A 126,220-nucleotide genomic window follows, 5' to 3' on the forward strand; every position below is an offset into this window, starting at 1 on the left:
TAATTTTCCTGTGATATACATTCAAAACATGTATTTGTCATGTTCCTTCATGAAGGAGTTTTCAGTAAGAACTCTTGCTATCCTTAGCACTTCTTTTTTATTCTCATCTATCTACTAATTAGCTAAACTACAAACATTCACAGGTTTGGCCCAATGTCATTTCTCTCTATACGCCACTGACCCCACTTGAGCAGGAAAAAATCCTGCCTGTCTAGAGGCAGCACAAACTAATTACATTAGTTAGCTCCCATTACCTTATCAAACAACCAAAAAGGAAATGATACCATGCTAGAAACAGTACAAAAACACATCCTCAATTTTATTCACCAATAAGCAGGCCCATGCAGCACAGATGGACCAATTTCTGCCTCCATGAATTTTAAATTGCTTTTTACAACTTTTCTCTGGCTCTGATGAGCTAATGTTTCACAATATGCTGGCTCGTGAAATTCAAGCAACTGTGCCTTCCCTTAAGCTCCTTCATTCAGCCTCAGTCATAAACCACACATTGCCTACAAAAGTCTACTTAAAAGAAAAATGAAATTAAAAGAAAAATGAAATTATCCTAAAATGCCGCACAGTAGAAACTGCTTATAAACGTATCGGAGGCTGCCACAGTAAGGGACACCTGCCTGGGTGTTTGCTCGCACAGGACACCGGAGCCCATAGCTGCAGCGTCCTGCTGAAGGAAGCAGCACTAGAAGAGAGGCGTGAACGTGTTCCCTGACGTGACCTTAAGGAGTGATAAAGATGCACTCCCACTCTCACACGTGGTGGTGTCTTTGGGAAGTGAAGTGCATCCTCCTTTGTCCTCGCCAGTGGCCTAGATGCAGACGAGAAGGAAACCTGTGGTGCGGGGCCTCTGCACACACTAGTGTCCATCATTAAACTGCATGCATTCCAATCCAGGAGGCCCTTTCCATGGTATTTGTTATATGAAAAAGTGGACTTTATTCTGAGTTTATAAAGGACCCAGAACAATGTAAGGGGAGTTTTTCCTACCAACCATTGTCAGATACAGCTTCCCAGTTCAAGTTTATAATATTTCAGAAAACAATAGTTGGAGCACATCAATGACTCTTCTGACTTTCTTTATTCAAAAATAAAAGAGGCACAAAAATACAGAACTAAATGGCATTTGAACTAGTAAGTCACCAAAAGGTTTAAAGGTAAACTTGCATTTGGGGCATTAGTTATAATTACTAGAGAAAGAATGAATTGTTTTTCAAAGAAATGTATCTCAGGAAATGCTGACCGATGGGAAAGATGGTTACTTCATCTCCCATTTCTGGGGGGACCCAGAGGTCTCAGAAAGTCCCCTGAGCAGCAGGAGCCCTCTAAGAAGCCAGCACAGCTGACACGGCTGCTGCAACAGGATGGGTTCTTTCTCGGGCTCCCCTTGGCAAGATTAATCCACCACCCACAAGTACCTTCACTTCCAGGGGGGAGGTGTGTGGATACATATTCATTCATGTCCATCTCTAGTCAAGAACATCTGGCCATCTATAACACATGGCCCTCAGTGATGGTTTCAGAACACAAAGTGAGGAGCTGGGGAAGGAGGAGGGACATGCCTACGCATCACACTCCAGAGCTCGAAGGTCTTCCAGGAGCTCCTGGGCCACGGTCTGCAGGCGGGGGTTGCGGCTCTTGGACATGGCCAGGATGCGCTGCAGGGGCAGGGAGCTCCGGAGCTCGGAGGCCGACTTGGAGAAGACTTCTGGTTCCAGAACCACTGACTGGACTAGTCGCAAAACATGAAGACACACTTCTGCGTCTGGATCTGGGGGCAAGAGGTAACACTCTGGTTGAATAGAACTCCTAATCTTGAGGTAGAATCTAACCTTCAATGGTTCTTGAATTTTCTGAACGACAGATTTGACAGTTTTGAAAACTACGAGCTGAACTAGAAACTGCATCAATTCTTGATGTAAAAATTTAGCTCATAAGAGCAGCATGAAAAACCTCAATCGTCATCTATTTAGTAATATCCCGTCTTCAAATATTACAATCACATAACTTTAAAATGCTGAAAAATACAAGGGCTTTTCATGTTGTTGACGGTAATTCTGTCCACTTGCAAGACTGTTTTCAAAGGTATTACTACATTTTCACTCTGCAACAAATCCATCAGAAACCATATATGGATGTGGCGTCTGTACAGGACACTGAGTTCCAGAGTCACAGGCCACAGCATTCACACTGTATTCCACTTTTCCCACATGAAGTACAGAACCTAGTAGCCTTGCATATATTGTAGCAACCATTTAAAAAGCTAGACTGAAACAACAGTCCAACATAAAGCTCTACCCTTAACCAGGTGGACCCAGCTCTCCTTATAATTTCTTCCTACCTGGAGCCTTTACTTCTTGATTGGATACTGTAATTGGAACCGGGCTCAAAATCAGTACTTTCTTAGCACTGTACTTAAAAAGCCTTTTAAGTACGTGAATGGAAAGAGTGGACTGAACAAACCTTCATTGGGACCTGCCACAATACCAAGGTCCACCCAGAACTTTCCCTATTGAATCAGAGCCCCCGGGGCATCGTGAGGACTGTTGTGCTAGGGAAGGAGAAAGGGGAGCCCTACTGCACCCTGGGTAGGGGCAGGGATGTCCAGTTTCAACTCCAAAAGGTAAAGAACTTGGAAACTGTCACCCCCACCCATATAACAAGAAAAGAAGAACAAACTGAGAATCAAAGACTTTTCTTCAAATGAGGTTGCAGGGTAATGACAAGCAAACCTAGAGAGTGACAGCCAAAATCAGTATTCCTGAAACAGAGACCACTGGAGCCTAAATTGATAGGAACATGTAAATGATCACTTTGACAAATTGCTGGAAGCTGGGTGTGGAATACCATGATAGTAAGAAACTTCTGGGGGTGTGGCAATCTTAGGGGGGGGGGGGCCCACATTCTTGTGGGTTTGATCTCCAAGAACCCCAGAAGGTTCTCACATGGTCTGGCAGAGGGCAATGAAGAGTAACCATTCTGAAATACATCTAGGTTGCTTCCCATGACAAACTTTTTTTTTTCCAGAAGAGACTAAAGTCTCTTCACACAATAAGAACTATAGAAACTACAAAACAAAGGATCATAGCTGGGAGACTGAAAGGCACAGACTCTATCTAAGGAGGAGTTCTTAGGGAAACCCAAGGAAACAGGGGAAATGGTGAGAACAGGAATATGAAGCCCCTGGAGCCTCCATAGAACACAGCCCAACCCCTAGCCAGATTAACATAAAACCGCACACAGAAACCCTATTTACCCAATGTCTATCATAGCTGGGAGACTGAAAGGCACAGACTCTATCTAAGGAGGAGTTCTTAGGGAAACCCAAGGAAACAGGGGAAATGGTGAGAACAGGAATATGAAGCCCCTGGAGCCTCCATAGAACACAGCCCAACCCCTAGCCAGATTAACATAAAACCGCACACAGAAACCCTATTTACCCAATGTCTATCCTTCAACCAAAAATTAAAAGGAAAAAGCACAGTCTAAAGAGACAAACCAGGCAGCAGAACCACACTCAGATAAGACAGAGATTTTGAAATTATCAGACAGGGAATTTAAAATAACTACTAGAGGCCCTGTACATAAAATTTGTGCACTTGCAGGGGGCGGGGGATCCCTTAGCCCAGCCTGCACCCTCTCGCAGTCCAGGAGCCCTCAGGGGATGTCTGACTGCCAAGTAGGCTGGAGAGGCTCCTGCCACCACTGTTTGCGCCAGCTGTGAGCCTGGATCAGGGTTTCTGGCTGAGTAGCACTCTCCCTGTGGGAGCGCACTGACCACCAGGGGGTAGCTGCTGCGTTGAGCATCTTCCCCCAGGTGGTCAGTGCGCATCATAGGGACCAGTCGTTCCGCCGTTCAGTCGATTTACATATTAGCCTTTTATTATATAGGATGATTTGGCCTGGCCAGCGTGGCCCAGTAGTTGAGAGTCAACCTATGAACCAGAGGTCACAGTTCAATTCCTAGTCAGGGCATATGCCCAGGTTGTGGGCTTGATCCCCAGTGTGGGGTGTGCAGGAGGCAGCTGATCAATGATTTGCTCTCATCACTGATGTTTCTGTCTCCATCTTCCTCTCCCTTCCTCTCTGAAATCAATAAAAATACATTTAAAAATAAAATAACTATAATTAGGATGCTAAGAATTCTGTATTAATCAGCTGCCAAAACAAAATGCACAGATGAGGTGGCTTACACAATATAAATATTCCTCACAATTCTGAAGGCTGATAGTTCAAGATCAAGGTGTCAGTAGGGTGGGTTTCCCTAAGGCCTTGTCCTGCAGATGACCTTTTCTCTGTCCTCACACAGGCCTGGTGTCTCTCCAATGTCCTAATCTCTTCTTGTAAGAACACCTGTCAGATTGGATTAGGATGCACTGTAAAGGCATCATTTTAACTTAATTACTTCTTTAGAGGCCCTAGTTCCAAATACAATCAGAGATACTGTGTAGGTTAGGGCTTTAACATATGAATTTTCAACAATTCGGCCCATAACAGGCTCTAATGCAAGAACAGAAGAACAATGTAAACAGAGAGATGGAAACTACAAAAGAAGAATCAATTTCAGCAGAAACTGGTTTGGCTCAGTGGATAGAGCGTCGGTCTGCGGACTGCAAGGTCCCAGGTTCGATTCCGGTCAAGGGCATGTACATTGGTTATGGGCACATCCCCAGTAGGGGGTGTGCAGAAGGCAGCTGGTCAATGTTTCTCTCTCATCAGTAGGGGGTGTGCAGGAGGCAGCTGGTGGATGTTTCTCTCTCATCAATGTTTCTAGCTCTCTATCCCTCTCCCTTCCTCTCTGTAAAAAATCAATAAAAAAAAAAAAAGAATCAATTTCAGCTTAAATATTCTCTCTTCAGAGTCATTCCCTTACCTCCAATGAAATTACCCTGTCACCCATCACCCTGTCTTAATTCTCTGAATACCAATTATTCTAGGGAGTTATCTTCTCTCCTCCCGCACTGAAAAGCGTCAGGAAAGCAAAGACCTTGTCTGTCTTGCCCATTACTCTATCTCCAATACAATAAATATTTGCTGAATGAATAAGAATATTGTATTTTATGTGGTCAAGGCTGATGTAATATAAATGAGAAGGAAATTTCTGAACAAATAAAATAATTAGGCAAGCTGCAGAGACAGCAGTGCAGCCCTTTAAAAAGGGCCAAGTAAAACAAGCCATTGGACGTCATAAATGAGACACATGCAGTCAAGGGTGCAGCCCTACAGGAACAACTTCACGGTGACATCATCATAAGGAAACAGTTCAGTGACCACACTGGCAGGGAACACAGACTAAGGGAAAGGCAAATGGCTTGTAATATAAGCACCCAAACTGTACAGGGGGAGAATAACATGGAACTCAGGTTCATTTGGGCCACAGATTAGCAAATTCTGAGTTACAATGACACAATTTATCTTTTAAAACAACCATGGAAAACCTAATTACTTGAGACTGAAAATATCCCCATAGATGGCTCAATTTTGGGTTTAGAAATGGGTAAAGCAACTTAACTGAGAAAAGGCATTCACCAACACAGACATGACACAGATGTCAGGATTACGTGACAGGAGTTTTCAAGAGCCTCCACAAAAATTCTTCACATGCTGGAAACAGATGAAAAAATAGAAAGTCTCAGCAAAGAAATAAAAGACATAAAGAACAAAATGGAAACATTATAACTGAAAAATACAGTAACTGAAATTAAAAACTTGATGGAGACAGAATGGAGGAGCCGGAGAAAAGAATCAGTGAACTGGAAGATGGTACAACAGAAATTACCCAATCTGAATGACAGGGAAAAACAGAGCCTCTGGGACTATGACAAAGATTGAATACTCATGTCTTTGCAATTCTGGAAAGAGAGGGAAAGTCAGCAGGGCTGAAAAATACTCCAAGAAATAATGGCTGAGATTTTACTCTATTTGGCAACAGACACAAACCTACAGATCCAAGAAGCTGAGCAAATGCCAAACAGGATAGACCTTAAGAAATCTGTGCCAAGACACATCACAGCCAAACTTCTGAAAACTAAAGACAAATTCTTGAAAGCAGCAAGAGAGAAATGACACCTCATTTATGGGAGAAAAACAATTTAATTATACTGGATTTCTCATCAGAAACCATGGAGGTCAGAAGTAAGTGACTCAATATTTTCCAGGTGTTGAAGCAAAAAAATTGTCAAGTCAGAATCCTTTACCCAGGAAAAATGTCCTTCAGAAATTAAAGGGAATTCAAAACATTCTCTGTTGAAGAAAAATTAAGAGAAGCTGCTGTAGACCTACTCTAAAAGAATGGCTAGGTCATACAAAAACTCGTACAGGAATGTTCATAGACACATTCATCAGTAACAGCCTGTTGAGAGTTTAGCTCAGCTACTCGGTGGTAATACTGCCTCACCTTCCCTTTTGTTTGGCCCAGCGGGGCCCTAAACACTGGCCCTCTTGCAAGACATATCCTAGATAACAGCCCAGAAAGTCACAAGCAAACATATGTCCTGATACAATTACTCCAGTATCCTAAGACCAACAGTCTCTCCTGCTTCCCATCGGCTTCCCCTAAGTGCCCCTTAAGACCTTTGTGAGGCTTACCCAAACCCCAATCTTTTGGTTGGAATTGATGAATCCAGTCTTAGTCCAGGAACCTCAAAGCACTCCACCCACAGATCCTAATAAAGGCATGAGCCCCAGGTCCTGCTCCCTGTGTGCACTCTGCCCTGACCTCCCGGTGTGGCCCCTCCAGGCGTGTAGGGTACCTCCTCCAGGACCTGTGAGTAATAAACTCTATTTCAATTCCCCTTGTGGTCTATTGTTGAACCACAGCTCACCATCCAGCAACCTGCATTTACCAAGTTTTAACTTGACAATTTACCCAGTGTAAAAGTGGAAACAACACAAGTGTCTAAGTGATGAATGGATAAACAAAATGCAGTACATCTGTACAATGGAATACTATTTAGTAAAGAGAAGGATGAATAATCCTTGAATACATGCTAAATGAAAGCAGCCAAACATAAAAAGCTACATATTATAAAATTTCCATTTTATGAATTGCCCCAAGTAGGTAAATCCATAGAGACAAAAAGTAGATTAATGGTTTCGAAAGGCTGGGTGGAAAAAATAATGGGGAGTGACAGCTAATGGGTATGGGCATTTCCACGGTAGTGATGAAAATATTCTTAAATTAGATGGTGGTGATGGTGCACAACTCTGTGAATACCCTAAAAACTAATGAATCATGCACTGTAAGTGGTTGAATGTTATAGTATGTGCACAAATCTTTTTTTTAATATATTTTATTGATTTTTTACAGAGAGGAAGAGAGAGGGATAGAGAGTTAGAAACATTGATGAGAGAGAAACATCGATCAGCTGCCTCTTGCACACCCCCTACTGGGGATGTGCCCGCAACCAAGGTACATGCCCTTGACCGGAATCAAACCTGGGACCCTTGAGTTCGCAGGCCGACACTCTATCCACTGAGCCAAACCGGTTTCGGCCACAAATCTTATGTACAATTCAAGAAGATCTGACAGATGTACACATCCATGAAAAAACACAATCCCAACAAGACCGAGAACACTGTGGCACTGCAAAGCTCCCTCACGGCCTTCCCTTCCAGCCAGCCCTTACCTACCAGCAACTGAAGTCCTGATTTCTATCACCACAGCTTAGTTTTGCCTGTTCTTAAAAAACATACATAGAACCACATATTTTTCCAAAAAGCACTATTTCATTATTAAAGCTCAGGCAAATCAAACCAAATAAAATAATGTTCTACTTGTTTTTTTCCTATTTTTTCAAATAAATTTAGTCCCCTCTTGACATTTGGGGGTATTCTCAGAGTGTCCTACTAAAAGTTTGGATGGACGCAGAATCAGTGCATCATATACACTGAGTGGCCCGATTATTATGATCTCTGAATGCATAAGGTGCATGAATTCGTGTTTGGGTGGGGTCCGGCCAGCCTGGCCAGGGGGAGAGGACATGGGCGGTTGGCCGGCCTGCCTGCTGGTCGAACTCCTGGTAGACGGGTCAATTTGCATATTAGCCTTTTATTATATAGGATATACACTGAGTGACCAGATCATTATGAGTCAAAATGTATATCTCACTTATATTTCAGTGTATATCTCAGTGTATATCTCTCCCAAACAGTAAGTAGACAGATTTCTTTGTGAATGTCTTTATTAGATTTAGTCATTTGGGAGTGGGGAGAAGATGTGAGGGGAAGAGAAGCCATGCTAACAGGGCACCAACAATTTTAAACCAGTAATGCAATTTTAACAAGCTGATCAAAGAACTTCTCTGGGTGACATCCTCCTCAGCTCTGCACTCTCAGTGACTGGTGTCTGTCCCAGACCCCCTCGCCCACCGCCCCTCACGCCCCTTCCTATTCTCCAGACACACACTCATCACCATGGACTTAGCTCTATGGGTCCCAAACTGGGCTCTTAGACATGAGTTCCCTAGATGGTGACAGGTGCTTCCGTCTACCCCACACCACCCCCACTGGGGAGGGGAACACAGGACAGGAAAAAGGCACCCTGGGAATTAAGCTGTGGCTAACTAAAGACTAGAAGACAAGGAGATGGCACTGTGATAGCTCTTGTCACATTTCTCAAATAGGCACTCACACTGACACAAAGAAAACTTGACAAATCTCAGGATTTCCTGACAGCTGACCTGGCTCCCTAAGGCACAGTTCAGACACACTCTCACACATGCTCACAGGGCCTTTCTGTTCTCAGTCATACTTAAAATTAAAACAAAGGGTCTAACTTTACCTATCAAGGTAACTATTCTTGTTTTCTAAATTCCTGCATTAAATGCATAAACTGAAATATGAAGTGAGCTGGGAGTTCATCTGCATGACAGAGTCTTACAGGGGTGAAGTATGTAACCTGAAATCTCCCCACCGTCACTTGAGCAAAGCCAGCCTTTGTTTTCTCATGTGAGACTGAATGTTTAATCGTCTACATGGTTTCTGTAGAGACTGAATAAGGAGACAAATCAAAGTGTCTATCGAGACACTGTGCACATAGCTGCATTCCACAAATAGCATTTCCAAACTACACAGAACAAACCTTCACCCCCGCTCTCCACAGCAGCCCATTCTCACCACACAGGCTCTGCTGCTCTTCCAACAGAGCAGCGCCACCCCCACCTCGGAACTCTCGCACTGCCCATGCCCCTGGGGAACGTGCTTCCCCAGAAACCCTGGAGCCAATGTCCCACTGCCTTCTGGTCTTTGTGTGGAAGTCAGCTGCTCAGTAGCCTTCTGTGAACATCTTAAAATAAAAAACAAGAGCAAACACTGCCTCCTATTCCCCTTCCCTGCCTTTTCTTCTTAGTAGCATTAAAGATCATAAAACACTCTGTACGTTTTGCTTATTAGTTTTCTCTACTGTCTCTCTTCACTCACCAGTTCCATGAAGGCAAGGGCTTGAAACTGTTTGGCTCGCTGCTGTGTCCCCAGTGCCAGGAACTGTGCCTGCACATAGCAGGGGCAAATCATAAAGATCTTTTGAGTGAATTAATAGTGTCCAGTGACAGAGAACAAAGGAATTACAGAATTCAAAAGAAGAAAACACTGCTTCTAGGAGTAAATCTAATGAAAGATATTCAAGATCTCTATGCAGAAAACAATATACTATTGAGAGAAAGATCTAATCAGTGAGGAGATTATCATGTCATGTACTAAAGTCTCAACTCTGTAAAGATTTCAGTTTTTGAAACTAATCTACAGATGCAATTTCAATCAAAATCAAAACAGCTTCCTTTGTGGAGTTTTACATACAGATTCTAAAAATTACATGGAAAGGAGCCAACAATAGCAAAGGCACCCTTGAAGAAAATTAAGATAAGAGTGCCTGTACGTACAAGAGGCGATGTGGTAATGCAAAGTGATGGGGCTGGAATGGAGAGTCCAAGCACGTGAGGAATGCTATTAAAGGACAAAGGCCACTCTGAGGAGCTGTGGGGACAGGACAATCCTGCCAATAAATGTGCTGGCCTGCAGATATCCATATGGAAAGAAAATTAAACTTGATCCCTACCACACAGCATACCACATGTCAGGGAGATATGGCAACTAAATGCGAAAAGCAGAAAGAGAAGGCTCCCAGATGACAGAGGACTTCCTACTTACCAAAAGACACCACTAAGAGAAACAAAGCAAGACACTGAGTGATAAAATATATGTGCAACTTTTACAAAACCAACTGAGATTCTGTTCCAGAATGTAAAAATTAATAAGACAGACAACCTAACAGAAAAGTAGTAAGAGAGTAGAATAGGACTTGACAAAAGCGGGTTTCCAAAAGGTCAAGTATACACAGAACTAATCAGAAAAATAACGTTAAACCACAATGAGGTAACATCCACCCCAGCCAAACGGCTGAGGACAGAGGCCTACAATAGCAGGCATTCATGCTGCTGGTAAAACTGACACCTGGTACAACCACTTTGGAAACAGCCCAGCATAAGCTACTAGAGTTTGAGGACATGCACTTCCATTGATCCCAAACTTCCATTTCGAATTGGTTTCCCCAAACTGGAAAATATGCATGTTTACCACAGGCAGGTTCCAGAATTTAGGAGAAGCATTATTTGTAAAACAGAAGCAATCCAAATGTGCGATCAGAATGGCAAGTGGCCCAGCTGATGTAAAGGATTCCTGCACAGCAGTGAGTCTCAGCTGTGGGTGGGCACTGTACCCTCCAGGGGATATTCTGAATGTCAGTTTTGGTTGTCATACCTTGGGATTGCTACTGGCACTAGTGAGTAGAGGCCAGACTGCTGCTTACCATCCTGCAATGCACGTGACGGCCCCACCACAGAGAATGATGCTGCCTGAATGTGCACCGTGCTGAGACTGCCTGCAGTGCAGCAATGAATGTGTCTACAGGGACTGGCAGCCCGTGGAGAGCCTTGCAAACAAAATGTGAATGAAAAGCCAACACAAAAGCGTGATCCCACTTATATAACATTCAAAAAAGGGAAATAGGAAGAAGAAAGAGTGACTAGGAGGGTGCAAAGGGTTTTCAGGGTGCTAGCAACTCATCATTTCTGTCTGGGTGGTGTTAAAACATTTTCCTTTGTGACAATTCTCTCAGCTTCACTTTTATGTTCTATATATTTTTCTCTAAGTATGTGCACTTATTAATTTTGATAACAGAAGGAAAAAAGGAAGAAAGGGCAGAAGGCAGGGAGGGGACAGAAAGAAAAATAACAATTTGCCAAAGTCCTTCCAGAGAAGCCCTTCCCACCTCTCTGGGCCAACAGACCTCCTGCTGTCCCCCAAACCTGACAGGCATGGGGGTCAGCCCTCCCAGCCCACCCACTGGGGTCCACGCTGACATCTCTTCTCCTGGATCCCTCCCTCGCTCTATCGGGAGCCCCGTTGCTAGGTTCAGGGTCCAGCTCCGCCATTTGATCCCTGTTGGCAAGAGTAGTGGCCTCACAGGGCTGGTGAAGGGATTATGTGAGTTAAACGCATGTAACATGCTCAGGATATAAGGCCCAACACAGAGCAACACTGAGAGATGCTAGTTATCATCATCTCATCAAGTACTCTATACTGTCTCAAACTAGTTCATTTAAGTATTGCCTTCTGTGATGGTTGATTTCATGTGTCAACTGGACTGGGTTAAGTACAGAGCTGGAAAACATCATTTCTGGGTGTGTCTGTGAAGGTGAATCCACAGACTGAGTAACGATCACTCTCACCAGTATGGATGACATCATCCAATCCTTAGAGGCCTGAACAGAAGAAGAAGGCGGAGGAAGTGCAAATTCACTTTCTTTGCTTGAGTGTGATGTCAGCTCCTGCCTCCAGACATCAGATCTCCTGGTCCTGGGCATTAGACTGAATGACACCCCTGGCTTCCCTGCCCCTCCACCTTGCAGAAGGCAGACCTGGGGACTTCTTGGCCTTCATAATGACATGAGCCAATTCCTGTTATATCTCCTCTTATGGATGGATGGATGGATGGATGGATGGATGGATGGACAAACAAATAGACACACAGATCCTATTGGTCCTATTTCTCTGGAGAATCCTGATTAATATATCTTCACTGCAAATTTCAAGTTCTTTAACACAGACTACAAGGCAGTAACTCTCAGAGACCCAGATCCAGAGCCTGCACTCCTGATGCTCACGTCTTTGAAGACTGGCTGACACTGCACCTGCGTCACAGGGAGTCCCACTGTACACAATGTGCATCTGGTTTCCAGGCAGGCGGGAGGGCTGCTGTTCACATCCGGCAGCAGGAACCTCTGCTCCGGGGGTGGGGGGGCGGGGGAGGGAGGGATGTCGGCCTTGGCTGACTGTCTATTAGACTAAAGTCTGAGTCTGACCGTGGACAAATTCTGGAAATAAATAACACCCAACATGCTTTCAAAATAAGCTACACATTACTGCAGCAGCTCACCCAGCCATGAAATGCAATATTTACTTGGTTTTTCCTTTGTTGCCTGCAGGTCTTTTTCTTTAGTTAAAGAAACAGGTGCCTTACCCTAGCCAGTTTGGCTCAGTGGATAAAGCATCAGCCTGTGGATTAAAGGGTCCTGGGTTCGATTCCAGTCAAGGGTACATGCCCAGATTGTGGGCTCGATCCCCCAGTAGGGTGCATGCAGGAGGCAACTGATCAATGATTCTCTCTTATCCCTCTCCCTTCCTCTCTGAAATCAAAAAAATATATATTAAAAAAATAGGTGCCTTGAACATAAAACTATAATGTACAAATATCTTTAAGGCCACAGAGTGTCCTCAATTAAAATCTAAGTAATCCAACTCATGTCATGTACACTACTTGTTCCAAGTGACAATCAAGCATTTAGAAAATCTCTTACTTTGCCATGTTCTTTATGAATCTCTTTAGCTATCACTGCCTGTTTCCCAGGTAGCAACTGTTCTTGCCCCTACAATGACATCTGATTATTTCTCTCAGGTTATTACCATACCAACCAGCCCCTATGTATAAATGAAGATGCATGTTACTCCTGACAGAAACAACACAAAGGATTTCTCTGCAATTACTTCTCTATGATGGAAGAAAAATTAGTTAGTTTAAAAAAAATCCCATTAAAATAAGAACAAAATCCATTTTCACAAATCAACCAAAACTGTTGTTCTAAGTCTCTAACCAGAAGACAGTTACTGAGCCGTAAGCCTGAGGACAGATCAGATTCGTGATGTTCTATTGCCACAGGAGCCCCCTGTGAGAGCAGCAGTTTGAGTCCGTTCAGCATCTAATACGGGAACAGTGAGCAAATACTTCTGAGTGGCCCCTGCAGTGCTCTTGTCGTCACAGGGTGACACTAGCGGATGGGCTCTGTAGAGTCCAACACTGTGCCCTGTCCTCTCTCAGAGCGCATGTTCTCTATGCCTCCCTTTGAATGTGGAACAGGGGTCTCAAACTTTACATTCACCAAACCAAACTCCATCTCCCTACCGCTCCTCCCCAGTACTCCCAATAGAACCAACCGCTGACCCCAAAACCTAAGTGCCACCCTGGACTTCCCTCTTTCATATGCCTCGCCCTTCAAAGTGTACCTTAAATCTGGACACCTTGATCATCGTCGCTGCTACCATCCTGGTCACACTGCCACCATCTTCTCAGCTAACCTCTTACAACAGCCTTTGACTCCTTTTGGCCTCCCCAACAGCAGACTTAATGAGCTTAGTAAACAGTCCATCAGCCCAGGGCCTGCCCTGCTCTAAGTCTTCTCAGCTGTACACCGGCCCTAAGGGATCCAGGCCCAACTCTGACTCCTCTCCTGCCACTGCCAGCGTCCTCTACAGCCACACTGGCTTTTCCCACTCCCATACTCTCACTGCCCATGGCCGCTGCAGGGCCCTCAGCTGCCTGTCCTTGGCCCATGATGCTCTGCTTGCAGATCTCTGCATGCATGTCCTTCACTTCACTTAAGTCTCCACTCAAATACCTAAAGAGCAGACCCTAAAGTGTGGTCACTCTTGAGTTCTCATGCTACTTCACATATCAACCAAAACTGTTGTTCTAAGTCTCTAACCAGGAGACAGTTACGGAGCCATAAGCATGAAGATAGACCAGATCTCTATTTGTATTATGTGATACACACCATTCTACCAGTTCATTGTCAAGTCTCTCCACTTGAATATAAATTCCACAAGGGAAGGACTCTGTCTTGTTCACTTTCGAACCTCTAGTTCCTAGAGCAGGGCTTAGCGCTCAATGAATACTTGTGATAAATGAGCTGCCCAAGTGCACCTCAAGCCGCAGCATACCCTGCCCAATGCACCAGCCACCTGAGGGACAGGTAAAGCCTCCACAACTACAAAGTCAGGTAGAGTCTCCTACCACCAAGTGGGGGGCGGGGGGAAGAGAGGGGTCAGGTAGAACCCACCACTGCCATGAGGGCAGGGGTAGAGCCCTCAGCTCAACAACACAGTCTGTGCAGGGGATGTCGAGTTCCTGCAGTGTACTTTGTGGGTGTCAAAAGAAATATAACATCTAGCCTCTAGTTTCTTACCTAGTTAGAGATTAAAAAAAAAAAAAGTTCCAGGCCATTAACAAGCAACAGATCAGAAAGTGCAAATATGAGCCTGTTTGGAACATTCACCATGGGGCTCTGAAAAAGGAATGATCAGACTTGGGGACAGGATGTCTGGAAAGGCTCCTAGAGAGTGGTTTCAAGTTGGATTCTGAAGGTCTGGGAACAGAATGCATCTAACCTTAGATGTCTGGGAGATGGACTGGTAAAACTTTACAGAGTAGTCTATTTTATGTTTCCAATTTTTTCTTTCCAAAATCAAAAGAGAAGTTATTACTCCAACTATTACAAATTAAAACTCCCTCATCTTGGCTTCTTGCATTAGCTCATCTGTTTCTGAATTACACTCTAGCAACAGATTCCTCACTTGCCTCCTTCCAAAATCACTTCTCAACTTTTCAACACGATACTTTAGACAACAGATCACACACAGAGGGAAGTAGAAAAGGTGTTACTTAGCCCAATGAAGAATTTGCTCCTTTTCTAAAATACACTTGTATGGCAGATGGGTCAGCTCTGATGTATATGCAGAGCCTGAATCACAACCAAATTAGTCCCACTTCAACACATGTCAAAATACATTAAAATAAGCAGATGTCAGTAACCGTAACAGAAATACCACTGGCAAACACAGAATCCTCAGGAGGGTGTATCATGTATTAAATGGAAGCAACAAAGAACTTTTACATTTCAAATTAAATGTAGTTTAATTTATAAATTCAGCATGGCCTGGGAGAAAACACACAAGCTCAGGTGGAGGGCCAGGATACGAACACCAAATAGTGCTTCTAATGAACTGGCCTTAACAAGTATGCTGTCCTTCTTTGAGGCTTGGTTTCCTGATCATAAGAAGGAAGTACTCCCATCTCAGAGCCTCCCAGCACACTAGGTGACACATGTAAGCTTGTGTAGGTAGAGCTGACCCTCAATAAGTATAGCTATTAGGACTCTGGCTGTTGTGCCTCTTTCAGCCACAAGGATTATCACATATCTATAACCTGACAATTTAGGCATCTTATCTGAAAGATCTTTCTAAGAATTACCTTTTGGTTTGGGTTTCCAGAAAGTTTAGTCTATGGGTAATAAATCTTAAGTATGAGAGTTTGTGCCAGCAAACATGTTTTGATTTACTGTGATGGGACAATGTGGGGAGAGGCAGGGAAAGGTGTGAAGAGGGTGATGAGCACATACAGCCTGCTCCTAAATGCCTTCTGAGGAGGAGGATGGCCAGAACTCCAAGGAACACATGAAACTATCAGATTTACCCATTCCATAATTTTCTTCACTGGACTTTTGCCCTCACGTGAACAGGAAAAAAAGACTGAAAGAAAAGCAAAAAGCACCAGTAACCTGTAGGATAATATCAAACATGTCAATGGAGTCCTAGAAGGAGAGGGGAGAAAACATAAATAAATTTTGAAGAAGCAATGGGCATAAATGAGTGAATCCATTAGTGCGTGAACATAAGAGAAAACATGCCCACCAGAAGTCACCTGTCCCATCCTTGCATGGCTGAGCAAAGCAGGGTTTGATCCCAGCTCCCCCATTTTCTAGCACTATGACTCCAGAAAAACCATTTTCTGAGAGTCGCTGCCCAACATAACGAATGGAATGAATGCAGCAAACTTCAGCATGTGCTAGAAGGGTGAGCCCCACACACATGCAGTGGCCTAGGACAGTGTGCAGTCCAGGGGATGGGTTCCCCCAGGAACTTGTAAATAACACCCCTTCTCTGAGTGAGATGCGGAAAACCCCATACTTAGAATGATAAATTAGGAGCCTGACTGAAAATGTGAGTAGAGAGTTGTGGACCCTGTTGCAATCTCCAGAGATCAGATCAAAGTTCTTTTGTTCATCAAATGAATGCCGATGGAACAGATAAGCCTCAAGCTCCAGGTCTCAGCTGAGTATAACAGGACTCGGTGTCTGCCCTTACAGGGCACAGACAGTATAACTGTAATGGTGGGCACCCTGGTGGGCAGATCATGCAAAAATGGAGAAGCTGGTCAGGCTCAAGCATGGTGTAAGGTCGCACACAGAGAGGCAGTGCTGGGGAGGCTGCGGAGGCCTGTGCAGAACATGGCTTGTCACTGGAGCCAAGCTCCATGCTAAGAGACTGGGTGACTCCCAGGCTTCCGGGCTCATCTGCCTCCACGCTCTGCACATCCTTCCCATGCTTTGTGACAGGTAGTTCGGCTCACTAAGGAGTCAGAAACTAGGAAGAAGGTGCTCTGGACGGGGATGAGAGCAATCACCAGCAGTGACCTTCCCAGGGTCAAGTACTCCATTACCTCTTGCTCTATAAGCCTCAGTTTCTCTGAGTGAGTGTGACCTGAGGCAGCTTTTCATTATCCAGATCATTCCGGGGTCCTGAACGAGGAAAAAGGCCAGACCATGAGCCCCTCAGGTCTCTTGGCAGACTGCCACAATCAAGCCTTCCACTGGAAATCATCAGTCACTTTGCCATGCCCTTTCGAACTATTGATGATTCTATTTGGCACTTAAATTTGACAAAAAACAATCCACTGACCTCTTATCAGTCAGTTGCCACACACTGGCTGGCTCCTCTGAAGACATCCAGCAAATCTATGAGCTGGGTGTTTACCTTGGGAGCAATGGTTTGCCCACCTTTTTGGGCTAAAAAAACGTATATATTAACATTCTGATAAGAGCTACACCCAACCCCCTCAAAGATGCCAGAGTTACATTCTGGCTGGGAGGGTGATGCAGCCTCGAGGAGGAAGCCAGCAACCTGCTGGACTAATCTTGGCCTCCCCACTGGGAGATGCCTTCCTTGCCTCCCTCAGCCTCTAGGCACTGCTGGAACGTGGCTAAATGGAGCTTCTTTCCTACTGATGGTGGCTAAGGAGAGCCAGCAAGACAGCCAGCAGACTCTAGCCCAGACTGACAGAGCCCTGGGCAGGAGCAGCGGGAGGCCTTCCCTCCCCTTCTCACTGCTAATGGACTTCCCACTATGCTTTTAAAATACCCTGTTCATATTTTCTTTCTGATTTAAGAACTGGAACTAAAAATCTTTGGACCTCTAGGGTTTGGTATTTTTCAAAGATTACAATGTATTTATATCATAATCTTGGTAACAGGCGGTCAGTCAGCTACAGACAAAGGTCAGAACCTCATTCAGACTCATGAGCACCTAGTCGTTCTAGAACCTAGAATCTAGGTGCTGCAGTACCATCTCTTCAAGCTAAAAATAAAAGCAACTTATTTCAAAGACTTCACATTTCCACAGATAAGTAATAACCCTGCTTTGAGACTCAGACTGGTCCTCAGACTCCCCCCTTCACCTGGTCCTCAGACTCCCCCCTCCACCTGGTCCTCAGACTCCCCCCTCCACCTGGTCCTCAGACTCCCCCCTCCACCTGGTCCTCAAACTCCCCCCTCCACCTGGTCCTCAGACTCTCTTTTGGAACTCTAAGAAAATGTATCTTTCCTGCTGCAAGACAGGGGAGCTGATGTCCAACTACTGCAAGACAAACTGCAGTACTGGCTACTCTCTGACAGCCTGATTCTTTCCAGAAGGAAATGATAATAAAAATACCTTACATTTGACTAGCAAGTTGCCACTTATAAAGTACTTTCACACATATCACTGCGTTTCTACTTTGGAGGAAAATCTCTTCAGGCCAAAAGAAATGTAAGCACTCTGCTGTCAAGTGACCCTGTTCCCTCACTGACTCAGGAGGATGGAGCAGACTGTTAGGATCCTGCCATGGAATAAGAAAATCCCTAAAGATACCTCTCCTCCTATCCGTAAAGAGTAACCACGAGTAGGGCAAACTGGAGACAGTGCTAGGTCTTAAGGATATTTAAATCATAACTCAAAAGACATTTTCACATTCCCATGTCCAGTGATGTGTAATGATATCAACATCTGAAGTGGGACAATCCTCTTAGGCATGGACCTCAGTGGCCTCAATATCTAGGCAGAAAAGAAGTTGGGGTTGGCCATCTGTTCAACGCCTTCCTGACTGTTCACAGCATTAAATTAGCCTACAACCGCATATTTAAATCAGGCCTCTAAAGCGCCACACTGCCTAGTCCTGTGGCCTTGAGGAGCTCTAGTATCTTCATGTCTTTATATATACCAACTGTAAAGACAACACAATGCAGTAAGTAAAGGCTTTAGTCCAGTCATCACACCCTCAGCGCAGAGAACATGTGTTATATTCTCATTCGCTCCTGTGGTTCAGTACAGAAATGTGACATGTACACCAGGGGTTAAAAATAAGCCAGTCATGTCTATTCCACAAAATATTATGTTGAAGGCAACCCTCTACTATCACATCGCATGGATGAAAGCCTTGCCTTAGTGATACAAAACCTTTTAAAGAATAACACAAGTATTATCTGTATTCCTAAGAATTAAGCACTCTATACACACTTAAAAATTAAACGTGTACATTACGTTTAGCTGAGGTGTTAAATCATACAAAGTGAAAGATGTCTAATTCTGTTTAAAAAACAAGCTTTCACTGAACCTTATATGAAGCCAAAATAATGCTTTGAATTATCCTGATCACACCCCTAGTGCCCAATTTTCACTTATTAATATGAACAGCTACTATTATTAGAGAAATTACACAGCTAACCCATGTGAAACTGTCATTTTTATAGGTCTAAAATGGACAAGTAGTGGCAATTTCATGTGGCTCAACCTAGCCCTATGCCCAGGCACTGTGCTGGGGGCTCTGTGTTGATGGACTTCGATTCTGTACCCGCTCTGCAGCATATGTCACTGACTCCATTTACAGATGAAGAGTGGGAGCTGGTCAACAAACTTGCTCAAGACCAACAACTAACATGTAGGATTTGCAGTCCTATTGTGCCCCTCCACATCTCAACCACCTGCAAAGGGGTCTGTTAGCTTCTCTATTTGCATTTGTACCTTCCTATTTTGTCAAGAAGAGCAAATCAGGTAAGTTGATGGTGGCAGGATGTGTTTTCAGCAAATGCAGATGTTACCTCCAACTACTGTACCTTCTTCATAACCCTTCATTCTGCATATCAAGAAACTTGAAACTGACCCCAAGACCAGTCACTGGCAGAATGACAGGATTATCATGACTGCCTAGACCCTGTTTGACACGAGAGTCACCTGAAGAGGTGTGACAACCCTGATGCCTGGGCCCCACTCCCAATCAATTAGATTACAACCTCTGGAGATAGGGTCCCACACTGGACTATCAGGGCACGTGTGTGTGTTTCTCTCAATCAATTAGATTACAACCTCTAGAGATGGGGACCCACGCTGGACTATCAGGGCACGTGTATGTGTATGTTTTCTTTCTTTTTGCTTTTTTTTTCTTCACAAAAGTCCTCACTGGATTTTAGGATCTCTTTCCTGAAGGCATATAGACCATGAAAGGGAGAGTGAAGCCCGGAAGTTAAGATGCAAGGAAGAGATACGGGGGCCACCACAGAATCCAATATACACAGACACAACCAAGTAAGTCAAGGAAGAAAGGCAGTGCGGTTCCTAATTCAAGCTGCAACAGGCTTAGGAACTGTATTACCCTCAGCACTGTCTCTAGTGCACAATTTTGTGTCATGCAAAACAGAGATAGTAATCTTAGCGTGCTATGATCTGATACAACTGTAACATGACTTTGAAGAATCCTGTACACCGCACATAACTAAGCGAAACTCTAATGCGCACCTTCCCAGATTAAGAGGGCAGGAAGGAGGCACTCCCTGACCTTCTGCGCTGCTTCTGGATTGAAGTCATTGTGGCCGCCTGGTACTTTGGCAATGTCTCTGCTCTGTGTAAATCTCTGTGGCCTGGGGAAGGGGGGGGGGCATTCTGGCTGGGAGAGTGATGCATGCAGGATCAGAAGGGAACCTTCCAGTTCCAGCCAGGACCTCTTCTAGAAGCATATGACCTTGGAAAATGAAAGTTTTTCTTTACAATTTTAGCACTTAAAATATTATGTTTGTGTCCAAGAAATATAACAACAAATATTTAATAAATGCTAGCTTCCCAATTTTCACCTTCTAATGAGTTTCTTTTGACTTCTGAATAAGAATGGCTTCAGGAGAAACCAAGATGGCGGCATAGGTTAAACACCTAACCTGCAGCCGGGCACAATTTCAAAGGCACAACTAGAGGTCAGAACGGACATCGTCCAGAACCACAGGAGAGCTGGCGGACTGAAATGCCCACAGCTGGGGGGAAGGAGAAGGCCACTGGGACAATCGGGGGAGCCGTAAAAGCCTGAGGTATGGAGAAACGGGCGGAGACACGAGCATGCGCTACTGCGGGGAGGATGGAGCCGGAGAGGAAGGGGCGGCTGAAGGCCTGGCCGGCGTTCACTGGCAGGAAGGAGATAAAGGCTCCGGATTGCGCTAAGCGCCGGCTCCGACTGCACTGAGCGCCAGTTCCGGGCGAAACCCTGGGAAGCCAGGCGCAGGCTGGGGGAATGAATCTGGGCTGTGGGGCGCAGGCACAGAGGAGCGGCGGAAGGCAGAGTTCCAGAGGCGCGCACGGGAAGGGGCGCAAAGGACGGACTGTTGCCTGCGCCACTGAACTGCCCTAGCGGGAAGGAGACATAAGCACAGGACCGTGCTGAACCCCAGTTCCGACTGCACTGAACCCCAGTTCCGGGCGAAACCCTGGGAAGCCAGGCGCACCCCGGGTTGGAATGAATTTGGGCTGTGGTGGCGGAGGCACAGAGGAGCGGCGGCTCCAGACGCGCGCACTGGAAGGCGCGCAGAGGACGGACTTTTGCCTGCGCCACTGGGTGGCCCTGCTGGGAAGGAGACAGGGGCGCCAGACTGCGCTGAGACCCAGTTCCAACTACACTGAAACCCAGTTCCAGGCGAGAATCTGGGAGTCCAGATTCATTAGGGGAGGGACTGGACTGTTTGGCAGTGGGCGAAACTCCAGGGCGCATTTCTCTCAGAGGTGTTTGCAAGGAATACAGAGGGACACAGACGCAGGAGCCTCATAGGGTGGGGCTGACAGGAAGCCAAGGTTGTAGGCTCCACCCTGTAGCTCCGCCCCAGCCAAGCTGAGCAGAAGCTTTTTCCTGCTGAGTGCCTCAGGTAGTGGCTGACCCACACTACATTGGAGACCCAGAAACGAGGGCATCTAGTGGTTGGTGTGAGATGACACCAGATTTCAACCACTCGCATAAGGGAGGCATTCTAGAGGCAGACTCAGTGAGCGCCAAGGCATTGCTGCATCAAGACCCGGCCCACAAACATGTCTCCTGCACAGCAACTCTTCCTATATAGACAAAGAGGGTCCTCACGGCCAATTGGCCTGGAGGACAATTCCTCCCAGTGACACCAACAACAATCAAGACTTAACTGTACAAAGGAGGACCAAGATGGAGACAAAGGGAGGCAGCCTGATCGTTGCCTACCACAACAATATTGAGACTGTTGAGAGCAGAGCAGACACCAGCCAGAACCACCTGGCTGAGCAGATGCTCTACAACTAGAATAAAAGAGAGGGGTACGCGGGATGATGCTGATGCCGGTGACCCAAAGTCCACACTTTAAGAACTATGGCTCGGGCGACACAATGGCGGCCTGGAACGTGCTCGGCGCAGTTCCCCCGGCGGTCTCCGGCTGAGGGGACGGCTCCACTCGCTGCCGAGCACGGACAGACGAGCCCCTGGGAGACATGGGGTGGGAGACTCCGTGCTTGCTGACCTCCGAGTCCTTCAAGAATCTCAATGCCCCGAAGCGGCCAGGTGCGCACGCTCGGCGACCGGCCACCGTTGCAGACCCAAGGGCCGACGCAGCGACACCGGACCAGCCCACCGCCGTGCACCGGGCACACCGGAGCCTTGCCGAGCCCGCCGCCCAACGAGTTCTGCGGCAACCGCCCTGGAGCTCTGAGAAAATGACCGAAGGAATTGCTGAGAGGGAATTGACCAACAGGAATTGGGATCAAGAAGACGAAACCCCGCTGAGACCCGAGTCCAGGCGAGGCTGCGAGCCTCTGGGCTCAGATGTGGTCACACGCCTCTGGGTCTGGGTGAGGCCTCGCGCCCCTGGGTCTGGGTGAGGCCACGCGCCCCTGGGTCCAGGTGAAGCTGGATTCCGGGTTCGGGTGAGGCCATGTGCCCCTGGGTCCGGGTGAATCTGAACCCTGGGTCCGGGTGAGGCCGTGGGCCCCTGGATCCGGGTAAGGCTGGGTCCCGAGTCCGGGTGAGGCCGTGCGCCCCTGGATCCGGGTGAGACCACGCAACCAGGGGTCTGAGAGAGGTAACGTGCCCCTGGGTCCGGGTGAGGCCATGTGCCCCTGGGTCCAGGTGAAGCTGAACCCTGGGTCCGGGTGAGGCCGTGGGCCCCTGGATCCGGGTAAGGCTGGGTCCCGAGTCCGGGTGAGGCCGTGCGCCCCTGGATCCGGGTGAGACCACGCGACCAGGGGTCTGAGAGAGGTAACGCGCCCCTGGGTCCGGGTGGCTTCGTGCACCTAGGTCCAGGTGAGGCCACGTGCCCCTGGGTCTGGGAGAGGCCACGCACCCCTAGGTCCGGGCGAGACCATGTGTCCCTGGATCCGGGTGGGGCCTCGTGCACCTAGGCCCGGGTGGGGCCGCGTGCCCCTGGGTCTGGGGGAGGCCAGGCGTCCCTGGGTCCGGGTGAGACCGTGTGTCCCTGGATCCGGGTGAGGCCTCGTGCGCCTAGGCCCGGGTGCTGCCACGTGCCCCTGGGTCTGGGGGAGGCCAGGCGTCCCTGGGTCCGGGTGAGACCGTGTGTCCCTGGATCCGGGTGAGGCCTCGTGCGCCTAGGCCCGGGTGAAGCCACGTGCCCCTGGGTCTGGGAGAGGACAAGCGTCCCTGGGTCCGGGTGAGACCATGTGTCCCTGGATCCGGGTGAGGCCTCGTGAACCTAGGTCCAGGTGAGGCCACGTGCCCCTGGGTCTGAGAGAGGCCACGCACCCCTGGGTCCGGGCGAGACCATGTGTCCCTGGATCCGGGTGAGGCCTCGTGCACCTAGGCCCGGGTGAGGCCATGTGCCCCTGGGTCTGGGAGAGGCCAAGCGTCCCTGGGTCCGCGTGAGACCATGTGTCCCTAGATCCGGGTGAGGCCACGTGCCCCTTAGTCCGGGTGAAGCCGTGCCCCTGGGTCCGGCCGAGACCAAACCAGAGGGAGTCGGACCTCCGTTACCACCATTTGTCCACCATCCAGAGCTGAGTGGTCAGTGCTGACATGTACACATAAGGAACTGGTGGACATTGAAATTGGGTCTCAAAAGAACTGTTGGTCCAGAAAGAAACTCACTACAGACTGATTCATTTGCCTGTCAGCATAACCATTATTGCTTGTCTCACATTCAGTTCTCATAAGTATATATCTAGTGACATATGATCTCGCTCATCTAGGGGAAATGATGAACAACATAGACTGAGGAACAAGAACAGAACCAGAAGCAAGGAGGCATCGATCGGACTATCGGGCCTCAGAGGGAGGATAGGGGAGGGTGAGGGGAGGGGGAGAGTTCAACCAAAGGACTTGTATGCATGCATATGAGCCTATCCAACGGTTAAGTTCAACAGGGGGTTGGGGCATGCGTGGGGAGGGGGGGGATGGGAATGGGGGGATGAGGACAAATATGTGACACCTTAATCAATAAAGAAATTTAAAAAGAAAAAAAAAAGAATGGCTTCAAAGATATTGTATAACTATCATCAGTAGAATGTGTTCACAGCTGGAAGGCTTACAAATCACATGAGAAATTTCATTAGCTGAGGTTTAATAACTGTATAAAGAACAATAATCCTAAACCCTGGATCTTCCATCAGTGAGTTAATGAAAAATACTATCCTTTAAAAAAAAATAATGCAGAATTTGTAGAATTATTATAACAATTATTTTAATATTAGTGGCCTATATTTAAACAAACCACCAAAAATAAAGCAAATATCATTTTAGTAACTTACTTTTATGCCAGAAAAGAAGGCACCATTTAAAGATGAACTAGAGGAGAAAATAACTCCTAGTCCAAAAAAAATGTTAAAGTCCCAGTGTATTTTGAAGATATATTCTTATTTTTAGTTATCTCATTTTTATTTGAAATTGAAAACCTTAAAATTAGAATCTGATTAGTCTTAGATACACACAAAACTCTTTCACTAAAACCCCATCCAGGCAGCACTACCCTCACTACTACTTCTCTCCCGTTCCCTCCTGAAACCCCTCTTGTTAATTCTGTACTTCTTCCAAAGTCTTCTCAATGATCACTGATGATTCTGTTGTCAAAGCCTCTTCTCCATTCCTGTTTGCTGGATCATCAAGTTCTATCTGACGCTGTTAGACTCTCTTCTTCTCAAAGAACTACTTTCTCTCTCTCTCTCTTTTTAATTTATAAAGCACTTTCATTTACTGCTCTATTCAATTCTCACAGCATTCAAGGTATTTCTATTTCTATTGAGAAACAGTATTTGTATTTCTATTTTGTGGATGACAAGCCCACGTATCACAGAATTTAAGGGACTCAGACAGAGCCACAAACTAGGAAACTTCAGGAGAAGGACCTGCCTCTTGAACTCTGAGCTTCCAGAGACCCCTCCTCCTTGATTCAGGCCTCTGCCCCCAGGCAAGCTAGCCTCAGCTGAGCTGCCATTCTAGATGTTCCATATTCCGATGTTCCATCAGTCACTCAGCTTTCTCACTTCTTTAAGAATGAGTCCCAAACCCATGCCTCTGAGCTGTCATGTGAACTCCAAGTTTCCCATCTCCAATAGGCTTTTTGGATAGTTCCATATATGTGTGTGTGTGGTTTTTTTTTTGTTTTTTTTACACTCTTACCATACACTGACCATGTCCCACACCAAACTTGTGACTATGAGTTAATTATACCTGGATTATACCTGGATCAGACTACAGTAAATTTTAGATTGTTGGGTTTAACATACATAAACCAAATGTTTCCTGACATCTTTTAAGATATAATTGGTCATCTGACCACTTAATTCTATCAACAGCTTTAAGAACTTCCTTTCCTGTAAAGAAGGCCTGCTAGCAATAGCATCTCTAAGTCTTTGTTTATCCAGGAATATATTTTGCCTTCATTTTTGAAGAACAGTGTAGCTGGACATAGAATTCTTGGTAGGCAGCTTCTTCTTTCAGAACTTCGAAAACATCATCCCTCTGCTTTATGACCACTGTTTCTTTATTAGCAGTGAGCTATTAATCTTGTGGTTTCAGTACACACTTTTCTCTTGCTGATTTCAAGATATTCTCTTGTCTTCAGTTTTAACATTTTAACTATAATATGTCTAAATGTTGACCTCTTTGGGTTTATCTTACTAAGAGAACACTGTATTTTTTAAATGCACAGACTGTTTTCCCATCAAAGTTAGGAGTTTTACTAGTAAGACATTTTAATCAAATGTTTTTCTGCTCCTTTCTTGTATTTTCTTTATAGCCTCTTATTATGCATACTAGAGGCCTGGTGCATGAAATTTGTGCAAGGGGATGGTATCCCTCAGCACAGCCTGCACCCTTTCCAATCTGGGACCCCTCGAGGGATGTCCAACTGCCCTCTCACAATCCAGGACTGCTGGCTCCCAACCACTTGCCTGCCTGCCTGCCTGATTGCCCCTAACCGCTTCTGCCTGCCAGCCTGATCACCCCCTAACCACTCCCCTGCCAGCCTGATCAACACCTAACTGCTCCCTTGCCAGCCCAATTGCCCCTAACTGCCCTCCCCTGCTGGCCTGGTCACCCCTAACTGCCCTCCCCTGCTCACCTGGTCCCCCCCAACTGCCCTCCCCTGCAGGCCTGGTTCCCCCCACCCCCCCCCTGGTCACCCCCAACTGCCCTCCCCTGATGGCCCGGTCAACCCTAACTTCCCTCCCCTGCCGGCCATCTTGTGTCCACATGGGGGCAGTCATCTTTGACCACATGGGGGCAGCCACCTTGAGTGTTGGAGTGATGGTCAATTTGCATATTACTCTTTTATTAGATAGGATATTGGTATGCTTGATAATGTCCCACAGGTCTCTGAGCATTTATCATTTTTCTTTATTCTTTGTTTCTGTCCTTGAGACTGGGTAATCCCTATCTAGCTTTAAATTTGCTGAATCTCCCTACTGATAGCTCAAATCTGCTGCTAAACCTGTCTAGTAAAATCTATTTATTTATACTTTTTCTTTATTATTTTCTTCCTTATACTTATTTGGATTTTTTCACTTTTTTAAAAGTTCTTATAGTAAATCTTTGTTTTCCACTTTCTTCTTTTTTAATATACACATTCAAACTAATAAACTTTCCTCTAAATATTGACTTAGATGTATTTCACTATTTCATATGTAACACTTTTATTATTTTGTTCAAAATATCCGATTTTGTTAGGGGTAAAAATAGAATATTGGGGACTAGTTATGGTTATGGGAAATATTAATCATGCTCTGTTAATCATGATTGCCTTCTTCTGGTTAAAGAAAGGACATTCCAACCTGGCTGGGGGTTGTATGCCCTGAGGACCTGGCTGTCAACCTTGGACCTAGGAGTCAACCTTGGAATGTTGTCCATTCTCATTCAAGAACTGCCTATTGTCATGAAAAGATTAAGAACCATGTGGCCTAAACAATGGAGTCCTAACCCAGCCCCAATTGCCTACTTCTCCATTCCTGTAATCCCTACTTCCCCATGTAATCCTTGTCCTACCCTATATACCCAGGTGGCTATGGGGGCTGCAGAGCAGATTTTTGTGGATGACCAGCTGCTCTTCCATATTGCCGGCAGTATTGGAATAAACACTCATATATGCTTCAACCCTGTCTCTGCTTAATTGGCTCAAGTAGTGACAGGCAGCACACACCCATTGATTGTCTGGTTTTCTGTACGATTTTTTTTCTCACTCATGGGTTAATTTCTACATGTGGGACTTTACCAATTCTCTTCTTACTACTAATTTCCAGCTTCACTGTAGTGTGATTAAAGAAGATATTCCATATGATTCTGATCATCTGAAATTTGTTGAAAGTCTCTTTATAGCCCAGAAAAGAGTAAATGTTCCATGTGTGCTTGAAACAAATATAGAGGGTGTCCCCAAAACATGTTTCACACTTTAACAGCTGATAGCTCAATTGATGTTTCCTTCTTTCAGCCAGACTAAGCTCTGAACAAAGGAAATTCATCCTAATGCTACTGGAAATTTGAAAACGCAGTTGAAGTACGAACACTGCCTTTATAATTATTCGAAGTGTGTCCCCCCAAAATGTATATAAAACTTGAACAGCTGATAACTCACTTAATTTTCACTCCTTTCCAGGTTTAACTGATTTGAAATAATGACTAAGCTTTGAACAAAGAAAATTTATATCCTAGACTTTTAGGGGGATACATAAAAGATATAAAGTTTACAGTACAAAAACAGCAACAGTTGACAAATTGAGGGTGCACAAAAACTGACTGAAATAATTCTTGATGCTTTCTATTCTATTTCTTTGTGTTATCAGTAGTTTCTGGACCAGAACGGTCATCAGTTTGAAAATTGGCGTTGACAAAAAAATATTAATTTCTGTAGATTATTTTAAGTTTTGAAAATGAATTGTATGTTAATAAATACTGACTTTATAATCATTCAAAGTGTATATACATTTTGGGGGGACACCATATAGTTGGAGTGTTCTATGTATTCAGTAGTGCAAATTGGTTAACTGTGTTTTACAAATCATTCATATCCTTATTGAGACTTTCTCATCTTTTTCATATATCCCTTCTTTAATTTTTTAAAACACATTAAATATCCGAATTGTATTCGTTTGATGATTCTTCTAATGATGGAAAGCTGTTATTTCACTAATAATGCTTCCCATGCTTTTTGTGATTTTTAACATGTAAGCTCAAATTCTTGGAACCTTACCTGCAAGGATTCTTAAAGAACTTGGCTGAAGTCAAAGAATCTGCCAAAAAGAATATGCATTGTTCTCTAAGTGGGGACCACCCAGGTGGTTTAAATTAAGGCTTTAAAGCTACATGAAAACCAGCCTACCATGATTGGTTTTCAGAGATTTTTTCCTACACCCTGATCAGGTCAAAACAGGTGATTTTCCTGCAGTTGCCTAGGGGTGGTAAATACCTTTCAAAGTCCCCTACTAGGCTATTCAGCTGGGGTGGATCCTGGGTTTTGCTTCCTGTCCCCACCCCTGCGAGGTCTTGGAAACTGAAGGTCAAGTCCGACAAATGCCCTCAAAGCAGGGATTAGTTCAATCCTTTGTTGTCCTCTCTGGCATCCCATTTTCACTTTGCTTTTGTCCTTAGGCTACTTTTTTCCTGCTCAGAGGAACATTTCTTTAGAGCTCACCCAGCATGTGCAATGCAGTAGAAACTCCATTTCTTCAACAAGACCCTTTTTGTCCTTCCATTCCCTTCCTTAATCACTAAGCCCTAAGGATATCAGATTCTGGTCAGCATCAAACTGTCCAAGCCTCATGCCTATTGACCACAGAAACAAACTTTAGGTCAAACTGAAGATAACATCTTGACCTTAATTGTGTTTCAGCCCTAGGCCCATGAAAGCAGAATAACCCTACTGACCCCATTATCATGAAATTAGAATGATGCCATAATTGACATTAGGACCTGAAACACTGATCAACTACTCCCTACCCTGGCCTCAACCAATCAAGAGCCCACGACTCCATTTCCCTTAATCACCAAGATTAATAATTATTCCTGTATATAATCTGTCCCTGTTCAGGCCCTCAGGAAGCCAGGTTTTAAAATACTAGTTCACCTGTGCCTCCGGTTTAGTGCCATTTCCTTTGCTACAAACTCCTGTTCTGTGTTATTGGGCTTTGCTGTGTGCAGGGAAATGGACCCAGAGTCCAATAACACATGTTGGCTGTTTTCAGTAAGGAGAGCTGGTCTGGGATCTATCCCATCATACCCTTGACTCTCAATTCCTGGCCTGCAAGGGTGGACTGTGGCGAGAGTTGTGAGGCTCTGAAGTTCTCTGAAGAAAAGACAATGGATGGCCCAAAACCAGGCAGCAATGGTCGATGGTTGTCAGATTCTGGATATAACTTACAATAGAACTGTCAGGATTTCCCAACACATTGAATGTGAGTGTGAGAGAAAAAGGAGATAAAAATCACTCCAAGGTTTTTAAAGGCCTGAAAAATTAGAAAAAATAGTTACTGCTGGAGACCAAAGCATAAGCATTTGCATGAAAGTGCAAAAGAGACATTGGAAGGCCAATGGACCTTGATTCCAGCAGGGCTGAAATCAATACAAGATTGCTCCTGTTGTGCCCTAACCCGTTTGGCCAGTGGATAACTAAATTCCCAAAAGATGGAAATTACTAACCCATTGGTCTGTGGACTCAAGTGTCCCAGGTTTGATTCCGGTCAAGGGCATGTACCTTGGTTGTGGGTGCATCCCCAGTGGGGGGTGTGCAGGAGGCAGCTGATTGATGTTTCTCTCTCATTGATGTTTCTGGCTCTATCTCCCTCTCCCTTCCTTTCTGTAAAAAATCAATAAATAAAAAAATTATATATATTTTTTAAATTGCTCCTGCTGTGACTGCGATGGCTCGAGGCAATTTCCTGACCTGATATTCCTTACATTGTTTATCAAACTTTACCTTTGACCTGCCTGTATGCATTGCTAAAGGGAAAATTCGTATTCAAAGTGAATAAAAAGTGGGCAGGACCTGGACTTGAGGTTCCTCTTCATGCAAGAGGCTTCCACCTGGCCCCCCAATGCCTTCAAAATTCATATTTCTTGTATAGTGTACTCATTGTGTGTCTCGGCCCTCCTGCAAGTCATCCTGAACCCATTGTGCAGGTCACAGCAAGTGGTGCCCAAACAGGGGCTTGATGAGAAGGTTTGACTGAGTGAAAATGAAGTGGAAGTCAGCTGAACACACAAGCTGTGGAGTCGAGACCGTAAGTGGAAGGGGATTTTTCTGAAATCAGCCAGGTTATAATGAGGCAGAATTCGAGTAAAAGGCAAAAACATTATTGCAGATTTTTGGCTTGCATGTTCAAGGATAAAGGAATTAAAGTGTCAGAATGTTCTCTTAATAGTTTTTGCATATTATCATTGAATATAATCCTTGGTCCCCTGATGCTAGAACATTACTAGTAGACCTTGATCTCTGCGAACAAGTAGGTAGGAATTTAAGGAGAAATCAGGCTCAAGGAAAATGAGTGCCTTTGTCATCTTTAACTATGTGGGCTCTTGTTAGAGCAGCACTATGCCCACTTTATATTGAGGATCAAAAGCCTACAGAATGCCAGGAGCATTTGCCACCCCCCCTCCTCCTCCTGAGGTAGAGCCTGTAAAGCCTGTAATACCTAAGGCCCCCATCCTCCGCCTCCGGTGTGGGAAGGCTCATCGACTAGTGAAAATAGGGCTAACAGTCCATTTACAAAAGGACTCCTTAATGCTTTGTCCAAAAATTACCATATGATGCCTTGGGACTGGCAGTTTTTAGCTAAAACGACTTTAGACGCCAGTCAATGCTATGGGGAGCAGAATATGGTAAGACCTGTAAACAACAGGCTGTTTGTGGGTATTCACAGGGACCCCATCTGGGAGCCCTCTGGGCCGCATTCTGGTGGTAAGTCCCAGGCACTTTAAAACATCTGAAAGAGCCCTGGCCGGCGTGGCTCAGTGGATAGAGCGTCGGCCTGCGGACTGAAGGGTCCCAGGTTCGATTCCGGTCAAGGGCATGTACCTGGGTTGCGGGCACATCCCCAGTAGGCGGTGTGCAGGAGGCAGCTGATCGATGTTTCTCTCTCATCGGTGGTTCTGACTCTCTATCCCTCTCCCTTCCTCTCTCTGTAAAAAATCAATAAAATATATTTAAAAAAATAAAAAATAAAAAAAAAAATAAAACATCTGAAAGATCCATGAAAAGAACTCTAATTTATTAAGTCTTGTCTATGAGTTATGCGTGGTTATAAATATCGTATATGAGTGTCTGTTGGTTATTATTTTATCTTTGTTGTTTGATTTGTTTATTGTTAGTCTATTAAAATAAACATTCCCAAAAGATGGAAATTATTAAGAAATTTTAGAGACTCTCTCACAACTATTCTGAAGTTAATAAATGCCTACAACCCTTCCCACCCCCTGCCCATAGGAAGCATGCCTCTAATTTATCTTCATAGAAAAGAAACAGTAGGTGGCCAGGCCATTACTCAATTTCCCCAGAGCGAACAGGATGTGGGGGAGGGGAGAGAGAATATGAGTGGTACACGTGGCTGATAACACAGGTCCTAGGAAGATTCCCCTAGACAAAGGGAGGTAGAGGTAATTAAAAAAGGCCCCAGCCCACTAGTTACTAGGACTCTTGCCTATTGCCTTTATTGTAATACCATAAAATGGGCACCCACTCTCGGGAGTGTTATTAACCCTTTTCACTCGCTTGCTTTTTTCTCGATTCCTTTATTCTAATGCTAACCGTGTCGAGTCACACTCGACATCTGAGTGCAAAAATTTAAAAGTGTCATTTTCACGTTTTTGTTTCCTAGTCTATCATTTGAAATTTGTATAGGTGAGCTATTTCTCACAATTTTGAGATGCGTCCGGAACTTCTATGCCCATGAAGAAGGAAAGGTTAGTTTAAGGGGAGGCACGCCCCACCCAATTTTGGGTGGCCTCTTAGCCTAAGCCCCATCTCTTCACAGATGCTATAGAATAGGCCCGAGACTGTTTTTCTTTGGAAGATGGTGAAAATGACACAAGGAAAATATACAGGCTGGGTTTGGGCAACAAGATTAATAATTCCATGACAATGGGCAGTTCTTGAATAATAATGGACCACATTCCAGGTCCCAGGGACACTCCTGTTTTTTATAAAGAAAAATAAATTAAAATAGTACTTTAACATTAAAGCCACTGAAAGCCAGTGAGTTATCTCTGTTACAGAATTTGTCAAGGAAAATGCCTTGGGTAATAATAATTGGCTTTAAAATCTCAAAGTTGTTAAGGCAAAATATATATAACTAAAATGAAGGGTATATGGTAAATCTTTTTCAGTGGTAATTACATATACCTAAATATAGTTTTCCAAAGTCTTTGGTAACTTTAAACTTTGGAGTTTGCTGAATTAAATAGTAGAGATTATTAAACATCTAAATATTTTGAAAAAATAGGATACTGAAATATTAATCTGAGTTTGCCTCATATGAAGAATCTAGAGAACAAATTTAACTCTACTAATTGAATGTTTTGTATTTTATTTGAAATATATCCTTAAAAATGTGAATATATTACTAATCTGAAAAATGCTAAGTATTTAACTTGCCACCAAAAATTTGAGTGTCTGTTGATTGTTATTTTATCTCTCTTTGTTGTTTGGTTTGTTTATTATTAGTCTATTAAAAGTTCAAAGTTTATTGTTAGTCTATTAAAAGTTAAAAGTTCAAACTAAGTTGGGAGAAATTATATGGTAGTGATAACAGAATGCATAAAGTATGGAAATTCATTTTTGAGGAAAATAATTCTTGTGTTTTCTCTGGAAAAATTAGTAGTTCAAAATATGTTATAGTCTTTATGTGTATGTGTGTCCGTGTACTACGTGTGGTAAAATTTCAACCTAGGATATAATCTTTATTGGCCTGATTAAAAAAGAGGATTAATTCTATGGTCTGAATCAAAATTTTTTTAATATACATTTTATTGATTTTTTTTTACAGAGAGGAAGGGAGAGGGATAGAGAGTTAGAAACATCGATAACAGAAACATTGATCAGCTGCCTCCTGCACACCTCTCACTGAGGATATGCCCGTAACCAAGGTACATGCCCTTGACTGGAATCGAACCTGGGACCCTTCAGTCTGCAGGCTGACACTCTATCCACTGAGCCAAACCAGCCAGGGCTGAACCAAATTTTTAATATTAGAACAGTTAAATTTAATTGATATCTTTTAGAATAATTACAAAAAGTGTGTAACACAATCTTTGGGTTATATATATTTAATAGTCTTTCCAAGTTAAAATTCAAGACTTTAACCGAGAGATAGCTTTGGGACATTTCAAGGGCCCTGGAATGACTCAAGAATTTATTCTCTCTTCTTAAAAGAAATTAGTTCTAAGACTATTTACAAAAGTTGTAAAAGGGTCATAAAAGTCCCAGAGAAATTTAAACAAAGGCCCGACCACTAGCTAATTTATAGCCTACCTGTGTAACTAAAAAGCCCTTATCTTCTCCCCAACCCCCTTGCCCCACCAAGGACAGAGCAAATGGTTAATACAGAAAGGGAGGGGGAGAAGGGGAAAGAAAAGAGAGGGGAAAAAAAGGAGGGCCATTTTACTCTGAGCAAGAAGCCCGAGGTTTCAGCCTCTAAGCTTGGCAGGCATCAGCAGAATTTTAAGACAGGAGCATACATTATGCCTCAGACCCCCACCCAGCCTGCTCTTCAGATTGGCTGGGGGGTGGGGTAGCATCTGTACTTCATGGGTCAAATGTATAAATTTGCTTACTTTGCTTTTTCAATAAAGGTGCATACTTTAATTACTTAATAAGTTAGTTTTTCACAATATACTCAAGATCTCATTTATATGAGAAGCCAATATTTTCTGAGCAAGTAGTTCTAATAAAGTCCGAAGTCCAAATAAGCACTAGCCAAAAAGAATGCTGTTTAGAAGTAAACTTAAGCTTAAAAAGGAGAAATTTAAAAATCTCTTCCACTACTATTTACAAAGTAAACTAAAAGTTATTATTCAAGCATTAAATCTCACCATTAATGAGATACCATAAGTAAAAAGAAAGTTACTTTTACTTGAGATGTACTCATTGTAATATTGGCCAGCAGCAATGGTCAATGGTGGTCAGATTCTGGATATAGCTTACAATAGAACTGTCAAGATTTCGCAACAGATTAGATGTGAGTGTGAGAGAAAAAGGAGATAATCACTCCAAGGTTTTTAAACGCCTGAAAAATTAGAAAAAAAAAATAGTTACTATCAACTGAGGGTGGGAAAGCCATAGGTAGTTTAGTGTGGGTGAATATTAGGAATTTAGTTTAAACACATTGAGTTTGAAGGCCTATTAGACCCCCATGTGGAGTCAAGTAGATAGTTGAATATTAGTCTGGAGTTCAGGAGAGAAGTCTGGGCTGGAGACACAAATTTGGCAGAACTAATCAGCATTTCATATTACTTAGACAAGCCAAATAAATGTAAGATGGGATGCAAATACCTCTATGCCTAGTCAACACTGTAAATGTGGGTAGGAAATGCATCACTACTGTTACAAGAGTCATCGTAACACTGGTTTGCATTAGCAGTTACACAACATGTGGTCGTCATCCCAATACACTCTGTCTTCATCAGCTATTTGCTAGAGTTCTTTGCCAGACCTGCAGCTTAAAAGGAATGTGAAGAATTTGGAGAAAGCCTGGAAAAGAGCCAGGCACACAGTTGAATAAAGAGAAGGAAAATGATACCCAGTAAAGGTAAAAAGAAATGAGACTATTTAGTAAAAAATTAATAGCAAAGAAGTCCGGATGCTTGAAAGCAACTTGCCACCTTTAAATAAAATAAAAGGAAATGAACTTTTATTTTGGCATGAAAGACTCAGATTAGAAATAAAAAGGGAAACTAAAACCTATTTAACACCTACTATATGAGCTGTTGGCCCAGGCACTATTGCATTTTAATAAACATGAAGACCCTTGAGGTAAAAATCCCCACTTACATATAGATCAGAAAGAGGGACCCTAATTAGTTAAGTTCCAAGTAGAAGAGCTGCAGTTTCAGTCTGGGTCAAATAAACCCAAAGTCCAAGCTCTTTAAAATACATCAAATTTCCTAACAGGAAAATTGATAAAAGTAGAAGCTGATTACTGAGAGAAGTAATAGAGGTAGATCTTTTTAAATTAGAAGAGATTCTTATTTGTCTAGAATAAGCCAGTTTTCAAATTCTCTCCTACTCCTAAACAATTATTATAATCTAGAATCTGAAGAAATCACACCATCAGCATCAAGCAGCACATATTGTTTTTCAGGGAACTAGTCTTGTTCCTATTTTTCTCTTCTATAGTAAAATATATATTCACCTTCCTAAAACATACACCAAATTCTATAACAAATTTCAAATTTTAAATTAAGGTAATTCCATACACAATTCAGGGGTCAAACATCCTGGGCTTGATAGACCTAACTTTGTTTGACTGTGATAATAAATAACTCTAAAGATATCAAGTAAATACATTGAAAAAGATTTATGAGGGTTTGAGCTGTGCCCATTATGTAAAACACACACACACACACACACACACACACACACACACACACACACAGTAATTGTCTTCATGGACAAGAAAGCCTGATGCCCCAGTTGGCAATAGCAGTACCACCCCTACTGCACATGTCCAAGGTTTAAGCAGAAACAATCCAGCTGGTCAAAGAGCACCAGATTCAACAGACACTCTTGTGAGCTTGCTCCTTAAGAAGCTGCACATATTACACTGAAACGCATAACAATTTTCACTCGGCCCAGGAAAACTTCTACAGTGCAAAAACTAGAAGGAGCCCTGGAGAATATTTAGCCTAAAGCCTTTTGTTTTAACTTTATTTTTATTGTTGATACTATTACATATGTCGCTATTTTCCCCGGTTTGTGCACCTCCACCCAGCCCCAGCCCCAGTTCCAGCCCCCACTTCCCTCTGGCCATTACCGCACTGTTGCCTGTGTCTATGGGTTATAAATATATGTTTTTTGGCTAAGGCCCTCCTTTTATGAGAAAGTAAACAACGTGCAAAAGGTGCTGAGGATTACTGGCTGCAAGCTAGCTGAAACAGAGTGGAGTGTATATGTGTGTGTGTATATATATGTATATATACACTCACACACACACATACATATTTTTTAAAAAGACATTTTTATTGATTTCAGAGAGAAAGGGAGAGGAAGAGATATAGAAACATCAATGATGAGAGAGAATTATTGATCAGCTACCTCCTACACGCCCCACACTAGGGATCGAGCCCACAACCCAGACATATGCCCTGACTGGGAATCAAACCATTACCTGCTAGTTCATATGTCAATGCTCAACCACTGAACCACATTGGCCAAGCTAAAAACGTATTTTTTTAAAAAAGAGAGTAAATCTCATTTTAAAAAATTTTATCTAATTAGAAGAAAATGAGCCGATTAATTTGCACACTCGAGTGAAATATGTACCTACTAAATACATAGTGTTAAAAATTATGATGAACAGATTGGTACAAAAATTAGGTTAATTAGTGGTGAAGGAGTAGAGGAAGAGAGAGGCAGTAGGGACAGCTTTTATTTTAAAGAAAACGAAAAGAACACATATACATTATATATAATTATATATATTATAGTATGTGTATATATATGTATGTATTATATATGTGTATAAGACCTTCAGAGTTGTAGTATCTCTCAGATTTCCTCTTCCCCACATTCCTTTAACACTAGGACTTCTCCTTTACCTCATATTCAGAGCCACAGACACCTATAGTGCTGGATTGTTCTCAGAGGAAGGAACGGGTCAAAGACATCTACCAACTGCTTCATAATTTTTCTTTGTGTCACAGAATCATAACTAAATTGAAAGCAATACTTCCAGAAACAGAACCAAAAATAGCCTGGCACACCACTGAGTTTTCCATCATTTGAAATCTTCTTTTGAAGAAATGGTAACACCTTAGGACAGTCGATCCTAATTTCTAATATGTGACAACCTCCTCAGCCACAGAGGAAAAGTATGTAAGCTGTATGGGAAGAGATGCAGGGAACCCCCTCCTTACCACTCAGAAGCCACCACAGCAAAGGGATGAACCCTGGGCTCTCACTGATGTACTTCAAGCCTTTCAAATTGATGCTCACGTTGTACAGGGACATCAGCATTAGCCTGAAATGCAAACAGAAGGTGATGAAGTACTGGCCCCTCCACACAGCACTCGCCATAAATCCAGCTGCTGGTTAAGAGGACCTGAGCACACTTAAGGATTCCTTACACATCAGATGTCCAATTCTAAAGTCTGGATGATAGCAAGAGTAAGCAGAAGGTATGTGAAATAATATTTGTCTCTATGAGGCTACAGGAAAAGGCGAAACTTGAGCAAAGTGCCATTACATCAGCTCCTACATGCTCACAGAATCAAGAGACACAAATGCAGAGAGGATCTTGTTACCAATCCTGCATTTACATGCAGGTAACCTTCAGATTAACCAAATATCGTACCTATGGACACAGACAGTAGGGTGGCGAAGCCTGGGGAGGGGCGGGAACCAGGTGGAAGGAGGCAATGGGTGGGGGGGGGCGGGGGGATCATCTGTAATACTCTCAACAATAAAGATTTAAAATATATATATATATATTACATATATTACATATATGTATATATATGTGTATATATAACATATGTTATATATGTGTATATGTATATATGTATATGTACATATATATATATAATAAATACCCTTCAACTCATAAATACACTGTACTCTGAAAGTTCAATTTAGCTGTTTAAAATTTAGTCCTATCTTTTCATTCAGTGAACACTATCCATGATGTTTGGACAGCTAGTTCAGGCCATACAAGCCTGTTTAATCCACAGCCCGAGGAATGAAAAGCACCATAACCCCAACCATTCCTAACAACCAACCAAACAGTATGCGGAGTTAAATAGGATTTTATAAGTGGTCTTGGAAACTGACCTCAACTGGTAATATAGAGTCTAATGGAAACTGGAAAACTATAGGACTGGTTTCTGACACTATTGCAAAATACAAACATCCCCAAAACTTCACACTGCTAATCAATAAAAAAGGTTACACAAATGTTTCACAAACCCTTAAAAGAATGGATGAGATTTCAAGAAATGAAGGGGAAAAACCTTTCTGATTAGAAACTAAGTGAAAACACAAATTCAGGGAGGTAAGGGCTAAAGATGATAGATTTTAGAATCGCAGAGCTTAAGTATTAGTGGCTTCATGCAGACAGGCAGCCTCAGACCAACACAAGACAGGTTCAGATCACAGACCCCTACAGAAAGCCAGGAAAAAGTTAACTTTCGAGCTTGGCCTACATCCATACTTTTTGTATGGTCTGAAAATCTGCAAGCCAATAACTTTAACACAAAGAGACCAGGGACAGAAGCTCCTTCAACTGCCTGGCCAAAGTAAACAAATATTCTCTTAAAGGGCCCTCAACCTGTTCTTCAAATAATTCCCAAAAAAACAATACTAACAAATGTGAGTTCAAAATAAAAATAAAAACATCTTCTGGCCAGTTTGGCTCAGTTGGTTGAGCATTGTCCCATGCAACAACAAAAAAAGGTTGCTGGTTAGATTCTTGGTCAAGACACATGCCCGGTTTGAGGTCTCGATCCCCAGTAGGGAGGCATGCAGGAGGCAGCTGATGGATATTTCTCTCTCACATCAATGTTTCTCTCTCTCTCTCTCCTTTCTTCTTTCTCTAAAAATCAATAAAAATATTTTTGAAAAATAAAAAAATGAAAAACAAGATATTATAAGTAACAGCACAAAGAAGCAATGAGAGCCAGAATTTTTTTTAAAAGGTCTTATACTAGGAGTATCAATTGCAGTATAAAAAAAACATTATGTTTAATAGGTATAATTTTTTTTAAAAAAGTAAAAACATGATCAAAGATCTACTGAGTATTAGAAATGACCAGGTTGTGAATAAAGTCAGAATTGGGTGGAAAAAAAGAGAAATGACCAGGCACTTCAAAGAAGAACCTAGTAGAACTTACAAAAATGCAAACTATAATAATCAAACTGTAAAACTCAAGAGCAACTGACACATGGGAAAAGAGAAATACACAGAAAATAGAGCTAAAGAAATGGCAGCAAACAGCGAAGCTAGGAAGGAGGAAGCCCTGCAAGGCCAATCCCAGAACAAGGGAAGCACAAAACACAAAATCCGCCCAGGTCATGGCCAACTTCAAACTGCACCAGTAGGAGACTGACACCAGGAGCCCAGTGGAGAGGAGAGCTGGTACCCCCACCAATGAGGTGTGGGGTTTGGCTGCTGACCACCTCAGGAGAGCCAGAGTTGAGGAGTCAGGTAAAGCTAACTACCTGCAAGGACAAACATCAATTCTTTTCAGAAAAAGACACCAGAGTCCAGAGTCCACAATGTATCTTCTGCAATGTCCAACGTACAATCGAATATTTAACTAGCAAGGCCACATGAGGTGAGCAGAATAAGGCACTTGTTTGGGGCGCAAATTTAAGGGGTGCCAAAATGCTCAATAACCAAGATTGCAAATATATACTGCAATGCAAAAACAAATTTATTTTAACCCTCATTCAAGGATATTTTTCCACTGATATTTACAGAGAGGGAAAGGAGGGGGAGAGACACAGAGAGAGAGAACATTGATGTGAGAGAGACACATTGATTGGCTGCCTCCTGCAAGCATCCGACCAGGACTGGGGATCAAGCCTGCAACCGAGGTACATGCCCTTGATAGGAATCAAACCTGGGATCCTTCAGTCCATGGGCCAACACTCTATTCACTGAGCCAAACCAGCTAGGACTGCAATGCAAAATTTAAAAAAATCAAATCTACTGCAAGAAACTCCACAATTAGCAATATATCAACATCCTATATAATAAAAGGGTAATATGCAAATTGACCGAACAGTGGAATGACCAGTTGCGATGACTCGCATTGACCATCAGGGGGCAGATGCTCAACACAAGAGCTGCCCCTGGTGGTCAGTGCGCTCCCATAAGGCTGACGGCTGGTGAGCACAGCGACCTGCCTCCACAGCAGCACTAAGGATGCCCGACTTCGGCTTAGGCCCGCTCCCCGCCTAATCTGTCAGTTGAACATCCCCTGAAGGCTCCAGGACTGTGAAAGGGCTCAGGCCAGGCTGAGAGACACCCCTTCCTGCCTCCAGTGCACGAATGTCATGCACCGGTTCTCTAGTTTTAGATAAAGATGGGACAGTCATAGTGCCATGCCAAGACATAATGCTGCCTTCAGCAAAAGGAAAATCAGTAATTGTGATTGAATCCATTAAAATGGGACGGACAATAAATGACAAGGCATGCATATACACAGCCAGGAAACATGCTTTCCAGTTTTCTGTTAAAACAACTGTTTTCCCAATAACTTTGTTTATCAAAAGCCAACCCCATGGCTTGTTCATCTTTACAGCCACATGGGCTGGCACCAACTCGGGACACAGTGAGTACTCAGTGTAAACGTGGAAATGGAGTGATTCCCAAAGGCCTGGAGCTGCAGCAGGGCAAACACACAGCAATAGCTCCCCTTGTGCTCCCAGGGCATTTTCAAAGTACAGGCAGGGCTAGCATCGAGGCAGACACCACCACCAGCACCTCGAGGGAATAGCGTCCAGTTCTCATGATGATCCTCCGTCTCCTCATGGGCCACAACATGAGCCAAAATTGCAAGTTTTCCTGACAATTTTTACACATAAGCAAAATCTATTCACTACTAATCTATTTAATGAGTTATTAAGGGCTATTCAAATGTCTTATTCATGAGGAAAATTCAGCACCTCCACTAAAATTTTTTGAGGTCTCTAATCCAATATCCCAAGAGAAAAGTTCCTACTTTAGATCACCAACACATGGCTGGGATTCTTTAAAATTAAGCGTACTGTCTATGCTGCTTTCATACCACAAGAGCAGGAATGAGTCATCACAACAGAGATCCTTAGGCCCACAGAGCCTAAAATATTCTCTATCTGGCTCTCTACAGAATAAGTTTGCCAACCCCTGCTTTAGAACATGAAAATACCACAAGCCAGTTTTCTCTAGATCTTAAATGGCAAAGTTAACATCTGAGTGATAACTGTAATATGGAGCAAACTCCAGAAAATGTGTCCACTTGGAAGTCTCCAATGACTGCATTTAATTTTAAGATGTTAAAAATTACTCATGCCCTAGCCGGTTTGGCTCAGTGGATAGAGCATCGGCCTGCAGACCAATGGTTCTCAAGGTTCGATTCTGGTCAAGGGCACATACCTTGGTTGCAGTCTCCTCCCCAGCCCAGGCCCTGGTCCAGGCACATGCAGGAGGCAACCAATTGATGTGTTTCTCTCACATCAATGTTTCTCTCCGTCTTTCCCCCACTATCTCTAAAAATCAGTGGAAAAATACCCTCATGTGAGGATTTAAAATAATAATCCTATACAATAAAAGGCAAATATGCAAATAGACCGAATGGCAAAACAACCGAACAACTGGTCGCTATGACATGCGCTGACCACCAGGGGGGCACACATGGAACATGGCGGGCATTGGCCACGGTGGGATGGTGGAACAGATGATGAGGGGCACCAGACCAAGGCGGGGTGCCGGTCGCTGTCATAGGGGCAAGCCTCTGGTGGTTACTGAAAATTCCTTGCTCCCACACGCCACGGTCCTGCCCGCCTCTCGCACCCACTGCCAGCACCTGGCGCCACCCTGATTGCTCAGAACCGTCAGTGGGTGCGAGCAGCAGCTGCCAGCCCCAATCATCCCTGAGGGCTTCTCCACCTCCCCCTGCTCCTGAGGGGTGATTGGGGCAGCAGTCGCCACTCGCACCCGCTGAGGCACCGGCCCCACTTGCACCTGCTACTGGCACCGGCCCCAATCGCTCCACGCCATCAGCGGGTGCGAGTGGGGCCGGCACTGTCAGTGCATCAGAGTGGCAGTGGCGAGAGCGTGGCTGCTGGCAGACAGGGGACCAGGGGCTGCGGCAGGAGGGGCTGGGAAGGGTGCAGAGGATGGGTCAAGACTCGCCCCTGTGCCCACCACAGCCTCACAGCCCACAGTTCCTTTCAAGGTGCACGAATTTGTGCACTGGGCCTCTAGTAATAAAATAAAAATGACTCACAAATTGAATATCTTTAAAATTTCGTATTTGGTCAAAGTCAGCCCTCCTTAAGAAGTCAAGGTGGAGCAAATGTAATTGTGATGACCATGGTGCCATGTGAGACCCCATGTCATTGCTAGGCTATATCTCACAGAAGACCAGAGACTTCTCCAAGGTCATACAAGACTTAGTAAACAACAAATCCAGAATGGGTTTTCCTTGCATGTGTCTATTCCAACATTTTTATTCCAACCCAAAGTATTTTGTAAATATTATCAAGTGTCCAATTGTCAAGTCAAAAGAGACTGGCCATCCAATTCACTCTTCTAGTACTGAGATACTAAAGGCAAATGTCATTTCCAAAGTACTAGGAGTCAGACTTCCCCTTCCAATGACAGAAAAGGCAGGCAAACCCTGCTTCCTACCACAAGTCTATAAGCAGATCAATGGGTTCCAAATGAACAACTTCCCAGGCTCTGCAGTCTTGAGAATTTTAGAGACAACTGACATTGATTATAAAATAACTGAAAACAAGACTAAAATAAAGCCGGGAGCTACAGCAGGGCAAATACACGGAGACAGGCTCCCATCGTGTTCCCAAGGCATTTTCAAAGTGCAGGCAGGGCTAGAGCCCAAAATAAAGAAATTGGCAAACCTAAAATGCTACAGAAGCATCACAAGTAACTCTCCTTCAGTAAAAGGACACTCCCTTCCCCTGGATACACTAGGCCTGGGACACAACAGGTTCTCCCAGCGAGAAGCCAGAAAGTCCTGCCGACAGTGTGACTACAAGGCTGAGTCACTAAAAGTAAAAGTGACTCAACTGAACTACCTAATTCTTCTTAAAAGTAATTAAAACAAAGAATAAACACATCCAGTACTTCAAAACACATCAGCAATAAACAAAAGGGCACGATTGTGCTGCCCCCTCCACCAGAAACAAAAACCACACATCAGTAGCCAAATTAGCACCATCAAGTAATTCCAAGGAACAATAAGCAATAAAATCCTTACAGAAAACTGCAGATGTTATATGAGAGAGAAGCAACTGGCAGAGCAATCAGACACTTCAGACCACATGAAGCACAGAAATCTGCAGCTGGAGGCTTACTGATTTTGAAAGAGCAGCGCAGTTATTAACGATTTACCATGTTGTTTTAGATTCTGTGCCCCAGCCCCAATCAAATTAGAACCTAAAAATCTATGGTCAATGCCATATGTAATTCTAAACAAATATCCATAGATTTTTTTCTGCTATGTAACACTGAAGGCACACAGATATAAAGAACAATACATACTTACCTACCCGGTTAAGAAAAACATATCTTATCACCATAGTCAAATCCCCTTTGTGAACTCTGAACACCTACTTCAGGGATGTGGGAATCACTATCACCATTTGATATGGAAAACAGCCATGCATTTCCATAAACTTTTACAAAATATGTGCAGAACCTGACATGTATCAGCAGCAGCATACTGAATGTGATCTCCCATACCACAGTGAGATGTTTTCCACGTTGATTTGTTCATTTATAACATATTTTCACTGATGTGTCCTAACATATTAACTGTTCACAATCTATTCTCCAGCTGATAGAGGTACGTTCCCAGCGAGAACTAGCACCAACACGGCTGCTCCCACGGTCCTGCACAAGCATCCTGGTGTTTGTGGGTAAAACTTCCTCTAAAATGCATACACGGATGTGGATCACCTGTCCCAAACACGGGTGTGTTCAACTGCAACAGATGCTGCTCACCTGCCTCTATCTCCCTCCCACCAGCAAGTGGACAGGATAAGCTCTATCTAGCCTCACACCCTCTCCAAAGTTTGAAACTGTCATATCTGATTTTTTGTCAGTGAGATGGAATAAAAACGTATCTCATTATGGTTATAATCTGCATTACAACTGAGGTCGAGATTCTTTTCTGTATTTATGAAGCTTTCCAGTGTGTTTCTTTTTAACTCTTTTGCCCATGTGTATATTAGGTTATTTGCCATTTTCTTGTTTTAAAAGCTGAATATAGATTTTTTGTGGGCTTTTTAAAAATGTACATAGAATGATCAAACTAGTTAGGTTGAAACCCTAAAGATGCCTTTCAGAAGAATTGAGATTACATTCACAGCACCAATTACCAATTTATAACTCAGTACTAGACCAATTCAGTGGATGTTAAACATGTTGTGGCTAAAAGCTCTACTGCCTGGAAAATAATATGCATTAGTTCCCAGATGCCAAGTGTTACAAACATTTTAGAAGCTTCGTTGACCATTGTTAATATCTGGAAATGCTGACAACTCTAAATTAAGGAATTTCAACATTATCTAAGATTTGTCTTAAAAATGTACTTCCCTCACCTGGCTGGTGTAGCTCAGTGGTTGAGTATCAACCTACGAACCAGGAGGTCACGATTCGATTCCCAGTCAGGGCATGCACCGGGGTTGTGTGTTCAGTACCTGGTCAGTGTGCCTATGGGAGGCAAACAATTGATGTTTCTCTCTCTCTCTTTAAAAAAAAAATCAATGAAAACATATATATTTTAAAAACCATATCCTCTAGTGAGGATTTAAAAAAAAAAAAAAAGATACCACTACACACCTATTAGAATAGCCACAATCCAGAACACTGACACCACCAAATGCTGGTGGGGATGTGGAGCAACAGGAATTCCCATTCACTGCTGGTGGGAACACAAAATAATACAGCCATTTTGGAAGACAGTTTGACAGTTTCTTACAAAACCAAACATACTCTTGCCATACGATCAAGCAGTCATGGTCCTTGGTGTTTTCCCAAGGGAATTGAAATCTTACTTCCACATAAAAACCTATGTACAATGGTATAGCAGCTTTATTCATAATTGCCCAATCTTGGAAACAACCAAGATGTCCTTCAGTGGGTGAATGAATAACCTATGGTGCTTCCAGACAATGGAATGTTACTCAGTGCTTAAAAGAAATTATCTATGTCAAGCCATGAAAAAATATGGAGGAACCTTAAATGCATATTACTAAGTGAAAGAAGCCAATCTGAGAAGGCTACAGACTCTGTGATTCCAACTATATGATGTTCTGGAAAAGGCAAAATTATGGCATGTGTGGGGGTACGGGTATAGGGGAAATCTCTATCTTCCTCTCAATTTTGCTGTGAAACTAAAACTGCTCTGAAAAAATATATAAAACAACTAAGTCTTTTATTTTATTTCATTTTTTAATATATTTTTATTGATTTCAGAGAGGAAGGGAGAAGAGATAGAAACACCAATGATGAGAGAAAATCACTGATTGGCTGCCTCCTGCATGCCCCACACTGGGAATCAAACTCACAACCCAGGCATGTGCCCTGACCGGGAATTGAACCAAGACTTAAATGGTCGACTGACACTCAAGCACTGAGCCACACCAGCCAGGCTAAGTCTTTTTTTTTTTTTTTTAAGCCCATCTCTGGGTCTGAGGCACCCAAGCTGTTGAAATGAGTAGCCTTTGATCATAGAATTGGCAAAGAAAGCAAAATCCCCAGGAAAGAGGCAAGTTACAGTCAAGGAATAAAGAAGCCAAAAAAAAAAAAAAAGAACATTTTTACTTATAGTAAAAGAAAGTTCCTGGTTCCAGGGAATTCAAGGTTAGGAGTTAACAGTGAAGAAGAAAGCGAACAAATGGCATGACTATTAGAAGGCAGCCAAAGATTGTAAAGTGAGAAGACCCACTTCAGGCTGGTGCATACTGAGATTCCAAGTGGGTTTGAGGCTAACTTCTGTGCATGGGCTCTGCTCAGTGGTCAGGTGGAAGACTGCCAAAAAAGTAAGTAAATCTCTCTGAAGGCAATTCTCCTCATCTCCCAATGCAATGGACAAGGGCTCATTAGGACACAAAGACACAGAGCTCCATATAGTGGAACAGAGAGGCCAGAAGAAACCCAGCCTTCACACAAAGCTTTGCTTGGAAATTAGAGGAGGGGGTTAGCTGGACCCACAACACTAACCTTGTACAGACCACAGAAGCAAGAGAGACAATAGTTTAGTATCCAGAAGACATAAGGAACAACAGCATATCACAAAGAAAAATATAACCCATTAGCAAATGATCAACAGACATGAACAGATAAATCACAGGGAAAAAAACCTCAAATGTGAATATGAGAAAAGAGTCTCGACATCACTGGTAATCTAAAGACACATAGGAAGACAGATATTGATAGGAGGGTATAGGAAGTACAGAACACTGAACATATATGCTTCAGTGAGCAACTTGCCAATATCTCATAAAACTGAAAATGTACATGTCCCACTTCTCAAATATTCTTCTTCTGGGAAAACTCCTAGGGAAAATCTTACCCAGGTTAGCAGGAGATGTTTGTCAAAGATGTTTACTGCAGCCTTATTTTCGCAGAATCAAATCTGAAAATAACTTGAATGTCCACCAGTCAGGGATAAAAGATAACGCAGTGTCCCATCTTCTTTAACTTTAACCTAAGATACTTAAAAATAATTAACTACATCTAACTATATCCATAAATAACTTGTAAAGTCTATACAAAACTATATACTCAAGTTATAATGTGTTATATATATTGCTCATGGACACATGTTTGTTAGTACAAACTCCAAAATGGACTAGAAAGTCTGGTTCCAGATAAGATGTAGTACACACACCCACTCTCTAGCTTCCACTGAACATAGCTTGAAATGCTGAACAGAATACATGGAGTAGCCATGAGGCCCCAGAAAGTAAACAGAAGCAGGCAGATTGGGAAGAAGGCCAGAAGTGTAAGAACCACCAAACCAGCAGTGAGTCTGCAACTCAGCACCCCCAAACCCAGGAGTGGCACTGATCCACACAGAGAAGAGTACCCAGAGACTGTAGTTCAGGCTCACGGAGTAGAAAAGGCGTCTCCTTTCAATGATCATGCTGGCAGTGGGGGCCCTCAGGCAACTCAAACTCCCTGGGAAGGAAATCATCCTCACCACTGGGAGGACTGTGATCCTCTGAACTCCTGCTGCTTGGCCCTGGACGTGACACATCAAGACATACAAAACCCCAGCATTCCAGATGTATGAAAAGGGGAGTCCTGGGGAACCAACAAGTACCAGGGATACGTGAAGAGTTAAAGCTCAGGAAAGTGACCCCACAAGGTTGTTATTAATTCCTGGCCTCACCCTAAGCTATGCATGCATTGATCTGATCATAAACAGCATATCCAACATTCTGAGAAGTAAACAGCATAAAGTAAACAACATTCTGAGAAGTAAAATATCAACTATTATCCAGGTATCACACTGGCCACAGGTGGTACATAAGAGGGTCAAACCCAATAGCATTGTAAAGGCTTTTTGAAAATGGAACTGACATTGAAACACAAAACAGAGAAGGCTAGTCAGAACTTACAACCTGAACCCAACCAGGTTGACTACCTGATAAAACAAAACATCAACATTTTCCATATGATTTATTTATTTATTTTTTTAATATATTTTTATTGATTTCAGAGAAGAAGAGGGAGAGAGAGACGGAAACATCAATGATGAGAGAGAGTCACTGATTGGCTGCCTTCTGCACACCTGATACTGGGGATCGAGCCCACAACCCAGGCATATGCCCTGACCGGGAATCAAACCATGACCTCCTGGTTCATAGGTCGATGCTCAACCACTGAGCCACGCGGCTGGGCAACATTTTTCCATAGGATTTAAATAAAACCCCAGTTCTTAAAACATAATATTCAAATGTCCAGGAGGCAACCCAAAATTACTCAGCATATGAAGAAACAGGAAAAATACCAACTCATGCTGCAAAAAACAACCAAGAGACATCAAGGCCAAAGAAATGGAAGAATATATCATGCTCATGGATTGGTAGAATCATCATCATTAAAATGTCCATACAACCCAAAGCAATCTATAGATTCAATGCAATCCCCATTAAAATACCAACGGCATATTTCACAGACCTAGAACAAACTCTCCAAAATTTCATATGGAATAAAAAAAGACCCCAAACAGCCGCAGCAATCCTGAGAAAGACGAACAAAGTTGGAGAGATCACAATACCAGATATCAAGCTATATTACAAAGCCACTGTTCTCAAAACTGCCTAGTACTGGCCCAAGAACAGACATATAGACCAATGGAACATAACAGAGAACCCAGAAATTGACCCAAGCTATTATGCTCAAAGAAGGCAAGAGCATACAATAGAGTCAAGACAGTCTCCTCAGTAAATAGTGTTGGGAAAATTGGACAGATACATGCAAAAAAAATGAAACTAGACCACCACTTACACCATACACAAAAATAAACTCAAAATGGATAAAGGACTTAAACATAAGACGTCAACCATAAAAGTCTTAGAAGAATCTATAGGCAGCAAAATACCAGATATATGTCATAGCAATATCTTTACCGATACAGCTCCCAGGACAATGGAAACTAAGGAGAAAATAAACAAATGGCACTACATCAAAATAAAAAGCTTCTGCACAGCAAAAGAAACCATCAACAAAACAACAAGAAAGCCCACTGCATGTGAGAACATATTTGCCCATGTTATCTCCAATAAGGGTTTAATCTCTAAAATTTATAGGGGACTCATACGACTTAACAAAAGGAAGATAATCCAATCAAAAAAGGACCTACGTAGAGACTTTTCAAAAGAGGACATACAGAAGGCCAAGAGTCATATAAAAACATGCTCAGTCACTAATCATCTGAGAGATGCAAATCAAAACGACAATGCGGTACCATCTCACACCTGTCAGAATGGCTATCATCAACAAATCAACCAACGACAAGTGCTGGCAAGGATGTGGAGAAAAAAGAACCCTCGTGAACTGCTGGTGGAAATGCAGACTGGTGCAGCCACTGTGGAAAACAATATGGAGTTTCCTCAAAAAATTAAAAATGGAACTCCCATTTGACCCAGTGATCCCACTTCTAGGAATATATCTCAAGAAAACAGAAATACCAATCAGAAAGTATATATGCACCCCTATGTTCATAGCAGCACAATTTACAATAGCTAAGATCTGGAAACAGCCTAAGTGCCCATCAGCAGATGAGTGATTAAAAAACAGTGGTACATCTACACAATGGAATACTATGCTGCTATAAAAAAGAAGGAACTCTTACCATTTGCGACAGCATGGATGGACCTGGAGAGCATTATGCTAAGCGAAATAAGCCAGTTGGAGAAAGATAAATATCATATGATCTCACTCATTTGTGTAATATAATGAACAACATAAACTGATAAACAAAAATAGATCCAGAAGCATCAAACAGACCGTCCAACCTCAGAGGGAAGGCAGGGGAGGGAAGGGGGGTGAGAGATTAACCAAAGAACTTATATGCATGCATATAAGCATAAACCATGGACACAGACAGTAGGGGGGTGAGGGCATGTGCTGGGGGGTAGGAATGGCTGGGAAGAGGTCAATGGGGGAAAAAGGAGACATATGTAATACTTTAAACAATAAATAATTTAAATTAAAAAAATAGAGAGACATCAAGGCCAAGATGACAGAGATGTTGGAAATACTAGTAACTGACAAAGACTTTAAAGAAGCTATTATAAAAAAATGCTCCAAGAAGAAAAGCAACACTAGAAATGAATGGTGTGACAGACAGAATCTTACAGCAGTCCACAATTTCCTGCCCTAATTGCAGAGACTGTGCACAGAATATCACACCCTGGTAAGTTACATGGCAGAGAGACTCTGCAGATATAATTAAGTTACTAACCAGCAGACTCTAAATTAATCAAAGGGAGTCAGTCTATCCAGTTATGCCTAATCTAAACCCGTCAAAATCTAAGAGGGATTCAGTGAGCTATTGCGACTTGAAGGTAAGGTGGGGTCATGTGATAAGGAATTTAGTCAGCCCTGGAAGCTGAAAGTGACCCCCAAGGACCTCAGTTCTACAAAGGCAAGGAACTGGATTCTGCCAGCAATCTGAATGCACCTGGAAGCATCTTGCCCTGAGCCTCTAGAAAAAAGCCCGGCCCTGGACAATGCCTTCCTTTTGGCCCTGTGAGGCCCTAGCTGAAGAACCAGTCAAGCCCACTCAGACTTCTGACTTACAGAACTGTGAAGGAGATACTGTTTGAGCCACTAAGTTGGTAGAATTTTGTTACACAACAGTAGTAAATAAAGACTGATTTTGGTAGTTGGAAGTGAGATGCTGCCATAACAAACACTTATTTAGGTAAGTTCATTTTCAGATCATTAATATAACCCTCAAGTATCACATGATTGCATTTGGGACTCACTGATTGCTCTAAAGTGAGAACATTCCTTTTGTTTATATTATTTTTCTAAAATAGTATTGAATAGACTGCATCCCTGAATTCTGCAGGCAATTTGTTCCTTCTATTTTTTCTAGAACTACTGTCAAATTAATTGTGTTCATATGAAAAAGAGGCCCAACCAGCAAATTCTGACTACTTTGTAAACCAACATTAACTCTTTAATACTGTCCACCGTACACTTTGAGTTTGGTGCACTGTCCTGGCTTCAAGTCTCCCAGAAGCTGCAGTATGGTGTCCAAGAGCACTCGGCTGGAGTTAACCAGGAATTCACGACCACACGCTATGGCAGCAACATCTGCAACAGAAAGACAAAAACAACCTCAAAATCTCTGTAATTTCAGACTCTAGAAGAGTTTCTCCACGACAGAGTATTCCTTGCTGTCTTCCTCCTAACAAAACAGTCAGTGAGGCATAAAAAAATGGTGCTGTCCACAGAGTGACAGCCCAGAAAGAACTGACAACCACAACAGTTACTCAGACTGTGAGAAATGCACTTTGTGAATAGCAAACACCTTGATAGTGGAACAGAGCACTGGAATCTAAATATGACTGCAGCCAACCACAGGACAGCAAGTTGGATGCCATGCTCCAGAACCCTGACTGACAGCTGTGGGCAGTCAGAGTCCAAACAGAAGATGGGACAATGGAGAACCAAGTTGGTAGCGTAGATAAATGCCAGTACTCGCTGCTTCCAACAACCACATCAAAATTCCAACTAAAATACAGAACAACGATCATTCAGAACCACCTGAAATCTGCTGAATAGAAATCCTACAACTAGAGAAGTAAAGAAGAAAGTACATTGAGACTAGTAGGAGGAGCGAAAGCACGGAACGGGCTGGTGTGGCGTTTTTTTCAATCTGGAGGGATATCTGGCTGTGGAGGCCTCCTGTGGGGAGCAAGGGGTCCCACCCCCACACCAGACCCCTCCAGCCCAGAACTAGGAAGAGAATTCCACATAACTTTGGCTGTAAAAACCAGCGGGGATTGTGGCTAAGTGACACGGAGACTGCTACTGTCCCAGGCAGTTCCCCTTAAAGGGCCAGCACAAGAACTTACACAGTCCTGCTTCCTCTGAGCTCCAGCAATGGGCGGCAGCTTTGAGGGATTCAGGGACATACGGAGAGGAAATGGATTGTCTGGCATTGGGGCAGGAACTTGGGCCGACTTTCTCCAAAATAGGGATGCTCACACGGGTCACTGTTCCTGTGCTGGGACCTTCCCCATTGCAAAGCTGAGATTCCATCAATTTGGCCCACACTGTTGGCTCCACCCTGGTGACTCCCTCCCCCATCAATTTGCAGCCCCACCCAAGCTGTTTGCAGGGGCTTTTCCATATGAATGGCCTGTTCCAGCTCAGGCTTCAGACCTTTATAAAATCTCTCAAACAAGCAGCAACTGGCATCAGTGTGCCCCAAACCTATCAATAAGAAGCCCAAGACCCAGCACCTGCACCAGCCCACCTTGCTTCACAACTGGGCCTTGCCTGGGCACTTCCAAGCCTAATACAAGTAGCAGCAATCTGCAGATCACTCTGTAGCTCCTGTTGGTGGCCCCAGGCAGTAGCTGACTTTGCACCTTCCATGAGGCCCCAGAGCCAATGCACCCAGTGGATAGCATCAGACCATACCAGATTACAACACTACACATCCATGAGCAATACACTCAAGGGGCAGACTCAGTGAGCACCAAAGCTCCACTGAAGCAAGTCTTGCTTCACAGGGGTGTCTCTTGCACAGCAGCTCTTCCACTGTAGTTGCAAATGTTCCTCACAGGAATGATGATCATTGACACGAGGGTACTCTATCAACTTTGTGGAACAATTACATCCATGAAAGATAAGCTGGATCTTAGTCATGCCCATAAATTATCAACAGTCAAAAAATAATTTGTATTCTGAAATCACTATCTAATATTGTTTGAATGAATAAACCCAGAATAAAAAGGCAAGGAGTGTAATTATAACTTCCAAGTAAACAAAAAACAGAAGGAACAATTAGAAAAATGCCACCTGGTGTAACTCAGTGGTTGAGTGTCAACCCATGAACAAGGAGGTCATGGTTCAATTCCTGGTCAGGGCACATGCCTACGTTGTGAGCTCAATCCCTAGTAGAGGGCTTGCATGAGGCAGCCGACCGAAAATTCTCTCTCATCCTTGATGTTTCTATCTCTCTCTCCCTCTGCCTCTCCCTTCCTCTCTCTGAAATAAATTTTAAAAAAATTTTTAAATATAACTTTTGCACTTGCATGGTAAGCAAGTTAATCTTTGCAGGACTCTGACAATTTACCATCTTCTTTTACATTCTTCATTTGTCCCCTTATACAATTATTGAAAAGAATAACATGCTTATGTTGAAGAGCAGCTTGGTTTACAATGTGCTATCACCTCCATAGTTCAGTAAATATTTACAACAGCATGTAAGGTCATTAGAGCAGGTACTACTATTCCACTTCAGACGAGGAACAAAAAACCCAGAGAATTTACAACCTGGGAAGTGGACTAGCTGTGCCTGAAAATGAAGGCACACTATACTAACCTATTACTAAGGACAGTGACTGTGGATGAGTAAGAAATCTAACAACTTCAATAAATCCTTGACTTCCAGTTTTTGCTTTAGGATACATTATGGAAAGAGCTACACCTCGATTCTTTAAAAGGCAGGGGCAGTCATTTGCAAAATCAGAACTTTTCTTGAACACATCAGAGAGCTAAGGTCAGAGATCAACCAGCTAACATGAGAAATAGGAAAAGGCAGGGGCTCATGAAGGGATATGAGGCAGACACTTGCTTACCTGGGGCAGATGCTGGACACAGACAAACGAGCAAGAAAAATCCAGCTAAAAGTTTTAACAAAGTGCCAGATCAGCAGTTGCCTGGGGCTGATGGTAGACGGAGTGGTTGACTACAAAAGGAAAAGGTGGGGACATATTGAGGAGATATGTTGGAAGTTATAGAACTGTTCCACATCTCAACTGTGGTGGTCACATGACTATATGCATTTGTCAAAACTTAGGAACTGCAAAAGGGTGAGGAGAAAAAGTATAAAGGTAAGTTTATTGTATGTAAATCTTTAAAAAAAGAATCCTTGTTTTAGAAGGCAGAGGATCTATATGATAGCTAACCAAGGTCTCTGCTGTACTGCCTACTCCCCAAGAATAGTGTTCTCAGTGTTGGAGATGCCTAAGCCACCAAAACTGCACTTTAATAAAACCATCATAGTATGTAATACTCTAGTAAAATTCATCAGTGTGGAAGCAAAAACACATATGTGTCCACTTTCCAACTCTTTTTTTGTAAATATGTTTTTATTGATTTCAGAGAGGTAGAGAGAGGGAGAGAAAGATAGAAACATCAATGATGAGAGGGAATCATTGATTGGATGCCTCCTGCATGCCCCCCAATGGGGATCGAGCCCGCAACCCTAGCATGTGCCCTTGACCAGAATCGAACCCAAGACCCTTCAGTCCACAGGCCGACGCTCTATCCATTGAGCCAAACCAGCTAGGGCACACTTTCCAACTCTTTATGACAGTTCCTGTGAGTCACTCCAAGCAGGGAGAAACAAAGCCAAATTGAACTCGTATGCTGGGCAACAGGCTGGCTCTGCCCACTGGCCAACTGCCTTACCACTACACACCAGCTGCAGTTCAAGCAGCTCAAATTCACAACTCAGCAGAATGACAAATCACATAAGTCATAGACCTTTGGCGTCACTTGCAAATAGCAAAAAATCTAGTCATCAAATCTACAAATGCCTTCTGTTAAAAAAAAAAAAAAAAAAAACCTTAAAAAATTTTTACAAGGTACAGCAATGCAAGCCTCCTCCAGCAGAAGGTGCGAGGATGAGAGTGCATGATGCCTGCCGTCCTGCAGAGTAGAGTGCTGGATAAACCAGGATTGGCCTGGAGACCACAAGTCTCAACATCCCCCCAGAAGAAGGATCATAAGGAATTATGAAGGGACAATGACTACACAGGACCTGCCTCATTAGTATTTTAGTAGGTGAAGAATACTGCCATGAGGAAAAATAAAATGTCCTTTCTCTTTAACAGCAAAGAATTACCCTAAGATACACAGCAGAGATGAAAGAGCAACATAAAAAATAAATCGTAGCATCTATTTAACTATTTCACTGACTTTGGAGCAAAAAGCCTTGGTCCTCACTAGTATATACTACTCCTACTATATACTAAGAGATCGGTGATTGTTTGGCTTTATCTGTACAGCAGATTTGCCACAGAATCTAATCTAATAATAGACAAATATGCAAATTGACCGCACCTTCGCTACACCTAAGCCACGCCCACCAGCCAAGCCACGCCCACCAACCAATCAGGATGAATATGCAAATTACCCCAACAAAGATGGCGGCTAATTTGCATATCAAGACAGCATCGAAAGAAGCCAGGGGCGAAGGGAAAAGCAGGCGGGCTGACAGAGAAGGCAGGGCGGGTGACAAGGGCAGAGCGGAGGCGGGGCCGGGGGCGAAGGGAAAAGCAGGCGGGCTGGAGAAGAAGGCGGGGCGGGTGACAAGGGAGGAATGGAGGCGGGGTAGAGTGCAGCAGGAAATCCTATTGCAGGATTTTTCCTGCAAAGGGAACGCTAGTTCTATCATAACTGTATAATTTTGGGGAGAAATTTACTAAAGAGACAGTTTTGGTTTTGCAGAATTCCTTAATTATTGTACCACAACAACAGCAATAGTTTATGCTTTTACTTGACTAGACATTAATAAAGTGGCAATGACTCCAAATAATAAGCAACTCAACATAGTTTTGTTCTGACTTCAGTAAAGGCACAGATTGAACATGAAAACTCATCTCAGGCTTCCTAAGACCAGTCATGCTTACTCAACAATATCTTACTTACCCGAATGACCTGCGTGATGTGCCACAACCACACACCTGGTACCTATCCCAGATCCACAGAACCAGAGTGAGAACTACATGGCATTTGAAAAAGTTCCTGAGAGATGTTTATGCTCAGACACCTGACTGTAAACACTGCTCTAGGACACACTTAAAACTGTCACTATGCTTAAAAGAATTACTTACTTGTCACAATCCCAGCCAAAGCAAAAACAAACTGATTTTCATCAGAATCGAGCTCCTTGACATCCCCATCCAGTGACTTCACAAAACTCTCCATTGTCTGACCAGTGATGTTGAAAAACTTCAAAGCTTTATCCTGCAAGTTTGGAAATGAGAGCATCACGCCCCTTCACAAATACCAGTATGAAAACATTTTAAAAGTGCAGGATACATAAGAAAAGACCCTGGTGTTACTCACAGAGGCAATATTTTAAAATCTATTCCTCATTAAAAGTTTCTATTGAAAAGATGAAGGGAAAAGGTTTTACTTTACTAGATATAAGTAAAGGTATTAGAAAAATTACCTAAAGACTAACAGCAGTAGTAAAATAAAAGTACATATGGGAAACAGCTCAAAATTTACAAAATGATGGAAGCATTGAGATGAATTCACCCAAAAATATACTAGAAAAGCATGTCCTGGGTTTTCAAACCTTTGCCAAACTGCTTCTCAAATAAAGTCTTAACTGAAATCTCAACATGTAAAAGAGATAAAGAAGCGGGTTGGAAGAGATTAATGGGCCGGGGGGGTGGGGGGAGGAGGGGAGGAGGACCTATGTAATACTTTCAACAATAAAGATTTAAAAAGAAAAATAACAGTATTTCCAGTTTACAGAGCCTTTGTAGAACTTCTCTGAGGACTTGTTTGAAAACCAGGCACAAGGGGGCTTCAGGGATGACACAAATGCTCTAAGACTGGGTTGTGGTGATGTTGTACAACTCTGGAAGTCAGCAAAACACCAATGAGTTGTACAGACGGGTGAACTTTACGGTATATAAATTACATCTCAATAAAGCTCAATAAACTTTAAAAAATAAAGTCTTTCCCCAGAAAGATAAATACAATTTTAATTTTTAGAAATGATGAATTTATTACTGGCCTTCCACCAAACATCCCCTTGTGACTTTTATTTCCATTCATGACATTCCATTTTCCCAGAGTCACCTCAGTCTTCTTGGTTCCTTTCATTCTGTCAGCTGTGGAGTCCATGCTCTCACCACACCGGCCTTAGTCACAGGCTCTACTTCCCTTCCATCTCCCCTACAGAGAGCCAGCTCACTCCAGCCTGAGCCACTGGAACTCTAATTCGTCTTCCTGTCCAGCCTGTAGACCCCAACCTGCCCCCTCAAATCCACACTCACTCTCTGTCAGGTTAACCTTCCCCGAACTCTCCCCTTATCCCATCCTCTTTTAGTCAACGCTTAGGAATCCAGTCCTGCCACCTGGACTGCATCATCCACCTGCACTGACAGTCCTCCAAAATCACGCTCCACCCAACCTTCTAAGCCTTCTCTCCCCACGACTTTACCACACAACCCTCCACTCTGTGTCAACTAACTACTCACTGTCTCTAAACAGACTTCAGACTCCGCCCTACGCCTTTGCTATACTGCTTCTCTCCTCGTGAGCCACCCTCCCCATTCTCTGCCAATACTGCCTGTTCAAGTTAATCAAGGCTGAGGCTGATCCCAAATCTCTCTTCCCCTGTGGAGTTCCTTGATATGTGTTTGCTATAAACATGTAAATGTTAAATCACATATAACATTCAATATATTAAAAATTACATTACCTAATGGATAACATATGTAAAAGCACTTTAAACTTTGTCAAACATATGCAAATGCCAAGTAATAATACTGAAGTGCTCTACTGCCACAAATGCCATACAGCTTCTGGAATCTTACTACATTAATTTCACATACCCCCAGAGCACCAGGTTACAGAGGACCCCACACCACTGGAATTCCAAAATTATTTGATGAAAGAAATAGATGTAAGCCAAGCTGTACCCTCCCAGCCCATAAGCATTAATCAACAAGGTCCAGTTGGTCATGCTTACTCCTCCCAGAATGGCTTTGACAACCTCCTCACTGCTGGAGACGCCCCAGAGCAGAGTGCAGGCTGCTGCCCCCATCTCTGTGCAGTACTCTGCCTGCTGCAGGAGTTGCTGCTTCGCTTCATTCAGCTGCTGGCGAAGAGCCAGTTTCTCCTGAAATCAAAACAAAATCAGAAAAATGAATAGCACTGAACTTTAAAATATCTCGTTTTCTCTTTCAAAAATATTTTATAGAAAAGAAATGCACACAGAATTATAGAAAACAGTTGGCAAATGAAAACTAGTCCTTAGATAGCCATAACCCATATTTTAAAAATAAAATTTAGAGGCAAAATTAAAAATCTTAGAAAAGAACATCCTATTGCATTAGAGTTTATAAATACCATCAAAGTCGAGAAGCTTTTCATCTAGGGGAGAAAAGGGAGCAGTGGGGCCACAAATTCATCTTCTTTAAATCAAATGAAATCATTAGGCATCTCAGGTCCAAAGTGTCTCTACTCAGGACCAGCACCAACTGGGCTATCTAACAAAGTGACAACCTCACACAGCAGTCCACATATAGAGCAACATTTTTTAAATATATTTTTATTGATTTCAGAGAGGTCAAGATACCACCTCACACCTGTTACCAACAAGGCAAGTAATAAGTGTTGGAGAGGTTGTGGAGAAAAGGGAACCCTCATTCACTGCTGGTGGGAATGTATACTGATACAACCACTATGGAAGAGAGTCTGGCCATTCCTCAAAAAAATTAAGAATAGAGCTACCATATGACCCTGCAATCCCTCTCCTAGATATATACCTGAAAAACTTGAAAACATGTATTCGAAAAGATATATGCACCCCATGTTCACTGCAGCATTACTCACAGTGGCTAAGACATGGAAACAACCAAAGTGTCCTGCAATAGAGGACCGGATAAAGATGATGTAGTACATCCTATCTAATAAAGACAGAATATGCAAATTGACCATCACTCCATGACAAACATGGTGGCGCCCACAGCCAATAAGGAGGGAATATGCAAATTGACACGACAAAGATGGCAGCTGGGCCAGGACGCTCACAATGGACACAGGTGTTCCTCTCTGTCCTGGCCGCTCCAGGCCTCTGGTCAGCGCACACACGCAGACGCGGAGTGGCCGGGGCGGGGCGGGACACCTGCTATGAGGGGGGATAGTGAGGGGTGGAGGGATCTACAGGAGGGCGGCAGGGCTGGAGCAAGGGCAGAAGGCGGTGGCCAGAGCGAAGGCCCAGGCCCCGGGTACCAGGGGGAAGCTGGTGCCAGCAGCCAGGGGAAGGAAGGCCTATTCTTACATGAATCTTCGTGCACTGGGCCTCTAGTACATATAATGAAATACTATTCAGCCATAAGAAAGGATGAAATACTACCATTTGCAACAACATGGATGAACCAAGAGAATAAGTGAAATAAGTCAATCAGAAAAAGCTGCCCTAACCAGTTTGGCTCAGTGGATAGAGCTTCAGCCTGTGGACTGAAAGGTTCCAGGTTCGATTTTGGTCAAGGGCATGTACCTTGGTTGTAGGCACATCCCCTAGGAGGTGTGCAGGAGGCAGCTGATTGATATTTTTCTCTCATCGATGTTTCTAACTCTCTATCCCTCTCCCTTCCTCTCTGTAAAAAAATCAATAAAAAATATTTTTTTTAAAAGAAAAAGCTAAGAACCATATGATTTCAATCATATGTGGGATATAAAACTGAAACTCATGGACACAAACAGCAGTGTGGTGGTTGCCAGAGGAAAGGGATATGGGGGGTAAAGGGAGCCCTAATATATGGTAGCAGGGGAAGATTTGACTTTGAGAGGTGGGCACACAGTGCAATATACAGATCTTGTAACATAGGAATCCACACCTGAAACCTATATTATGATCATACTAACCAATGTCACCCCAATAAATTTAATAAAAATAACAACAAAAGAAAATCCTAGGGCCCTTAAGAATATGCTAAATTGACTCTGCCAGTGCTTTATAAATGGAACAACAAAGGATGGATGACAGCACATCTATTTGCAGTATGGTTTATTGAATATTTTAAGCTCATTGGTGAGACCTACTGCTTAGAAAAAAAGATTCCTTTCAAAATATTACTGCTCAGTGACAGTGCTTCTGGTCACCCATGAGCTCTAATGGGGATGTACAATGAGATTAATGTTGTTTTCATGCCTGCTAACACAACATCCATTCTATAGCCAGTGGGTCAAGGAGTAATTTAGACTTTCAAGCCTTATGATTTAAGAAACACGTTCCATAAGGTTCTAGCTACTATCGATAAAGATTCCTATCGATAGATATGGATCTGGGCAAAGTAAATTGAAAACCTTCTGGAAAGGATTCACCATTCTAGATACCATTAAGGACATGCATGATTCATTGGAAGAGATAAAAAAAAATCAACATGAATGGGAATTTGGAAATTGGTTCCAATCCTCATTGATGACTTTGGGGGATTCAAAGCTTCTGTGGAGGAAGTAATTGCAGATATGGTGGAAATAGCAAGAGAACTAGAATTAAATCCTAAAGATATGACTGAATTGCTACAATCTGATGATAAACCTTTAACAAATGAAGATTTGCTTCCTATGGAAGAGAAAAGAAAATGGTTTCTTGAGATGAAATCCACTTCTGGTGAAGATGTTGTGAAGACTGTAGAAATGTCAACAAAGGATTTTAATAGTTGATAAGGCAGTAGCAGGGTTTGAGAGGATTTACTTCCATTTTGAGAGAAGTTCTACTGTGGGTAAAATGCTATCAAACACCACCACATACTATAGAGAAATCATTTGTGAAAGGAAGAGTGAATCAATGCAGCAAACTTCATTGTTGTCTCATTTTGAGAAATAGTCACAAACACCCTGATCAGTCAGCCCCTCTGCCAGCAAAAAGATTATAATTTAGCCAAAGGCTTAGATGGATGATAAGTTACATTTTTCAGCAATGAAGTATTTTTAGTTAAGGTACATAGATATTTTAGATGCAATGCTACTTATTGCACACTTAATAGACTACAGTATGGTGTCAACTTTTATATGCACTGGGAAACCAAAATATTTGTGTAACTGGCTTTATTGCAGTGGTCTGAAATGAAACCCAAAATATCTCCAAGGTAACCTGTAAATGTAAAGATATACCATATTCATGGTCTGGAAGACTTGAGATTGGTAAACTGGTAATTCTCCCCAAAATTGATTTACAGATTCAACACAATTCCTATCAAAATTTCAGGTGGTTTTTTTTTTTTTTACAAGTTGATAATCTGAGTCCAAAATTAATATGGAAATGCAAAAAAAAAAAGTTTGAAAAAGAAAAACCATTAGAGGACGAGCACTGATTTAAAAAACAAAAACTTATCATAAAGCTATAAAAATCAAACCAGTGTGGTATTGGCATAAGAATGAACACAGAGATCAGTGAAACACTGATATTTATGGCAATCAACTTTAACAAAGATGCCAAGGCAATTCAATGGAAAAATGATTGCCTTTTCAAAAAATGGTGCTAAATCAACTAGATATTCGTATGTAAAAAAAAAAATTATTTCTGATAAAACTACCTAGAACTATGGGTGTACACACAAATGAGTGCATACAAAATTGGTGAAATATAAAAATCTGAGGAACAGAATAAACTGGTGAACTTAATAGAATCAAAGGCATAGAATGGGAGTGGATTGATAATTCTCAGGGGGAAAGGGGTGTCTGTGTGGAGAGTATGGGAAGAGACTGGACAAAAATCATACACCTATGGATAAGGACAGCGGGGGGGAGGTAGGGGCAGAGGGGGGTGGGAACTGGGTGGTGGGGAGATATGTGGGGAAAAAGGAGAAACAATTGTAATCTGAACAATAAAGATTCATTAAAAAATTTAAAAAAAAATTTCTGAAACACAAACAAGTCCAGGTAATGCTAATGAAACCTACATAAACTCTGGGGATTATATCAATGTCAATTTCCTGGCTTTCACTTTGTCCTGTGTTATACAAGATGTTACACTGGGGGAAACTGTGTGAAGGTATAGCGGACTTCCCTGGACTTTTTGCAACGCCCTCTGAATCAGTAATTATTTCAAAATAATTCTTACCAAAAAAACTGGATTGGGGTGATAGTTTTACAACTGCAGAAATTTACTAAAAATCAGCAAACTATACTTGTATAACAGATGAATTTTGTGGAATATAAAATATATCAATAAAGCTGTTTTTAAAGTAAACAATAATCAAACCCTGATATATTAAACCTACTTAAAGTGAATACTGATACATAACAGGGTATCAAATACAATACTTTCCAGACTCCTTCGAAATCTGTAGTTATTTCTGATTTTAACTGAACTATACTATTAGATTTTCTTTTAAAAGTTTTCTGAAATAATGTACAAAGTTTGCAACAAGTTCCCTTTTATTACCATAAAAGTAGTAACTCTTTCCTACCAAATTAAAAACGTAAATAACAAAAAATTGGCAGTCCATACTTAAATTAGTGTACTGACTGTGAAAGGTGCATGCCAGAAGCAAGCCACACACAGAGAAGACGAAACCATAGGTAAACCACTGAAAGGCCGGGGAGCTGTACATTGTCTGTGATCACTTCACACAGAAAAGCCAGCCAGGCACTAAAAAAGGGCCGCCAGCAGGTAGAAAGCCTCCTCTAACCTTACAGTGACAGCACAGTCCTTCAAAAAGTCATCCAGCTACCTACCCTCTGACAGTTTCACCTACACCATCAACGCTGGGCTCTTTCTTTCCTAGAGTTCAAAGGCTGCTTTGCCAGGACTCTCGGGGCCAGTCTCATAGATCACATCAAGGCCCAGCTGGCTTCCTCCACTGATCTGACTCAATCACCACTAAGGAAACATCTCAACTGAGGTCAGGAACCAAGTTTTCCTTGTTCCAGTCAGCAGTCTAGGGCAGTTGGGTGCTGCTGCTTTATGAATTTCAGTCCATTCTTTATCTGATCTCTTCTTTCATACTGGAATCAGTAACTTCCACCTTTCCCTAACGACTTTAACCCACACTGGAGTACTTACAAGCAATACTCTAACTTAGGATCTAGCCTCTGGATTCTTTCCTGGTTCCTCAACTCTAAGGTAAGCTTCCAGAGTCTGGCACATGATCTGTGTAGACCTGGACAGAGACCACAGAAAAGGCAGCTGACAGTTCTCCACAGCAAGGAGACATGGTCTTGTTACACAAACTTGTATTACACTGGGGGGACTACTAAACAGCAAACTTCACTGGAAATAGTTTAACCCAGTGGTCGGCAAACTGCGGCTCTGTTGACTAATGAGTTTGCTGACCACTGCATAAGGCATTACCCTTTCCCAGACGTTTTGACTTCAGGTTAAAGACATCTATGTTTTTTAAGTGTTTTTCCCTAAGCAGTGGTCGGCAAACTCATTAGTCAACAGAGCGGCAAACCGCGGCTCACGAGCCACATGTGGCTTGCGAGCTGCAGTTTGCCAACCACTGGTTTAACCTAAAATAGTCCCACTTCTGCCCTGGCCAATGTTTCTCAGTGGTTAGAGCATTAGCCCAAATGAGCACCGTAGAGTAACTGGTTTGAATCCAGGTCAAGGGCACATACTTGGATTGCAGATTCCATCCCCGGTCCTGGTTGGGGCATGTGCAGAGCACATACGGGAGGCAACCAATCGATGTGTCCCTCATATTAATGTTTCTCTCTCTTTCTTTTCTTCTCTCCTTCCTGTCCTCCCTTCCACTCTCTCTAAAAAAAATCAATGGAAAAAAGGATTAACAAATAAATAAATAATAAAATAAAATATTCCCCCTTTAACTAAGATCGATGTGAAGGCAACAACACACTGGTGATGTGAAGCTGCTTTACCAAAGCCCTTTCATCCTCTATACTGGCACTAGCAGGATGGTTTATTTTTAAGCATTACAGCTAACATGCCAACAAAACATGCATTTTTCCTATGCTTTCAACTTAAAAAAAAAAAAAAACAGGAAATCTATGATTCTGTTCCAATGTAAGCTTCAACAAGGATGTCTCAGCAATTTAAGAAGGAACTGGGAGGGAACCAAGATGGCGGCATAGTTAAACAACTAATCTGCTGCCTCACACAACAATTTCAAAAACACAACTAAAAGACAAAAACGTCTACCACCCAGAACCACGGGAAAGCTGGCTGAGTAGAAGACTGACAGCTAAGAACAGAAAGGAGCACAATCGCTGAAAAGCTGAGGTACGGAGGCACGCGAATCGGGCCGGCGGCGGGCAGCTGGGTGCGTGGCTTTTCTTCAACCCGCAGGGAGACAAGCTCCCGATCACTCTGAAATCCAGTTTCTGGGGACACTCGGGGGACCCAGACACCTACGGGGAGAAGCTGGACTCTCGGCCATCGGGTCGGAAAGTGAGAGTGACTTTTTTGCGGTGGTGCGCCCAGCAATCATTGTTTACTGCGCTGGACCGTGGGGCGCAGGGACTTGGAAACGGGAAAGGCAGAGATGGCTGACGGCAGCCATCGCTGTTGGCCATGCCCCAGCCTAGTGACACCCTGAGACCCTGCCCAGCCCTGAGGCCCCGCCCTGAGGCCCCGCCCCGCACATTCTACAAACCCACCCAGGCTCCACACAGCGGCTTTTACATATAAATGGCCTGTTCTGTGGCAGCTTAACCAACTGCAGCTCCAGTCAGACTGCTCCAAAACCGCCCAAGCAAAGGAGGAGAAAACTAGCCCTAGCTGTAGCTCCTGCTGGGGAACACACAGTACACAAGGGTACACCAAGAGTGTCCACCTCAAGTAACTGGGAGGCTGACCCGTTGAACCAATAGGACACCTAGTACACAAAACTACCCTACCAACTCAGGGAAGCAGAGAATATGAGAAGGCAAGGAAACAGATCACAAACCAAAGAAATGGAGGAAAACAAGCGATTGGACATAGAGTTCAAAACCACGGTTATAAGGTTTTTCAAGAATTTCATGGAAAAGGCCGATAAATTCCATGAGGACCAACTAGAAATTAAACATACATTGACTGAGATAAAAAATATTATACAGAGACCCAAAAGCAGACTAGAGGATTGCAAGAATCAACTCAAAGATTTGGAATACAAAGAGGCCAAGGACACTCCTCCAGAGAAGCATGAAGAGAAGAGAATTCAGAAAGTTGAAGATAGTGTAAGAAGCCTCTGGGACAACTTCAAGCGAACCAACATCAGAATTATGGGGGTACCAGAAGAAGAGAGAGAGCAAGATGCTGAAAACCTATTTGAAGAAATAATGAACGAAAACTTCCCCCACCTGATGAAAGAAATAGACTTACAAGTCCAGGAAGCACACAGAACCCCAAACAAAAGGAATCCAAAGAGGACCACACCAAGACACATCATAATTAAAATGCCAAGAGCAAAAGACAAAGAGAGAATCTTACAAGCAGCAAGAGAAAAACAGTTAGTTACCTACAAGGGAGCTCCCATACGATTATCAGCTAATTTCTCAACAGAAACCATGCAGGCCAGACGGGAGTGGCAAGAAATATTCAAAGTGATGAATAGCAGGAACCTACAACCAAGACTACTCTACCCAGCAAAGTTATCATTCAGAATTGAAGGGCAGATAAAGACCTTCACAGATAAGAAAAAGCTAAAGGAGTTCATCACCACCAAACCAGCATTATATGAAATGCTGAAAGGTATTCTTTAAAAAGAGGAAAAAAGAAGAAGAAAGATAAAAATTATGAACAACAAATACAATCTATCAACAAGTGAATCTAAAAGTCAAGTGAATTAAAAATCTGAGGAACAGGAGCGCGAGAGAAAATGGCGACGGAATAGAGACGGGTTTGGAGTCTGTTCCTGGGGCGGAGAGTCGGAGCAGCAGAGGCTCGCAGAGGGAGTGTATGAGGGCAAGCCAAGGGACAGCTAAACTCCAGGAGAAGGCGGGGGAGTGCTGGGCAGTGTTCCTCCGACCGCGCAGCACCCACAGGGGCTGGGTCCCCTCCTGGAGCTGCGGGCTCGCCGGGCGCCTCGCCATCTTGCAAGGAAAGGAGGATTTTCTTGGAAACCTGACTTTCCGCGACAACTGCAAACACTGAACTGCTGGGAGCACCAGACCACCGGTCCCCTATCAGCGCAAAGAGTCGGATTCAAAGAAACTCTTCACTGCACCACGGAAAGGTCAGATTTCGCCTGAAATGAGGGGCGGTTTCTAATCCCCGCGGTGGGTGAGGGAAGCGCTGGGTGAGGGAAGCGCGGCAGCCGCAGGACCGCAGGACCGGCAGGAGCCGGGAGGCCTGTGCCTAGAAAAATCGGAGGCAGTTGGAACTGCCCTGATCCGTGAATGAGGAGGGGGGTCTTCTGAGCTGCTAACAGAAGTGACCTCTTGAAAGCAACTCATTTTAATCTGACGAGGAGGGTCAGACTAATAATTTTCAAAGGAGTGCAGGCTCCTTAGTCTGGGGCACAGACCCACGGTCCGCACACCTGGGCTCTTTCCGACTCTGATTGCTAAGCCCAACACATAGAAAAACCCAGGTGGAAACCCTGAAAGACTGCAGGGGGAAGGTGTTTTTTCGGAACCTGGGGACCAGAGCTGCGTGTGACCATCAGAGAGGCAGCTCTGAGGCGCATACCTCCACAAACCGGTAGTGAGTGCCATAGAGGGGAAAAAAAAAAAAAAAAAAGAAAAAAGAGCTAGAGAGGCCCGGAAGTCAATTCAGAAACACTGCCACCCAGGGGCTGAAACGCTAATTGTCTCTGGTGTAATTAAAAATAAATACGAGAAATTAAGACACGGCTGGCTTAAAAAGCAGGACTGGCTTCCAACACTGAGGAGCCCTGGAATGAAGCTGAACTGAAATACCGCCCAGACTGGGAAAAAGGCGTACCAAACAGAATAATAGAGGAAGTGAATGACAGCCGCTACTGCACATTTTAGTCTTCCTATTTTTTAATTTTCAATTCTTTTTTCAATTTTTAAAATTTTTTATTCTAATATTTTTTTATTTTCATTTTTGCATCTTTTACTTAAGAAACTAATTTTTTTTTCTTTTTCCTCACTCGATTTTCACCATTTTAATTATTACATTTTTATTTTCAATCAACACTATTATTACTATTATTTTACTTTTTTTTTTTTTTTTTTTTTTTTTTTTTAATGTCATTTGATTTTCTCTTTCTTTTTTTTTTGGATTAGTGTCCTACATTCGATTTGCATCTTTCCCTTACAATCGCTTTACCCTATCTCAAAGCTAACATTATGCCATCACTCTCCTCCTAACCTTTCCCATTTTGGTCCCCAGTTTATCTTAACCCTTTCTGGCTTTAGATTTTCCCTACTTTTTCAGTTTACTCCCTGCTAAAACTTCACCCTACTTATATATCTAATTCCCAACCCCCTGCTCCAAATCCATACAAACCTCTCTCTACGCTACCTTAAAAAAATTATTTTTCTCTCGGGCCTTTTGTTGTTGTTTGCTTGAATGTTGATTAGATTGAATTTTTAGGCTTTTTTATGAGATAGTTTTGATTATTCTTTTTGTTGGTTTGGTTGGTTCTTTTGTTTGCTTTGTTTTTGTTTGTTTTTTACTTTTGTTTTCCCTTGCCTCACTTGATATTATCTGCTGTTGCAGTTTGTATTAATCTCCAGGCTCGTGTTGCTGGAATTTGCTGGGAATAGTGGTTGTTCTAGTGGAGTTTACTCCCCATATATATAGTTTGTTCCCCTTTTCTCTCTTAGTATCATTCTTGTCTCTCTTACTTTTTTTTTCTTTTTTTTTCTTTTCTGTTATTTCTTTTTCTTTTCTTTCTTTCTGCTCTTTTCCCAAGTTCAGATTCACACTCGTTGTTTTTTTTGTTTTGTTTTGTTTTTGTTGTTGTTGTTGTTCTTTCTTTTTACTCTCCCTCTTCCACTCCTATTCCCTAATTTGTCTTTCTCTGGTGGTTACCTTTATTGGAGGTTATTAATATCGTGAATACAATTCTGTTCAGTGCCTTGTCTGTTGTGCCTGGTTGTGTTGTATTTTATACCTTTAAATCAACGCCAGAGAGAGAAATCTATATAACCAGACATCCGGAGAAGAGAGACCATGGGGAGACAAAGAAACAGCCCCCACAGGAAAGAGAAACAGGCATCACCAGAAAAGGAAGTAAACGATTTAGAGGCAAACAACCTATCAGAGAAAGAATTCAGAGAAATGGTCATAGGGTGGCTGAAAAGGATGGAAGACAAATTCGACAATATGAGTAAGAACCAAGAAGAAATGAAGAAGAACCAAGAAGAAATGAAAAATGACATCGCTGCTGTAAAGAACTCAATAGAAAGCATCAAGAGTAGACTAGATGAAGCAGAGGACCGCATAAGTGAGCTAGAAGACAAGATGGAAAAAAATACCCAATTACAACAGCTTCTAGAAACAAAAATTAGAAAGATTGAGGAGAGCGTAAGGGAACTTCGGGACAATACAAAACAAAACAACATCAGGATAATAGGGGTGCCAGAAGGAAAGGAAACTGAGCAAGGAATAGAAAACCTGTTTGAAGAAATAATAACAGAAAACTTCCCTGATATAGGGAAGAAAAAACCCACACAAATCCAAGAAGCTCACAGAGTTCCAAGCAAAATGAACCCCAAAAGACCGACGCCAAGGCACATTATAGTTAAGTTGGCAAACACCAACGACAAAGTAAGAATCTTACAAGCGGCCAGAGAGAGACAGACAGTTACATACAAAGGAACCCCCATCAGACTAGCAACTGATTTCTCAACAGAAACTCATCAGGCCAGAAGGGAATGGAATGAAATATACCAAGTCATGCAAAGGAAGGGTCTAAATCCAAGAATACTGTACCCAGCAAGGCTATCAATCAAAATTGAAGGTGAAATCAGGAGCTTCACAGACAAAAAAGGACTAAGGGAGTTTATCACCACCAAACCAGCAATGAAAGAAATGCTAAAGGGTCTGCTGTAAAAAAAAAAAGAAAGAAATAGGAAGCAAAGAAGGTACACAGGGGTATAGAATAAAAATGGCGTCAAATAAGTACCTATCAATAATAACTTTAAATGTAAATGGATTGAATGCCCCAGTCAAAAGACACAGGGTAACAGACTGGATAAGAAAACAAAACCCAGATATCTGCTGTCTACAGGAAACCCACCTCAAAAAAAAGGATGCATACAGACTGAGAGTAAAGGGATGGAAAAAGGTTTTCCAGGCAAATGGAAATGAAAAAAAAGCTGGGGTTGCAATACTTATATCTGACAAATTAGATCTCAAAGTGAAGGACATAACAAGAGATAATGAAGGCCACTTCATAATACTAAAGGGAGAAATCCAACAAGAAGAAATAACTCTGGTAAACATATATGCACCCAATACAGGAGCACCAAGATACATTAAAAAACTCCTGGAAGATATCAAAGGAGAGATTGACAGTAATACAATCATAGTAGGAGACTTCAATACCCCACTATCACCATTGGACAAATCCTCTAAACAAAAAATCAGCAAAGAAACATCAAACCTAAATGACTCACTAGAACAGATGGAATTAATCGACATCTTCAGAACATTTCACCCCAAAGCCACAGAATATACATTCTTCTCAAGTGCACATGGGTCATTTTCAAAGATAGACCATATGTTAGGTCATAGGCAAAGTCTCTACAAATTCAAGAAGATAGAAATCATATCAAGTATCTTCTCAGATCACAGTGGCATAAAACTGGAAATCAACTACAATAAAAACAACCCAAAGAAATCAAATACTTGGAGACTAAACAGCATGTTATTAAACCATGACTGGGTTACCAAAGACATCAAGGAAGAAATAAAAAACATCATGGCAACAAACGACAATGAAAACACAACAATCCAAAATCTATGGGACACAATGAAAGCAGTCCTGAGAGGGAAGTTCATAGCTCTACAAGCCTACTTCAAAAAACAAGAAACAATGGTAATAAATTACCTAACCCAACAACTCAAAGAGTTAGAGAGAGAGCAACAAGATAAGCCCAGTGTAAGCAGAAGGAAAGAAATAATAAAGATCAGAGCGGAGATGAACGACATAGAGACCAAAGAAACAATACAAAAGATCAACAAAACCAAGAGCTGGTTCTTTGAAAGGATAAACAAGATTGATGGACCTCTAGCCAGGCTCACCAAGAAGCAAAGAGAGAGGACCCAAATAAACAAAATCAGAAATGAAAGAGGTGAAATAACAACAGATCCCGCTGAGATACAAAGGATTGTTACAAAATACTACGAACAACTCTATTCCAACAAACTGGACAACCTAGAGGAAATCGACATATTCCTAGAAAAATACAACCTTCCAAAACTTAATCAGGAAGATTCTAAACAGCTCAACATGCCAGTAACTATGGAAGAAATTGAAGCAGTCATCAAAAAGCTTCCAGCAAACAAAAGCCCGGGGCCAGATGGCTTCACAGGAGAGTTTTATCAAACTTTCAAGGAAGAACTAAAACCTATCCTCCTCAGACTATTCCAAAAAATTCAAGAGGAAGGAACACTTCCAGGCTCCTTCTATGAAGCCAGCATCACCCTAATACCAAAACCAGATAAAGACAACTCAATGAAAGAGAATTACAGGCCAATATCCCTCATGAACATTGATGCCAAAATCCTCAACAAAATTCTAGCAAATCGGCTCCAGCAATACATCAGAAAGATCATACACCATGACCAAGTAGGATTTATTCCAGGAATGCAAGGATGGTACAATATCCGCAAATCAATAAACGTGATACATCACATAAACAAATTGAGAGATAAAAATCACATAGTCATATCAATAGATGCAGAAAAAGCATTTGACAAAATCCAACACCCTTTCTTGATAAAAACTCTCAACAAGGTGGGAATAGAAGGCTCGTACCTCAACATAATAAAAGCTATTTATGATAAACCCACAGCAAACATCATACTCAATGGGCAAAAACTAAAACCATTTCCCCTAAGAACAGGAACAAGACAGGGATGCCCACTCTCACCACTCCTGTTTGACATAGTACTGGAAGTATTAGCTATCGCAATTAGGCAAGAAGAAGAAATAAGAGGCATCCAAATTGGAAAAGAAGAAGTGAAGCTGTCCTTATTTGCAGATGACATGATATTGTACATAAAAAACCCAAAAGATTCCATCAAAAAACTAATAGACTTAATAAATGAATTCGGCAATGTAGCGGGATATAAAATTAACGCCAGGAAATCTATGGCTTTTCTATACACCAATAATGAACTTACAGAAAGAGAGACTAAAAAAGCAATCCCATTTACCATCGCACCAAAAAAATTAAGATACCTAGGAATAAACTTAACTAAGGAGGTAAAAGACCTATACGCAGAAAACTACAGGACACTGAAAAAAGAGATAGAGGAAGACGTAAACAGATGGAAGAATATACCATGTTCCTGGATTGGTAGAATCAACATCATTAAAATGTCCATACTACCCAAAGCAATCTACAGATTCAATGCACTCCCCATCAAAATACCAACAGCATATTTCACAGACCTAGAAAGAACTCTCCAAAAATTCATCTGGAATAAAAAAAGACCCCGACTAGCCTCAGCAATCCTCAGAAAGAAGAATAAAGTAGGTGGGATCTCAATACCAGATTTCAAGCTGTATTACAAAGCCACTGTTCTCAAAACAGCCTGGTACTGGCACAAGAACAGACATATTGATCAATGGAACAGAATAGAGAACCCAGATATCGACCCAAACCACTATGCTCAATTAATATTCGACAAAGGAGGCATGAACATACAATGGAGTCAAGACAGTCTCTTCAATAAATGGTGTTGGGTAAACTGGACAGATACATGCAAAAAAATGAAACTAGATCACCAACTTACACCATACACAAAAATAAACTCAAAATGGATACAGGACTTAAACATAAGACGGGAAACCATAAAAATACTAGAGGACTCCACAGGCAACAAAATCTCAGACATATGCCAAAAGAACTTCTTCACTGACACTGCCCCTAGGGCAATGGAAGCTAAAGAGAAAATTAACAAATGGGACTACATCAAAATAAAAAGCTTTTTTACAGCAAAAGAAACCATCAACAAAACAACAAGAAAGCCCACCGCATGGGAAAACATATTTGCAAATGCTATCACTGATAAAGGTTTAATCTCCAATATCTACAGGCAGCTTATGCAACTTAATAAGAGGAAGATAAATGATCCAATAAAAAAATGGGCAACAGACCTAAACAGAATATTTTCAAAAGAAGACAGAAGGAAGGCCAAGAGACACATGAAAACATGTTCAAAGTCACTTATTATCCGAGAGATGCAAATCAAAACAACAATGAGGTACCATCTCACACCTGTCAGAATGGCTATCATCAACAAATCAACAAACAACAAGTGTTGGCGAGGATGCGGAGAAAAAGGAACCCTCGTGCACTGCTGGTGGGAATGCAGACTGGTGCAGCCACTGTGGAGAACAGTATGGAGTTTCCTCAAAAAAATGAAAATGGAACTCCCATTTGACCCAGTAATCCCACTCCTGGGAATATATCCGAAGAAACTAGAAACACCAATCAGAAAGGATATATGCACCACTATGTTCATAGCAGCACAATTTACAATAGCTAAGATTTGGAAACAGCCTAGGTGCCCATCAGCAGATGACTGGATCGGAAAACTGTGGTACATCTACACAATGGAATACTATGCTGCCATAAAAAAGAAGGAATTCTCATCATTTGCAGCAACCTGGATGGAATTGGAGAACATTATGCTAAGTGAAATAAGCCAGTCAATGAAAGAAAAATACCACATGATCTCACTCATTTAGGGATAGTAAAGAACATTATAAAGTGGTGAACAAAAAGATAGATACAGAGACAGTAAAGCATCAAACAGACTTTCAAAGTACAGGGGGAAAGTTTGGGAAAGGTGGGGGAGTTATGAAATCAAACGAAGGACTTGTATGCATACATATAAGCATAAACAATGGACGCAAAACTCTGGGGGGGGGAGGGCATGTGTGGGTGTGGGGTGGGGGGTAATAGTAAGATATGTACACATATAATACCTCAATAAAAATATTTAAAAAAAAAAAATCTGAGGAACAGAATAAACTGGTAAACTTATTAGAATCAGAGGCATACAATGGGAGTGGATTGATAATTCTCAGGGGGAAAGGGGTATCTGTGTGGGGAGTATGGGAAGAGACTGGACAAAAATCATACACCTATGGATAAGGACAGCGGGGGGGGGAGGTAAGGGCAGAGGGGGGTGGGAACTGGGTGGTGGGGAGATATGTGGGGAAAAAGGAGAAACAATTGTAATCTGAACAATAAAGATTCATTAAAAAAAAGAAGAAGAAGAAGGAACTGAACCAATGAACTGCATTGTTAACATTGATCAAATTCCTTCTTGCCTATTGGTCAACTTCTTTCCAACTACGACACTTTAGGCCCAGACAATGCCATTTTAGTTTATCATGATCTAAGCAGAATACAGCAAAGCTAAAATTTAACCTTTCATTATGCGATGTTCCACCTAAGTCAGTTTTGAGACTAAAACTTTTTCCCTAACCTTTTCTACTTGCTCAATCTATAAAAATTTCGCTCGTTTTGGAAAACCTCTTTGCAGCCACACTCAGAATTCCTTCACATGAGAAGGCAGTATGAAACAAAACTTTGTACACAGGGAGGGGGACATTCCTGTAAGTTAGAAGTACCTGCTGCCCCTGCTGTGCGGGGAGAAGCAAGTGAGATGCATGGACAACCACTGACCACCTGCCAGCATGCAGTAAACAATACACACTAGCTAGTTATTACTAGTACAATTATTGTTTTACTATTCAAAAATAAAAATACATTCAAGCTCAGCCAGCATGGTTCAGTGGTTGAGCATCAACCTATGAACCAGGAGAAGTCATGGTTGATTCCTGGTCAGGGCACATGCCCAGGTTGCAGGCTCAATCCCCAGTGTGGGGCATGCAGGAGGTAGCCAAGCAATGATTCTCTCTCTTCATTAATGTTTCCATCTTTCTCTCCCTCTCCTCTCCTCTCTGAAATCAATAAAAATATATATGTTAAAAACACACACATTCAAGCTCCAAATTTTAGCAGAAGGGGAGGAATAGTTCATTTTACAGAAGAAGGAATTATTTCCATTCCAAAAGTAAAAATTAATGTGTAATTTTCAAGAAATATTATTAGCCTCCCCTAATCTATAATAATAAAAGCATAATACGCTAATTAGACCGGACAGCTGAATGACCTTCTGGATGTCATTCCGGACATCCTTCCAGATATCCTTTCGGATGAAGCCGTGGTGGCGGGGGCCAAGGCAGAGTGGTTAGGGGCGATCAGGCAGGCAGGCAGAGTGGTTAGGGGCGATCAGGCAGGCAGGAAGAGTGGTTAGGGGCAATCAGGCAGGCAGAGTGGTTAGGGGCAATCAGGCAGGCAGGCAGGTGAGTGATTAGGAGCCAGCAGTCCCGGATTGCAAGAGGGATGTCCAACTATGGGATCGGGCCTAAACCAGCAGTTAGACATCCCCCAAAGGGTCCCGGATTACGAGAGGGTGCAGGCCGGGCTGAGGGAACCCCCCCTACCCTGTACACAAATTTTGTGCACCGGGCCTCTGGTATTAAATAAAATTGGTTATTTTTAAATATCAGTAAACTAGCGTTCCCGTTGCAGGAAAAATCCTGCAATAGGCCGAAACCGGTTTGGCTCAGTGGATAGAGCGTCGGCCTGCAGACTGAAAGGTCCCAGGTTCGATTCCGGTCGGGGGCATGTACCTTGGTTGCGGGCACATCCCCAGTGGGGGTTGTGCAGGAGGCGGCTGATCGATGTTTCTCTCTCGTTGATGTTTCTGACTCTCTACCTCTCTCCCTTCTTCTCTGTAAAATGTCAATAAAATATATTTTTTAAAAAAAAATCCTGCAATAGGATTTCCTGCTGCACTCTACCCCGCCTCCGTTCCTCCCTTGTCGCCCGCCCCGCCTTCTCCTCCAGCCGCCTGCTTTTCCCTTCGCCCCCGGCCCCGCCTCCGCTCCTCCCTTGTCGCCCACCCCGCCTTCTCTGCCAGCCCACCTGCTTTTCCCTTAGCCCCCGGCCCTGACTTCGCTCCTCCCTTCTCCTCCCCCCTGGCTTGCTTGCTTCTTCTAAGCTTTACTCCCTTCTGCAGCTCTTGGCTTCTTTAGACGCTGTCTTGATATGCAAATTAGCTGCCATCTTTGTTGGGATAATTTGCATGCTCGTCCTGATTGGTTGGTGGGTGTGGCTTGGCTGGTGGGCGTGGCTTAGGTGTAGCGAAGGTGCGGTCAATTTGCATATTTGTCTATTGTTAGATTAGATGATCCCCTAAATTAATTACAAATATTTCTGATTTAATACATCACCTCTGATTATAAATTATGTGTACAATATTTTTATTCTATACTTTTATTATGAATTTTTATGTTTTGGAATGGCCTTTTAAACATAAAAATTAACAGGACTATTAAAAAGCACCAAGTAGCCGAAACTGGTTTGGCTCAGTGGATAGAGCGTCAGCCTGCGGACTGAAAGATTCCAGGTTCGATTCGGGTCAAGGGCATGTACCTTGGTTGCAGGCACATCCCCAATAGGGGGCGTGCAGGAGGCAACTGATTGATGTTTCTCTCTCATCGATGTTTCTATCTCTCTCCCTTCCTCTCTGTAAAAAAATCAATAAAACATTTTTTAAAAAGCACCAAGTAAATAATCTCCACAATAAATGGTTATAAAATCCAAATGTTCATCTATTTTCCAACCCATTCAAAATATATACACTTAAAAATACAATCTCCTGAGGCTTAAAGGCTAGAAAGACAAGTCGCCAGCACCACTGAGTGGACACAGCCACAATGCTGGTGTTTTAAGCAGCGGTCTATGAGCATCATACCTTCTTCTCTTTCATGCTGTCGGCTTGCACAGTCTCCAGGCGTGCTTTAAAGTGCTCACAATCCATTCTCAGTTGCTCTAATTCTTGCTCCTTCCTTTCTAGGTCTACAAGAAATAGACATAAATACCCAGTATTTCAAATCACTAATCTCTCTTAAGCATCCATTTTACCTGATCTCTTAGGAAAATCTATACTGATTTCTTAGGTAGTATATGCATAACCAGTCCTTGAATAATCAATATTCTAAAAGTCCTGCTTTTTATGTTTGCCAGTTTTTAGCCCATAGTAAAAAGCACTTTTTTGTTTTGTTTTCTGTTTATAAGACCTCACTTTACCGCCAAACTTGTACTCAGGATCTAAGAAAGTGTATATTTAAAGGACTGGAGGCAAGGCTGAGAAGCCCGACTGTCTCATGGCACAAACTTGTATCTGTTCCAGAAAAAGCAGAAGGCAGCTCAGTGGTAGACAGTGCCAGCCGGGCTGATTCACAAAACTGGTCTCACCAACGGCAGAGTGACTCAGGGAGACAGCTGCAGTGGTAGTCAATGGAGGAGTGAGAATATGGTGATAGGGACGAGAAAAGGCCATAGTGAAAGGTGGCGACTATGGAATACTTCCTCTACACCATATTCATTTCGATCATTCAAATGGCCAACAAAAGTCCCAGAAGACATCCATGTTAATAAATTTAAGGTCAAAAGTATTATCACTTTAAATAGAAAGTATTATGGGGCAGAAATACTGGCGTTCAAAAATCAAAAAAATACGTAATTTAAATTTTTTTAAATATATTTTTATTGATTTCAGAGAGGAAGGGTGAGGGAAAGATAGAAACATCAATGATGAGAGAGAATCATCTATCGGCTGCCTCCTGCATACCCCCTACTGGGGATCAAGCCCACAACTCGGGCATGTGCCCTGGGCAGGAACCGAACCCGGGACATTTCAGTCCACAGGCCGATGCTCTATCCACTGAGCAAAACTGGCCAGGACCATAAGTTAAATTTTTAACTGCCTATATTTCAAGGGCTGAGAAATCATCAATTTTTATGCTGACATGTACCAAAATTGGGAAGGCACCTGTGCTCAGAGCTAATGGTGTCACTTCTCTGATTAAAGTAGCGATAGCTAAGGGCAGTGATTCTCAGACTTGAGAGGACTCCTTCAAACAGGCTGCTGAGTCAGTAGGATTGAATTGGGCCTGAGACACTGCATTTCTTACAAGTTACCAGGTGAGGCTGGTGCTGCTGGTCTGGGAACAGACTTTGAGGACAACTGCTTTGGGACAAGAGCCTGGTCTCTCATCACTAACTAAATGAAATCAACACAACCAATGACAATGGAGGGAAGCCAGCTGTGGGAATACTAACGGTGGAAAAACAGGGTGGTGAAAGAGTCTCAGGAGCAGACCCCTGAAAAATGGAACATTACTCCACCAGAGGAGAAATGTGGCCTCCAGACACTTCCTCCAATGATGAGCAGATGAAAGAGAAGGGGTGTGGCTTTGTAACCTTGCGGTCTCAGGGAGAAGGCAAGGGGAAGCCCAAACAAGCTCGGGGGTCCTGCCAAGAATAACACGGGCATCCCAAAAGCTCTGGAGAGTCTACATTTCCGAGACCCTTTACCCTGGAAGGAAGATTAAAACCTAAAGTTAAATATTCAGACAGAGATTATGAAATTGGCTGGCAAAACTTCTTTTAAAACATGTTTCTTATAAACTAAGATGAAGTAACATGAGACTATTTCTTCTCACTTAAATCAGTTTCTTTTCTGCCCTTTTAGGATGTACAGTAGTATGGGATTCTTTCTTTTGTCCCATAATCCTGGCCACACAAGAAAACAACTATTAATCAAGTGCTATGCTTGAAAAACTGCATGGTTGACTTTTGTAACTATGCTAAATGAAAACATATATGTGTATATATTACTTATAATTATGTATGAAATACAAACTGGTCACAGACAAAGAAGCAAAATGAAAGGAAGTAAGTACAATTGATAGCATTAATTTTTTGCAGTTAACCTTTGACCTTTTGCACTCGGATGTCGAGTGTGACTCGACATGGTTAGCATCGGTAGCAGCTCGTATGTCGAATTGTATTGAATGTATCAATAATTTGAAATATAAAAAAATCCAAATAAATAAGTTTGTTTGAAAAGAAACTCCAGTTTTTTATTCTACTGCCGCACTTTGTAAAATCTGGGGTATTTAAAAAATTAAATCCCGAGTAGAATAAAGGAATCGAGAAAAAAGCAAGCGAGTGCAAAGGGTTAAATGTATCTTCTATTATTAAACTGTATATTACTCAAACATGGTAATGAAAATAGGAAACTGCAACTCTACGAGCCTTATGTGTAAAAACCTGTAGAAATTAACCACCCAAAAGACTTTCATTGTGGTAATTTCATAACCTCTAGCTCTGTATAGCTGTACACCACCTCACTGTAGCTAACACGACCACGGCACAGGCCGCGCCACAGAGCTCGGTATCAGGGATGCCGCAGCCCCACGGCAGGCGCCCCAGGAGGAAGCAGTGTCTTTCCGCAGTATGAGGCCACCGCCTTGTGGCCAGATGGGAGCACTGCCGCTGCCACGCCTCCTGACAAAACTCCCTCCTTGCCCTTTCTTTTTTTATTTTATTTATTTGTTTGACTTAAACAAGAAATTTTTTCTCTCACAGTTCTAGAGGTTACAATTCTGAGATCAAGGTGTCAGTAGAGTTGGTTCCTACTGAGAGCTGCAAATATCTCTATCCTTGGTTCATCTTCGTCTTCCCTCTATACATATTCCTGTGTCCAAAATCCCTTTTTATAAAAACATACATATGTTGAATGAGAGTTATCCTAATTACCTCACTTTAACTCTATTATCTCTGTAAAGACCTTGTCTCCAAATAAGGTCACATTCTGAGATATTGGAGGTTAGAACTCAACGTAAGAATTTGGACCACCTTGCATTTTCAACTTGGCCCACAGCATGCCTGCCATCTAAAACACCTCAGGGGCACAGATGTTCATGTTTTGTTTTCTAATACATCCCAAATGCCTATAACAGTATATGGCACATAGTAGGCACTTTACAAATATTTGTCGCAAAAATAAAGTTCATTTCTTTATACATTCCTTCTGCTAATCCTTGAATAAAAAGCACAATGACTTTATATTTCTCATTCTTCTGTTATAAGAATATTTTTTAAATCACAGACAGGAATAATATGAACAGTAAATGATATACTAGTGGAGACATTATCTTAGCCTCGATATTAGAACAGGGAAGGGGCTGCCACTAAGCATATACTGTATTTCATTCAAAATGAAATACAGTATATGCTTTAGCATTCAAAATGAAAGCAAAATCTCCATTTCACTGTTAACTGAATGAAGGGTGGCCTAGACAGACTACAACAATATTTATATAGAAACAATCTAAATCACAGGCCATTTCAACACCTATATATCTTCTGAACTTTACAATCCTTTTTGTAGTTTTAATAACAAGAGAATGACTGTATCTCTTAATGCTCAACTGATTTACAGCAAAGGTATAGATAACTATAAATGAAAGGATTAATCAAAGAAATTTAAACTATACAAAAAGGATCAATTTCTCCTACCCCTTTTTATCACCTGGCATAGTTGTAAATTTACCAGTTGTTCATATTATGAAAATTTGTTTCCACCAAAATAACTATGGAAAGAGTCTCAAATCCAAAAATAAAGGCTTTTTAACAGCCATTAACTTTTACCTTCTTATCACGTTCTAATAGGTTTAGAAAAGAATTTAGAATTAGCTACTGATGGATTCCATCTTTAGTTGAGCTGAGATTTGGAGGGTGTTGTTTGTTTCCAGCACAAAGTATAGGATTCCCCTGCTATCCAAAAGTAGAGCTATTCCTATGAAATCATCATAAGCCAAAATGGCATAAAGTGAACAATTACCTGAGGACACATCTTACAAATAGATGCACAAAATAAATTGATATAAAGCCTAGATGCTAACAAATGCAGTTGAAAGCTCTGGCAGCTTGCTGCTGAGATGCTAAGTGTGGTTCCCAGCAATAGAAAAAAAAAAATGAGGGACATCAGTAATACTCTCAACAATATTTTAAAAATTTTAAATTAAAAAACAACAACAGGTTTCTCCAGTTTAAAATAAATTATCGACACCCACTGAGGCAGTACTAACTCCCTCACTGCTGAATGAATATGCCCAAGAAAGGTGAGAGAAAATGGGGGTGAGCTAACTTTCATGCCTCAGAACTGCAATTCACACCCAGGTCAGTCCTATTCCAAACCTCCCTACCCCTTTTCCAAATTCATGGGGTGTCAGTGTTTGAGCCAGAATGGAAGTGCTGGGCCAGGAACAGAGTGCCTTCTTCAGGACACCAAGTGTTTAGCAATCCCTCCACCTGAGGAGGTCCCCTTTATCATGGGCACCCCTGAGCTGTGCATTGTGTCAAGCACTTCCCAAAGAGGGTCCCACTTTAAGACTTACCACTTCCTGTGAGGTAAGCCTCACCGTCCTCGTTTCATAGACAGGGAAATACCAGGCACATGAGTTAGACGCAGTACATGGATTACTTCATCATCTCTGTATTTCCATTGCTGAACTCTGCCCTTACTTCCTTACCAAGACCAATCACTTCTTCATATCTCCCTCCAACTCTATCCATGTAGCCATAGTCCCAAACCTTCCTCAATGAGCACACTCTCATTAATTCACCATCCTCCATCCAATCCCTCAAGCCTATCCTACACTCAGATACAAAAATTGTTCCCCTGAAAACATAATTTTAATGGCTATTCTGATGTCATTTTCATGTGATTATTTCCAGTTGCTTCTCATCTCAAATTAAAAACAGTAACTCAGGATTATTTTCTCTTCTATAAGCTTCTCACACTTACAGACCTCAACTATACCTGACTCTACTATTCCTCAATCCTTGCTCCTTATGTCAAGCAGAAAAAATAGCTCATTAACCCACAATCAATCCTGCTTACTGCTTTTTGTGACTTTCATACATGCCATCATTCAAGTCTAAAAGAGTTTCCGCTTTTCTAATAAATCATGCCTCTCATTCCCTATAGATTCTCTGGCCATTCCCTCATCAGTGTTATTCCAAACTCCACCACTTACCTGCCCAGTTTCCTAAAGGGAGTTACTACGCTAGAGTCACAATTAAGTCCAGTATCTACTTGGTACTTATCAATGTAAGTCCTTTCGCTGACTTTTATAGCTGGAACCCATCCCAGTCATCCAAGATCCAAACCTACCCTCCAAAAGAAACTACCCCTCAAGTCAAGTGTACAGTTTCCCTCTACTCCCTCCCTGCCTGCATTCATTCCTACCTTCACGTGCCCTTTGTCACTGTTTACAATAGGAGGCACACGACAACTCTAGAAACAACAGGAGCTCTGATACCAGTCAAAGCCAAGGGCCCATGGCAGGGCCGAAGAATCTATGTACCAAACAGCTCTTGTTGCCACCAAGTGATTCGTTTTTACTCCTTGATATCCATTCTCTGTACCATGGTTCACATGATTAGTCTAGGACAGTGGTCGGCAAACCGCGGCTCACGAGCCACATGCGGCTCTTTGGCCCCTTGAGTGTGGCTCTTCCACAAAATACCACGTGTGGGCGCGCATGTACAGTGCGATTGAAACTTCGTGGCCCGTGCGCAGAAGTCGGTTTTCAGCCTGGGCGAGTCTATTTTGAAGAAGTGGCATTAGAACACTCAAGGGGCCAAAGAGCCGCATGTGGCTTGCAAGCCGCGGTTTGCCGACCACTGGTCTAGGAAGACAGGCCCCTGGGAAGGCCCCAAATCCTTATTTTAAAGGAAGGGGGGGGGGGTATTTTTGTTTTCTTTCATATTACCTAAGTGGTAAGAATTTAAGAGCCCAAATTAGGTAAAAAAAAAAATAATAAAATAAAATACCTTAGATCAGGCTTAGGCCAGAGAAGTAGATGTCCAAAGGTCAGCTGAAGTTCAAGTTCACAGTAAAGCCTCCTATAACCACCCCAATCCATTCTGATCCTCTCTCTCTCTCTCTCTCTCTCTGCTAATTACCCCCCACTCTCTGTTAATTCTCACCCAAGGATATTTTTTACCATTGATTTTCAGAGAGTGGAAGAGAGACACATTGGCTGCCTCCTGCACAAACCCCAACCAGGCCCGGGATCAAACCTGCAACCCAGGTACATGCCCTTCACTGGGAATTGAAGGGCCAATACTCTATCCACTGAGCCACACCAGCCAGGGAAATCTTTTCTTTCTCTTAACACCCAGTTTCCTGTAGTGTATATAGCTTCATGAGATACTGCTATAAATTAGGAGGGTGGGCAGGGCCGTTTCTCAGGCCCAAGCAGTCAGCCAGGCACAGAAAATATAAACAGGGGCTCTGTACTCCCACCAACTTGTACCTTAAGATGGGAATAAAACCATTGTGTCTGAAGGAAAAGTACAGAATACTCTGACAAAATCTAAAAAGTGGTGCATCCTAAGTAGGCAGTCAGATAAGGAAGTGAGACTGTGCCTGAGGCTGAGTAAAGTAATATCCAGCCTTCCAGCTATGGCACAGTTTGGTTCAAGTTTTTGGTGGGAATGGATTTTGATGGGTTCTCTGCTTAGTTTTTGGTCTTTATCCTAAGAGCAAAGAGAAGCCATTGGAGACTTAAGCAGGGGAATGAAACAATAAGACAATTGTTAAAAATGTTCAATGTCACTAATCATCAGAGAGATGCAAATTAAATCCATAATGAGGTATCATCTCACACCTGCCAGAATGGCTACCATCAATAAATCAACAAACAATTGCTGGTGAGGATGTGGAGAAAAGGGAACCCTCGTGCACTGCTGGTGGAAATGCAGACTGGTGCAGCCACTGTGGAAAACAGTATGGAGTTTCCTCAAAAAATTAAAAATGGAACTGCCTTTTGATCCAGCCATCCCACTTCTGGGAATATATTCTAAGAATACCAAAATACCAATCAGAAAGAATATATGTACCCCTATGTTCATAGCAGTGCAATTTACAATAGCTAAGATCTGGAAACAATCCAAGTGCCCATCAGTAGACGAGTGGATAAAAAAGCTGTGGTATCCATATATATAAAAAGCCAGGGGCCCTCACAACCAAAACCGGACAGATGACCGAACAGGTTGCGTGGGGCAACCAGGCCAGCAGGGGGGGGCAATAAGAGGTGACCGGGCCAGCACGGGGAGCAGTGAGGGATGACCAGGCCGGCAGGCAGAGTCGGTTAGGGGTGATCAGGCTGGCAGGGGGGGCAATTAGGGGCGATAAGTCAGGCAGGCAGGTGAGCAGTTAGGAGCCAGCAGTCTAGGATTGTGAGAGGGATGTCTGACTGCTGGTTTAGGCCCGATCCTAGGGACATCCCCCAAGGGGTCCCAGATTGGAGAGGGTGCAGGCTGGGTTGAGGGGACCCTCCCCCATGCACAAATTTCATGCACTGGGCCTCTAGTCCTATATAATAAAAGCCTAATATGCAAATCGACCAAACAGCAGAACGACCAGTTGCTATGATGTGCACTGACCACCAGGGGGCAGACGCTCAATGCAGGATGCCCCCTGGTGGTCAGTGTGCTCCCACAGGGGGAGCGCTGCCCAGCCAGGCTCATGGCTGGTGAGTGCAGCGGCGGTTGCAGGAACCTCTCCCGCTTCCGCAGCAGTGCTAAGGAGCAGCGAGCCAAGTTGTAAGGAGCAGCAAGCAGTTAGGCAGTAAGGAGCGAGGGGTCCTGGACCGTGAGAGGGATGTCCGACTGCCAGCTTAGGCCTGTTCCCCAGGGAGCAGGCCTAAGACGGCAGTCGGACATCCCCCAAAGGGTCCCGGACTGCAAGAGGGCACAGGCTGGGCTGAGGGACCCCTGCTCCAGTGCACGAATTTCATGCACCGGGCCTCTAGTTCTATATAATAAAAACCCAGCAACCAAACAGCAGAACAACCAGAACAACCGGTCGACCAGTCGCTATGATGCACACTGACCACCAGGGGGCAGACGCTCAATGCAGGAGCTGCCCCCTGGTGGTCAGTGTGCTACCACAGCGGGAGCGCTGCTCGGCTGACTGGGATGAGCGGCTGCTCCTGCTGCGAACCCCAGGCTGACAGGCAGGAATCCAGGCTGCGATCGTCACCTCCTTGCCCCAGGCTCTTCCTCCTTGCTCCCTGCTGCCTTCTCCAGATGCCCACAGGTTGCGCAGTGCCACCACTGGGCTTGCATAGCTGACCCCGGAGGCTGGGAGGCAGGTTCGTGGCCACCACGGGACTGAGGCCTACTCCGCCGCCTCTCAGTGCTATCGTCCCCAATTGGGTCCCCTGGAGAGACGAATGCTGGACCAGAGAGCAGCCGCTCAGAGGGCCACAGCCACTCGGCTGACCAGGATGAACGGTGCTCCCACAGCGGGCGATCCCCGCAAGCCACTCCCCCCACCAGTGCACAAATCCCTGCACCAAGACTCTAGTGTTTATATAATGGAATACTATGCAGCTATAAAAAAGGATCTCTTACCCTTTGAGACAGCATGGATGGACCTGGAGATTATCACACTAAGCAAAATAAGCCAGTCAGAGAAAGACAAATATCACATGATCTCACTTATGTGTGGAATCTAATGAACAAAATAGGTCCAGAGACAGGGAACAGACTGACAAATCTGAGGGAAGGCGAGAGGAGAAGGTGGGAAGAGATAAACCAAAGAACTTATATGCATATCTGCATAGCCATGGACACAGACAATAGTAAAGTGAAGGCCTAGGGTGGGGCAGGAGCCAAGTGGAGGAAAGTAAAGGGGTTGGGGGGAAGAGGGACATCTGTAATATTCTCAACAATAAAAATAAATTTTAAAAAATATATCCTCATTGGCTAGTTGAAACAAATGAATATTCTAGAAAAATTAATTGTACTGGACAAAAAGGTGTTCCTAAAGTGTCAACTAAAATTTTTATTGGTACTTCATCTCACAATAAAATTGTGCACCATATAATGAACCTAAAACAGTAATATTATAGTGCAAAAAATTAAAATTTAAAAGCCATCAAGACTACATTATAAAATTTTCAAAAGCCTCCTAACATTTAAATCAAAAAAGGAGGGGATAGTAGAGGAATATCATATAAGGAAAAATATCCTGTAAGTAAATTACATCTAGAAAATTAATACTTTAGGAAATTAATTGTAAGGCTAAAAGCAAGACACCCATGAAAAACACACATGGTGACAAAACAAGCCAGAGAGAAATCATTTGGGCAAAAATTGAAAAAGGATCCCCAGTCAAATTTATAGAAAATATTCCTTTATTAACTTTTGGTCGAGAATATGTTTGTATATTTTCAGAAAACAACTCCGAGACCATGTGGATTCCAGCAAGAGAGGAATCGACAGGACTACTCCAGCCATGAAGACAGAAGAGAAGCAGTCCAGAGACGGAAGACGCTGATGTGGCCTTCCCATACTAGCAGTTAGCAGCTGTGCATCACTGCAGATTGCCCAGGACCAAACCAGACAGAGTCGGACCTGCATTACCACCATTTATCCACCATCCAGAACTGAAATGTCAGAGCTGACATGTACACATAAGGAACTGTTGGACATTGAAATTGGGTCTCAAAAGAACTGTTGGCCCAGAAAGAAACTCACTACACACTGATTCATTTGCCTGTCACCATAAAATAAATAAATAAATAAATAAATAAATAAATAAATATATAAATAAATAAATATATCTCCATCCTCAGGTGAGGATTAAAAAAAAGACTAAATGTTAAAAATTACTTGGGCTTCCCTGGCCAGGTCACTCAGTTGGTTAGAGTTTCACCCTGAAGATCCAAAGATTTTGAGTTCAGTCCCCAGCCGTGGTGTGTATGGGAGACAACCGTTTGATGTTTCTCTCTCTCTCTCTCTCTCTCCCCCCTTCCTCTCTCTAGACATATCCTCAGGTATTTTGTTGTTGTTGTTACTATTAATCCTCACCTGGGGACATTTTTTCCACTGATTTTTAGAGAGAGTGGAAGGTAGGGAGGGAGAAGTGGGGGAGGGAGGGAGGGATATACAGCAGTGTGGGACACACCGGTTGGTTGCTTCCTGAATACTCCCTGACTAGGGCTGGGGGTCAAACCTGCAAACCAGGCACATGCCCTAGACTGGGAATCAAACCCAAGACCCTTTGGTGCACAGGCTGATGCTCTAACCAATGAGCACAATGGCCAGGGCTGGGGTGAGGATTTTTTTTTTTTTAATTACTTAGGCTACAGTGCATAGAACAGACTGGAGAGTGGCAATGAGTGAATGCTGCCAGGAGGCAGAGATTCAGGCAAAATGATAGGGGCCTGGACTCAGGTGGTGGCGGTGACAATGAAGGTAAGCTGACAAACTCGGGCTGCACCCGTGAGGGAAAATGGGTAGGACTTACTGGCAGACCGCTGAGGGTTGAATAGTGAGCAGGAGAAGTGGGCAACAAGGAGGATCCTCGATTGGTCTCTGTGTGGATGGTCTGGGGAGACTCAGGCAGCACAGTTTTAGGTGAGGAGGGAGGATGGATATCATGAGGGGGGTTAATATAATGAGTCAGATGTAGAAAGTAAAAATGAGCTTGCTCTGAGAAAGTGAAACTCTGTCTGCAATTGTCAGGCTGGGATAGCAGACACACATTAAGCTAGCTGCCACGTTAACAGGAAACAATACTTCTCTTATGGACACTCTGCAACTGTAAGAGTCATAATGACCCCTTCTTTCAGTGACTGCTAGTTTCTTATTCACAGAAAGCTTATTCTGTAAAATCCCACACTACCAGAAATTTTACTTATACCAGTAAGAAAGAAACATCCCACTCTCACCTACAGAATCAAAATCACTGGACAGAGCAGCAGCCTTGATTTCCAGCTAGCTGCCGAGATTCAAATAAGGATTTCTAGACACTAAGTCCACATCTACATAAATTTTGTAGTTTTCGAGGAAACGGGCCCTGGGTCCACTGCCATGAGACTTGATGCTGACTCCTTGGCACACAGACCTACTTTGCTTAGAGCCTATCAAAACATGATTTCATTTGCACTTCACCTAAACTCCACCCTACCCCAAATCCTACAGCAGCTCTGCCCTTTCCTTTTTTGGCATAATGCCCCAGCTCCTCTAGTGTGTGGTCTCCCTTACTACAATGAGCCCATAAACCTGACTGTGAGACTATCAGGTCCTTTCTGATGGCCATAGACTGATTAGGCTAGGACAAACATTTAAAATTTTCAGTGACTGCCAAACACGTGAGAAAAAATACCATACAGCAATTAGGTCCTGAGCCTGGAGAGGTCTGAGCTAGAGATAAATACAGGGGCCACTGGCACCAAGATGGTAACTGAAACTGTGTGTGCATAGACTGCCCACAAAGAGGCCATGGAGTGAGAAGAGAGTGGGCCTAGGCCTGAGCCTCAAGAAACTCCACTGGCTGACAAAGAAGGATGAGTCAGCAGAGGAAAGTGAGAAGAAATGGCTTGAGAGATCAGTGAGGAAAGAGGTGACTACATGGCATGGGAAAAGGCAGGATCTCCTAAAGTCTAACTTTGATCATGTCACCAGATCATGGGTGGCCCTTGCTTTTGTAAGCACAATTTGATTTTGGTAGAGGACTGATCTCCAAAGACTGACCCATGCTAATCTGTTCATGAGACCCTGGTGCCTTTTTCAGAATGCCAGCTTTACTAATTTGCAGATTGACACACTCTGCTGCCGGTTAGCACTTTCCTTCCTTGAAGATAAATGCACTTGGGATGACTGACTGTTCTCAGAAGGTTGCTGGATGAGCAAGGCGTCAGAACTGGGAAGTTTAAGAAACCAATGACCTGAAGCTATGGTGACCAGTGACATGGACATATCCAGCAGGGTCCTGATGGGAAACAAATCAACCCAGATGTTGAGATTTTATGGGCTAGCAAAGATAAGAGGCCCAACAGGGATGGTGAAGCACCCAGGGACTAGCAATGCCCCTCAGCTGAAGGAATGAGAGGAGGAAACATGTTACTGGAGCCCAGTGAGAGCTGAGACTGTGGAGGAGGCCTTAGTGGGAGTCACAGCTGTGGAGAGCAGGAAGGAACACTCCAAGCCCTCTCTCTGCCCTCTGATGCCTTCCATTGGTGATCCCTGCTGGCAGCCAGCAAGGGAGCCAGAGGCAAGCATTCTGCAGGAACCTACAGCACATGGCAGAGGAGAGTGGATCTGAGGATTCCAGAGAGACAATAAATGGGGCAGGGAGTTATGGCAACCAGGAGCATCCTCCCAGCTAACTGAATACGGCCGCCCCTCGACCAAACACATTTGCACAAACCAGAAACTTGTACTGTTAAGATAACTTCTTGTCTGGACTAGTGCTAGAAACACAACCTACATCCCCTCAATGCACCTTTTCTATAGGTGATAGCAAATAGGTGCATTGTGGTGAGTTAACCTTAACCACTGAAAGTTGATTCTAATTACAATTCAGCTTCAATTAGGCACGTGCTGAATCAATCCTAGAACATCTCCAGGAACTTCAATAGGCTCCTAGATTGATACCTTATGTAACAGCTCAGCTCACCTCTCATAATCTAAATGGACAAGTCCTACCTGGCAAGCTGGAACTTAAACCAGTGCTAGAAACTGACCAATCCATCAACCTAGAGACAAGTAAGCACACATTCAGCCATCTCTACAGACGCATTTAACTGCATGGCAAGATCCTTAACTTTCACGGGTAAGGACTTAATTTTTGGAGCAGAGCTTTTAAATTATAAAAATATAAAATTCTTCTGCAAAGGAAGAGGTGAAGAGAAAGATAAGCTGGTAATAGATACTTCAGAAAGCTAGCAACCCTTCCTCCTACACAAACAACACACGTCCCTGTTACTCATTCGAGCCCCTCCCTTTCTAATGTCTTTATCTGACTCTCCCAAGTGTAATAAGGACTAAAACGGTACCTTGAGGTTTACTTACAATTACTTTACCGTTATCTATGTAAGGTAAACATTCTGGACCAGACTGCTGTCACCAACAATGACTGCTAGGTATGAGGCAAGACTCACTTTTTTCTACAATCTTTAATTTCTGGAAGCTTTCCAGTACTTCCCCATTTAGTATTCTGGGTAAGAAGTCCCGTATTTGCATCACTTCAGTTGTCAGCCGTTCCAGATCCTTCTTTCGGACTTTAACAAATTCTTCTTTAGTTCCCATAAGCTAGAAGAACAAACAGGCCTTCAGATTATTACATTTCTTTTCAGATGACTAAAACCAGCAGTCTGTCTGCTTGCTTCCTTTATAATGCCTTTCACGTTCATAGTTTCAAATGCATGCATGTCTTGACCCAAAGTGCCTTTTGCTGTACAGATTACATCTTAGAGCCCAAGCCCCGGCCTTCAAAATGGGAGCTATTTCTTCAAGTGCATACGAGGCCCTATGCCTGAAACGTTTTCCTTAACGTTTCAGCGCCAAGCTAATCAGGAGGAAAGGAAGTTTACTAGATTCCTACTGGGTATCCAAGCCCTTGGCTGGCCACCTCATTCAGTGTTCACCATAACCCTTCAAGGTTGCCCAGGTCAGAAACAGGAAGTTGGGTGACTCAAAGTACCGCCATTAACAGGGGACAGAACCAAGATCCTTCTCCTCCATCACGTGTAGTGGAGACACGAGGGCGACTCTGAATCTACACTAAGCCCTGACACAAGCCTCACAGCCTCGCGGGGAGGGTCGGCCCCGGGTGTCGGAGGGGCACCACCACCATCTCCGGTTCGCGCGCCCACCGCCCACCAAGCAGCCTTCTGGCCCCGCCTCCAGTTTCAGAGGCAGGATCGCTGGCCTGCACCCCAGGCCCAGGCCCAGGCCACGCTACAGGCTCAGAGGCCCAGGGCCATTTCCAAGCGCACTGGACGAGACCGATAGAGAGGCCGACAGAGTCTGCAGTACAGCGAGGGTAAGCAAATGGTGGCCGCTCAGACATGCGGGCTGCGGCCCAGGCCTCCTCACTGACCCCGCAGGCCTCCTCACTGACCCCGCAGGCCTCCTCAGCGCCGCCCGCCTCGCCCATGGCCGCCGCGACCCTAGCTCCCTGCGCCTGCGCTGCGGTGCGCCCTCTGACCCCTTACACCAGAATGCGCGGGAACTAGCGCGAGAACGTGTGCACCCGGGGGAGTCGGGTATGGAGAGCAGCAAGGCTCAAACCTCGAAGAGTTTGCGCAGCATTCTCTGCCCCGCGAGCAGGGGTGGGCTCGGCCAGATCCCGCGTCGGCTCGTCTGGCTTAGCTGGGGTTTTAAACTTGTTAACTGCAAAGTGGAAGAACGGTAAGACCCAGGAGTGAGTATTGAGTGAAATACTGTTTGCGGAGAGATGCTAAACTAAGGGGCCATGCGTTCAAGGGAACTGCCCACCCGCGCTCGCTCGGTCTAAGCTCCTCTAGCGAGGGTGGAAGACATCTAACCGCAGGTTCTTCGCGAAGTCTGCCCGTTAGGGAGTGTCAGTACAGCCAGCTAGCCGTAACTGAGATGACCCTCATAAACTGGGAGACGTCCCCTAGGCCATTCGCTTGTCCCAGATAGGCCCACTGGGTTCTCAAAGTATGGTACAGTTTATGGGTTGAAATACACCGGATTACTTGACGACTAAGACTTCGTTTGTCTCTGAAACTCGCAGGAAGTCCCAGAGTGCGTGCTCTCCAAGCCTGAGGGCGGTCTCACCAGGACACTCCAGATCCCTGTCTCCGCCCGGAACCTGCTACCTACACTTGCCCTCTCCCTGCCCCAGGACCAACCTCCGCACGGGGACCTGCCCTCCGCCCCAGCACCTGCCATCACCTGCCCTGGGCCCTGCCCTGCTGACATTCAGGCACCAGCGCCCGCACCGGGACCTGCCCCTACACCAGGACCAAGACACGGGAGACGCTGGAAGGGCGCTGCCTACGCCTGGCCATAGAGGCCTCTCAATGGGGCTGTCCCCAACATCCCGCCAAGAAAGCGAAGAACGGCCCTTCTTCCCAGACTCCACCTGCCGAGGCGGTACAAGAATAATACAATTAAAAACTCGGTTCCGTGTGTTTTGTAGGACAGCTACCAACCAAATGAGTTTTTTGTTTGTTTGTTTGTTTGTTTGTTTGTTTTGTGAATGGACTTAAAGATTCTAGGCCTTTTACAATTGGCCATCCAGCCCTGGCTAACCTCTCCGTCAACGGCCTGGAGCTCTATCGACCGAAACACAGCGAAGGCGCGAAGCCAACCATCACTGGCTTGTCTCGCCAGATGCCCGGGCCTGCGGCGCTCGCTCCCAGAACGCGCTGCGCGGGCCGGCGGCGGCGCCTTTGTGACGCCATCATCCCGCGCGCGCCGCCGCCGCCACCGCCGCGTTCTGCGCAGTTGCGGCCAAAGCGGCGCGGCGGCAGTCGCTTGGCAGCGGCGGAAGGCTGAGGGGCGGCGGGTTGCGGCCGGGGATGCTCCGGCGGGTTGGAGGGCCCCCGCCATGCAGCCGGCCGAGATCCAGTTCGCCCAGCGGCTGGCGTCCCACGAGAAGGGCATCCGGGACCGGGCGGTGAAGAAGCTGCGCCAGTACATCAGCGTGAAGACGCAGAGGGAGACAGGTGGGCGCCCCGGCGGTCAGCCGCGCCACATGGCGGCAGGACGGCGTCGAGCTCCGCCCCGGCTCTGGCCGCGTGCTTCTGTGTGCGCGCACCGTGGGTCTAGCCTAGTTTTACATTTGAGGGAGAGAGGCCGGCAGGGCTTGGGGAGTCTGCTGGAAGTCTTAGTGAGTGAGGAAACTGAGACTATAGACCCAATCTGTCCCTCACCGAGCCCGTACCTGCTAGGCTCAGCCTGATTCATCCTGCTGGGCGCTTCACTGAATCATGCCATCATCACACCAGTGCTTTTAGGAGCTGGGGTGACGGGAGAGAAGCCAGTCCTACCCTGGAGGAACTTGTGCTCGTAAAGCTGGGGCGGGGAGATCACGAGAGCAGAGCCTGTATAGTGGAGTAACGGAAATGGAGATCTTGGGCTGGTCCAGGGAGGCCACTCCGGGGCGATGTTGAACAGAGCTGGACAGAGGCGGGAGGAAGAGCGGAGCATGCCCAAGAAATGCTGGGAGAGACCAGGAAGTCAGGGAGGGTGAGGCTGGGTCACATTGGGGGTTGTTGGATTTTAAATGCAGTGGGTGCTATTGAAGGATTTCGTTTACCTGATGCAAGATATGTTCTGTAGATCCTTATGCTCCCAGAGGTGTGAACTACCATACGAAATGGAGGTTTTCTATTGCACTAAGATCAAGCTTGCTTTATTTACTAGTCCGGTGAGAGCCTACTTGAAACAATAGGTATTACCTCCCCCTATTTTGACATTGTCAGTGTATTTACTTAGAAAAGGACACCCAGAAAAAAAGTAACTATAATATTATGGGACGTCTGCTAGAAAGAGGAATGAAGACCAAAATTCTCAATTTCAATTGTGTTAGGATCTCCCTGACAGACTTCATTTACTCTCCTGGTTTTAGGTATCCCAGGTATATTGAAGGCTCTTAAATCTAAACGTCTAGCTAAGACCTTTGCCACTTTCAGCTCAGCTGTGCCCCACTAACTGGGCATCTCCACCTGGACGTCCCACAGAAACCTCGGATTCAGAATGCCTAAAAGTGACTCATTTTCTTCCCCCCAAAATCTGTTTTCTGCTGCCCATCTGCCACCTGTTCTAATTTTGTTCCCACCGTCCACTCAGACTCGAGCTGGGTTCATGGTATTGTCCTGGACTTCTCTCTTCCTCGCCCTCTCCAGCCCCCACCCCCACCCCCACATCCAGTATCCTTCAGTCATACCTGTTTCACCTCCTGAATTACTCTTTTCTGGCCCACATCTTCTTTATCTCATCTGGGCTCTGTACTGGCTTATTTCCTAACTGATTTCCTTGACGCCTCTTGTGCCCCCCTTGAGCCCATCTTCCATAAACCAGCTCAGAGTCATCTTCCTAAAACGGCTCTGATCTCCTCACCACCTTCCTGGAATTCCAGGTCTGCAAATGATCTCTCCTCCCCTTTTCTTTCCAACTAATCCCTTACATGACTGCTTCCTGCTCTAACAGCAAACCATTCCTGGGTTCTGGTTTAAGCTGTCCTGTTTTTCACCTCTCTGCCTTTGCTGCTCTTGTGCACGCCGAAAAGATTCCCATTCTTGATCCACTCCTGGTATTCAGTATCACTTTTCTTATCATCTCACCCCCTCTCTAGGATTCTGAAATATCCAGTTTGTCTCTATTGTCGTACTTGGCTACATTGCTTCTTAATTATCTGTTAATGTGTCACTCTTACCTCAAACACTGTAAGTTTCCATCTGTTTTCTTAGCTGGAGTGGGAGCACATCCAGGCGTACAAGGGCCTGGCTGTGTACAAGAACAGAAGAAAGGCCAGATGCGATGCATATGGGGCTGAGGCAGCCAGAAAGAACCTGTTCCTCAAACCCCTTTGGTGAGCAGGTTCAGGATCTGAGATGGTGAGGCAGGGGCATGAGGCCAGTGGTTTTACACCTACCAGTGCCCCAGGGTGTTGTCTGGTTAGCACCCATCAGACCTAGAGTTACTTGTCTGGTACCTCTTGTTCAACGCTATATCCACATTGCAAGAGAATAGTGGCCCTTCAGAAAACTAACTGCCAAGTGAATGTCATAGAGGTGATGATGGGACAAAATAAACATGGTCTCTGCCACAGCTGTGCTCCATCAAAATAGAAACACAAGTTTGGAAATAACTGGGCCTGACATTTGAATCTCATTGACAGGCTGAAATTTTTTTGTGTCTTGACTTGGGCATAGTAAAGAAAACCTGAGATTTTACTATTTTTTTTTCTAATACAAATATTTTTTGAATTCTCAGATATGTTTAATATATTTTTATTTCAGAGAGGAAGGGAGAGGTAGAGAGAGGTAGAAACATCGATGAGAATCATTGATCGGCTGCCTCCTGTACGCCCCACACTGGGATTGAGCCCGCAACCTGGGCATATGCCCCGACCCAAAATTGAACTATGACCTCTTGGTTCATAGGTCAATGCTCCACCACTGAGCCGTGCCAACCAGGCACATAGCTTTGTGATTTTAAAAACAAATTAGAAGTCTGTACCGCTTAAAGCAACTAAATGTTGGCCCAGGGCTCTATCAGTTCTTCAACTTCAATTTGCATTCTTTTTTTCTTTTTGTGGCACATAAGATAACAGTACATGTTACAGTTGGTGGGTGTTAGATTTGTGGCAGTACTGGGTGAAATAAGTGTTTTTTCATACTTACAATGTTGTGGGTAGGGGTCTCTCAACCCAGTATGTTAATGATTAGGAACAGTGCCTGTTCTGACACAGGTGTGGGTTCGAGTATAACACTTCACCCCACCTGAAACAGCTCATTCATGGTGAGGGAGGCTGTTGGATTTTCTTATTTCAAAGCTTGGTATTTCCTACATCCACGTCTCATTTTCACTTCCCCTCAGTTGATTGGAATGAACTAAGCCTATATTGTTGTCAGAAACTTACTTGTTTTAAGTTTAAGAGACTTAACCCCCGGAAGAAAATGCAGGTCAAGAAGCAGTTGTGAAAGGAAACTGCTTTGAATATGCACTTCACCTTCAGAGTTTTGAAAGAAGTTAAATAATGAATATTTCTCTGTTTTGCTTTAAATGCTTCAAACATTGGTACCTTGTTTTTAGCAGCTAAATTCTTGGGTGAAAACAAGTGGTCTTGATACTTATATTGAAAATATATATTTTAAACAGAAGAGCTTCAACAGCCTATGGGTAGAGAATGTGAGACAATCTTAGTACCCACAAATTGAACAGTGAGTGCTTTGCTCTTACAAAGTGCTTCTGATACTTGCTCTAAATTTTGGCCTGAACCATAAACATTACGTATATTATAGGCAAGGAAACAGGCATTAGCAACAGTTCTGTAGTATTGCACTGCTGGTAGTAAATAGCAAGTTGAGACCTGGCCAAGGGTTTGTTTCCACTGTACTTTGTTTCTTCGCATAGGATGAAACAGTCAGAATTCGCTTTCATGTCCAGCTCCCTTTCCTGCCCACTGTCTAGGCTCTGCTAATCACAGTTACTTTGTCGAAATCTGTTTTCAATTAAAGAAGCATCTGGCATATCATCTTTTACCTTCACCCATTACAGGTATGGGTTGTCCACTGAGACTAATTATCACTTAAAGAGTTAGACATTGTGTTGCACTTGAAGAACCATCTGGAGATATACACTGTGCTATTTTTAAGTGAAAAGGGCCAGAATACAGAATATGTAGAACACGTGATGCTATTTAGGTCACACACAACTGTGCATTTTTGTGTCACATGTAAGTAAATACATAGGAAAGATACATATCAGCAGATAACAATAATCCCCTGGGAGGAGACTGGGGTTTGGGTGGCAGTGATCAAAGCACTTTTGATTGTGTAACTTGATACAGATATGAAATTTTTCCCATGAAAATGTGTTCTTACTGGTTAGGACTCTCAATTGCAATTGGACAAAACAGCCAAGCCACCCTAGTTTTAAGGGACTCGGTATATATCTCTAAAAGATAGGGACTCTTTGTAACAACCACAGTACCATTAACAACTTCATGCAGAGCTCAACTAAAGACACCAGAACCCAGTTTTTCTCTGTTGCAAATTCTGCTACCCCCAGATTGGTTTCATTCTCAGACAGGCTCCCCTTCATGTGGAAAGCTGGCTGAGCGCAGGTCCAAACTGTGTCTTCTCTTCAAGTCTACTGGGAGAGAACTGGAGATTTTCCTAAAGCCTGAGCGAGGGGATCTTTATCTGGGGGAAGGGGGGGGGTCCATTCTTGAACAAGCCCTGTGGCCAAGGAAATTCATGCTGATTTGGCTGGCATAAGCTCAACTCACTGATTTGCCTCCATATGGGTAAGTCCAACCCAGACCACTGCCTCCTTCCACAGGACCTGCCTAAATAGTAAACAGCCCTGGATGGGGAAAGTGCCCAGCAAAAATGCCCAGCACCAAGCCTTATGCAGAAATCAGTGTCATTTAAGTTCTGTTCATCTGTGTTTATGCATTTCTGATTGCATTATGAAGAGTTTTCTAAACAAGAAAGAACAAGAACCCCCAATAACACTGGTAATACCCTGTAGCTTGGGGTTTGTTTTTTCTTTCTTTTTATTAAGGAGTAGTTCAGGCATTTATCAGTACCTGACCAGTTTGTCTGATCTGCCCACTCCCTCCTTCCCCACTAAGTCCTTAAGCAGTTCCCAGACTTCTCATTTCATTTCCAGATACTCATTCAGTATATATCTCTAAAAGATAGGGACTCTTGTAACAACCACAGTACCATTATCACACCCTTGTAAAAAAAAAAAAATTAATATGAAATCAAGCTGTGGAGTCCTCCCCATCAGTTCATAAGATTTTTTTATGACATATTTCAAACAAGACCCACCCATTGCTTTTGGTTGCTATGTCTGCTAAGACTTAAATTCTAACAGTTTTTATCCATCTTGTTTTTCCTTGCAATTTATTTGTTGGAGGAACTGGGTCATTTGTCCTGAGGAGTTTCCCACATTTAGGGTTTTGCTGTCTCTGTCCCATGGTCTCACTTGGCATGTTTCTCTGTCCTGTGCATTTCTTGCAAACTGGCATTAACAGTTAGACCTGATGAGATGGAGGTTAGTGTGTAGGAGGAAACTTCTCCTTTCAGTGTTCTTCCTGCTGGTCTAATAGTTAAGTCTACATGAGACAAGTAAGAAAATAACCAAATTTTATTACATAATGTACATATGGGAACCCCATATATCAGAGAGTTAGACCCCACATACAGGAGAGGGAGAGAGACAAAGTTAAAATGAGGGATATGTGACATTCTGAGCTAAGGATGAGGTAAGGCACCTGGTGCTACAGAGTGGAGGAGGGTGTCATTGCAGGATGACAAGAAGAGCAGATGTCCAATAATTAGTAGTTTGCCCTGCCCTATAGATAGGTCAAAAAAGTTACTTCCGGTGATGGCTTATGAGCAAGGCCCTTAATTTAAATTCCCTAAGGGAGAGAGAAGAGTTGCCCTTGAGCCTGCAGGGTCTAGGTTGCCTTCAGCTCATGACAATCCACATACCACAGAGGCAGGTCTTTGGTGACTCATTCTGAACTACCATAGCAGCTTTTTTTGTTTTTGTGAGATTATTTAGCAGGTGGTGCTATGTTCTTGCATCACATCTGGCATCGAATGAATAGTTGCTAATGTTCGCAATTTGCAAGTTGAGATGGACCAGTGGGTTTGGGTGGTGTTGTTCTGATTTATCCATTTTAAAGTTGCTCAGTAATTTTTAATCTAATGTTTTAGCAGCCATTGGTGATCTTTGCCCAGAACCACTCGTTCATTAGTTTTAACATGAGTGAATATAAGCACAGGTCCCTGTCACAAAGTTACTACAATCAGGGCTGCGGTTGGCTCAGTTCTATGGAATTGGTCAGTCACACAATCATGTATTCGCTATAGGCAGATCCCCAGATGTGGCTTGTTTGTAACAAGAGGAGAGGAAGACCAATTGGCTTGTCACTGCCCAACCTCTAAAGGAAATGCACTTCAGTAAACTAATTTTACTATGGTTTCTGGTATATTTTAAGTGAGAACATAACAAAGAATCAAAATAGATCATAATAAAATTGTTGATATAAGAAAAGTCTTTAGTAACTTGGAAATCAATACCCATAAAGGTATCAGGCTCACTTTGTATGGACTAATTAAACTTCAGTCCATCAAAAGGGTGTTTGTCACTTTGTAATTATCTTTTGGAATATTAAGATGACATTGATTCCAAATATATACTTCTTTACATTTATCTAGTTGATCATAGTTTGCTCCTCCAAAAGACTCTTCCTAGTACCTCCTGGTGGAACATTAGTAAAGACCATTTGTAAGATGCATTAAGACTTGAGGATTTGGTTTATTCTCCACAGGCTTGGAAACTCCAAGAGTGCCCATTTTCCTAATTTTATAATTCCTTATGTCACTCAGCAATTCCTCCAGGGCCCAGCAGATAGAAGACTGTGTGTGTCTTGTGGTTTGGTCCTAGGTGGTACACGTGGAGGTAGAGGACTTAGGTAATGAGAACAAGGCTAACCAAGGTGCCACTTAAAACAAGACTAAAATTGCCCAGTAAATGAAAACCGTAACTGGGAGGGGGTTACATCAGAGTACAGCAAGTGTGATCTTAAAAGGATCATCTTAGCAAAAATATCCCTAAGCTTTGCCAGTTTCCCTGGGGCCAGTTGTGTGGGACTTAAACAAATCCTTGCATCTTTTGTAGGATTTGCATTTTCACTTTGCAAGACAAATGAAAATGATGGAGTGCAGGAGAGATGCTAGTTTCAGCAGAGGGGCATTTAGGGAGCTCATTTTATAAATAAGCACCCCATTTGTTTATTTTTTGTTGTGATTCCATTTGCTTCCTCACATTACTCAGGCAATGAGGACACACCATCACTACCACCTGCCCCATAGCTGATAAAACTGCCAGCTTTATATGTGCTTGTTTTATAACAATGAGGAAACATGTGCAAGCCCTTTGCAGATGAAAATGTATGTGGTGTTGTTCTCACTGTTTATGTGGCAGTCCTGAACTTGAGGAAAAGCAATGTGAGGACTCTGAAACAAGGTTTTGTGTTGTTTTGCCCTCTAGGAGGTTTCAGTCAAGAAGAACTTCTAAAAATATGGAAAGGGCTCTTCTATTGCATGTGGGTGCAGGACGAACCCCTTCTGCAGGTAACATGCACTTCCCTTTGTCACATTACTGGGTCTTTGGCATAGAGGTTAAGAGAGACTTGTATCAGTCCCCTAATGTGCCAGACAAACTGAGAAGCATTGCTTCAAGGATTCCCTGTCGCCTCTTGTCATATAGAAAAGGATGCAGTGTCCAAGCATTGAGGTTAATTATCTTTTCAGATAATAAAGAATACACGTAAATTAAAGGTTTGTCCTTTCCCTGCCAGTTTCATAGTCCCATGGTAGGGTTTACTTTAAAGTCATTGTTTGTTTTCTCTTATTTGTGGTAAAAAATGTCATGGCACTAGTCGAAGAACCTGTGAGCAGCCCCGGCTCCATGCCGCCCTCTGCCACAGTTTAAGTGGTGCAAAGGCCTGGGCAGCCACCTCCCTGGGGTCAGGGTCTTCGCAGAGCCACGAGCGGCCCCTTCTGATGCCCCACACTCAATTCGGCGGGGACTTGTCACAGGTGTGTGTGTGCATCGGGACCCGTCTGCCCAGCACAGTGGGCACCCCCACCACACTGTTTAGAAGAACAGCTTCACTGTTTAAAGAGTTTAGTTCTGATGTGTGAAAGCAGAGTGAAGAGAGAAGCCTTGAAATGCCATTCAAAACCCTCTAACCATCATGGGTGGATTTTACTTGTCTAGGTTTTTAAGGCACAACTCTGCCTTTTCTCCTCCAAGCCATGTGGTAACTCACTCTGATTATTGCTTTTACTACCCTGAACATATTTTGAGTAGGATAGCAAGGCAAAATATTTTTAAATTACATTCAAAAGTAACAGCTAGCAGCTTTAGTGGAGGAAGGAAATGGAATACGAACATCACTTTCGGGGAATTCATTAGAAATGGGTGAGGGAGACCTAAGGCCGGGGGAAGTGCAGATAATATTTATGAGAATCTTATCTTTTCCGTAACTCAAAAAGAATTCTTTTGTTGACACTCCCCTTAGACCCAAACCACCAAATTCCCTACAAACAAGCTTGCTGCCTCTGAGAAGAACTTGTGTTCCCAAAGGCACCTCTGCCCAGGACAGAGCCTGAGGTGCTTCCCTCCACCCGCCGCTGCCGCCTGTCTGAGCCAGCCAGGGAGGGGGTTTCTAATTCCACTCACTGAGTTTTCTGGAGTGAGAGACCTGGGGCGTCTGTGTTTCCATTACTGGGGGATTAGGATAGAAATCTCAATTTAAGTTTTAATGTGTCTTTTAAGCCAGGAATTGACAGCTAATTTATTTCTTCTGTAGGTCATTTGAACAGATAACTAGAGATACTTTTTAAAGCAGACAGCTTAAACAAATCTCAGAGGCATATGAAATTGGCACAGTAGTCCATTGAAATTGAAGATTTTGCATAGATACCCACATGCACACTTCTTAGTGGAAGTGACATTGAAAACAGAGGTACAGATTCTCACTCCCCCACCCACCCACCCAAGCAGGTACAGAAGGAGGTGCCAGCCATGGTGCTGTCATCTCACAGTGTTGCCATATAATAACCCCAGTGTTTCTCCCCAACCGGCCTTTGCAGGAGGAGCTAGCAAACACGATTTCCCAGCTCATCCATGCTGTTAACAACTCTGAGGCTCGTAAGTCCTGATGTTTTCATGCCTTTCAAAACGTTCTTGCTTTTCAGATTTGGTAACTTGCCTATGATATCTAATCCATATTGTTCCTTCTCCTTCCTTCCAAGCTTCCGTTTCCCAGTGGCCTAATTTAATGTGAACCTGGCGTATCAGTGTGTAGATGTCAGGCGACAAACTCTTCCCATGGGAAGAAACTATGATAAACATAGATATTGACTCTGAAAGAGGGTGAAGGAGTACCTTGTAGAATATCATATTGGATATCTCAAAGATTTCAAAAAAATATACCTTAAATAATCCTCCAGAATCTTCAAAGTCTGAGTTACTGTAACACTCTTAGAAGCTATCTGTGCATATGTCAGTATATACAGTACCCTCTGGATGTCAGGTTTATCCCCAAAACTAGAGCCATTAAGGTTGTCACTGGTAATAAACTGTAAAGCAACCCCCTTTACCAAAAAGGATATACGGGAGAGACATTACTTCTGGGACACTCAGGCTCTGATTACTTCCAGAGGACAAATGAGACTGCAGAATGATTTTTTTCTGCTCACCCTTCCTGAGAACAAAACCATCCAATAGCCTTCGTAGCCCTCAGAGGTTGTCTGAACTTGAGCAGAGCCCCAACTGATGTGTAATGAACAAAATTCTACACATGGAATATGATATAGGTCTTCAAGTATCAAGAAAGATTTGTGCAAAAAGAAGTGAATAAAAAAATTTTTTTGACAAAATGCTAGTTTTGTGGTTCAAGAGAAAAATCGAATGTTTTGTTATTGCTCACCCAGCTGACACTGAGCATGAAACAGAAAGCTGAGTTTCTGCATGAGTCCAAGTGTCCATCAAAATTACTGGCTTTGGATTCTTAAGTGTAGGTGGGTTGGAAAGACCAGTAGACGTGGCTCAGAAAATCTTTAGATTTAGAACTTGGCTTTCAGGCGATAAAGAAAAATGCTTCAGCCCTAGCTGGTTTGGCTCAGTGGTTAGAGTGTTGGCCTGCGAACTGAAAGGTCCCAGGTTCAATTCCGGTCAAGGGCACATGCCCAGGCTGTGGGCTTGATCCCCAATGGGGGGCTTGCAGGAGGCAGGCGGTCAATGATTCTCATCATTGATGTTTCCTATCTCTCTATACCTCTTCCTTCCTCTCTGAAATCAATAAAAAATATTTTAAAAAAAAAAAGAAAAATGCTTCAGAGCATTCTAGTTAGGCATTAAGATATTACCAGGTTTCCTGTTACTATAATGTGCTTTTGCTTAAATGTAAAAGAAATTATTGAGCATATTTAATGATTGACCAAATTTTCTAGCAGCCCAAGAATTCTTGAGAAAAGTAAATAATGAATAATCCCATTTGTTTCTTTTCATTACATTTGTGCTCTATGGTAATGTGTTAAACTGAAACCAAGCATTCAGAGCCTTGTGTTCACTGCAGAGCACCTGTTCATTCAGACCTTTTGGCAAACCATGAACCGAGAGTGGAAGGGGATCGACAGGCTGCGCCTGGACAAGTACTACATGGTGAGATCAGCCGGCCTTCATTCCAGTTACTGCAAAGCTCATGAGAGGGAGGGAACATTCAGCATCTTAAAAACACTGGGAAGGTTTGATTGTGAAGCAAAGTGAGTTCTAGGCTTGCTGAGACGGCAGGCATTGTGAACGTTAGACAGCCTTTGAACCTGTACTCAGAGACCTCTCTCTTTTGTCCCTTTCAGCTGTTAGGGACCAGTTTGCATTTTATGATCTAAAGTTAAACGTGATTATTGTGGATATTTTCTCATTTGGGGATCCAGGCTACCCCCGTGTCATTAGCCTCATTCTACAAAGCTGATCAATCCTTCTTACTTCCTTTTGTAATACAAGTTGTCTGTCTTTAGCTGATCCGTCTGGTCCTGAGGGAGTCCTTTGAAGTTCTGAAGCAGAATGGCTGGGAAGAAAGGTTGGTAAACTATTTGGGTTAGCATTTGGTGGCCTGAAAACTTTTAAGGTAATAGTTTGTTTTTCAAGCCTTTCAATTAATCACCAAGTATTAATTGCCACATCTGTGCTATGAGAGGCAAAGCTCCCTTTCACATAAGGAACTTAAAACCCAGCGGAGGAATATGAAAGAGTTGAGTACATAAGACAGTCGGCTTTTTATACTGATTTCAGTAGTTACTTTTTTCCTTGTAAAACTTGCTCAGTCTCGCATGGCTTGTGCAGTGTAGCATGAGACTAAATGTTACATATTCCCAGGGTTGGGACAGGGGAGGGGGGTTGGCACACTATAGTTAATAGACCCATATGTGTTGTTTTCTTCAGCCAAATCAAGCTTTTCCTCGATGTCTTGATGAAGGAAGTCTTGCATCCTGAGAGTCAGTCTCCAAATGGGGTGAAATTCCACTTCATTGATATTTATCTGGATGAACTATCCAAAGTGGGAGGGAAAGAGGTAAGAAACAATCCGACGTCTGCCAGCAATGTGACGAGACCACAGCTACCTGAGCAGGGCTTCGCTCTTCTTCAGATTCTCCATTGAGCTGGAATGCAATGCTGTTGGTGGCCCTCTGCGTTGCCAGTGACAGAGCGTGAATCAGTTCAACCTGGCTTCTGACACATTCCTTCCCCATCTAAGAATGTATCCTAAGCAACTAATGAGACATGTGGGCAGGATTCCTGCGCTAAGGATGTGCATGGAATCTAACTTAGGAAGCATTTGAAAGCACCTACATGGTCCAATAAAGAATTTGATAACATGAGGAAATGCTCAGAATACTGAGTTTTTAAAAGGTGGGAAAGAAAGGCAGTAGACCAAGCTGTGCAAAGGGTCTGACTTGTGTAAGTGTGCATTCATATAGGAATAGGCAAAGGACTGGAGGGGAAATATTCTTTAGAGCAGGCTTCCTCAAACTGCGGCCCGCCGAGGACATTTATCCAGCCCGCCGGGTGTTTTTGCCGTTTTGTTTTTTTACTTCAAGATAAGATATGTGCAGTGTGCATAGGAATTTGTTCATAGTTGTTTTTTTTTAAACTATAGTCCGGCCCTCCAATGGTCTGAGGGACAGTGAACTGACCCCCTGTTTAAAAAGTTTGAGGACCCCTGCTTTAGAGTGTCAGTGACTATCTGAATTTAGGATTGTGAACAATTTTTACTTTTTCTTGCACAAGTGTTCTGCAGTGGACAGGTGTTTGTTTGTTTTTAATTAAAGAAAGTATAAATGTTGTATTAAAAAAGTAATCCCTCATCTCATTCTCTGCCTGAGATGCAGAGCTGCCCCACAGAGGAGGAAGTGTGGAGCGGCACTGGGGGGTCACTGTGCTGAGATGCCCGAGCGGCTGGAGGACAGCTGTGGCCTTCAGCCTGGCTCTGGGCACTGGGTGATTCATGCCGAGTGCGTTGGGCATTGTGAGATAAGTGTCGCTCAGTCTGATTCAATCTGTGTGAAAAAAACAAGTGATACCTTTTTCAAGGACTTGTCAGGAAGGAGAAAAGGTTCTTTTTTCCCTTATTTTATTTCTTTTTTCCTATTTTATTTCTAAATTACAGCTTTTAGCAGATCAGAATCTCAAGTTTATTGATCCATTCTGCAAAATTGCTGCCAAGACTAAGGAGTAAGTGATTCACATGTTTGTTTTTATTGCTTCAATTAGTGCTTAATTGGGGGGGGGGGGGGTGTTTTGTGTTGTTTAGCATGATACAAGGTACCTGGGATGGTTGTCCAAAGCTAATAACAGCCAAATGCTTAATTCCCATTGGCAAGATGTTTGAAGCTTTGAGTCATTATTCGGCTCTTCTAGCTTTGCTCTTTGACCCCAATCATTCCAAGAATCACACACTCCCCCCGACACAGAGTTCAGTCTGCTACTGGTCCCATTGCTCTGGCACAGAGCCTTGGACTGGCTCCTTACAGCCACCACTGGTTAGCACAGCAGTGTAGTTAGGAATACACGTGCTTGCTGAGCAGCTGGGTGGTCACACCGGGTCCTGGGTAGGCTGAAATTGGGGGTGCAGTGACCCCTACTTCTCATCCCTCTGTCCTCTTCAGATAACGAGTTCCAGACCGTTGGTTTTAATCACATCCTCTTTGCTGTGCTTCCCCCTCAGCCATACACTGGTGCAGACTATAGCTAGGGGTGTTTTTGAAGTCATTGTAGATCAGTCTCCTTTTGTACCTGAAGAGACGATGGAAGAACAGAAAACTACAGTGGGTGACAGCGACCTCCCTGAAGAAGAGATAGCCGAAAGTGAGGTGACATGGAGAAAAACATTGAGTAAAAAGAAGACAGGTAAGAGAGTGTCCTTAAGCACTCTTTCATGCATTTGTTGGGATCTCACTGACTACAGCCTAGAATTTAACAAAAATGGCTTTGGCTTGAACAACCACCTGAGAAAGAAGCAGATGCATATTCCAAACCCCATTGTTCAGGGGTCCTCTGGGGAAGACCCTGTGCCTCCCACCCAATTATCTCCCAGGATGGCGGGCCATTCTTCAAGGGTTTGTCATTGTTGGTGTTGCGTTGGGTTTTGTTTGTTTTTGTTGTTTTGGCTTTTCAGTTGTATTTCAGCACCCTAATGTGGACTGGGATCTGTAGAGGGTCCTCGGTAGGACGCCTGATGTGCGTGTTCGTTGTGATCGCACACTTGTTTCTATAGCCTTCTGATCTTGAATTCCTTCAGAGTTCTTTTTTTGGGGATGGTTAGTGCCCACTGTGGGTTGGTACTGTTCTTAACCACTGTTTTATATCCGTGCGGTCATGTGGACAATGTGCATTGAAGTTGTGGCCCATCAGAACTCCGGGGGTGCACAGCTGTAGTGTGTGGAGGGCATCCCTACAGCTTTGAAAGGCTACGAAGCCATTTTGAAATGCAGAGTTTTGTACAACAGTGACCAGAGGAAATTGAATCATGTTTTTGAAAGCAGGACATAAAACTCTTATGTGGGAGGAACCTGATTTGTTTTACATGTACATGTGCCTTAAATAATCAGGGAGGATATATATCGAAATGTTAATATTAATAGCCCCACATGGCGGAGTTGTGAGTGACTTCTGTTTGTTTTATACTTTTGTCTGATTTTTTACATTGGTCATGTATTATTTTTTAACAAATAAAAAGAAAAAGAAGAAACATTTTAATTTTAAATTCCACATAGGTGATGGGTTAATTTAAAAGCCTGAATAAATTTTATGTGGTCATGGCAGTTGCCTCTGGGACCCCCTGCTCCCCACGTTTCTATCTAAACTAGAGACGTCTCTCTCCAGGAGCACCAGCACCTGCTCTGTCTTCTCTGTCTGTGCCCTGAGGTCACACCACTAATGAGCTCCTGGGAATCCAGAAACAGTACAAGTTTGAAGAGTGGAGTTTTCATTAGTAATTTTTATCTGCTTTCTCATGGGCTTTAGTGCTTTTTGAAATATTTATTAAATTTAAAATTTGCATTTATATATTAACTTGTGCTTCCTGTAGCAGCCCCATGAAGTTAGTATACTACTATACAGATTTTTTTCCCTGCAGCCCAAACCTATCTGAAATTAGGGATAGGCTCCTGAATCCACACTCCTTCCACAGCCAGAGTCACACGGTGCCTGAGCCCCTGACCCCCCAGCTTCCCGTCCCCCGCGCTGTCTGGAGGGGGAGACCATGTGTGCTGAACAGCATTGAAGGCCAGGGAGGCTTGTCTGTAATCGATTTAAAAGACAGAATTTGTGATTGCTCCCGGGTATTTTTTCATGTCCAGAGGCTGAAAACCCAAAACATCTTTGGGAAATTATAAATGTATTTATACGCAGGGTTTTTCTCTTTAAGGAAGTTTTTTGTTTGTTTGTTTTTGTTTTGTTTTTGTGTGTGTTTTTTTCACTAAGAAACATCTAATTAGACAGTGGCTCCTTCAGGAGTAGTCATTGCTGTGTAATTGAAGAATTTTGTCTTTGGCTGTGTTTTGATAGCACTGGGCAAATATCACTCCAGAAAGGAAGGAAACAGTGATGAAGGTGAGACAGATGGTGGCGGAAGCATGGAGGACACTGGACCACCTCTCCAGGTTGGTGGCAGTTGCTTTTTTTAGAAAATAGATTTACTGTGGAGTGGCCTGGCTAATTGGGAATTAGGGTCAGAGCTAATTAAACTCTAAGGCCGAATGTGTAAAGTCCTTTCCATCCCTTCAGTCACTAATGTCACCTTCCTTACAATGAGTTTATTGCATACAAATCCAAATATGATGGAATTTTGCTAAGATCTGTTCCATACAGCAAAGTCAGCTCAGCGATACTTTTTATTTTTATTTTTGGTTAATCCTCACCTGAGAATATTTTTCCATTGATTTTTAGAGAGAGTGAAATGGAGGGGGGGAGACAGAGAGGTACATGGTACATGCCCTTGACCGGAATCGAACCTTGGACCCTATCCAAAGTTTACTGTTACCAAGTGCAAATTGAAAATCTTTGTAAATTACATTACAAGGAAGTACACCCAAGTAAATTGTATGTGGTATATTTTACCACAGAGATCTTGCTTAAGTCTTAGGTTGCCCAGTCTTAGCACGTGCTTGTTCTGATGGCCTCTGTGAGTGCTTCCAGAGTCCCAGCTGTGGGTGCTCTGTCACTAGGAGGTGCATTTCCAGGTTACTGCAGGTTTATGTTCGTTTTTCTTCTCACATAGTTTGATTATAAAGCTGTTGCGGACCGACTCCTGGAAATAACCAACAGGAAAAACATCCCTCCCTTCAACAGGAAACGTCTCTGCAAGCTAATCAAGAAGTAAGTGATGGGATGAGAAGGTGTCCCTTCATTCTCATTCATGTTCAAGTCCAGCCCTTCCATTTATCTCATGGTATAGGACATGCTGTCACCATGCTTACGTTTTTTATTTTTAGCATATATATGCACTTATAAACTGCAATGTCGAATGATGACAGTCACCTGCCTACCACACACACACACACACACACACCTCGTGTCCCATTTTGCAAATGCAGCCACACTCAGCTGTTTCATACGATGTAAAAAGAAGTCTGCCCTGACTGGTTAGAGCAGTGGTCGGCAAACTCATTAGTCAACAGAGCCAAATATTAACAGTACAACGATTGAAATTTCTTTTGAGAGCCAAATTTTTTAAACTTAAACTTCTTCTAACGCCACTTCTTCAAAATACCCAGGCCGTGGTATTTTGTGGAAGAGCCACACTCAAGGGGCCAAAGAGCCGCATGTGGCTCGCAAGCCGCAGTTTGCTGACCGCGGGGTTGGAGCATCGGCCCACGCACCGAAGGTTTCAGTTCCCTGTCAAGGGCACGTTCCTGGGTTGCAGGTTTAATCCCGGCCTGACAGGGGCTGTGTGCTGGAGACAACCAATCCATGTGTGTCTCTCTCATATCTATCTTTCTCTCTCTAGCTCACTCTCCCTGTCTCTCCCCCTCCCTTCCACTCTCTCAAAAAAACATCAATGGAGAAAATGTCCTTGGTGTGTATTAAAAAATTATAGAAAATAAATCTATTGATAATATCTAAAATTAGGTTGAGAAATTGCAGTGTGAGTGTACTGCTGACGTGTTACCTGTTGGTGCGACACTGAGCTGGGTAGGGGTGTAGCTTTTTACCCCTCCCCCCACCCCTGGGGTGGTTATGCTGTCGTCGTTGATGTTGTTATGACTGTACCAGTATTCACTGCAGAGCCCCGTGGCCTATTGTGATTGATGACATACAACAGCTGAGTTTGATCACACTCCATGTGAGCAGGCACTGTTCTGAGCACTTAGATTACTTCACGTCATGTGGTAAAGGCCCATAAGCTGCCTTCTGTAATTCCCTCCTCCGACGCATGGTTGACTGGCACAGGGAAGTCACCGCCTGGCCCAGGGTTGTAGCTGCCAGACACAGATCTGGATTCAGACGTCCTGTCACCTCCCCCCCTGCTCTGCCCACTTCCTTTGTATTCTGTTGCACCAAAATCTTACCGACTAAGCACTACTTTCATTTCTCCACATGGTAAATAAACAGAGGGGAGCTGGGCAGAGGCAGAGAATCTAAGCTGTTTCAGCCTTTAGCGACTAAGAAACAAAGTTAACTGAGGGTGATCTTGTCCTTCGTTTTTGGCCTTTGCGTCACACCGCCTTTCCCCCTCCCCTTCTAGAGGAAAAAGAATGTGAATTCTAAATATCACATGTTTCTTAAAGTGTGTGCATATGTTTATAGAAGACAGAAAGAAGGGATTTCTTTATGAACTTTTGTTGTTTTCCTTTTCAGATTCCAAGATCTCTCTGAAGGTGAGGAAGGCAGAGCATTAGAACTGATGTTCTTACCGAAATGTGGACCTCACTGAGCACATTTAGGCCAAATAGTAAAAAAGCAAGATTGAAAACTTAAGAAAGAGGAGTAGCCTTTATCTTTGAAAGATCGTCAGTTACACCACTTGCTGCTCAGCTGAGAGAAGCCCTTAGAAGAACCACCGTGTGGGGCTTTTTCTTTTTTTTATCTCGCCACCCACTCTCCCATCCTCCCATCCCAGGAACCATGCTGAGCCAGACACAAGGCTTATCTGTGCGGGGGGCGGGGGGGGGCATTTGAACAAGAAGGGTGTTTAGTGTTTATTGGTCCATGTAGTTTTCAGTTGGACCTTTTTTAAGAACAGTCGATTTCTCAGAGTCCCTTTTGTGACTGTAAGTAAGATCAGTTGTCCCCTGGGGGAAGCTGCTGTCTATACTTGGTGACATTTGAGCAAATCGATGGCCCACTGCCCCCATCCCTTGGGCCCCTGAGGTGCTTAGAACTAGGGTGTCCAGACCTGGTTGGCATATCTGGAGATGATGTCGCCCAAGATTTATAGTCCCTTGCCTTGAGTGGGAAAGCCACAAAGTTGAGAGCCGCAAGTCCCTGTGTTAGCAGCTTTGAGGTTTGGATGGAGAAGTAGTGAGGAACAGTGAGGACAGGGACAGCTGTGAGGGCCTCAGAAAACTGACAACATGTGACTTTGGTGTCCAGCAGGCAGTATGTCTCAACTCGGTTTTGCTGAGGACATTTCTGCTGATGAAGATGACCAAACGCTCAGTCAAGGAAGGCATAAGAAAAAAGGAAATAAACTTTTAGAGAAAACCGACATGGAAAAAGGTGAAGGTGAGGCATAAGGCTTGGGACCAGCAAGGCCTGAGAAGGAGGGGTGGGCTGCCCTCGGACTATGGACCCAGTGGAGAATCTCTGAGCCACTGTCCTGAGAAATTGTTACAGAGCAAACGCTTTTGCCCTGGGGCTGAAAAGTAAATATTGCTTCTGAGTATTTGATTTTTCTGGGACCCCCGCATTCCCACTTCTGGTAGCATCTGAGGAGAAGGAAAAACTGCCCTGTGGCTCATTTGTCTTATTACCACCCTGGATTTGTGGCTTTTACCTTTGGCCTGAAAATTAGTAGAAATCTGAATATATTTCCGCTCCATTTATATTGAAAAGGCATTAGCAAGGTTTCTAATCACAGCTGGGAAAGGGAGGAAATGGGACCAAAGCAGAGAGCTCATGGAGCTCACGTGCGCTGAGGATCTGAGCCTTTCTGACGGTAAGACATCCCCACAGGAGTTCTGTCAGCCACTCACTCGACCCCAGAACCCCCTTCGAGACCTGCTGTCTGCTTGACGTTGGGGCACCTGTTTATTGGTTTATGTGTCTTTCTAGGAAACAAGTTCTTTCTTGCTGAGGAAGAGGAGAGTAAAGCTGGTGTTCACAAGAGGAAAAGGAAAAAGAAGAAGAACCACCTTCAATCTGAACACTTAGGGTCAGGGGTTAAAGCCGTTCCCCCAGAACAGAACGGGGACAGTGAGCCAGAGGCAGGTCCAGAAAGAGCCCAGCTGGGTGGGATTGAGCTAGGGGCAGGGGTTTCGCCCAGCCCTCAGGGGCAGAGCAGCTCGGAGCACCCCCTCGTGCATCCTCCCATGCACAGCAGGAGGAAACGACCAAGGAAGAGGAGCCCACGGTTCCAGGGACTGGTCTCCGAGTCCACGGCGTCACCTCTGGAGGACTTGTGTCCAGGTGGCCCCGACAGTGGTTACGCTCTGGTGCCTGTCCCCCACGCTTCCCCAGCCAGTGGAGCCCCGGCCCTAAAGAGGAAGCGGAAACTCAGGGCTCCCCTGGCCAACGGCAGCCCGCCCACACTGGCCTGGCCCCCGCCCCAGGAGGAAGGCTCAGCAGACGGAGGGGATTGCCCAGCCACACTGCCCCCCGGTGGGAAACTGAAGAAAAAGAAGGGGGAGCCCAGCCGTCTTGACCTCTACAGCCCGTCCACTCAAAAAACTGCCATCTTCAAAAAGAGGAAGAAAATGAGAGAGATGTTGAACTTGGTGGAACACAGCAGAGGACTGGAATCCGAACTCAAGCTCGTCCAGGCTCTGGTAAGGCACTGGGTTCCAGGCAGGGTGGCCAAGGCTTCCTGCTGAGAGGTCAGGGGCCCTGCCTCGGCTTCAGTTTGCGGTGGGGGCGGTGGGAGGACAGGTCAGGCCTCTGGACTGAGCAGCTGTCATGGTTCATACTTCCCTTTACCAACAGTAAAGAAACGTGACTGTTTCCATGTCTGAGACCGTCACCACCCCCCTCCTCCCCCACTCCTCACCCCGCTGCTCACTCTGAGGGGCTACAGAAGGGCCACATCAAGCTGGGAGAATGGTCCATGGCCCAGGCAGACAAGTGCCTCCATCAAATAATGCTGGTCTTATTTTTCTTCAACTCGAGACCAATCCTGTGCCCATGCTTTCTTTTTAATGAAAAGACTTTCTTTCCGCTTGGATCTCTAGACCCATATATGAATGAAAACCAGGCTCTGGTTCCACTATTCACACCCTCACTGCGGACATAGCGTGCATTCCGTGGTCGGCAAACATAACTTCATTGGCGCACAGCCACGCCTGATCGTGCACACTCCCCGCCGCTTTCTCTCGGCTGCAGAGATGAGTCGTAGTGGCAGACACCTTGTGGCCCTCAAAGCCAAAAACATTGCCCCCTGGCCCTTCACAAACAGGCTTGCTGATCCCTGTCCAGTACTTGTGTTTGCACTCACTCCTGTGCAGCAGGGTGACATCGAGGCCTTTCTAACTGAGCGTTAGGGGAGCTTCTGGTCAGTAAGAAGCCTTCGCTGGGGAAAGCAGAACATTCACCCGGACTTCAGGAAGTCGCTGTAATCCCAGCCCTTCCCCCGACGAGCGGTGTCACCTTCCCTTGGCTCTGCAGCCTCCTCCCGTCACTCACTATTCCTTTGATGCTCTTTCTTCACTAAAATATCGGAAGATTCCTTCGTATCGTTTTTCACGGCCCTGCACCCTCTCTCTGAGAGGATTAGAGCTGTTGCTAAGTAAACCACAGGGTTATCGGGGGTTTTCCTCCCAAAAGGGGCAATGTGTCTCTACATCTCTGCCAGCAGGAGTGGGAAGGTCCATGGGAGAGGACTCCTGGGTCTGCCCCTCAGGGGTGCTCAGGAAAAGCAGACACTTCTAAGCCAGGACCAAGGACTGCCAAAATCACCAGTGTGACATTGGCCACATTGGGGTTCCCAGACCCCTGCAGTCCCAGAACCAGTGCCGAGTCTTTGCTGTGGGTGGTGGTCAGCTGTAAAGCACCCAGTGAATGTTCTTTATCTGCCTTAAATGGACCTACAAGAGGCTAAGGTTAGTTTATGGAAGAAAGAGAAATACGTTTTATAAATCCAGTGTTGCCTGCATGTGCTGTGTTATAAAGTCTCCAGTGGTGTGCAGTCACGTCCTAGGCCTCCACATCACCACCACTCCCTCACTGACTCTCCCATAGCACCTTCCAGGCCAGCAAGCTCCATTCATGGACAGGGCCTCCCTGGACAGGGCCCTGTATCATTTCACTGTACCTTTTCTATGTTTAGGTCCCCAAATGCTGGCTTCTGCCACAGTTGCCTGTAGCATTTAGTGTAGTCACATGCTGCACAGGCTGGTAGCCCAGGAGCAAAGGCTGTGCTGCAGAAAGACAGAAATCTTCAAAACGTGGGCCCTGAGTTCGAAGAAAAATATAAATGGTTCTTGTGGCCGAAAATATAGGAAACTTCTGGGCCCGGCCAGTGTGGCTTAGTTGGTTGAGCATCAACCCATGTACCAAAAGGTCACTGGTTCGATTCCTGGTCAGGGACCATGCCCAGGTTGCAGGCCTGATCACCAGTACTGGGTGTGTGGGAAGCAACTGATTTATGTTTCTCTTCGGTATTTCCATCTATCCCTCTCCCTTCCTCTCTCTCTAAAAAATCATTTTTAAAAACACTTTTTTAAAAAGGTAGGAAACCTCTGGCCCTACCATGGTGAAGTGGCAACTCTGTTCATGAAGTCTGTGTTCTGCTGAGCCAAAAAAGGTGTTTGCAAATCTGGTTCTGGAAATGGTGGGGTATGGGGCGTCAGAGCTGGTAAATAGGTCTCATTGAGATACCCTTCAACCTGTGGCCTCACTCCCCATGGTGTCTGCACCCGTCCTACTTTCACTTCCTGTGTGTAGGTGTGGCACAGGTGGCCCTGGGTGTGACCTCCCTCTCTTCTCGTCCCTCACACAGGGGAGCAGTGGAGCCTTCAGCCCTTTGAAGAAGAAGAAGCTGAGGACTGAGAATGACTTTGTGAAGTTTGACACCCCCTTCTTACCAAAGCCCCTGTTCTTCAGAAAAGCTAAAAGCAGCGCCGCCACCCCTGTGACCCCTGCAATGCAGGTAAGCGCACTGCGACCAAACCAGAGGGGCTGTGCTCAGCAGACGCTTGGCCTCTACTCCTGTCCACGGTGCACAGGCTCCTGGTCCAGGAGCCCAGGTCTGCTGTGCGGGCTGTGCTGGGACTTCTGGGGCCGACGCTCGGGATTGACCCGAGTGCCTCATCTTAGAACTCCTGGGAATAGGGGAGATCTAGAGAGACCAGTAGTGAAGGGGGCCCCACGAGCCCTGGTTTTACAGATCAGATGGAGGAAGACCAGAGGGGCCTGCCAAGGACACTGGCAGGTGCTCAGACTAAAAGAAGGAACGAGTGCTGTCCCCATCAGGGGTGACGTGGGCACTGTTCTGGGAAACCAGGTGGGAGGCCACGAAGGACGGGGCCACCTCTGCCAAGTGCCATTAGAAGGTGGGACAGGGTGCAGACCAGTGTATGCGGGAGGCTCACCTGGGGTTGCCTCCAGGAGATGGAGATCTTGGGGGAGCTGTGGAGACAGGCCTGGGCTGGCCCTGCTGGGGAGACCCACAATAGGTGGACTTTTTGAGAAAGCAGTAGGTGCTGTTTAAATAGCCTCGAACCAGCAGAGTGACCACTGCCTATGTGAATGTTTATGCCTAAGATACTTTCAGGATATTTGTACATGACTCTGGGCTTCTAGAAGCCAAGTTCCTCTGATGAAATGATAATGTTAAAGCAAAACAGTCTGAGGTAGAACTGGGGATTCACACAAAAATATGGGGTTTTAGGGAGGAATTTGAGAGGCTGGGGATGTGGGTACATTGCCCACCAAAGTCCAGTCCCATTGTAGATACAATCTAATCATTTTTGCTTCCAAGTTAAGGGTTAAATTCTAGGATGCAGTGAATGGGAGCTCCTTATAATTTTTCAATGTTGAACTTTTTCTGTAACTTAGGAGGTTTCAAACATGGTAATTTTGCTCTGCTTTCTTCCCCGGAAAGCAGAGGTGGAGTTGGCAATGAGGCAGTTTACTGCAGAGGGGTGCTGGCACTGCTCACCTCCCAGGTCTGTGGAGTGTGCCTGCCAAAGCGCTTCATGCAACCCAGACCTGGGGCGTGCGCAGCGCAGTCCGGATGAGGCCACGGAGGCGGACACAGGCCCTGGGCCTCCAGGCCGAGCGCTCCTGTGGGCTGATGGGCACTTGTGAGTGCTCAGGGACTCAGACACACAAGGATCCTCAGCTCTTTGTGCTCCTCTCACTCCCATTATGCTTTTCTTCAGCTCAACAAAGCACCATCCAGCTCCAAGAAGGTCACCTTCGGGTTGAACAAAAACATGACTGCGGGTGAGTGTGGGGTCTGCTCCTGGGGAGGAGGGCCCTGACCCCTCCCGAGGAAGAGTTGGTCCCCGCCTCCCCAGCGGGGCGGCCAGGGGATGTGGGGGATGGGGGTCAGGTTTTCGGGGGTCTCTGGAAGGAGCTTACCTGGTAGGAGGTGATGTGGATGGGTGGATGGCCTACCTGCCTAGAATATGTTAGTCGTCTTGGCCTGAGATTTAATGGTCTGTGAGCTGTAGTCGCCTCTACCTAAATTCAGAGCCACCCCATCCAAGAGGCAGGGAAAAGAGGGACATCTTTTCTTTCAGCTTTTAACATGGGTGTGATTCATTTGTGTTGGTTTTTTCCCAAAGGAAACCAATGTTTTTTAAAGTATATGAGTGTAAGACCTGACTCTCTTTAGGCACAAGTAACTGCGTGTGCGCCTGCGTGTGTGTGTGTGTGTGTGTGTGTGTGTGTGTGTGTACATCCGTATGTACACATGTACGGACACGCGCACAGAGGAGCAGCTGTCAGGAGAGACCTGGGCAGCCCCATCTCCCTCCATCTCTCCAGGTTGAGCCTGTAGATCGGGAGGCAGTGGGGGCGGAACAAATGCTAGACAGAAGGGCTCCTCCTGGGGCTCTTTATTGAACCGAGTATCACAGGGGGGCCTCGGGGCATCTTCCTTTGGAGAGTAAATTCATTCTTGCTAGTGACTTTCATTTCCTCAAAAGCCCTGGGGCCAGTTCTCTGCGGGGCTGCCCTGGAGTGAGTGCCCTGGCTCCATCGGGGCCTCCTGGGCAGCACGGAGGCAGGACACTGGGTGGGTTGTCAGGACAGAGAAATCATACCATTAACATGGCTCCCTTTCATCGGGCAGAATTCAAGAAGACAGACAAGAGCATCTTAGTCAGTCCCACGGGCCCCTCCCGAGTAGCCTTCAACCCTGAGCAGAGGCCCCTCCACGGAGTGCTGAAGACCCCCACCAGCTCCCCTGCCAGCACCCCCCCGGGGACCAAGAAGCCGCTGACTGCCACCCCAAAGAGAAGGCCCACGGCTATGGACTTCTTCTAACAGTAGCAGAGTCCCTTTGTAAAGACTGCTTTTGTACAGAATACTCTATAAATTATAACTTTTAAAAGGTGGGGTGTTTTTTATTGCTTTATAAATTGTATATATGAGGGTCAGAGTGTGAGCCATGACGCTGCTGTGGGCATCTTGGTTGAAGTTTCACTACAAATACCGTTTGTGCTAGCGCTCACCGGGATTCCACACTCGTGGGAACCTCGGTGACTCCCCTAGCGTGGGAGCTGAGAGCATGTGACCTTCACCACTAACAGAAGCTGCTGGCACGTGACAGCCTGGAGTTCGACTCCATTGGCTGTCTGCCTGTGCACAGCTTGGTACTCGTGTTTGCCTGCTTGGCTGATTTCCTGGTGGTTTTGGTGTAAGTCTCCATTTAAAAAGCACCTAGGCTTTGTTCCCATGTTCTGTGGGTAATGGGCAGTTTCTGATCGGGTGACTCTTATGACTAAATCCGAAATACAGCTGGGGATGAGCCTTCTGGTGGGGGCAGGAGAGCAGAGCCCGTGGCCTGTGGCCTTCCCTGTGTTGCTACCTCTCAGCCAGCCCAAAGTGTCCTCATCGGAGAGCAGTATCCCCGGCGCACCCTCATCCAGTCATCGTGCTCTGGCTGCTCTTTATACGTAAATGTCGGTGCCCGCGGCCTATCGCCGGCGTCCACATGAGCAGCTCTCCCTTCTGGAGTGAAAACAGTGCTCCAGAGGCCTGGCCGCAACGTCCGGAGACCGAGCTCCTGCTGGGAGGCAGGCAAGCAGCTGCCAGGACCGTGTGTGTGTATTTATTTGTTCATAGTTACCTTATATCTGAAATGCTGAATCATGCACTTAGAGATTTTTATAAAGTCCTCATTTTATTTAGAAAAAATCAAGGTGGAAGGCACAGAGACTTTAGTTGGAGAAACAAAGGCAACTTGGAGCAGCGCTGCCTGATCCTTGACGTGATCCCAGAGCCTGAGTGAGGGGTGAGATGCAGACTCAGGAGTCGGGGGTCGCCTCAGGAAAGCCCCTGGCCCGGCTCATTCTCCAGTTTGCACAACCACCAATTGCAGACCTAAAGATGCAGTCGTAACTTGGGGGGCACACAGTTTTGCCTCAGGTGCCCAGTGCTTCCCCAGCCTGCTCTCCACTCGGGGATCTCAGGCCTCTTAGAGTGAAAGCCTCCCTCTCCCTCAAGCAGGAGCCCCAGTTTCTCACCAAAAGCAGGGCCAGCCCCCGATGCTACTTCCCAGCTGAGAGCCCGGTGTGTCACCCCTCTCCCTGGTTAGGGCTGTGGCTTCGGAAGAAAGGCCCTCTGGGATGACGTGGTCCAGCTGACTGGTTTCCTTAATCACATGACCAGGGGGGGCAGACTTACCCAGGAAGGCCCTGCTGCGAAGGAAGGGGAACTGTTCTGTGCCTGCTCTATAACAAAGAGTTGTCACTGTTGGGTCAGGAAAACAGAAACAACGAACCTTGTGCTGTTGTTAGCTCTTCCTTGTAGCAAGAAGTCTTCATACAAGATGACCTTGTAGTTGCATGGTTTTAGTGTGCTACATTCGACATCATACCTGAAATCATTCAAAACCAGAAATGAAGTTTGAAAAGATTAGATTTAAGTTATCAAATATTTTTAACTTAGTGTGTGTTTTTTTAAAGTATCATTATTGGTCAAATTATTTTTCTAACAACTTTTATTTCAGCTTTAAAGATAGGTCTTATAGTCAAATGGGCCATGTAATCCAGCCATGTTAAGATGTCTTAGCAAGTCGTTCTAGGGCCAAAAATGGCACATTTATTGTCGTGATGAGTGCAGGACCTTCTCTTCATAGCGCTGTATGTCACCTGTCCCTTCTGGGCTGCCAGCGAGTGCCCTGTGCGTGCTCCTGCGCATGCCTGCCTGTGACGTGGGTCCTGAAGGAACAGTGTGTCTTGGATTCCATCTGTCCTCTCTGTCCTAACTTACTCCATTTTGTGGGTAAGTCCAGTAGTTTTACTGTGGCTTATTTTTGATGCCTAAATTTTGGCTACAAAAGAAAAAAAAACAATTTTTTAAAATTATCATTATGTATACATACAAGAATGTCAGATAAACTATTTAGAATACTGGTTTTCTACTTGATGCATGCTATTTTCCTAGGTAAAATTGCCAAGGGGACTTGGCAGTCCAAAATGGGAAATAATTTAATGCTGTTGATCTTACAGTATTTTGTAAAACAATCGTCTGTACGATTTGGTATCACACTTTACAGTGTATTGTCCTTTCTAACTTTTACTGAACTGAAAGCACAAAGAGGAGTATAAAGCAGTTGTTAGTGTTGGAAAAAAAATATGAAATTGAGTCCATATTTTGATTTTTGTGTGTTTTCTCTGAATTTACCTGACTGCTGGCAAGGACTGTTTGTTTACAACCACTTTGTGTTAGTGTCTGCAGGGTTTGTCAGTACTCATCAAAGCCAAGTTCAATAAAAGAATTGTCTTTGCCTCAGACTTGTATTGGATATGACTGTCAGTGTGCATAAAAATCTGCCTCTCGGGGAACTGCTCAGTGCAGCAGGGGTGGGAGGTGTTGGCGCTGTTGTGAGAGTTTGAAAACAGACTGTCCCGGCGCCTGTCCTTCTCATGTGTTCACTACACGGAGCCAGGGGGTGGCTGCTGGGGCAATCTCCTCGCGACGGGGGAGCAGACACTCGCTGCCAGACCTAAAGCACGGGCCTCGGCCTGTGAGGGCGATGCAGAGGTGCCATTGTCCTGGGTGCCTCCCCAGCTCATCCCAGACCGCTGCCAGGTGTTGAGGGCACAGTGGACCAGGAACCCCCTCCCCCCCGTTCATATGTCCTCACATGGTGATCTCCGAGAACAGCTTTACACATGAAAGGGCATTTTTCAGAGTGACCATCTCTGGCCTTCTCCCCATCTCTGCACCTGCAGCTCAGCCTTCCGCTATCAGCTGGCTCCCGCTCTCCCGCCGCCCCACTTCTCGCCCCACAGCACTGCCTTTGGCTGCTTTGAGCCCCGTGGCTGTCCCCCTCTTTCCACATGCACTCACATGGTGATCTCCGAGAACAGCTTTACACATGACAGGAGCCATGCTCCTAAGACTGCTTCTCCCTGCGTACACGGACTGTGTCCTGTACACCAGCGGTCGCCAACCTTTAGGACCTCATGGACCACCAGTGCTCCGTGGACCACCGTGTGGAGACCGCTGCTCTACACCACTCAGCAAACGCTGCACCCCTGCTGTGCCAGGCCGCGTCCTGGAGGAGGTACTGCAAAGGCAGGGGTCGTGCCCTGACGTGGTGGGGACGATAAACAGGTGACCGTGTGCTTGTCAGCAGGGGACAGGAGCTCCAGATGGGAAAGCAGCCCAGGAAGAAGGCAGGGATGCCGTCGGCTCTGGCACTGTCATACGTGACACCGCCCCCCCCCCCCCCCCCCCGGAGAGCTGGACAACTTGGTGCAGATTGCGCTCAGACCTGGCAAACACGGTCTCCTTTTAAGTTTCTACTGAACTTCAAGTACAAAGAAGTATAGAGACAATCGGGAAACGGTTGATAGTTTTATTCAGTGTTGGAAAGGATATTAAATTGAAGCCGTATTTTTAATGTTTATGTTTTTTCTTAATTTACCTGGCTGCTGGCAAGGGCTGTTTGTTTACAGGAAGGCGGCATTTGAGCAGACACCAAAAGAGGTTGAAAAGTGAGTCAGGTGTGTGTGGAGAAGGCATTGCAAGCAGCAGGAGCATGTGAAGAACAGCAAGGAGGAGTGGGGCCTCCAGGTGGCAGTGCAGGGAGCTCAGGGAACCCAACTGTCCCCATAGAGGACATCTGACATGCATGCTGGTCAGGATTACATTCAGCGTCTCTAGGGATTGGTCAAAGGGCTACAACAGACTGAGAAGCATTTATTCAACAAAATCTACAGGAGCTGAGTAAGACTAGCAGGAGGCTGACACGAGCCTGAGCTGCAGCCCTGCGCCCATGGTTCTGCCTTCCACAACTACTTCAGTGGGCTCCGCGCCCATGGCAGTTCCCACCCCACCCCCATCTCCATGGCCAGGGGGAGCGGTGGGGGGAGCTGTTCCACCTAGATCAGCAACCAAAGTAACATTTACCTTCAAGCTTCCACAGATACGGAGGGAGAGCCGGGAGGGTCCAGAGGCTGGTGCAGGCAGGTGTAGGCATGGAGGACGCACCTTCTAAAACTCAGATGGGCCGGGGGGAGGAGGAGGAGGAAGGGATGTGGGACTCAGAATAAAAGCCCATGTCTCTCCAGGCCCTGGGAGGTGCAGGAGCTCCTCCCAGGAGAGCCTTCTCTTCTGCCAGGTTCTGCAATTGACAGATGTCCCCACAGCTTCCTGGGAGGGAAATGTAATGAGCTCCTATCCACAGAGGAGGCAACAAGGCTTGGAGAAGCCAGGCCCTCCCCAGGCCTCACGGCTTGTACATGCCTGAGCAGGGGTCTGATTCCAGCTCCCCGGATCTGCAGTGCCCCGGCTCTGACCTACCTCCACCCACCAAGCCCTGGCCCCACCAGGCTGCACATGTGCTTCTCGAGGCTTGGGCACTGGCCAGCAGCAGGGCACCTCCGGAGCAGGTTAGGGATGCAGAATCTTAGCCCCTCAGAGCCACGGGTCAGCACCTGCATTTTGCCTGCACGTGCAAGCTGGTCGCAGACCTGCGGCCTTTCACAGAGGCCTCCACACAGAACGATCCTCAGTAAGTATTTGCTGCATCAAATTTCCTCCAGTTGAAGAAACAAAACCATGGGTTTTTCCTTTGATGGACATCCTTGAGATCCAAGCTGGAGAAACTCCCACCAAACCCCTGGGCCTCAGCCTTTAACTTTCTTTTTTTATTATTATTTTTAATTGAATTTATTGGGGTGACATTGGTTAATAAAAATATATGGGTTTCATGTATACATTTTATAATATACTAGAGGCCTAGTGCACAAAATTCATGCACTTGGGGGGATCCCTCAGCCCATCCTGTGCCCTCTCGCAGTCCGGGAACCCTCGGGGATGTCCGACTGCGGAGGGGCTAAGCCGGCAATCAGAGGAGGCAGGAGAGGCTCCCGCCACCGCCACTGCGCTCACCAGCCATGAGCCTGGTTTCTGGCTGAGCGGCGCTCTCCCTGTGGGAGCGCACTCACCACCAGGGGGCAGCTTCTGTGTTGAGCATTTGCCCCCTGGTGGTCGTCAGTGCGCGTCATAGCAACTGGTCATTCAGCAGTACGGTCGATTTGCATATTAGCCTTTTATTATATAGGATTATCTATACATTGTACTGTGTAGATACCACCCCAAGTCAAGTCTCCTGTCACCATTTATCCCCCCTTTACTCTCTCCTCCCTCCCCCATCCTCTTTCCCTCTGGTAATCACCATGCTGTTGTCTGTGAGCCTTTAACTTTCAGAACGTACCTGAGAGCAGAACACACTGCACCCAAACACCCACAGACCGTCAACTCGAGTGAACTGGTGCCCTGCGTCTGGTTTATATATTTTTTGACTGAACCATCTCAGAGTCAGTTATGGACAACATGACGTTTCATTCCCACGCACTCCAGCCAACATTGCCAGAGTGACCTCTATAAGCACATCATCGTAGTCACACAATCCCCCCCTTCCCCGTCATCCCCAAATATTTTTCTTAACCAGAAAGTAACCAAGGATCCCACGTTGCACTTGTTTGTAGTGACTACAGTTTCTCTTATTCTAGAACCTCCCTTATTTTTTTCTCATGACATTGCATTTTTGAAGAGTGACTCTAACCTTGACCCTGCAGCGCTCAGGTTGGCTGTGGTCACTCTGGGGATGGTCCAGCAAGGGTTGTGACCTTTCCACTGATCACAGTGACCCGAGTACAGAAAGTGCTGGCCATCTGACCCCAGCCGTGCTGAGCTGGGCCAGGCCTCAGAGCAAAGGGCTGGCTGCCACGATAGCTCCAACCTCAGCTTTCCAGCTTTCTCAGCAAGCTGGGATGGGGAGGGACTTTTTCCAACCCCAGGCAGGGCGGTTTCTCCCTCCCAGTGTCAGGCCTGGACTTCCTGAAGCGCAGGTTTGTTTTCCTTGAGACCTGGGCCCTGGACAGCCCAGGCCCAGCACAGGGGCCAGCCCAGTGTGTCTCCAGGGAAAAAAACCAAGGTGGCCAGTTCTCACGTGGCCAGGAGCCGAACCCGGCACTGTGGGGACGGGACCCCACAGGCATCATCTCCCTGGAGGTGCTGACTCTTCTCACACACAGTTAGCCTCTAACTTTTGTCTCAAAACTGTGGATCTACCGAGGACCTCGGAGGTCAACACATTCTGGGGTTAGCAGTCAGGCAGCCCACATGCAGGGGGCTTGAGCAGTGAATGGCAGAACCCTGGGGTAAACCTTGTTACTGTACCAATGCCCCAACTAAATATCGCTTTTCTATAAATGAAGCATCAGCCAAGTCAAAGTTTTGTTTAACAGCATGAATGCAGAAAAATGACTCGGCTTACATCTCTTCTCTGAGCCTGCAAACCTGTGGGAGCCAGGTCTAAACCCTGTGATGCGAATGTTCCATGGTGACCTGCTGGGGTTCAGAGGGTGGAGAACACGCAGCTGCCTCCCCGAGGCGCCTGGCCATGTGCACCTGGCAGCGGGAATCGGAGAACCCCATGCTCCTGCCACCTCCACACTCACTCTCCGGAGAAAGGCACCTGGGGTGCTCGGAAAGTGCCAGGCACTGGGGCAGGCACAGGCATGAAAGGCAACAGGTCCTGGACAAGAAGCCCTGAGAGATGGAAGCAACCAGCGCTGCTTCCGCAGAAAATCAACCCAACCGCAAGAGTAAGCGAAGGAAAACATGGGTGAGGTCAATGTCAACAATAAATTCCATTTACCCCACCTATTACCATTTCAACATGTAACCAACCTAAAAAATGATTAGATGTTTTGCAGCCTTTTTTCATAGTGATTCTGGGAAACCCAGTGTGTATTTCATGCTAAAGGCACAGGTCCCTTGGGACCAGGCCTGTCCCAGCACTGGGATGCCACGCGTGTCTCCAGGCCATGGCGGCTCTGCATCCAAAGATGAGAGGAAGTTTGCCCAGAAGACAAGTGGGAGTGCCTTACGGCCAAAGGCGCGGTGAGGACCTTGAGGAGGGTTTGGACTCCCCTGGGGACACTTCAAGGATCTCTGAAGGAAGAGCTTCAGGCAGACTGAGCCCAGGCTGGTGGCCCAGCAGCAGGCAAAGGACAGGCCGGATGCAGGAGAGGCTGGAGGCCTGGCCAGACGTCTGAGGTCAGCCTGGCAGAGCGGGGAGGGGCGGGGCGGGGCGGGGGGGGGGAGGTAGAGGCAGGTTTCTGGCTGATTGAGGAGGTCCAGGATAACAGGAAAGCAAGGCAGGTAACTCCCAAGGAGTGACCCCTGCTCTCTGCCAAGTTCTCTGGTGTATGTTCTCTCCCAGGCCACCTTTTCCCTCCTTCCAAGAAGAACTGGGAGCTGGGCAGCATGCAGGCCTTGTCCTCACTCCACTTAGGAATCCGACTGGCCTTCCACTTGGCCTTCAGCTGCCCAGCCTGGCTGAGGAACAGGACAGCCTCAAGGTGGAGCTGGAGAGAAGTGGCAGGTGAGGGCTTCCAGTGGGGGCCCACTTAAAGGGCCAGCTTCTAGAGTTGATCACACCACAGTGCCCTCTGACCTTCCTTTTTGAACATCTGCCAGAAGAGGGGCGTCTCCAGGGGCCATGAGGACTGACCTGGCCTGGGATCCAAGAGGGCAGGAGACTGGGGCTTCGGGGAGGGGCCAAGACAGACCCTGTTCTCAGAGGGCTTAGGCTCTCGTTTATTCCAGAAGAGGCTGTGTACCCCTTCCCTGTGGATGGTAAGTGCATTTCCCTTTTAGGGAGCAGGTCACACTGGGTGCGTGAATGCAGCCAGCAGGAGCCAAGGAACTGAGTTCCAGGCACCTGCCTTTTCACCGTTTTCACCGTGGTCCCGCCTCCGTGGTTACCAAGGGCTCTGACAGGCCTTTTGTTCAGGACTCGCTGCCTCGCTGAACCCGCTCTAAAAGTGGCTGCAATTCTGCCTGGCATTAGTCACTGCCTGGTGACTCAGGCTCTGGTCCGTCAATCTTTAAATCCTATCATTATTTCTCAGCTCAGGGTTTTAAGAGTAAATGCTGAAAATATCCCCCTCTGGCAGCTCCTGGATTTGAGCCTCATCTTGTAGGCACTTTCCTTCTCCCGGGAGCCTTTGATGGCTGTCACAGCCCACAAACATCACACAGGCTCTAGCGACCGTGAAGGCAGTGGGCTGACACTCACGTGTTTCCCTAATAACTGACTTTCTGTTAAAGAGACGTTGCCTTTTTTTTCTCCATAAGCAATTCTGGCGATGCTATTCGTTTTAACACCGTTGAGCCAGCAAGTTTATCTTCAATGAAAGATAAGGTGCTGAAATCTGCTGATAAAAATGCTGAAAGAACGGGGAGGGCGTCTAAGCTGCTCCAATTGGATCAGTAACCAAGGAACCGTCCACTACTAACCAAGGCCGTCCTGCAGGGCTGGCCGAGTGTATTTCCAACAGTTCCAATTAAGTGGAAGGCAGTACCTGTTCTACATCCTGATAAATATGTAGAAATCATCGCTTTCAGCCCCCTTCCCATGACTCCTGGCTCCAGGTGCTTGAGGCCCCTACCTTAACTGAACATTCTCCCCACCTGAGGTAAAACTCAGTCCTTGAATGTACAAGATGTCCCAAAAACTGTATACACACTTGGCCCTGGCTGTGGTGAGAGCGTCGGCCTGCGGACTGAAGGGTCCCGAGTTCAATTCCGGTCAAAGGCACGTGCCCGAGTGTAGGCTCCATCCCCAGTAGGAGGCAGCCAATCGATGATTATCTCTCATCATTGAGGTTTCTATCTCTCCCTCCCTCTCCCTTCCTCTCTGAAATCAATAAAAATCTATTTTTTTTAAAAAGTCAATATAATGCTCTGACTATAATATAAGGAGAAATACATGTGTAATAACATCAACTGGGTTTTGACATGTACATGCCTGGGCACGGGGCTGTGCTTGGGCTGACTAGCAGAGTCACTGCAGCAGTGAGTAAAGCCGGGGACACACCGAAAGGATGGCTCAGACCCCGTCAGGCGTTGCCATTGGAAACGTGATTTTATGAAAGGCTGAACAGCGCCAGGTAAAGGTCAGAGCAAATCAAAGTATAATCTTCTGTCAATTTGCATGGTTTGAACTCCTGGAACATTATATTAAAGCCATGCAAAAAAAATGCCTCTGTGCTTGCATTAGTCAGCTCCGGCGGCCGTGACAAATTCCACAGACAGGGCCCTTCAACCACGACGTTCACTGCTCACCGTCACAGAGGCTGGAGGTCCGAGGTCGGGTGCCCGCATGGCGGACAGGTTCTGATGAGAGCTCACTTCCTGGTCTCTGTGTCCTCACTCTGGTGTCTCCTCCTATAAGGACACTAATCCCATCGGGTGAAGGCCCCACCCTTAACCCCATTTAACCATAATTACTTCCTTGGTCCAAATGCTGCCCCACGGGGGGCGGGAGGGGACGGTGAGGTGAGGGCATGTGCCTGGGGTTAGGGGAGGCTGGGGAAGGTCAATGGGAAATAAAAGGTGACATATTTGCAATACTTTAAACAAGAAAATGAAACTTTAAAAAAATGCTGCCACACTTCAGGTTAGGGCCTCAACATGTGGATTTGGGGCGGGGAGGCGGGGGGAGAGGGACACAATTCAGTCCACAGCAGTGGTTTGGTGTAAAACACCTTAAGTTCTAGGTCGAGGTCATCATTAACAGGTTTTTACCCCCCTTGAATGAATGCCAGTTCTTTTTGTGCGAATCACCCCCGTACTTTGCTGCGTGGGAAGCCTGGCTCACCCAGACACAAGCCGCTAGAGCACCCTAACCCTGGGACAATCAAAAGTGGGCAGAGACCCGTTCACCCCGAGCTGGGGTCAACCAACCGAGGGCCCCTGTCCATGGGAGGCCGCGGGAGACCCTTGGTGAGGATGGCATGTGCTGGAGAGGGTGCAGCTGCCAATAGTTCCCTTTATCCTTGTCCTCCTTGGGAATCACTGCGTCTCCTCAGTTGGTGGGGTCTCTGGGAAGATGCTCAGCTACGACACCTTCAAATACCGTTTCAACCCCGTTCTCTCTCTCCTCTCCACCTGGGCCTCTAGCGACACATGCATTAGAACTTCCATTATGTTCCAAGTGCTGTTTATGCTCTTTCTATGACTTTTTAAAATTCATTTTCTCTGTGGTTGGGTTTGCTATTTCCTATTAATCACTCTTCCAGTTCACTCCTTCTGTCTGTGTTCAATCTCCCATCACACCCACCACTGCCCGGTTCATTTCAGATGTGTTTTTCTCCAGAGTCTCATACAGAGCTGGTAGGCGGTTCCCTGGCACACCTTCACACAAGTGCCATTTGACAAAATGCATCCAAATTCTTGGAAATGTGCCCGCCCGTTAATCCCCCAATCCCACGGCTAGAAACCTGACCTTCGGAGATAATTGTGCAAGTGTGTGGGCTGTGTGCCAGAATGCACCCCAGAGCTGTTCCTAACGCAGGAGGAAGTGCATCTCCCGTAGAGCCCATTGCCAGCAGAGCTCCGCGAGGGGCTCCGTCCAGTCCCACGACACAGCTCTTGCCCCAGTGTTGGAACAGAGCACTGTATGCTGACTTAGGTTTGGAGGCCATATTGTTAAAAAAAAATGTCTGTGAACCTTGGAGACGGATTCGCTTGACAGCACTCCAGCTACAAGCATGGAGAGAGCCGAGCTGAGTGGAGGAGCCACTTAGCTCCCTTTTCATGGGAACCCTGATCCCCAACCCCACCCAACCAGCCCCGCCTCTGCCAGTGGCAGTTAAATGAGACTCTACTGTAGTGAAACATCCATTAACTGAAAGAATCCACTCTTTAAATTAAGTTTTTATTTATGTTAGAGAGAGAGAAAGGGAGAGGTAGAAACATCAGTGATGAGAGAGAATCATTGATCTGCTGCCTCCTGCACGCCCCCTATTGGGGATGGAGCCCACAACGCGGGTATGTGCCCTGACCGAAAAATGAACCTTGACCTCCTGGTTCATAGGTCAATGCTCAACCACTGAGCCACACGGGTGGGGTTTTAGAAATAATTTTAATGAAAAAATGAACTTAAAAAAAAGTAAATTTTAATAGCAAATACACTGGCCACCCTTTATAATCCTTTTATTTTTTTAATTTTTTTTTTTTATATATTTTATTGATTTTTTACAGAGAGGAAGGGAGAGAGATAGAGAGCTAGAAACATCGATGTGAGAGAAACATCAATCAGCTGCCTCCTGCACACCCCCCACTGGGGATGTGCCCGCAACCAAGGTACATGCCCTTGACCGGAATCGAACCTGGGACCCTTCAGTCCGAAGGCCAACGCTCTATC

General features: G+C 44.6%; 2 protein-coding genes across 4 annotated transcripts; one reads left to right on the top strand and one right to left on the bottom strand.

The window, feature by feature from the left end:
• Positions 1 to 1,118: 1,118 nt before the first annotated feature.
• Positions 1,119 to 90,540, bottom strand: HSF2BP (heat shock transcription factor 2 binding protein). Of its 2 annotated transcripts, none has more exons than XM_054713580.1 (9): positions 90,479 to 90,540; positions 89,489 to 89,760; positions 88,527 to 88,677; positions 75,464 to 75,567; positions 57,554 to 57,703; positions 55,677 to 55,809; positions 50,799 to 50,916; positions 37,268 to 37,371; positions 1,119 to 1,783 (listed from the first exon to the last, which is right to left on the bottom strand). In XM_054713580.1, exons 2-9 carry the CDS (start codon positions 89,522 to 89,524, stop codon positions 1,575 to 1,577), a joined length of 1,005 nt encoding a protein of 334 aa, XP_054569555.1. In that variant the 5' UTR covers positions 89,525 to 89,760; positions 90,479 to 90,540; the 3' UTR covers positions 1,119 to 1,574. The 2 variants fall into 2 exon arrangements, with proteins under 2 accessions (XP_054569555.1, XP_054569554.1); XM_054713579.1 differs by having other exon boundaries at positions 90,289 to 90,511.
• Positions 90,541 to 90,843: 303 nt separating this feature from the next.
• Positions 90,844 to 117,281, top strand: RRP1B (ribosomal RNA processing 1B). 2 transcript variants are annotated; one of them, XM_054713581.1, is made up of 16 exons: positions 90,844 to 91,064; positions 98,140 to 98,222; positions 99,750 to 99,807; positions 101,237 to 101,322; positions 101,679 to 101,740; positions 102,103 to 102,232; positions 103,328 to 103,392; positions 103,886 to 104,067; positions 105,727 to 105,821; positions 106,439 to 106,536; positions 108,019 to 108,038; positions 108,754 to 108,885; positions 109,435 to 110,147; positions 112,313 to 112,462; positions 113,697 to 113,760; positions 114,614 to 117,281. In XM_054713581.1, the coding sequence occupies exons 1-16, from the start codon at positions 90,947 to 90,949 to the stop codon at positions 114,805 to 114,807; spliced, it is 2,250 nt and encodes a 749-aa protein (XP_054569556.1). In that variant the 5' UTR covers positions 90,844 to 90,946; the 3' UTR covers positions 114,808 to 117,281. The 2 variants fall into 2 exon arrangements, with proteins under 2 accessions (XP_054569556.1, XP_028007623.2); XM_028151822.2 differs by having other exon boundaries at positions 90,860 to 91,064; positions 108,757 to 108,885.
• Positions 117,282 to 126,220: the final 8,939 nt, after the last annotated feature.

This window comes from Eptesicus fuscus, chromosome 3 (assembly GCF_027574615.1).
Source record: "Eptesicus fuscus isolate TK198812 chromosome 3, DD_ASM_mEF_20220401, whole genome shotgun sequence".
In the NCBI taxonomy this organism is placed as follows: domain Eukaryota; kingdom Metazoa; phylum Chordata; class Mammalia; order Chiroptera; family Vespertilionidae; genus Eptesicus; species Eptesicus fuscus.

What these genes read in the sequence shown, in the direction of transcription:
- RRP1B (XM_054713581.1), top strand. Translation starts at nt 90,947, where the DNA reads ATGCAGCCGGCCGAGATCCAGTTCGCCCAGCGGCTGGCGTCCCACGAG. An exon ending in CTCTGCAAGCTAATCAAGAA is followed by an intron (nt 106,537 to 108,018) that starts GTAAGTGATGGG and finishes TTTCCTTTTCAG; the next exon opens with ATTCCAAGATCTCTCTGAAG. An exon ending in TCAAGCTCGTCCAGGCTCTG is followed by an intron (nt 110,148 to 112,312) that starts GTAAGGCACTGG and finishes TCCCTCACACAG; the next exon opens with GGGAGCAGTGGAGCCTTCAG.
- HSF2BP (XM_054713580.1), bottom strand. Translation starts at nt 89,524, where the DNA reads ATGGGCGAGGCGGGCGGCGCTGAGGAGGCCTGCGGG. An exon ending in ACAGCATGAAAGAGAAGAAG is followed by an intron (nt 57,704 to 75,463) that starts GTATGATGCTCA and finishes TTTTGATTTCAG; the next exon opens with GAGAAACTGGCTCTTCGCCA. An exon ending in CAGTGCACCAAACTCAAAGT is followed by an intron (nt 37,372 to 50,798) that starts GTACGGTGGACA and finishes TTTGCATTTCAG; the next exon opens with GCTAATGCTGATGTCCCTGT.